Source organism: Gavia stellata, chromosome 5, assembly GCF_030936135.1.
Source record: "Gavia stellata isolate bGavSte3 chromosome 5, bGavSte3.hap2, whole genome shotgun sequence".
Classification (NCBI taxonomy): domain Eukaryota; kingdom Metazoa; phylum Chordata; class Aves; order Gaviiformes; family Gaviidae; genus Gavia; species Gavia stellata.
Window position 1 is genome coordinate 64,780,029 of NC_082598.1, and position 142,208 is coordinate 64,922,236.

Sequence of the window (142,208 nt, forward strand, 5' to 3'; positions counted from 1 at the left end):
CAGTGCTTTTTTTTTTTGGCTTTAGAGCAGCAGGTAGCTCAGAAGCTCTGCATTGCCAGGGAAGGATAGGGCCAGAAGGTGCTGGTAGGGGCACCCATCTTGGCTAACTACAAGCAAAAGCCGGAGAACTTTAGCTGGTTTTATACAGACTCCTGCAGCTGGTGCTTAAAAAAAGAGGATGCGTTGCCCTTCTGCTTGGTTAGGAAACTGCTTAATGGAAGAGAGAAACAATGTGCAATTGGAAAACTGTGCCTCATGCATGCCCCAAAGCCATTTTATTTAACAATTGGGCCACAGGAGCAGAAGTTTCAGGTGTTTTTTGACTTTTGGGGGTTTGGGGGGCTCTTTTCGAGCTATAGGGGAGCCCTTTTTCAGTTTACTTAATGCTCCAGTTTACCTAGCGGTGAGGTACTACCTGGAAGGCAGGCTGTGGAGTCTTTGTGTCGCAGAACAAAGAGCCTGTTCCTGCTTCCCATATTGATTGCTGCCTAGCTTGAATGTGATGTTTTCATTAGTAGCTGAAACGCAGTCCCGTTTGGTTTGCGAGCTGCCTAATAGGGGAAAACAATTGTGGAACAAAAGCATTTGGCTTCCACTAGAATCCATTAAAGCCTAATTAAAATACTAAGTAAGAGGGATACAGCAGCACTGAAGTGATGCCCGTGAACACTGAACACTCAGTGTGTGTCAGCGTAAACACAGGTAATTGTGCTTATGCAAATAAAATGCAGCAGTGGTGTTTCAGCTCATCTGAGAAGAAAATGTCAGGGATGGGCTGTGGAGATGTGCGCTGCATACCTGTGAAGTGAGATCCTATTGACAGCAGCAGCAGTTGTACTGTCTGCTTGGTTCTCACACCAATTTACCCTCTTTTTTATTCTTTTTTTTTTTCCCCCCTCCCCCTGGATGCTTGAAAGTGGGGGAAGATGAAAGAACTGGTAGAAGAACAGTACCTGGGTTGAGCTGCTCTGCATCAGCTGGGCCCTGGTAACAGCAGTAAGAAAGAGCTTAGTGCCTATCTCCAGAGCTTGCTACAGCCCTGCTTGCTCAGAGGAACTTGCTGTTGTGCCCAAGCCGTTAAGGTTTCTGAAAGCAGCCAAGAATAAAGTGGAAGTGTTGGGTACGAAGGGCCTCAGGAAGCTTGGAAGAAGAGGCCTAGCCCTCTCACTTGATCGTATGGCAGAGGCTAGGAGCAAATGCATCAGCACAGCGAGGGTGTAAGTCTTCCCACCTCCCTGGTGTGCGGTTAGAGGGGAGAAGTTTCCTACTGGAAGAATGTGTTTTATGGATATGATTTTTACTTTACTGAGTGGTTGAGAACACTCTGAACTGGTAGAAGAAAAATGGTTCCTAAAATGTAATGTTTCACTGGCAACAAGTTCTGTTGTTTAGTAAGTGCCCCAGGTTAAGGCAGCTTGGTAATTCAGTGGGAACACCTCTCTCCTGTTCTCCCCCATTAGAGATGCACTGTCTGGGGGACCTGAAGTTTCCTTCCCCCTGCGGCGTATCCCTTCATGGGATCGAGCTGTCCTGCGCCCCAGGATACTGTTCTGCAGCAGTGTGTACTTGGGCTTCCCCTCAGGATAGCGGCCCTCAGCACTTGGGCAGCCAACACTCATTTCCAAGCTGCACTGTGGCTTACAGTTACTGGTGGAAGTAGGGATTTTTTGCATGTTGGAAGTGTTTATTACTTTGAAGCGGAAGAACAATTCTTAATTTTGGCAGCAGCATTTTTATTTCTTGGATCCTTCTCCATTTACTCAGGTCTCCTATAGAAACTCCTTCTACCTTCCCAAAACTTTGTTCCCTGTTGTGCAGGCAACAGCAAAGCTCTGCTGTGAGAGGGTGTCCATGTGCTTGTGATAATTGTAGCTGGTTGCATGACGACTAACCTTTTAATGTGGAAGCAGCGCTTAGTCTTCAGTTGTCACATTAATGCTTTGTTTTGTGCTTTCTAGCTGTATATCCAGCATTGGCTTTTGTTCAGTTCTGTCTGTTTTTTGTGGGTGTTAAGTATAAATCTTTTTAACCCAGTGTTATTTTTTTCCATGGTTTTAACTGATTTGCAGTTCCTTAGAAGAGAAGTGTCTTGGGGATTAGGGTGACTTAATGCGAGTTAGACGTGGGTGGGCAGCATCCATTATTCTATGATGCCTGTGATGGGAATTGCTGCTGCAATTGCTCTCTTGAGCCCAGAGGTTGTCACCCTTTTATCGCTTCCTGTAACGCCAGAGATCATTCCTTGTCTTGGCTGTGGGGCTCCTGATGGGTCTATGTTGAGCGTGCTCAGAAAATACCCCTCGGAAAGGCACCTCTTTCTGCAGGTCTAACCCAGTGGCTGCGATTGTGGCTCTGCGGAGCAAGCAACGTGTTACTGATACCAAAGACTTAAATTAGTTAGCATACAAAAAACCCAGATCCCTTTGTGCAACCTTTGTACAGATGAGTTAAGATGATACTGTGTCACACAAACTGAAATATGCATTAGTTTTCCCGGAAACAGGCTGGCTGTGGCGATTAGCTCTATTGGGTTATGTTAATGTTGTCTACCTGGAGACAAAAGCAGACCTGGCACCTGATATAGCCTCTGGGTCTCCTGATAATGGCTGATATGCAAACTTGAGACTTGGCCAAACAGCCAAGTCAGTGAAATGCCCCAAATGGGTGCCCTAAGGCTGACCTACCTCACTATACTGTTAAAACCCACACCTCCTAGCTAGAAAAGCCCCCAACCCAAATAAGCCCCCTACTCTCTGGGCATGTGTAGTGAATTAAGAGAGAACTGTATCTTTAAGATGCAGTAAGAAAGATCCTAACCAATAGTTAGCTGAAGGGTGGGACCAGGAGGCGTAACTAACTTTGTTAACTGTTTAAACACCTGTCATGATTTCAACCGGGTGTGCATGCTGGGAGGAAGGATCCCCCATGCACCCAGCGCTGCAATAAACCAATGTCGGCTTTCTAAACTATCATTTGGGTTGGAGAGTTTTCTTGGTTACGATTTTCGGTAACATTACCGGACAGGAATGGTCCGTACTGCGAAGCCCTGCGTCCACAGCTGAGGAAAAGCAGCAAACCTTCCACGCTCGGGTTCAGAGGACCGGCTTAAATAAACTCGGTACAGGGAAGGGTGCTGGAGCCAGCCGGGCGTCCCCGGCCAGGGCCCCCTCGCTCCGGGAGCTCCTGCGGGGGGGCGCGTTTGGGGTCGGCAGCCGGGGGCCTCTTCCACCCGCTTCGGTGCCGCCGCACGGGTGGGCGTGGGGCAGCAGCCCCGGGACAGCCGCTGCGGACCCCTCTGTCCCGGGCCGGGACCGCCGCGCCTCTGCCCTGCGCCCGCCGGGGTCTCTCGGTCCCGCCGGCTGCCGCCCAGCGAGGGGGGTTCGGCGGAGCTCGGCAGGGGTGTCCCGGGACCCGCCCGAGGAGAGCTCCTGCGTGGGCAGCGCCCGGGCCGGTTCGCCTGGGCGGGGGCTGCGGCACCGGCACCGGGCCCGGCCCAGACCCGCCCCGCCGAGTCCCGCCGGGCCGAGCGGATCGGAGCGGAGCCGAAATCACCCGAGCCGTGCCGAGTCTCGCCGAGTCCCGTCGAGCCGAGCGCAGAGCAGCCGAGCCGAGCCGAAACGACCCGAGCCCAGCCGAGCCCGCGGATCGGAGCGGAGCCGAAACGACCCGAGCTGAGCCGAGTCCCGCCGGGCCGAGCCGAGCCCGGAGCAGCCGAGCCGGAATGACAGGAGCCCCGCTGACATTTTGTGAGTTCTTTCTGGTTAGAATTCTTCTCTTCAAGGTCAGTTGATCACTTTCTGGGGCAGTGTGTGAATGTGGATAGTATTTGGGTTTTACTGTAGCTGAATAATTACCCCTTGGGCTCTTTGGCTGTGGAGGGGCAGTTTGTTGTGTGCCTGCAGAACAGCCTGAGGCAGATTGGTTTCATCCACTGAAAACAGCGAAATAGCTGTTTTGGAAAGTGCCTGTTAGTTACGAGAAGGTGATTGAGGAGAACTTCATGTATACATTACGTAACCTTTTATACACACATGTGCGCGCACACACGCACGCCTGTGTATGTATCCACATGTGGAAGTGTATATGCTGTGAGCTTATAGATTGAGAGCTTTAGGAAAAAGAGTAGTAAACCACTGCATACAGAAGAATGTTTGATTTGTGGCGAGGAGTTTATGTAAAAATGTGTTTTACCCTTTAGGATGGCGCCAGAAGTTGCTGCAGTAGGAAGAAAAGGTGGCTATAAGCACCTCTGTGATCTGTGGGCAGCTGGAATAACTGCTACAGAGCTCGCTGAGCTTCAGCCTCCAATGTTTGACCTACATCCCGTGAGGTTAGCAAGGGGTTAAAGCGTGGTGTGTAAGTACAGCTTCCCAAATCATCCATTTGGAGTAGTGGCTGCATGGGTGCTTGTGGTGTTTGGGGGTACTGCAAGGGTGTTGGGTTGTAAGTGTTCTGGATGTACGTGATAGAAATTGGGACAACTCCTTTTGCTGCATAAATGCGTCATGTTGTCCTGGTAGCGTCTCTTAAACGGATGGACTTCTTCCTGCCAACTAAACAATGTATTCAAAATTCATGGCAGATAATGTACTGCCATGTCACCCACAGAAATACTGTTGGTTTTTTTAGAGCGCTTTTGCTAATGATGAAAAGCAACTGCCAGCCTCCTGAATTAAAGGACAAAATGAAATGGCAAGTACTTTTCTGTTTCAGTAGATAATGATCATGTATTTCACTGGGCAATTGATTCTCATGTTTACCACTTCCTTTTACAGGTCCAATAGTTTCCATCATTCTGTGAAAACGGTACGTAGAAAAAAATCCTGAAAAAAGACCGACAGCTGAAAAGTTACTACAGGTATAAATTTATGTGTGGGATTTTTTTTAAGTTCTAAAATTAAAATGTGCTTAATATGAGCGGTTGGAATTTTAATCTGTGTTTTTCCTTCTGTCTTTCAGCATCCATTTTGTTACCCAGCGATTAAATCCAAGTCTTGCTATTGAACTTTTGGATAAAATGAATAATCCTGATCATTCCACTTACCGTGATTTTGATGACAATGATCCTGAGGTAGGAATACGTTTTAATCACAGGATCAGATTAAGTTTTCATTTGCCGACAAAACTAAATGCTTATGGTTCATTGAGGCACAGAATGTTTTGTGATCTGGGAACAGGCTGAAGGGTTGCTTTTACTTTTGGTTGTGCTGCTCTGTCACACGTCCAGGCCCTTAGCAAAATTCATTATATTTGGGGGAGAGACGCTCAAAGAGAAAGAGATGAAAACACTTTAAAATTTTGTTTGTGGTTGTCCTTCAACAATTTTGCAGCAGTATGTGTGGACTGCTTCTCCAGTCCCGAGTTCTGTCGTGCATTCTGCTTTCTGTTTCTTTGTGGAATTATGTTTCCATTCGTCTGCAAAGCAAGCATTCATAAAAATAATTTTCTACATCTGTAGAACTTGTTCTTTTGTTCCTAATTTGCTTTCCTATGAGAAGAAGAGAATGATCCTGTAGTTGTTTTTGTCAAGCGTTTTGGTATGTGTTTCTTGCAGATTCTATTTTCTATCTTGGAATACTCTGAAACTCCATTTCACCTACGGTTTTGTCAAAGACAAAATTTCTGATTTTCTGCTTTAACAGCTGGGAAAAAAATAGCACGCTTATGTAAGATGATAAGCAGTGCAGGACTGAAGTGTTTCATAAACAAGAGAAAACAGATATTCTGTTACTGCATCCTGTCTTCATACTTAACTGTATGTTAGTGAAGACTTTCCAACTATCAATACCGTTAAACTGAGAGGCCAAAAAGGAAATGTTATCTGAGCAAAGACAAATGCTGGCCAGCATTGTCTTTACTTGCTCAAATCCAGTGTTTTAAAAACCCTTGTCTTGAAGGTGAGGACACTCTACAGATAAAATGTCTCCAAATAATTCTAACTTTCATGTACAAAAACGTACATGCAATCTTTATTTTTAGCTTCTGTTTGATTTCTGTCTTTCTTTGTTGCTATTATGCTAAAGAAACCTGCTAAAAACCAGGTACACAATACTGGGTTTCAAGTGAATATATTTTGGTATTGAAGTCTTTTATTGTTCACCTCTAGCCTCTGGTAGTGCCTCATAGGATACACTCGAGAAGTAGAAATGGGAGAAGAGAAAAGACACGCTCTGAAATAAACTGTAAGCACGTGTAATATGACAACATTAAATATTCTTAAAATAATCATTGATATTCACATATTTCAACTAGTATTCTGCATAGCTGACGTATATAGAAACATTTTTAGTGATACAGAGGAAAAGAAAAACTTATGCTGTTTCACTTACGGATATAGGTTCTAGATGACTATGCCAAAGAAACATTAGTGTAAAACATTTGAATACACCTTTTGTCAGCACTTCAGCAAATCTCACTATTGCTTCATCTTAACTGAACAGGACGCAACCTGAGCTCTTCTGAGAGCTGGCTGGTATCGCTTCATATGCCACTGCAGCAGAGATATTCGGAGTGATGCCAGATTGTGCTAGGTAGCAGAATGGCAGAGGAAGATTTTTCTGCCTTAATTTAGTCTCTTGTTGTAGTTTGAACTGAAACAGTCCTGTAGAAATCAGGAAAGGAGGTGGTTGATCGCTGGCCATTACAAGCAGACTCCATCCCCCAAACTGTAGTCATTCTTTTGTTTGAATTAAATCAGAGCAATCCTTGGGGCTTTAGTTGTCTTTCCTGAAGCTAAAATTGAGGGGAGGAGTGTTAATGAGCGTCTGCCAAAGGGCTTTCCTGGAAGATGCGATAAGCTCTCTCCAAACTCCATTCATGGCTCTTTAGTGCTAGTGATCTCCCCGAAGAACAGGTCCCAGAGGGAATTCCCACAATGGCTGTGTGTTTTATCTAAATTACATCTGTATTGCTGCTCTAAAGAGGACACTTGACGGCCCTGTTTGCTGAATGGTTTTCCTCCTCTTTCTAATGACTAGGTGGGGCAAGTGGCGATCGTGCAGCCTTTGTGATGGAAGAGTACTTTCTGTGCCCCTTAGTTTCCAGCAGGCACAAGTTGGGGGTGTGCCTGTGTCAGAAGTTTGCATCAGTGGGGCTATGATGCGCTCATTAAACGGGATTTGTCTTTTTTGTTAGCCTTTGGAGCTGAATTGGGTCTAATTGCAGTCCAGCTTAGATTCTTGTTTTCCTTTTCTCCTCTTTAGTTGGTCAAGTAAAATTTGGTCCACCCTTGAGGAAAGAGACGGAGCCACATGGTGAGTTTGTGAGTTACAAGCAGCATGGGCTATGCTCTGCACATTATTCCCTGCAAATGTCTGTGGAGGAGGAGAAGTTCAAGGTGTGTAGCATACCTCCTTAGCGCTACTGAAGTTGGTAGTGATTTTTCTGACAAGTGCCATATTGGTCCTGGATCTTTTGGTGCCATTGCAGTATATGCAGCAAGACCCCTGATTTGTGGGCTCTGCCAGGTGTGATGTATGTGCTAAGCAACAGCCCTTGGTCTTGTGGGTTTCCTCTATGCTTTATACCTCATTGCCAAGTATATCATTCCCCTTATTTATAGAGTTATTTTTTTAATTGTAGAATGCCTGTGCATATTCAAATGTTCCTCTCCCTTGTGCTTGTATTGACAATGATTGAGAATGGAAATAATAAAATGGAGAGCCTGGGAAAGAGGTATTGACACGCGGAAACAAACTTCACAACTCACACAGAGTTATAAAGCAGGCATGTTTATTGCGGCACCGGGTGCAAGGGGATTTCTCCTCAAAGCTTGCACACCGGGTTAAAATCATGACAGGTATTTAAAACAGTTAACAACGTTAGTTATTCCTGCTGGTTCTAGCCCTTAATTAACTCTTGGTTAATACTTTTCTTACTTCATCTTAAAGTTATAGTTCTCTTTTAATTCACCACACCTGCTGAGAGAGTAGGGGGCTTAATTGGGTTGGGCTTTTCTAGCTAGGAGGTGTGTTCCTTAGTGTTATAATGAGATTATAATGAGACAAGTTAACTCTAGGGCACTGTTTTGGCAGTCCATTCTATTTTTCTACGATTCGTCCTTGTGCTAATAGTTATTGCTAGTTAGCAGAGAGCTGGTGAAGACAGTCTTTATCTGTCATATGTCTAAGTGCCAGGTGCAGTTGTTATGAACTATCTTCTTTACATTCTTCTAATTCTTCTTGCTTGTTTTTAACACTTGTTTTTGACCTTGTTTTTCAAGATGTTCTGTAACATTTCCCCCCTTTGAGACTTATGGATATATTTTATAATTTCCATAAGTCTCAATCCTTCTTACCTGGATTTCACCAACTAAACAGAAGGTGATTAACCTTGTCACACATTCTCAAATCTACCTCTCCTCTTACAACCTGGAAAAAGAAATAGAATATAAAATATTTCAATTCTAACCTGATTATGCACGCATTAATATTATTAATACTATAATAGTATCAATATTATTAATAATAATTTCTAAGAGCCTTACTGAAGCAATTCTGTGGAAAAATCAGTTATCTTATGCATAGTCGATACCAAGTCTTCTCAGTGGTTTGGATATTAGTGCAGTCTGAAGTTCTGGGATTATCATTATATCAGTTCAGTGATGCAGTTGAAACAACAAAGTCGGTACCGAGCCCGCGATCGGGACGGTTTTCCGAGATGAATAACTCAATAACAACTAGTTTGTTATTAAGCAGGCATTCTTTAATACAGCGCTGGGCAGCACTGGGGATTTGTCCACCATGAGTGCTCCAACAGGTTAGCAAAGCACCTCAGTTCATATACAGAAAAATCATACATATTCATCAGATTTCTACAAAGACTGGTCTTATCTGGTCTTATGTAGATGAGTTCCTGGAATTCATTTGCATAGTCCAAGCATGCGCAGTAAAATTAGGATTAGGGTCTTTTCACCCTCCGGTGGTCATTCATAGTCTTCTTCACACTGTCTGCTAGTTGAACTTCGGGCTTCCTTTGTCCATACATAGTCATGGGATTGGCTTATCCATCCTTTGGCCTCGGAATGTTAACGAGCTACCTCAAGGCCCATTTGATCTTATCAGGAAGGGAGTTACATATCTTGAAACATCCTATTATCAGTTCTGCTCAAGGAGTAACTAAAACTATGCAAGTAAAGCTTTTATGTATCACAGTAGTGTCTCAGCCAGGGACCGTCAGTGATTTAACCCTTCATTCACAGTTAGGGTCATTAATTGCTCGTATATGATCACGGTTTAGGTTTGGCAACTTTGGTTTTTTTCTTAATTCTTTGGTATCAATCCTCCCTTTTGAAGTAGTTAGATTTTTATTACTTCCATATGTTTCTTTCAATGGTTCTTTTAGTACAGCCTATGCAGATTCCTATAATAATCGCAATCACGATCACATAAATTACTCCCTCCAACAATGTAGCTAACCATCCTTTTAGAGACCGCCCACCTAATTCTTGGAGATTTTTGTTGAACCGATTATTTTCCGCCGCCTCTTTTATCGCTCTATTGTCTTTTGCTACTTTTCTCATTTTGTCTAATTGTTCTTGCAGGTGATCAGTGATATTTGGGATGTGGATACAGCAGTGCTCTTTGTCTACCTTAAGATAGCCACTCACTCCTTGTTCTTTGACTAATAGCAAGTCTAAGGCCAGCCAATTTTGTAAAGTCATTTTAGTGTTAGCTTGGATTTGTTTGTTGATAATTTGGAATCCTTTCTGAGTGGCTCTCGATAAGGCTTCCACCTGCCAAGTCAGATTTTCTATTAACATTCGATTTTCTAAAGGCATCAGCCCTGGTAATGGGAAACTTTGGAGTCCCCACTCAAATTGTACTGCTGCGGAAGGCTCCGTCCAAATATCGGGGTCTTTTTCTGTCTCGGTATCCCTTTTAATTCATCCCCAATATTGAGCTTTGATTGGACTCTTTTTCCATATAGGACATAAGGTCAGTAATCCTGAAGTTGCTTGTCTAGTTATTGTACTAAGTCGTAGTCGGGTAGTCCAATACCCATCTGATGTAACCCAGGTTGTGTAGCCTGGGGATGGAACGTCTTGTTTACAATCATTAGTTGAAAAATTTTGGTTTTTACAACATTCTGTCATTGTCAAGGTAGAATTTAGGATTGATATTTCACTATAATTTAGAACACTGGGGCACATCCAATTGGTTCGGCTAACATAAGTAGCCTTCGTTCCCCAATTAAACCCCCAGTCCACATTCCCTATATATTTCCAATGTCCTTCCAAAGGTCTGGTCCAAATTCTGAGTTTTGTTCTAAGGTTAGTACATTCTGGAGCGGTGGTTACGTTAGGTACTGTATTATTAGTGACACAGAGTTTCAGTAATCCTGCGGCCTGCCCGCCGGAGGCTGCCAATGCTATTTGCAGAAACTGGGCATGTAAGGGATGTGATCCCTTGGGGCATTGTTTTTCTGAGCCTCTCCCAAATACTGTTCTGTTGTCCCCTGATCTCCAAAAAGTAGCATCTTGTAAAACATCGCTTCCTCTCTGTCTACGTTTATTGTCTTTGTCTAAATAGTAAGAGACATTGGCCTGCTTAAAGGCTCCTGTGATGTTGTCGTGTTCCTCTAGTAAAGATAAATTTACCTGTATAGTGCCCCATGGGATGGGCTGACTGGCCGAGTGAGGGACTGGGACGCATGCTGTAACACTGGTAAGACTATGCATTTTGCCAAACCCTTGTATCAAAGTTAGAATTAGGTTTTCATCCAAATCTGTATTGACCTCTCCATCTGTATCAACTTCCGCACTTCCTGACATCGCTGCGAGAGATATAACCCAGAACTTCATGATTCCCGCGTTAATTTTAAACGTAAAGGTCCCTCTTGTTTGACAGCCCATTGTGGTGACGCGGCTGGCTTGATGCTGCTGCGACGTATCCACGGAGCGACTCCCTCAAGCTTGAAAGCAGTATGGGTGGTGAGTAAAACTTGAAGAGGTCCTTTCCACTTCTCTTTCAACAGCTCGTCTGACCATGTCTTCAGATACACCCGGTCCCCTGGTTGGTAGTGATGCACAGGCACGTCCAAAGATAGTGGCGTGCTCATAGTGATGTACCTGTGGAGAGAGGACAAAACTTTCCCAGAGAGATAACATATTCTTTTAGGTAATGTCTTCCTGCAATTTCAGGATTAACTCCTGTTTCAGTCATCTGATAAGGTTTACCATATATGATCTCAAAAGGACTAACCTTTTCTTTGGTTCTAGGCTGGATGCGTATCCGTAGCAAAGCTAAGGGTAAAGCATCCAGCCACTTTATCTGAGCCTCCTGGCAAATTTTACTTCTCTGTCTTTTTAGGCTTTGGTTCATTCTTTCTACTTTTCCACTTGATTGAGGTCTCCGTGGGGTATGGAGATCCCATTTTATCCCTAACGCTTTCGTCAAACTTTGAACAGCTTCTGCTATGAAGTGTGGGCCCCTATCCAAAGATAGTCCAATGGGTACCCCAAATCTCGGTATTATTTCCTTAAGTACCACTTTGGCTACTTCTTTTGCCTTGTTGGTGCGACAAGGGAAAGCTTCTGGCCAGCCTGAGAAAGTATCTAACGTTACTAAAAGATCTCGGTATCCATTTTGCCGTGGTAATTCGGAAAAGTCTATTTGCCAGTAGTCTCCTGTTTCCTCTCTTTGTCACCCCTGGTAAAGGTCTTCAGGGTAGGCGAGGATTATTCTTCAGGCATAGCTCACATTTCTTCGCTATGCTCTTAATTATTCCAGTCATTCGTACACTTAGCACTTGTGTTTTTAATGCTTCAACCATTGTTTGAATTCCCCAGTGAGTTTCTTGGTGTTGCCTATTGGCTATTTCACGCATCATTTCTTGTGTAACTATTACTTGGTGTGAAGGAGTTACCCACCATCCTTCTTGATTTTTGTTTGCTTTCAGTAGGTTAGCCAATGGATTGTCTTCTGGTGTATACTGCGGATTCTCAGGTCCCAAGCTCTGAACCCTTTCTGGCAAAACTAGCAATATTTGACCTTCAGCTGCTTCTCTCGCAGCTCTATCTGCAACATGGTTCCCTATATGCATTGGGCTATTTCCAGTTTGATGTGCCTTGCAATGCATAATTGCCACTAATCAGGGTAGATTAATTGCTGGTAGTAATTGTTGGATCATTGGCCCGTATTTGATTGGGGATCCCTGAAATGTGAGGAGTCCCCTTTCTTTCCAAATGGCTCCATGAGCATGCACCACTCCAAAGGCAAATTTTGAATCTGTCCATATATTAACAATTTTACCTTTTGACAGTTCTAATGCTCTCAGTAAGGCTATGAGTTCTGCTTTCTGGGCCGAAGCGTTGGATGGCAGAGCTTTGGCCTCAGTCACTTCCTTACCAGTTACTACTGCATAACCTGGTTTTCGTGTTCCATTCCGCATAAAGCTGCTACCGTCTATGAACAGGTCCCAGTCTGCATTTTCTATCGGTAGGTCTTTCAGGTCTGGTCTGCTGGAGCGCATCTGTTCTACAGTTTGCAAACAGTCGTGTGCTAATTCTTCTCCAGCAGGATCAGTAGTTAGGAAGGTCGCTGGATTCAGGATCGTGGTTACCTTCAGCTCCACGTTGTCTTGTTCCAGAAGAACGGCTTGATATTTCAGCATCCAGCTTGGTGACAACCAGTGTCCTCCTTTTTGTTCCAGCACTGCTGTAACTGCATGGGGTACAAATACAGTTAATTTTTGCCCAAGGGTCAATTCTCAGGCCTCTTGGATCAGTAATACTGTAGCCGCCACTGCTTGGAGACATGCTGGCCATCCTTTGCTAACATTGTCTAGTTGTTTTGAAGAATACCCCAGGGGTCTTTTCCAGGCTCCCAGCTTCTGGGCCAGTATCCCTGAGGCAATATGCAGTCTTCCATGCACAAATAATGCAAATGGTTTTTCCAAATTCAGAAGGCCTGGAGCTGGAGCATTCATTAAAGCTTGTTTCAATTTCATAAATGCATCTCTGCACTCCTGAGTCCAGAAAAGGAGATTTCCTTCCCCTTGTACAGCTTCATATAAGGGTTTGGGAGTGAGTCCAAAATTTATTATCCACAGGCGACACCATCCAGCCATTCCGGGAAATGCTCTGAGCTCTTGTTTCGATTTAGGTTCGGGGATCTGGCCAATGGCCTCTTTTCTTTCAGTTCCAAGACTACACTGGCCCTGTGAAATTGTGTACCCCAACTATATTACCTCCTGCTGAGCGATCTGTGCCTTTTTCCGGGATACTTTGTACCCTGCCGTCCCCAAAAAGTTTAGGAGTTCTATTGTCATTTGTATGGAATCCTTCTTGTCATTTGTTGCTAGCAGTGTGCCATCTACATATTGCAGTAAGGTGGTATTTTTATGCCTCTTTTGCCAGTCTTCTAATTCTCTGGCTAATTGATGTCCAAAGATGGTAGGACTATTTTTAAATCCTTGTGGTAATACTGTCCAACACAAGTGAGTTTTTCTACCTGTCTTAGGGCTTTCCCACTCAAAAGCAAACAGTTCTTGACTTCTGGCTGCTAGCGGAAGGCAAAAGAAAGCATCTTTCAAGTCCAGTACAGTAAACCATTTGTCTGTTTCCTTCAGGGTGGTCAAGAGAGTATACGGGTTTGCCACTACTGGGTGAACATCCTGTACAATTTCATTTCTAGCCCTTGAGTCCTGGACCAATCTATACTCTTCTGAATGCGATTTTTTAATTGGCAAGATCAGGGTGTTGTATTCTGGTTGACATTCTTTTAGTAATCCAAAATTTATGAATAGTTCTATTAATGGTTCTAATCCTTTTCTTGCCTCTAATTTAATTGGATACTCTTTTTGTCTTACCGGTCTGGTGTCTGGTTTCAACTGAATGATTACCGGTTCTGCCGCTCGGGATCGTCCTGGTGCTCCTGAAGCCCATACTAGAGGGGTTACAGGATTTTCAGCTGCTTCTGGTATTTCCTGTAACTCGGCTTCCTTCTGTAACATAAAAACTTGAGCATCCAAAGCTTTCTTGTCAGGAATATGGATTTGGATTTTTCCTTTTTCAAAAGTAATTTGTGCATTCAATTGACTTCATATGTCTCGTCCTAATTAGCGGCACAGGGCAATCAGAGAAATCGATGGGTTAACACCCTTTTCCCAATTGTAAACTTCAAAGGCTGGAAAAATGGCCGATTTTCTTTCTGCCCCGTGGCACCAATAACTGATGTACTCTGATTACTCAAATTAGCCTTGCATGTATTCAATACCAAATAAGTGGCCCCCGTATCTACTAAAAATTGTACTTTTTCATTCCCCAACTTTACTCTAACCAGGGCTTCTGTTGGGGAGGGTTCCGATTCTTCCCCCGGTCTCCCTCAGTCTGAATCTATTGTCATCATGTTAGCAGCCTGATTTGGCATCTTCTCACGACCTTGTCTTCTTAACTGCGGGCACTCCCTTTTCCAGCGTCCTTTCTGTTTGCAGTAAGCACACGGATTTATCTCCAGCAGCATTCCGACCCTCCGTACTCCACCAGGAAGTCTTTTTCGCTTTATGGGAACTCTGAACTTGCTAGTTTCTTGGGCTATGGCTACTGCCAGCATCTTACTATCTTTAAGCCTCTCCTTTCTCTGCTTTACTTCCTCCACCTTTTCCCTGTTGTTGTACACTTTGCAGGCACGCTCTAACACTTTGTGCAATGAGCGGGCATCTGCCCCCTCTAGTTTCTGTAATTGCCGTTTTATGTAGACTGTCCCATAAAGATGTGGCCCAACGAGACAGCGTCTGCTTCATTGTCTGGATTCAAATCAGTGTATTTTCTTGCAGCCTCCATTAGTCTTTCAAAGAAAGAAGAGGGGTCCTCATTCTTTCCCTGAATGACCTGATACAATTTAGACCAATTCTTTGATTTTGGAATTGCATTCCAGACACCATACAGAATCACTCGTTGGTACTTGGATAATAATAACCTTTGAGCCTGGACGTTAGGATCCCAATTGGGATTATTGGAAGGGGAATGATCCTATATCCATCCTGCTATTGCAGCTTGAACATGCACTCATTCTGCCTCCTCCTTAGCTTTAGCCAAAAATCAATCTTTTCTCATCATAAGAAACTAAATTATTCAAGACAACTTGCAGATCTTTCCAGTCCGGATCCTGATTTTTGATTATAGTCTCCATAACCTTTGCCACCTGCTCGGGGTCCTCCCTATATACACCTGCCATCTCCTTCCATGCCTTTAAATCCGATACCGAAAACGGCACTTTTACCCAAACTGGTGCTCCGTCTGGTCCTACGGCTTGTCTGAGGGGGGCTTGTACGTTAGCCTGTACATTCCGAGCATTTCCCCTCCTAGTTCTCCCCGCCACCAGACTAAAATCCTCTTCGCTGGAACTGTCAGAATCATTGTCTCACTCTTCTCTCCTTCTGTTCCTACCCCTCCTTGGTACAACCAACATCTCTACCTCTTCCTGTTGCTCTTCTTCACAACTCTCTTTATATTTATTGCATTGCTTGCTGATGCCGCACGCTGAACAACAATGCTTAGGCGCTTTCTTTTTCTCTGCCTCTAGGGCTAATACACCACTTTCACTTGCACTCAAGCCACACTCCTTACGTATGTTATAATGATCCCGCAAAGCAAAGAACAAATTCACGTATGGTACCTCATCCCATTTTCCTTCACGCCTACAGAACAGCACTAACTGTAACACAATGTTGTAATTTATACTTCGTTCTTAGGCCATTTCTCCTGATCATCCAGAGTATACAGAGGCCACCAGTGATTGCAATATTCTATCCGTTTTTTCCGAGTAAGGGGATCACCCCCAAACTTGCTCCAGTGGTTTAGCATACACCCCAAAGGGGAACACTTAAGAATCCCCCCTTCAGTAGATTGTCCAGCACCCATGATGTAAAATGACCACGTAGATGTGTCCAAATCAAAATCCAGATTCAGGGCGTCCCTGTAGTAGCATACAAATCACACAAAATTATACAGTAGTGTACTCCCGATATCAATACCAGCAACTTAACAACATGTACTGAATTCAGATACGACTTATTTGCAAGCAACCAATACCAATATCAATATTAATATCAAATACCAATGTTGTTAGTCTCCCAGAGAGCTGTCACAGAAACTCACCCGACCAGGGAATCGGAGGGCCTCCCCGAAAATGCTCCAGTGCGCTCAGGAGTCCTCACAATTCGTCTGGTCCATCAAGATTCTGGAGAGCAGGTCCCATCTGGGTCGCCAAATTCTGTTACCGAAAATCGTAACGAAGAAAACTCTCCAAACCAAATGATAGTTTAGAAAGCCGACATTGGTTTATTGCAGCGGCGGGTGCATGGGGGATTTCTCCTCCTAACATGCATACCAGGTTAAAATCATGACAGGTATTTAAAACAATTACCAAAGTTAGTTAGGCCTACTGGTTCTACCCCTTGATTAACTATTGGTTAATACTTTTCTTACTTCATCTTAAAGTTACAGTTCTCTTTTAATTCACCACACCTGCTGAGAGAGTAGGGGGCTTAATTGGGTTGGGGTCTTTTCTAGCTAGGAGGTGTGTTCTTTAGCATTAGAATGAGATTATAGTGAGACAGGTTAACTCTAGGGCACTATTTTGGCAGTCCATTCTATTTTTCTAAGATTTGTCCTTGTGTTAATCATTATTGCTAGTTAGTAGAGAGTTGGTGAAGACAGTCTTTATCTTCAGTATGTCTAAGTGCCAGGTGCAGTTGTTATGAAGTATCTTCTTTACATTCTTCTGATTCTTCTTGCTTGTTTTTAACACTTGTTTTTGACCTTGTTTTTCAAGATGTTCTGTAACATCAAGACCTGATCCAGACTGCCCAATTCTGATTGAAATTGTGTCAGTTGCTCCTGCTTGTGTCTGAAGTAAATAGGAGTTAGGTCAGATTTGCAACTAATACAGATGTGTACTCAAAACCTCCCCTGAGATCCTAAATTGGTGACTGCTGCTTTCAGGGCCATTAGTTAATGAAAATGCCCTGAAGGCTGTAGTCAGTAAGAATAAGGCAATGTTGAGTCATGCACATTGCATTCTAATGGTGAGCAGATGGACCCCCTTTGTCTCCTGAAATGGCTGAAGAAGGGCAGTTTTCACTTGGGGCTGCTCTGCTCAGAAAAGAACTGGATGGAAAGAGCTGCCCAAGTGCAGCAGCCCTCCTACCTCTGTGTCTGTGTGTGTGCGTGTGTTTGTGTGTGTGTGTCTCTGTGTGTGTGTGTGTGTGTTCAGAAGTGCCTTTCTCCACCTTGCTGCTTCTCGGTCTGTTAGTAATTGAGCTGCAAGTCATCTGTGAATGAATGGGTGCTATTTCATTCTAGCCCATGTTGCCACGTGGCTGAATGGGGTTTCATCTTCTGTCTCTGAGCACGGTAAAGCTAGGCAAGCATTAAAAAAGAGAGACATGGAAGGACCATCTTTTGGCGGCGGTCCTCCACTTTTCACAAACTGGAGAGTTCGTGAAACTCTCCAGGCAGGCGGCTGTACCTGACTGCAGATATGCCGGACATCTAACCCCACAGCAAATGTGGAGTATGAGACCTTTTCTCTGCTATGGGACAAGACCCTGCTTGTAGGCAGTTGCTGGAGAACAGCTGATTCGTGTTAAACTTATACCTTCATTTTCCTGTGCAGTATCGTCTGCATCACAGTTCTATCCACAAAGCTGAGATGCTTTTTCCCCTGCCTTTCAGGATTGCTGCAGGCATGTGTTTTAAAGATATGTTGATCTAGCCAGCATGCTGTAAGGGTATGGATAAGATCAGGTTTCTCAGTGATACTTTTTCTTCCCACCAAGTTAGACTGGTAAAAGAGATCCTTTTCTACTAAGAAAGCTCATTCTATATGTTGCTAAAAACACTGGGCTGCTCAGACATTAGAGAAAGGGGCTAATTACAGAGAGAGAGGCTAGATAAGTCTCTCCATAGTAGCAACAGCACTGTGTTGAATGTGAGTTGTTTGCTAGCTCTTGTGACTGTCCTTTTCCCAAATAAGTATTGCTGGACTTGCCTCGCAGGTAGGAGAGCTGAGTCCCTGTGAGATCAAACACCTTGCCTGGTCCCTGGCAGAGCTGTCATTAGATGAGTGCGAATCTGTGACCGTCAATGTCATCCTTGGTGCATCTTCTGTGCTGCCTGTGGCACGGGAGGGATTTTTTCTATCTGTAGGAAAGAGAAAAGGTTTTGGGTTGGTTAAGAAAATGGGGAAGGTTTCTTCTCTGTGGCCCGGTTGTCCTGGGAGTCCCCGTGCTGCTTTGTAAGGGAAAGTTGCAAGGCTGTCTCTGTGGTGGAGCTGGTGAGTGCAGCACTGGTGACAGGACAGCTATGTTTCTGATGTGCCTGTTTCAACCCCCGCCAGGGGCTCTGGTGTTGGTGTTCGGAAGCTAGACAGTGCCTGTGCTGTCAGGTCTCATCTCAGAGCCTGCAGCAGGGCTTTTGGGGATGGTGGCTGATAGTGCTCTGTGTCCCTCTAGCACTGCAGCAAAGGAGAGGTTACTAATGCAACATGGCTGCCTGTTGCCCTTGGCTGGATGCTCTTTTGTTTCTGCAGGAGGGTAAGAGCTGTGTAAACAACGCTTCTCAGGGGATGGGGGGGAGGATTTGGAGCCCTGTAGAGCAGCTCCCTGCATGGACTGTTACCTGTGCCTCTAAGGAGACCAGGGCCAAGAGCCTGGTTTGGTCAGACCCTGCTAGGGTGGAGAAGGGTGGCTTGTCTGAAGTGCTGAGGTGGGTGGCTTGCTTCTGCGCTGGGCTGTGTGCAAGTGTGATCCCCCCCTCTGTGCTTCCTTGGGACTAGCTGCAGTCTGTGCTGTTTGAAATGTGTCCTTTGAGCCAGAAACGCAGGCAGGCAACTGAGAGCCAAGTGTGAATTGGGAATGGTGGCTCCAAGGTGAACCTGATGGTGAGAGTTGGATATTGTGAAGGAAAACAGAGGTGAGCTCATGGGGCAGAGAGGGTGTTGGCAAGGGAAGAGGGGCTTGTTGGTCCCTGTGGGGTTGTATGTACAGCCCCAGGAATGGAGAAGGAGCAGTGATGTAAACCCTGTACCTCCTCTGAGCTGGTGGTCCTGAGCATCCGTGGTGGTGTGAATTTCAGCTTCTGGGCTCTCCTTTTGAAAGCGTGGGTCTCCCCTGGGGAAGATGGCTGATGCTTCACTTTGTGGCTAGTTTGCAAGTGTTCTTGGAACTGATAAGCCCTGTCCTGAGGAAGAAGCCTGGAAGGGACTTGGTCTTCCCTGTCTCAGCTACACCTGTGTCTCTGGCAGCAAGCTCTGTGAGAGGGATGATCTTTCCACCTCCAAGCATGGTGAAGCCCAAGACTGGGTCAGAAAGCGGTGGCTGCAGTCGTCTACATCCTGCAGGACGTCCTGAACCGTGTGTGTAGGCTTGCAAAGTATGTACACCCATGTTGGTTTTAATTTCGGGTCCATTGCTGTTCAAAAATGGCAGCTTGGCAGTGCTGCCTGGTGTCTGTATCCTTCAAGAGCCATGGTTATGGTGAAGAAGCTACTGGACAAGCTGGCTGTGGCCTCCCCCTGCTCAGCTGCCAGCACTCTGTCTGGTAGCGTACAGCTGCAGCGACACCTCCCCACTGTGCTCTCTGGGAATGCAGTGTATTCCTACCCCTCAAAGTCCCCGTTAGCTCGAAAAAGTAATAATCTGTAGTGTTCACCTTCTCTGCCATCGGAAATTAAGCAGCTTTGGCAGACCGTGTGTGTTTTGGGAAACGCTGGAGCCCCCCCGAGGGCTTTGTGTGCAAAAGCCGAGAGAATCCAAGAAAGCTGCTTTTTGCAGAGAGCACCGGTCCCCTTCTGCTTGCTCACCAGAGCCTTCAGTTTGGGTGTTAATAAGTGAAAATGAGGGCCCTCGTTCTCCACGGAGAAACATTCTTGGGCACTGTGGTAATTTCATGCCTGGAAGGAGTCATATTTGCTGTATAATTTTTGTAACTTAAACCAACCAAATTAGCCTTGAGAAACTATAGTTCTTAATGAAAGTATTGAACTCTACGCTCCATTAGTTGGAAGCATCACCAGGCTCCTTGCACAAAGGGTGGACATCGGGTTTGCAAAGTCAGCAAGTAGTCTGATTTTATTAACGCTGGGGGCAGCAGCGATCCCTGGGTTTAAGGTTGTTCATAGTACTCCGAGCACTTAGTAGAGTCAGGCACACAGTCCCATCAGGTCAGCTGCCCTGGCAAAATGAAGCAGCTAAGTGACATTTACCTTCCTTCTGTTCCCACCGGAAAACTTGTAAAAAGGAATAAAGGACAGTTTGGCTACTACTAGAGATTGGGTTAATAATGCCAGTAAATGGGATTCCAAAAGCAATGGAAGCGGGGGAAGGTGAGAAATGCCAGCAGGCCCTGGTGTGTGTTTGTGGCTCGTGGGACTGCACCCACAGCAAAAGGCTGTTTTGGCTCAGGGAATGTTTGTTCTGGGGTTTTACTGCTATGAATCTTGACTGTGCCACTTAAATACGGTCTAATCACGGAACAGGGTGGGGAGGCCTTAAGTTCTCTACTTCGGAAGGATGCTGCAGCCTGGAGACGTGGGTGTGTCCTCTGGCTCTGCCGTGAATGGGATTCTAGAGTTTCAAAGTTCCGTTGTTGCTCCTTCCAGGTGAGCTGAGAGATGGCCACTGGCAAGATGCATCTGTCCATGGGGTCCTCCAAAATGGCTGATGGATTCCAGAGCAAAGTGGTAGCACCTCGTTTTCCAAAGCTAGTTAGAGAGACAGAGGAGTCTGTAACTGTAAGTACCTGCTGTGGCTGGGCAGGACCTGTGTTAAGGCTGGAAACTCCCCCTGTGTCCCTCCTTCGCCTTCCCCTCCTGTTGTCTAGCAGCACTGTGAAGCTGGACCCCACCTCCCCATCGCTTTGCTGCCCGGCTTCTGCCGGAGGTGGCTGTCATGGTGCAGTGGGGGATGGAGTGCGTGCTGCTTTGGGGAAAGTCCAGAGTCTTGCCTGGAGGCCAAGTTAAATGAATGTCCTGGGCATTGCACTGGCATAGCTGAAGCGTGAGTGTGTGCTTCGTTCCATCCTCTTTGTGTGGGCAGTAATATCTTCTGTCACGTAGGCATACTTGCCAGTGCTGCTCTGACCGTACCTGCCCTCCAGGCAGCCGGGCATGTGGTGGGCTGCTTGAGCTCTGCCTGAAGACGTGGCTGGTCCCAGACAGAACAGGTTGCAAAACAGTAATTGTATCTCATATCCTGTGTGGAGCACGGATCCAGCCCTGCAAACAGCAGTGGAGTCAGGGCGATTCCTCCTTCCCATCCACAGACGTCCCCTTTGCTGACTGGAGCTCACTTGACTGGAGATGACCTAGTGCTCAGGGTCTGTGAATGAGATATCTCTGTGTACTTCTGCAGAGGGGTCTGTGAGGCCAGAACAGAGAGAAAACAAGTGCTAATTAAGAAGAAATAACTAAAACTTGGGCCCATTCCTCTCCACGTCAGTCTTGGCACAATGCTGCTTTTCTGCTTTCCTCTGACTCACCCAGCTGTGACATCACACACGTGTTGGTTGTGAGAATTGTGCAAGGATAGAGTTTGGGGATTTCTGATAACTCATCCCCACTGTCTTCAAAGGTCACTGGCTCAATGCAGCAAAACTAAAAAGAAAACAAATGCCCGAAGAGCAGAGATCCCCAAACATGTCACATCAAATCACGAAGGAGAAGCTAACGGCGGGGCAGAGCCACTTGGTTAGAGCGTGTGTGTTCAGCTCTATATCATTAATTTACTGATGTTAAATATTTCAGCAGGTAACTTAGGGGACTTCCAGGACTATCCTAGTGGCTGTGATCACAAATTATTCATCAGTGGCAGTTGAAGAAGAAAAGCCTTTCTGAACAAAGGCATCTGTGTAACTCTTGCTGGTGTTTTGCATTTCAGCTGACTCCTTCGGCCTTCCTGAAGGAGATATCTCTCACCACGGAGCAGAGGCTGGCCAGCACTGGGGAGATGAGGCGGCCCCGGATTATCCAGCTTCTAGACATGAGTGAAACCTCCCATCAAAAGGTAGCCTTTTCCTGCCCTTTTCCTTGCTGTGGGTGACATTTGAAGAGGGTGCGTGCTTGTGACAGGCCTGACTCCAGCTTCTCTGAATACCTCGGTGACTAGGTCCTGTTGTCCTTTCCAACTCCCGAGTGACTAGCGATAGGACAAGAAGAAATGACCTCAAGTTGCGCCAGGGGAGGTTTAGGTTGGTTGTTAGGAAAAATGTCTTTCCGGAGAGAGCAATGAAGCATTGGAACAGGCTGCCCGGGGAGGTGGTGGAGTCACCATCCCTGGAGGTGTTCAAGGAACGTGTGGACATGGCACTGCGGGACATGGTTTAGTGGGCATGGTGGGGTTGGGTTGGTGGTTAGACTTGATGATCTTACAGGTCTTTTCCAACCTTAGTGATTCTGTGAACTGCTGGTGGTGGTGGAGTTCCTTCTGCTGGGGGAAAAGTAAAACATTTTTCCCCCATGAGACATTGAAGTCCTGATATGCTTAGTAGCCAATACAAATAACCTCTGCTGAACTTGGTGGGTTTTGCTGGAATTTAGCTACCAGTGCTAAAGCCCGATACTGGGGGAAGGCTGGGGCAGGACACCAGGGTGCGAGCTTGCCATTTTCCATCCTCCTGCTGAAATAGTCATATCTCGCTTCGGTACAGTTGCTGGCAAATGCTTGGGGCCATAGGACTCCCTCAACGGTGGCAGCATTGGCCTTTGAAAGCTGAGGGCCTACGGTAATTACTCAAGATTTAACAAAACCAATTGCATTAATGCTTTGGGTTGGAACAATGTGTGGGACCCTTGCAGGGTGTTAGAAATTGCAGGGTGCCAGATATACAGGGGAATCACGCCGGGCAGAGGCGATGTGGAGGTGCTTTATCTGGATCAACGTTTACTTTAAAGCTGCTTTTCTTACAGGACTGCTCAGTACAACACGCAGTCCAAATGGGTAGATTGCTGAAGTAGGCTGTTGAGTGGAAAATTGCCAGCCAGAGACCTGTAACGAATTGGTTAAGGATTGCCCTAGACAGCACGGGAGGTTGGGAATGCGTCAGACGAGTGCACAACTAACTGGCAGTGTGCCGCCGCCACACATGGAGACCTGCCCATGTTTTTCGAGGGGGAACAGTGCAGCTGGAAGAGGGGAGACAAAGCAGGGAGGAATTTCCTCAAAGTAATGCCTGTGCTCTGTAAGCATTTGCTGTTTGTGTATGTTTTCAGCCATGCTTCTGCAGTGGTGTTAATTAAGAGCAATAATAGAATACAGTAAAGCATCCCTTTTAAAGCTCATGGCAAAAGGAGATCTCAAGTCCAGTCTTACTCAAGTTGCCCAGTAATGCTGAGAAAAGAGCTGAACCTTATCACCATCCAATGTTCCCCTCACATGTCTTTTTCCTAACTACTGTTACTTTCTTGTTGGCCTTACCTCCTCTGGTACTGTTCTCTTCTTACTGATTTCTAGGCTCTGTATCAAAAAATGATATCTGGGGATGTGTGGGACTTGGTCTCTCTGTCTCAGAGCAAAGATCATCCCGAAATGGTTTCCCATGGAGTCTCACGTAAATTCTTGGGTTTCGCTTTCTCCGTGAGCGCTCATGGCTCTTTCAGTAAGTGCTCCGGAGCTGTGTGACCCCGTTAGCACAGGGCTCTGCTGGAGGTAAGCGCTGCCTTGCATTTTGGAGAAGGAAACCTGGAGAAACACCTCCCAAAGGAGCTTATTAGCTTGAACGCGCTCAGCGTGGCCCAGAAACTTTTGCTGAGCTCAGAACACAGGTGGGTGAGCTCCTGTTTCCCTAGTGTGAGCTGGGCAGACGTACTCACCAAGAGACTGTACTTCCCAGGAGATCAATGTAGGAATCTCATTCATGAATCTTCTTCCCAGCAGCTGAACCTCTCACTGCTCTCTCTTGCATCTCCAGTTCTCCTCAGTTGACCTGGACCAGAGCTTGTTTCAGCCTTTTCCATCAGAGGTGGTGTTTCAGAGCTACGTCCCCTGCGAGGTCTATGAAGCGCCGCTGATTCTGAGGAACACCGACAAGGTAAGTGCTGGGACGTGGAGGTTTAATGCCGTGCTGGAAGAGGAGAGCAGTGTAATTCACGTGGTATACAGCATAGCAAGTTATCTGCTGCAGCGCAGCACGTCAGAATCAAATGTCTCAGCACCTTTATTTTGCAAGCTGGTGGAAATCTTCCCATGCTGGAGATTCTCCCCCTGATTTTGGCCATGCGTTGGTGGTATCTAGCCCAAAGGAGCTTTTCTAGTGAGCATCCTTCCTCTCGAAATCCCCGGACTGAGGGGAATGTCGAGGGCTGTACAGTCCGTATCTGCCCTCATGCTTTACCTCGAGTGTGTATCGTGTCCTGGTGGCTCCTTGGTTAACCTTGGTTTCTGGCAGGGCATCTCTGCCTCTCACAACCTGTTTAGCTGCCTCTGCAGCTCACTGTCAGAGCACAGGGGTTGAGTCTTCTCTGCTTTATGTTGGAATAAGTTACAATTAGTGGTGTTAGCACTCCAGAAGGGGTGTTTTGAAACAGCAGTGGAAGCGGACTGATTTAGCAGGAGCAGTGGGAGGCCTTTAGGGGCCACTTTAGGCTCCTGCTAAGTTTAATTCATTTCTGCCCAGGTTCTTCTAAGGCAACGTGGCTCTCTGCTTTCCCTTTGGAGAACCACAGCCCATCCACAGTAACATGCTCTTGAAGGTCTCCACCTTTACTTGAAAAAATTGTGATCGTTTTGAGATTTCCCAAGGAAGTTGAGAAGGGAAAAGTTGAAAAACGTCAGCAATTTTGTTCCACTGTAAAGAGGAGAATTGAGACCTTCTGAATTTCATCAGGGGAAATACTTGATGGAGTGAGGCATGTGCCAAGAGCAAGCTGGTGGGAAAAGAGAGGAGCGAGGAAAGGAGCTGAGTTAGAAGGTGCTCTGGGAGAGAACATTGTACAGGCAAGGGTTTCTCTTGACACCTAGCAGTAAGTGTGCTGGCAGCAGAGAAGGGTCAGAAAAAGAAAGGTGTAATTAAAGACAGTCTTGTGTACTGAAGAGTAAGACGTATCCATGAGAGGAGGGCGGCAGGATGGGAAGATGGAAGTGTGCACGAGAGCGGGTGAATTAACCACCTCTCCAAATCTCCCTGTTGGGGGAAACAAACAGGTGGACAAAAAAGCGCTGTTGGGGCATATGGCAGGTGGAGGAAAAGCAAGAGAAGTCAAAGTATATTGTGAGATGACAGGTTTTGACAGGGACACGGTTGAAAAGGAGACCCTTTGGCAAGGGAGGATGCAGGCGTGGTCCCTCAGTTATTCCTGGAGAGTGCTGCGCCATTCCTGGTCTGGCGTTCAGCTCGGGGATATTGGAAAGATGCAGCGTGGATGCCCATGCCCCACGGATACCATTTATGTGGTCCACAGTGATTCTGGGCACTCTTTGCTGTAGGTATCCTTTCCTGATTAAAGTGTGCCTCAGTTTCTCTTTCCCTATGGCTTTGCTTCATTCCCACTAAGTCTTTTGGCTTCAGGTGCTCCGTTATCCATGTGGCACTTCAAAATGTTTGTCTTTGCCAAGTACCAGCCAACAGGCAAACAGTTAATTTGCTCTATTCCTGCTTCCTCAAGTGGAAAAGAACATCTGCATCAACATTTCTGCCTTTCCCACTAAAAAATCATAAACTTGTACAGCTGCACCTTGGGATTTGTATGCCCTGGAAAGAGGAGGCAATGTGTGAACTGTTGATTTTTTTTTTTTCCCAAATGAATTAGTTTTGAAGCTAGTAAGACCTCAACCATTGGATAGTGCTGGTGTGAAAGTAAGATCGGCTCTAAGGAAAATCCTTGGCATATTTAAGTACACAAAGTTAGAGATGATAGTCCTAAGAGAGGTTATTATATTTTACTTTCGTTGGCTTTTGATAATGTCCTAGAGAAAAGCAACATGTGCTCTGTCTCAGTTTTCTCACCAGTTTCCCAGATTCTTCTGAATCATACTGACTTATACTGCATGGTAGCCTGGTGCTGTCTGCTCCATCAAAATCCAGCTGACAGCAAAGTGTATTCCAAAGAGAGGCTCTGTAATCATTCAAATACAGAAGCGCTTTGCTACATACTTCCTGTTTGTACCTGTGTTTTGTACAAGTGCTTTTCTGTCTTTAGGCTGCTCCTCACGTCTTCTGGGTGGCTTTTGCTGAAGGTCTTAACTCATCTCCCAAGGGACTTGGTGACCAAAATGTTTGTCTGCAGTGTGAAATTGGCTCTGGGAACTCGCTGCCCCAGGGCATTGCTGGGAGCAAAGGGCATTTGGAGAGTTCAGGACTGCCTCAGCCGTGGGTTATCAGGCTCGGGTGGGTAGTGCAGAATGGATCTCCACTTTTGCCAAGCCTCATGTGGGTTCGTTGTTTCTCAGTGAAGCTGCCTGTCAGTCAAAATCACCTGTTTTAGACTTTCTGAGATGAGGTTTGGTGCTCAGGGGTTGATATCCGTGTGCTAGAAAATGCCTGTGTGCAGTCTCTGTGTTTGTGGCATCCCAGAGGGCAGAAACTTGCAGCAGGGTGCCTGCAGGGACTCCCGGGTGTGGGGAGGAATGCCCAGAGATCTGCCTTGCCTGCACTGGCAGCTGCCTGGCTACAATCAGCAGGCAGCAAGAGGCTCCGGAGAGCTGAGATTGGCTTTTAATAATGAAACCACACTGTGAGTCAGTGCTGGTCATGCATCTCAAGGCAGAAAATGCCTTTGAAGCCCATAATTGATAGGCACAGCCTGGGGGGTCGTCTGGCTTGCCATTATTGTGGTAAGTTGACTGCTCTGATCTTCTGCATCAGCCTTTCCTTGTAGAGTATCATGCTTCTTCCTTGCTTCTCTACAGCCCCCTTTAAATTCTCTTAGCCATCTCCTTGTTTCTGGGGTTGTCCCTTTGTTTTCCTATGTTCCTCCTTTTGCTCCTCAGCTTGCTTTTATTCCCAGCAAGGCCACAATGTCTGTGGTCTCCTTCTCTTGTTGGTCTGCCTGCATGACTCTGTAGCATTGCAGCTTGACTGCCCTGCTCAAACCCGGTATGTTAGAAGTGAATTTCTTCCTTGCCCCAGTATAACACGTCCTGTTTTGCCTTCAGATGATACATTCCCCCCTTAGAGGTGTGATGGCATGGATGTGCGCAGGCAGAAGCAAGCAGGTTCTCTGGGTTTGTTGACTATGTGGATGACTTGATTCTGGTATCGTATCGCCATGCTGCTGGTGTCTTATCTGCTTGGCACTTCCTTCACAGCAGGGAATTGCCCTACTGCCTCTGGCCTGGAGCTATTTTGCCCCAGCCGAAGGGATTCAGGTCCACCCTTGTGTATTATGTGTATGTACCTCGAGAGGTAAAAGTGCTTTGGAAAGGTGGTTGAGGAAGGATGTCACCAGGGCATGGCTAGGTCTCTTCTCCTCATGTTTCCACAACTGGCAAAGTCATAGTTTCATGTCTTTCCTGCAGGTTCCTCGGCTGGTGAAGGTCGTCCTGGAGAGCTCACCTTATTTCAAGTTGATCGGCCCCAGGGATGTGTACCGTAAGGTAGCACCTGGCATGCGTTCCACTTTCCGCATCCTTTTCACCCCTGAGGAGAACAAGGTGAGAGTGGAGGTGCCAAGAGGTTGGTGCCTTCAGGGGAAGCTGCACCTGCAGGGCCGGATTCAGACCAGGGCATCTGGTGTGGGTTTTGTGGAACTGTCCTGGTTTTGGTGGGGTTGCACTGGATCTAGAACTGGGGGAAACTCTTTGCCCATGGTGAAGATTACGCTCTCACAGGCTGGAGGCTCTTCCGTGTTTCAGACTGCTTTTATCCTTCAGCGCTGGCACATTTAACGTAATGTCTATAGGCTTCAGGGATAAGAGAGTCTACTGTCTGTGGTGGGGCAGCCTCTCAAGGTGTCGGTTTGTAGTATCTGTCCGTTGCTGCATAATTATGGGTTTGCTCCATTAATTATAGATACAAAGGTCTGTTTAAAAGTGACCTGTTATTTGGGGGACCCGAAGTAAGCCTGATCAGAGTGAGGACCACCACCTTTGAAAACTGCAGTCACCTTAATGTATATCACGTTGGACACAGTAGTGACACAGCTGAGCGTTGTGTCTAAAGTAATCGCTTTTTTTGCATGCCGGTTCTAGTCCACCCCCTGCTGTGAGGTCTGCTCCAGGCTGCAGCTGGTCACATCTTGGCATTGCAGGGTGCTGCTAGGCGCTGCAGCAGGGACTCGCAGGCTGTGCTTTCCCTCCCTGTGCTTTCTTGAGCGTTCGTGAGGGAAGGTGCACGTGGAGCAGTAGGAAAGTGGCGGGGGGGGTGTTGATAAGATGTTTAGCCATCTCAATGGCAGGGGTGTAATTATTATGGAAAATCCTAGAGGCATGAGTAGATCCAGAGAGGTTTTCTCTTTCCCATCTGGCAGCCACTTCCCTGCCTGGCTCTGGACTGGAGCAAAGATGATGCTTTTTCATCCCCTGTGTTTCCAAGCCTTGCAGCCGTGCTGTTTCTGAGGATACTTGCCCGCCTGCGATCCAGCTGCAAGTGTAGGGGAGAGGGAGTGCTGTGCCCGTGTTAGGGAGCCAGCCCAGTGCAGAGCCACTGAGCTCTAGATGTCCTTAACTCAGCGAGAGGTTGATGTGCTGCAGATGACAGTGAGACATCTGCCTGGCAGAGCACGTATAGGACTAAAGGGGCAGGTACAGTCTGCAGGCAAACACCTTACCCCAGAGCCTGTGGGCAGTAATACCGGTGTGGCTGTGTCTTCATGCGTGTTATTGTGGTTGCTCTGTCACCTGGCGCCTATTCCGTGCCACACATACTTTTGCTTGGAGGTTTGAACACCAGTGCCGTGGCCCTGGCAAGTCTGATTCTCAGTGCTGTGATGCGAAGGGTCAGTGCTGTTACCTGGAGGCTTGTTAATACAGAGGATTTAGTCCATGGCAGGGAAGGGAGGAAGCATTGCAGGCATACAAAGACAGGCAGGCTGAGTCCTTCTGCCAGCCCCCCGCCACCCCTTAGCACTGTTTTTCGCATGACTTTGTTGGAGAGGCAAGGTTAGGGGATAGCTCTGAGCCAGCTGGTGTTTCTGCAGCAGGCCAGAGGTGCAAGATCTCTTTGGGCATAGCTGTTTTCTCATCTTCCATTTGCAGCTGAGATTCAGTTTAACACTTTGTCCTGTCCTCAAACAGTATGGATATAGAAAACTAAAGAGGGAATGCCCTGTGGTGCCTGGCTCCCCATGCTTGTGAAATAATCTGTTCCTTTGGAGGGACTGAGAAACTATTTAACATCATTAATATTTAGGGTAAAAATTATGTTGGCCTCGGGCAGTTCTCCATGCTACCCAAGTGACACGAGAGCTTAATGTCACTGAGGTAGGCTTTGCAAAGTACACTGGTGCCTTTAAAATGTGATTTATTAGTATAAATTAGTGTTCATCTTTGGGGTGGAAGAGGTAAATGGGTGCCCATGAAGGGCGGCAAAGTGCTGCTCTTCAAGTTTCGAGAGGCAGCAGAGCAACATGTGAACATCACCACAAGTAGAAGTAGGGTGAGATAACTGCCAAGAGCACTAACGTCCAATACTTTGTCCCTTGTCTTGCCCTTGAACAGGTGAGCATCTGGAGTAGGGAGCTCTGCCAGCGAGAGGTCCTCCGCACAGCTTTGGCGACAGCCTGGCGGGTTTCTGCTGAACTGGGTTTTGTGCCCCGTGCAGGGGTTGTGCAGGGCATTGGGAGAGGGGTGCGTGCTGCTCAGTGAGGAGCACGTGGGGGTTTATACAGCCGAATCAGAATTTTGTACAAATCGAACATTTTGTCTCGTCCTTGGTGGAGCGTGAGTCAGCGAAGTACCCAAGTGCTGTAGCTCAGCTAGAAATGCATCAGTAGCGTGGTCAGGAGGTGCACAGCACCTTGAAAACCCCTTAGCGAAGAGGCAGGCTCTGGGAAATGGTTCTGTAAAGCCACCTGCGTTGGGCTTGCAGTTGCTGGCATGCAGAATATCTGTGGTTTAGCTGTGGAAGGCTTATGAGTGCTCCCTTGGCACAACCTCTGCCTCTCTGCTGCTCCATGATCCACTGGGATTGTGGACAACCCAGTGAATCGGGATGCAGGTACAAACCCCTCTGTCAAGGTTGGCGAGTCTTCCTGGTGTGGAGCTGGTTTCTATAATTCTCTTGATTTGAATCTGTTCTTCCCCAGGGTACGTCTGACTGCAGTGAAGTCGCTCACGATTCAGGGGAGTAAAATTGCAGCTAAGCCCTAACTAAAAGGACCATGGGAGTTGTTAGTGGCTGAAATGCCATGTGCCATGCAGGCCTTTCTTGAAAAATGAGCAGTTTCCTATTGTCTCGCAGTCATTTGGGAATGTGCCACGTGATTGGACTGTCAGAAAGTGAATAAATAGCTGACATGTCTCTTTATTGGCACTTGTTACAAATATGAAATGCTAATTCTTCTGTTGGGCAACATGTGCAATTAGTTGTTCTTGCTGCTTCTGATTGACGCATTTCTGTTTTATGGCTCCGGTTGTACAGCGGGGGTGTTCTCGTGCCACCTGTGTTCCCGGGTGTCCTTGCGCGATGGTCTGACAGTCTCTGCCTAACTGGAAACCATCGTGGAACTGACTGGCAAATAAGCAACAACCAGAAATACTGACATTTGTGTGTCCTTTAGGCTTATCAATAGATTATCTTAAAGGAAGAAGGAAGGAAGAAGAATATAAAACCACAGCACAGCCTATTTTGTTTTGTCCTCTTGCTCTTTTCACTGTAGCAATACAATATTTTCGGGCAATCCAAGTTCAGTCGGTAAGGTTTGCAAAATTCATTACCGATGCTCAGTGGAGGCTGAATTAATGCTCATTGATTAATATGAAATATGACAGGACGATGAGTTATTGCATTACTGAAATGAACTCCTTTAAAATTCAGTCCAGCCGTGTTAGATGTTTTGTAGCACACGGAAGCTATTCCAAGTATACTTTTAAGAAGACTCCGGGGAGGAGGAAAGGGGCAGAAGATCAAGGCAAATGGCCCTGCGCAAAATGAAGCTGGAGCGAAGGGACTGATTTCAAAGCATCCTGTGACTTGGTAGCTGAGGGAGGCAGGAGGAGGGGTACCCCTTCTCGTCTGAAGCCATCTTCATCCTCCAGCCTCCCTCCTCTCTTTTAACAGCCCTTATTTTCCAGCCTTGATGGTATCATGGTTTCAGCAGGGAGCTTGCCCTGTTTGACTTACTATGCTACCTCCTGCTACAAGGATCTCTTCTTTGCAGTTGCCTGCTGCAAGGAATTCAGTGAAGTGTTTAGGATCGGTTCTACAGTAAAACTGACATCCGAGTTTGCTGGCATACTGGGCAGTTAAGGCTGATATCTCTGTGACAGTAATGAATGTTAGCCTGAGTTTGCAAAGAGCTTGAAGTGACACCTTTGATACAAGCAGTTGCTTTAATTTCAGCGGGTGCTAATTCAAATGTCATCGGTGATGCTTTGCAGGCCAGAGCTTGTAACTTACTGCTTATCAAAGGGGAGTAAGAGAAGAGGAACCATCGTACAATGAACTGTATTTTCCCTGAAACTGAGAGCGGAGCTGTATGAAGCATGAAGTCGTATTTTCATGAAAATCTATAGCCTGAAGCCGCATCTAAACACAATGGTCTTTAAAGCATGGAAGTGATGCAACCCCTCCCTCACCCAGGCATGTTTACTTAGAGACCTGGTTTTAAACAGCCTGCTAAGGGTTTGCAGTTGCAAAGTCAAACAAGATTTTAAACTCTTCGACTGTACCCCTAGACTGTGAGTAAGTGCATAGCAGAGTTGGTAAGACAGGGCAGTGCTGCAGTGGAGAATTGCAGCCTTGATCTTCCTCCAGGGGAGGGCAATTCAGCTTTCAAAAGCTTACAGGACCATGGATTCACAGCAGTGTGAGCAGCCAGCTTCTGCCTAGCACCCCTCTTTCCTTGGTTTCCCCCCCCCCACCCCGTTTGGCCTGACGCTGCATTCAGCTTTGCTGCGAGGTCCCACTTTGGGGTCCTAGAGCGCGGTTGAAGGGTCAGCACGTGCTGAAGTGCTTTGAGTCAAGCTTTGTAGAGGATGCAGCGTCCCAGGGAGTCCCTGGAGAAGGGGCTCAGCACACAACATGCGTGTATGTGAATGGCAAGAGGCAGCTTTCTCTCTCAGAGGTCGTGGTTGTCTCTGCGAGGCCAAATCCTTGTTGCTTTAGCCTTGTCTTCGCACGCCTGGAGAAGTCCCTTCCCCATGCATTGCTGTGCAGGCAGTCCCAGTGCCCCTCACTGGCAACGGAGCTGGGAAGGCTGCCTGTGCTTGCTTTTGCGGGGATTGATTCCTTGGGCTCTTATTTACATTGCCGTTGATCCATTCCTTAGCAATGACAACGACTTGAAAATTGTTTCCTTTTACTTCCCTCAAATGGCTCCAGTTGTTGAAGTTTTCTTTTTTCTTTATCCCCCTGCTGATCTGAACTCCTTGCGTCCTCCTCTGTCTACCTGGCATCTGGAAGGGAGAGATAAGTAAATATGGCATGCCAAGACTTAATAAGGCACGCAGATTTCAATTGGATTTACAATGCCTTTGTTAGAGGAGTGTGGCCAAAATAACAACAAAAAAGTAAATAGGATTCTTTATTTGCTAATGCAGTTTCTGAGGATCTAAACAGTCCAGGATGTGAAGTACCCAGCTACTAGGTGCTTTAAATTCACATGGGCTGCCCATAGCTTTTATTTTAGAGGGCTTAGGCTGCAAGGTTGAGTACAAAATTGCTAATTCAGAAGGACTTGCTGCAGATGAAATGCATTCCTGAAATGTGATCTTCCAGTCTGGAGGTCGTTTGCTGCAGTTCCTTTCCTGGTATTTTACCTTCCAAATATGAGAAGCAAAAGCCCTTCTGCAATATCCAGTGTGAATATTTGAGATACCCAGAATAAAAGATCCTTCTTTATTCTTTTTCCACCTTGGATGTGACAGCGTCTGTTACTGCAACCTTAAACCCCAGCCAAGCAGGCGGTTGGTAGGCGCTGGGTGTTAACTTTTGTGCTAAAGCTGTAGCTCTGTGTCTGTGCCTCGTCTGGCTGCTGTAGGTCCCTTGCAGGCTTGGAGAGGGTGGGTATGGGAGCAGGAAATCCCAAGGGCAGAGGAATCTGAATCTTGTCTGGTTGAGGGGGTTTGCTGCTGTGTGCAAATCCTAAATTGTCTGCTTGCTGCTTCAACAATTATAAAAATACCAAACAAGATAAAAGCACTGAGTGGAAAAAAGATCAGGAGAGCAAGTGAGTGATAAGAGGCAGAGCTTTTATCAACTGGTCAATAAGAGCTGCTGGAGGTAATGGCTTCTGGCCCTACTAAACAGTTTTACCACTGCTTTCAGCGGGGGGCAAGGTGATACTTCCAGCCCAGCTATGCCACACTGTAGATCTGGAGATCGATCTGCTCAACCCTACAGCAGAATAATTTTGGTGATTGGATTCACCTCCCTACTGCTAAATGCCAGACAGCTTGAGGGGGGGGTCTGTCTGTCTCTTTTCTGAGCAAGCCAATGACTGGGAATAGCAGAGCTGAGTTTGCTCTGGTCGGGATGTCTCACCTGCCTCAGGTAGGTGTGCTAGCAAGGCAGCAAGTCGCTTATTCTGGAGACTGTACAAAAGAGAGGTGATGAAGACATGAGCCATGCAGCGGAGAGGAAGCAAAGCTGTTTGCTGCCTCCCCTGAGGCTAGGAGGAGATGTAAAGGGAAATTGAGATTAGACAGAGGAAGAGCTCTCTTTAAGCCTAGGGCAGAGCTGGAACAGGCTGCTGAGGGCAGGGGTGGAGTTGTTAGTGCTTTCAAGTACTTGTCAAACATCTCTTGAGTAGTTTGGGTACAGAGCTGAGCCAGTTCTGGGGTAGGGAGGTGGATCAGATAACCTTTTAAGAGTGTGTGTCCCCAGCTTTGTCTCCATAATGCTATGGGAAGGGGTGGGAAATACACCTGTACCCTACACTCAGCTGATATAAACCAATTATTGTGTCCAACTTGTTAAGTATTTCACCAGACTGACTCTTGATCCTGCATGTGGCAAAGTCCTGAAAATGTACCTAAGCATCCCCTGCCAAGCTTCAAGGAGGTCACTGCATTGCTGGGATTGGAGTTGGCCCTGTGGCACAACTGGGTTCTTAGTGGTGCCTTTAATAGTCTGCAGTGGCGATCAAGGCAGGTTCTTGTTACTGCTGTAATCCCGTACATGAAATGAGTCTATTTTGGTGCCTCAGAATCCAAGTGTCAGATGATTTTGTCTGGATCTGGCAGCTTGCTGGGAAAGCAGGTGACTCAAGGGGGTTGTTCCTTCTTTGCGAGTTAGCAGCCCTGTTCAAGTCGTGCTCCTGGACTGAAAGGTCATTAAGGCAAAAAGGACTATTATATTATTGAATGCCTCTGTTAGAGTCCTAGAAAACAGCAGCTTTCCTTCTGCCGTGGGGATGGTACTAAACGGACTGTGCTGAGATTGCTTCTTTCCCTGCAGGATTACTTCCACCAGCTCACCTGCATCACGGAAAGGGAAAAGTTCGTTGTGCCGATCCGAGCTATAGGTGCCCGAGCCATCCTGGACTTCCCTGACCAGCTGAACTTCGGTGTCTGTCCCGTCAAGTACAGCACCCAGAAAACACTGCTGGTTCGCAACGTCGGGAACCGGGAGGCCCGCTACCGCATGAGCACTCAGAGGTAAAGGAACTCAACATCTTGCTTGTGCAAAACACTGTTGCGTGATAATAGATTTGGTAAGCAGTAACAAAAAAGAACCAGAGCATCTGAGCTGCTGTATTGCAGGCATAGCTGGAACTGGGCAGGACATGTGGGTCTGGCAGTTGCTTACAGTGTTTTAAGCATGATACAACCTTCGATAAAACTCGGCAAGCTGCAGGGAAGTTTCATACTGCAGTGGTGTCTCCAGCACAGCATCTCACAAGACCACTTCTGTTAGTTTGAAAGAACAAGTAAAGGAAGGCAACCTGACCGCCCTTGGGCTGTATGGGATAGTGCGTGGCAGATGACAGCTCTAGGAGCTCAGTTCCTGTAGACCAAATGCAGTGTTAGGAAATGACCAGCTATGAGCTGGTGGAAGAGACATTTAAGAGTTTATCAGCAGCTGTGTCTCTATTGGCAAGTAATTCTGAGCAATTGGAGATCAGTCGATCAAAGCTGAGGGTACTGAAGTCCTGACAGTAACAACATGTGGTCCAGGAACTTCGTTTTCCGGTAAGTTTGGTCTGGTCCCTGGGAGCAAATATTCTTACGTAGAATGAGCTCTTAAGTGGAGACGAGCAGACACGGGCTTCAAGACTGCACTACAGCCCCCAAGCAGAATGGTACTGAGGGCCCAGGCAAAAAATGCAGCAACTCTGTGGTGCAGGGGTTGGGGGCATTTTCTCCTAGAGCTTTATCTCTCCTAGGCTTCCTGGAGAGTGCTAGAATGTTAGTAGCTAGCTTGCAACCTGCTGGTGGTAAGTACCTTCTGAAACGGTTGCATACCACTCTCAGCCAAATACACCCATGCTCTGGGAGGCCACAAGCACAGGGTATTCCGGTGGTCCCCTATCAAATGCCTGATGTGAACGGTGTTGCAGTCAGCCTGTGCTGTTCCTTTTGGTCTCAGAAGGTAGTCACCCGTTTTGGGGTTTGCTGAATTGGAGAGGGTAATGCGTTTTTGACACCGCATCTGCAAGGAAACCAGTTCAGTTGGTTGATAATGGGCTGAGAGTTGTTTGGTCCCAGAGGTCTTGGTGTAGGAGCTGAGGTCAAGAATGCAGCAAAGACCCGCTGTCTGACTTGGTGTACCTGAGTAGCCTCAATTTCTTCCCCACGAAAGCAGGGCTCGAAAGAAGACTTCTTACTTTTGTCCTGTGAAACGTGAGGGTCCAAGAGTAGCTTCCACCAAAGCCTGGCAAAGCTATTTAAGCAGGCTTCCAGGATGCTATTTCAGCAGGCTGCTGCTTATCGCTGTGGAGAATACATAGGCAGGAACTTGCAAATCGGTGTACAGTTTTCCTCGGGGCTGTCCAGATCTAGTTGTCACCACCAAACTGAATACCCAGTAAAGTCAGGCATGTTTTTGCAGTGTCCTTGCCAACTGCTCTATTGAGTGCAATGTCATCAGCTGTCACTACTTAGGTGAGCAAAGTTCAGCTGGCGCATGGCTCCAGTTGTTCTCATTATTTTGGTGTACGCATTGCGTCCTCTAATCATGGTAAAACTCTCCAGAACGTGGTTTTAAGGTGACAAATTGACCACCAGCAAAGCACTAAACCCAGTAACTTTTGTTTTCTAAGTGTGGCTGTACAAGAGCCATGAAGCGCAGCTGCCGTTGTGCAGAAGCATGTTTTACCTGACGTAGCCCTAAGCAGCATTAAAGCATCGAGTTTTGTTTCTATCAGCCAAGAGCTGTTTACCTGGTGACAAATCATAACTGCTCATATTAAATCCACAGTACGCCAACACATTTTCATAATTATTTCCAAGACATTGCACAGACTTTGTCTGGTGGGCCAGGCAAACAGTTACCGAGCTTGGAGTACAAGCCGGAGTCCCAGATTGCGTTGCTTGTGAACAGAGAGAAGACCTCCTGTTAAACTCGCCTTGCTATGCTCCTGTTAATGGCGCTTCATTTCGCTAGGGATTTAATCATTCAGGCTGTAAACGGGATACTCCTTTTGTGTTTTGTTCCATGCTGTGGTATCACTCCAGTCTGCATTTGCATTCAGATTTTTCCTGTTGTTCTTTTCTTCTTGGAGCAGCTTTCATTGAAATGCCGATAAAACTCGCCCTTTCTTAGGCTAAACCAGGATGCTTTCAAGGTAAAAAAAAAAAAGGATTCTGCAAATTGAACCATAACTAGTCCCGGGTCTTCAAAAAGACTTTTATTCTCTGTCTGATTTCTAGGCTGTGATCTCATTGAAACAGGTATTGCCTTGACATTTGCATCTCTTGAGGTGAGGTTTCTGGGTGGCAGGAAAAGACAGATTCCTGAGGAAATCAGCATCAGGTCGTGCATGCGAATAGCTGTTACCATTTCTGTGCTCTTCACAAGCCGTTCTCTGATGGTATTGCTAGCAGTTGGACTCCTGAGGCTGCAGAGAATCGGATGCAGAGCATGGGGGAGATGAGGTCATTTTATGCCATGGGATCATCTGAGGGCTGGATCTCTGCAGAAGCGGGAGTCAGTCGCTCTGTTTCTGATCCTGTATGTTGTGTTTGTCTTCTGCTGGCTGTGGTTTGTTTGCTCCTTGCTTGCGCAAGTGAGCTGAAGGGAACTAGACTGCCAAAGGAATACAGTCCCCAAATCTCCCGCAATAGTCCTGATAGCTCTCTTTGCCTTGCAGCCCTTTCTCTGTCGATCCCTCCGTCGGGACTCTTGGGATTGGTGACGCCATGCAAGTGACAGTGGAGTTTCACCCACTGAAGACGGGGCACCATTCTAGGTCCTTGGTAGTTCACTACGACACAGGTAAGTGCTGGGCGCTGCGTGGTGCACGCTCTCTGCATCCTTCAAAGCAGAGCCCTTTCTAAGCAGAATAATGTTAAGTTTGCTTTGTGGAGGATTAGCTTCTAAAAGCTTTTCTTCCAAGAGCTCTGCATGTTTCAGTGCTTAGAAGTGAACAGATAAGGGGCAGAGGCTGAGCCTGTCCTTGTTCTGTATGTCCTGTGCACTGGTCCCTCGCTGGGGGAGCCTGGTGTCAGCATGGTGTTCTGCACCCAGCACCTTCTTGTGACAGTCTTCTGCCATCCTTCCCCGTTGTCCCAGCCACCTCAATTCCCTCTCCAGGTGTACCTGCCCTGCCCCAGCTTTACCTTGGATAAAAGTGAAGAGTAGTTGGTGTTGAGGGGGTTGTTAAAGTAGATCCCCTCAAATGGGAATGAGATTTTGGAATGCTGTTTTTCTGGGAGTTGCTGAGTGGAGGAGGGAGAAACCTCGACTCTCCATTGCAGCATGCGTATGCACGCATGAAGTTTTAGTCCTAGACAACGCTATGTTTGAAGCGTAACGTGGGGAACACATGTCTCTGTCAGACTCTCTCCAGTGCCTGCTGTCTCTTACACACCTCTGTCCCATGTACTGCTTCTCCATTGTCTTGCCACAGACCTTTTTTTCCATGTTGCCCTCTACCCATCTACAGCCCATGCTTCCCAACATCAGGACTAAAGTAGCCAGGAGTTGAGGGCTCTTGGGATTTGGCAGGAAGTGCTCAGTGCCTCCCGAGATAGGTGTGAAATGTATGCTAGGGTACGAGAAGCCAAGATCAGGCCACAGAAATACCGTCAGCTTTGTAAGTCACTTTAAGAGTAAGTGGGGAGAACTCAAGAAAAAGGTGCGACATGTTAAAATGCTTCTGTCGGCCTTGGTTCAGCAGAGGTATCTTGTGATGCTGAACGAGACGCTTTCTCTGTTGCGTGTATGCATTTGGTGTGCGTTTTCTCTTGCTTGAAAGAGAGGTTTGTTTTGTCCCTATTCCTGACTGTTGGTCCTGGGGAGCATGATGTCCTAATCCAGGTGATAGTGTGATGCTTTAGCCCAGCAGTGAACATTTTAGTTGTCTAGAGTTTGTAGGAGTTACAAAAATGCTCCTGTATCTTCCAAATGCTCTTTGTGGCTTTATGAGTTGTCACAGCTTTGTTCAATATTTGTCAGTTAATGACATATTCCCAGAGAATGGTTTATGCTCACTCTGAGAAGCTCATGGGATGGGTAGCACTTTCTTGAAAGAACTACTGAAATTTCGGGTAGAGAAGCACAAAAAAGTGCCTCATTTGTATGCATCTAGAGAATCTATAGGGTAAAATTCCGAGGGCTAGATCTTTCTTTGACTCTTGTTCTTAGTGAAAAAGAGTACTGGAAAAGTACTACTTTTTCCCTGGAAAAGTACTAGTACTTTTGTGTAATTTCTGACTAATAAGATTATTTCAGGCCCTCAGGTTCCTGTTTTGTGACAAATCATGACAAGTCTTTCCTTATTCACATTTCCCAGGCCATTCGTGCTTTTACAAACCTCTCCCATCTATCTCCCATACGGATTCCTCAACCGAGAAATCTGTTCAGTCTTCATATAGAAGCTGCTCCATACTTTTAATCGTACTTTCTGCCCTTCTCTATTAATTTCAAATGCTTCAGCTAGTTTTTTTGAGATCAGAACTATACCCAATACTTCAAGACCCATGTGGCCATGGGTTTAGACAGTGAGGTGACAGTTTTCATGGTGTTTATTTTGTAGTAGTTTGTCTTGATCGTTGTGGAGGATTAGCTTGTGTTTCCATAAACCTGAGTTGTGCATGCTCGAAGCACTGTGCCTGTCTCCCATTTCTTGGGTCCTGGCTCATCTGCTTGCCAATGTATGCCGAGGATTCAGCGCAGGGGAAAGGTAATGCTTATAAAGCATGGCCGTCTCTGTAACTCTTCTGAAGTTCAGTTATTTTTATATGCTAAATTGTCCATTCTAGGAGGCAGATTGTCCAGTCCGTGGAAACATTGCTGGTGTTCTCCCAACGTAACTCAGCTCTGGCCACAAATCCCTGCCACTCCAGACTCCCTTAAGAGCCAAGAAATTGAGGATTGTACAGGCATGAAGGCTGAGTTCTCCATGTGCAGACATGAATGACTGACCGTAGAGATCTACTGTTTTAAGGGCAAGTCTTGCCTCATTCCCCAACCCAGCTCCCAGAATGAATGGGATTCTGCTGCGTTGCCTGGCTTAGGATTGAAGGAGTCCGTCCAGCTCTCCCCTTGTGGTGTTGCATGGCAGCCTTTTAAAGGCAGGTCCATCCACTGGCTGCCTTGCTGTAAGCCCTGCAGTGAGGAGAAGGCTCTGCCTTTGCAGAGGGATGCTCTCCAGGCCATGGCCGGGTTGCTGTGCTTGTCAGTTGGGGCTGGCTCGGAGGCTTTAAGCACCACTCCCTAGAAATGCCATTTCTGGAGAGCATGTCTGATGTTTGCTGTTTGCATCTCACCTGGGAAACACTCACCCACAACAGGAAGAGTGGGCTTGGTAGTGACGTTTGAGCTCGGTTGACTCCCAGGAGTTTGTTGGTTGGGAAGAATGAAGGTTTGAAAGCTCTGGGAATGAGGGAGCCTTTGGTGGGAGTCTGTTCTGGAGGGTGCGATGCTGGCAGGTACCCCAGCAAGACTCCAGCCATTAATCAGTTGATGTGCACAGGCAAGGCTCTCTCCTCTTCAGCTTGTTCTGAGGTGGAAAGCAAAGATGTCCTCGCTCTGGTCGTTGAATAGCTTGGGAATATTCAGCGTAGACTTGCACCCTCAGGCATAAGCAACAGGATCCAGGCTGAAGAAATGGGCTTGCAGGACTGTAATGGGCGGTCTGGTGTGGACCGTGCCCTACCAGTCTCATTTTGACATATCTTCACAAACAGCAAGTTGAGGGTACTGCTTCTACAACACAGTGAAGTTCTCTTCTGCGCGCCATCCTGCGGTGGGCTGTCCCTTCACTTGTTCCTCTGAACCTCCCTTTTCTGCCCACATGCCCCCAGGCATCTTTGCTTGCCAGCAACAAGGGATCCTCAGGAGAGACCCACCACTGGTGGTGTGCCTGCAGGAGACCATGGTCAAGCTATGACTGTGGTGGGACTCCTCAGAGTCACCTGAATGACTTTGATGCAGAATTCCCCATGACCTGGGTGGGATGGCAACCCAAAGGCCACCTGGGCACGTCTGAAAAATCTCACTGTAAATGGTGTCACCTTGGGGATAAACCTCTACAAACACACCCAGAAATAAGGTGGTTTAGATGGTGTCCAGGACATCCTTGTGCTGTACACAGGCAGCTATCAGGATGAGATAAATGTGCTGATCCGTGGAACTGCTAATACAGCTAAAAGCTGTAACGCTTTCTTCTGTTATGTGTGGTTTGCTCTCTTCCTGGTACTTCCATCAGCAAGTGAGGTGAGCAAAGACTGCCCTTTGCTTTGTTGCAGGTGAAGATATTCACACGAGCCTTTATGGAGCAGCTGGAGATGTCAACATCAGGCTAGACAGGAACTCCTTGGCAGTTGAGAAGACTTACCTCTCGCTGTCAAACCACGGATCCGTGGTCATCCACAATCGGAGTGAAATCATAGCCCACTTCCAGTGGAAGGCTTTTGCTACACAGGAAGAGGAGGATCAGCGGAAGCTGAGGTGCGTTTGAAAGATTCGCTTCCATAAGATACGCTGCCCAAGGGTAAAACTGACGTGTGGGCTCAGGGGTGTTGGTGCTTTTGAACGGTTTAGGACAAGTAAACCATCCCCAGCGTCAGGGTGCGTGTCACTGAGTTTCAGGGTACTGGAGCTCAGCACTTCCCATTCCAGTTCCACCCGTACTCCAGCTGAGGAAGATGTTTTGGAGAGGAAAGGTTGGTTGCAATGACTGGATAGCAAATTGGTGGTTTGTGGGAGCACAAACCACTGAGGTCCAGACATCCCTGGGCTACAGAGGGTCCATGAGGCTGAGGAAAGTGTCAGCACTCGTTACCTGGGACGTAATGTAGCTGCAGATACCATAACTATTACGATAGTCACTGCAGTTTCTTCCACTCCAGCTTTGATAAGGTGGCAGGCTCCTTTTCCAGCAATGTGCAGGGTAGGGTGAAAGTTGAGGCCACCCTGCTGTAGGGTGTTAATTGCCTCACGCTGCCCTGGTTTCCAGCACAAGGAGGTATTTGTGCTCTTCCTTCAAGGCTGGGGAGAGTTTGGAGGTGGAGGGTTGTGCGGGGAAGGTAGGGCAGCACAGGACCTGGAAGTGCATTTGGGCTTCAGCCCCCCATGTCTTCATGGTGGTGAGAGATGGGGCAGGTTCTTGAAAGGGTGTCTTTGCTCAAGCTTTGAAATTCCCATTTCAGGCAGCAGAGAAACACTTGCAGCCCGGGGGGTGAATTGGAAATGACACTTCAAAGCTTGGGTGATTTAGGGAATCCTTGTGTGACTTTTCAGACTTGGATGGATGTAGGTATATAGGAGTTAGTGTGAACCCATAGCTGGTCAGGAAACTGCCTTAAAGTGGAGCACTTTCTAAGGGCCTCTGAGCAAATAAAGTGCAACGTAATTAGGTCAGAAATGCCTTGAAGGCCAAAACTCGTTTTCCACTGTTCTCTCTTTTTAATGACACAGTGTGTGACTTCTGTGCAAGCTCAGTGTGTTGAAAGGAAACCTCCTGACCTTCTCTTGGTACTTCCCTGGCCCATTCCTTGACCATCTCTTCCCAGCTGCCTGTCTCAGCCTGGACCCTGAGTGATCCTCTTTCCCCTCAGAAGCAACCAGGTTTCCCCACAGTAGACTTCAACCGGATTTTTTTTTTCTTTTTTTCCAATTACATTTGATCTTGTGCCAGTTTGTGTCTTAGAGTCTGAGGAGGACGTTTTGTTCTTCCTTACTTGGAAGTCTTAGGGATGGTCATAGCTCTAAGGCCACTGTCCTGCTGTCGGAGAAGCAGGGATCCCCTGGTGGAAGGCAGTATAGGGAACTGGGAGCAGGCGTTGTTTGCTTATCCCCGCTGGTCCAAAAAGGAAGGAAAAAGAGTGATGCTCGTAACCTGCAGCTGAACCCCAGGTGCTTCTCCCCTTGCCAGTGAAGCCCTGCAGTGGGTGCTCCTTGATCTTTATCTGCCTCCCCCGAGCAGCTCTATGGTGGGAAAAGCCAGTTGAGGTTGGTGGATTCTCCATCAGTAGTGGCAGTGGCTTTGAGCCAGGAGGCTCTCTTGAGGGCTGCTAGCTTTCCAAAACCTCTTCTTAACTTGTGAGTGTGGAGTAAAACTACCTGCCACGCCAGGGAGCAACAAGGGATCATCTGATCCATTTGGGACCCCATGGCTCGGGGTCAGCCCCTTGCTGAGCTGCTGCTGGTGCTGCTGTTCCTCCCCGAGTGCGTTGCTGCCCCTGCACTTACCCGGCAGTCTCTGCAAATATGTTGCTTATTGAATTATCTGTTTGGTTTGTCTCTCCCCGTGGCCGCAGGCTGTGTCGCAGGCTGCAGAGGCAGGAAGAGGACAGGACGGATTGCTTCCTCAAGGAGTGCACGGTGGACCCCACTCTCCGAGAACGCCTTTCCCTTCTCTCCCGCACCTTCCGGAACCAGAGGGCAAAGGTGCAAGGAGACTCCATGCTTTTCTCCGATGATATCTTCACCATTGAGCCGATGGTAAGCTGTAGCTGAGAACCTCCCCTCCTCCTCCTCCTGCTCCTCCCTGAATGAGGTCACTTGGCAGATCGCTGCATCAGCTGCCTTGATGTGCCGAGAGAAAATGTCAGGTTTCTGGTGAGGCTGGGAGAGCTTGTTACAGAAACCACTTCTGAACTGCAGGCTCCTGACAGGCAGTGAGAGCCTGCCTAAAGCTGAGCTACTGCAAGGGCTATAAATAAGTGTTCTTAGAGTGCTCAGAGGTATTGATTATTATATGTAAGGGCACACCTGATGCATACTGTATGGGGAGTAACAAAGGGTATTAGAGCATTGTCAGTTCACGTATTGACCTGAAGAATGAAATGGTCCTCTGTGGAAAGGAGGCCAAATTCAGCCCAAGTTTAGTCATGGAAACACCAATCCCTTTGTATAAGCTGGACTTACACCATGTCTGAATCTCCCTTCCAATGGCATCTGTGAGCCTGGACAGAAGACTGGCAGGTTTTTTTTGAGTTGTATGGCACATAGGTACAGAAAAATCTTTGCTTTTCTGTTTCTGCAAGCAAAACCCCATGTCCTTCAATCAACCAGAGCTCTGATTCTGAGGATTTGCATGGTCTGAGACAAAGAACGCCTGCTGTCTGAGCAGTGCAAAATCCCTTCTCATCTTGGAGTGAACCCTAGAATAAACCCAACCTCTTCTTTTTTTAAAATAGGTGAAACTAATTTTTTTTTTTTTAACCAAGGAAGGGGATCGTGTTCTCTTCTTGGTTACTCCTTTAGCTCATCGAAGGCTGAGAGCCAGCAATGCCAGCACAACTGCAGTTTCACACCACTGTAGCTGACAGCAGCATGGTGTGACCAAGAGACTGTGTCAGAGCAGTAGGAGTATTGTAGAGTGGGAGCTGATGAGCTGAGCCTGAAGGGCATCGTGCAATGCATTAGAGTTGATTTTGGAGTGTGTCCCAGGGCTCCTGCTTCGTTACAGTTGGAGTATGACTCCAGAACTAGCTCAACCCCGCCTCGAGCTCCTGAAGTGCATTAAGGTGAGGTCCCGAAGTCTGGCTGCCCACAGTACTGTGTGCTGGTACTCCATGTAATGATGTACAGACGTGAAGTGTAGCTAGGTCCCTTTTCCTTAGACTGGCTGGTACCTCTGAAGAAATCCTGCTTGATTCGCTGGAATTTGTTTGCCAGTTGGGTTGCTTCGTTGTAGCCCTAATTTAACAAAATGCCTCTCCCGGGTGCCAGTAAAGGTAAGGGACTTGGGACAGTTTTTTGCAACCGCTTCCAGACTCTTTTATAAATGTTGTTGGCAAATGTTGCTTGCTCCTTGCTCTTCACTGATGCTCTAAATATAGGCTACAGGGCTCTGGTTGAAAACAAGACATGTAACGTTTAAAGATAAATGGTTTTCTGTCTGCTTCTGTTTTAGGAGGGAGATGTCTGGCCAAATTCTTCGACTGAAATCAAGGTGATCTTTAAACCCCGAGAAGCCAGAGTGTATCAACAAGCGGTCTACTGTGAAATCTCAGGTACAGCTCCTTTCTCCTGCTTCTGTTACCCATGGTGAAGGCGAGGCACAAATAGTCTTCCAGCCCCCTCGGTTCTTATGTAGTTGCTGGGAAGGGTGGGTGGTCAGCAGGTCAGGGCTGGCACATGCCCGCTGTCCCTGCGGTTTCCAGGTGATCTCCTGTCCAAGGCCAGCCCTCGCGATGCCTGGCTACAAGCTTGGATCACTGATCCCAGAACAACCAAGGCAGTGAAGGGATAAGCTTTCATGCCATGGGTTTGCCAGCATTTGCTCTGCTGCAAGGCGCCTGGAAAGGCCAAAGAATGACACAGCAGAACAGCTTTCGTGGACGAGCACTAAGCCCCTATAGACTATATACTTCCAAGATGAATCTTTATTACACGGATGCATCATCAGACGCCTGAGGCAGCAGGAGCTGAGTTACAAATGTGCTCCCAGATCCTGGATCACCTCCCGCTCCCCAGATGCTGTCAGACCTCAGGTGACTGAGCCCCGCTGAGTGCGGGGTGTCTGCGAAAAGACCATTTCTGGCCAGCCTGTGCTTCTCTCCCTGCGTGGGAATTGTCACCTCGTGGCTCGGAGTCTATGGTGCATACAGATAGCGTTGCACAGGCCTTGCTGTACTCAGCAGGGTGAACGTCCTCCCTGGGAATCGGAATCCGAGCAGTCCGCTAGACAAGCTTTATGCCCATCCTGTCTTACGGAAGTGCTGTCAAGTCTTCTTCTGGGAGCGGTTACTGTTGATGTGCGTATGGCCGTTAGCAGGGAGCTTCGCCTTGCCTGGGCTCATACTTCTCGGCTCCTGTGCTGTTGTCTCTGATTGCATCAGTATAGATGGCAGATTTTTATCTTCAGTTCTGTTTTGTGAGCTTTGTGCCTTCACTGCATGGATTTCAAAGCTCATCTAAGTGTGTGGGAAGAAATTCAGAGATCGTGTTTTAAACTCAGCATCCCGTTTTCAGGGTGCAAACTGATTACTAAATTAGAAACCAGCCCAAGGGCATATGTCCTGAGGGAGGAGAAGGGTCCCGTATCTTCTCCCTGGAGCATCTAGAGCTGGTCCCATCCATCGCAGAGTCAGGGACTGGCATTGAGGCAGGCTGGAAAATCCAGGGCAACAGAGGGAATTACTGTACTGAAACGGCAATCTCTCCCCAGGCCGAGAGGCCAGGCTGCCCCTGCGCATCAAAGGTGAAGGCATAGGGCCCCGGCTCCGCTTCAACTTTGACCAGCTGGACATCGGGAAGGTTTTCATTGGATCAGCCCACAGCTATGAGGTGAGCAGGAGGGGTTCGCAGGGGTTGGGCTGGATCCTCACAGCTCCCGGGGCAACGCTGAGCCTCGTGGACCTGGGGGATTCCTGGCAACTGAGGCAGTTGTGAGCAGGGAATATTTGACATACTAGTCAAGTTTGGGGGGTTTCACAGAATCTGGATACTTTTGGTGGGGTCTGAAAGGTGTATATTTTCGTGAAGCCCTAGTCCCTGCTTTTTGGCAACCTCCATTTGAGATCAGCTGGGAGGCTTCATGCAAAAAAACCCCCCTTGACACATGAAAGCAGCACTGGGTCAAAAAGAGAAGTATTCAGAGGCTTTTGTTTCAGCCCTAGATACAAAGCACCTTTGCACTCTGGCTCTTAAAAAGCAGCTGGAACAAATTTACTGTGTTTGAACTCAAGTCCCTTGCAAAGAGTTTTCAGTTAAGTGCATCCTACCGATTCCTGGGAGTCGGAGGAAAGCCATCCAGCCTCCTGGCTCCGAGCTGTCCCTAGGAAAGAAATTGGGAGTGCTTCCTCTCGCTGACGAGCCCCTCACCACGCTTCGGGCTTGGTGCACCTCTGGCTCTATGAAGAGCAAAGCATTTCTGGAAATGAAGCAGAGGCACTTTCTACATATTTGCCTCCCCCCAATGGTGTCAAGTCTTCTGAAAAAAAGAGAGCAAGTGAAAGAGGTAGAAGATGAGGCAATACATCATGCCAGACACTTTCAAAACCTTGACTGTGGCAGGGAAGGACAGATTAAGGTGTTTTCTTACGGAAATATTGTGTGCTCTGTGCATTTTTAATGCTGATACTTTATTGATTCTCTCTCTATCAATTTATGATTTTCATTACTTGAGAAAATGTGATGAAGTAGATGAAGCTGTTAGTGCTTTGCTAAGCAGCTAGACTGGAGGTAAACCTCAGCTCAGCGTCGGATCCCTAAGTGCAATTTGTAACGAAGGTGTAAAACACACAAGAGGCGAGAGTAGTGTTCAAGTTACCATTGTGGAGTTTGAATACATGCATATTTTCAGCAGCAGCTGCAAAGTTGAAAAACAAAGGATGTTTCTATGCTTCTGTCTCAGTTTTTCTGACAGGTTTTGCAAGGACAAAAACTAGGGAAAAGAAATTCAAAGCAGATAGCTAAGTCCACGGAAATGGCAGGATTTCACCCTGCAGCAATCAGAAACTACAGCTTTGCTTTGGGTAGGTTTGTTGGTGATTGACAGCGTGCCGGTACTCACAGGCAGATGTGGGCATTTCTCGCCCAACATGAAAAGAGCTGAATTTCAACAAACGCTGCGGGATTGTGTCACTTGTTCGAGGCAGTAGATCTCTCGAGCATTCAACAAAATATGGCTTGGTTCTAAATGTGCAGTTTATTCCAGTAATGGTAAAATCTTAGATGGTGGCTGTGTATATTTAGGAAAGAGAAATTCTTTGGAATAGATGGAGCTGCTATGCACCTCACGCTCATTCTTTACTGACATGTCTGTTGGAGCAAAGACTAAGAAAGTATCACCTTAAAGAAGAAAGAAGAGAAACCTAACTTCTATACTGTAGCAGAGTTGGGGAGTGCTTCTGAAGTTGGTTATAGTGCTGGCCTGAGGGGTCTTCTACATGCAATGAACTTGTTGGCTGCAATGGAAGCTGCCCATGTTCTGCCCTTGGCAGGACCAGGCTCATCAGGAGCAGAAGCAGTTGTGTGATGATCCACTAGTAACTGCCCTTCATTGCCCTTAGGGACGGGTCTGAATCAACTCGCTGATGCTGAGCAGGTCCTCTGCACTGCAAGTCAGAGTGGACTGCTCTGTATCAGTAGAATAAACCCAGCGTGACTCTGTTTAGATGAAGTTATCACTGCTTTGCATGTAAAAACCCAAAGGCAGAACTTGTCCTGTTGCATATTCTTTGGCTTCTGCCAAGCAGCAGCACACGGCATCTTCTGTCTTTTTACAGATGTTACTTGTTTAATGGGAAAACAAGTCAGCCTTGTGTAAGAAAGGAAGATTCCTTATGTATTTCCATTTTGCTTTCTTGCTGCTGCAGGCGGTCCTGTTTAACAAAGGAGCCATCGATGCTTTCTTCCGGTTGGTCCCTCCAGCTACAGCTCTGGGCTCCTGCTTCACCTTTCTGCCCCGGGAGGGCACCATTTTGCCGGACGGGCTCCAGGTCATCCGGATCTCCTTCAGTTCCACCATCCTGGGGCAGTTCACAGAAGAATTCAAGTTCAGTGTGAATGGATCCCCTGAGCCTGTGACCTTGACTATCAGGTGAGGAGGGTTATAGGAGCTTGGTGGGCACATCTGTAGCTCTCTCTGGGTAATCAGCTCCCCCCTACCTCATTTTATGATGGAGCAGAGAAAAAAGGGGTTGTCTAAGGTCTTTGTCTTGGCTCAGATCCTAGCACCCCCCCCACTAAGAGCCAAGACTTTTTAACCTTGACTCCAGTTTGAACCTTGCAATTGCAGCAGCCAAGAAGGTGTAATTGTCTGCGAGAGGAAATCATAGAATGGTTTGGGTTGGAAGGGACCTTTAAAGGTCATCTAGTCCAACCCCCCTGCAGTGAGCAGGGACATCTTCAAGTAGACGAGGTTGTTCAGAGCCCCGTCCAGCCTGACCTTGAATGTTTCCATCTACCACCTCTCTGGGCAACCTGTGCCAGTGCCTCACCACCCTCATTGTAAAATATTTCTTCCTTCTATCTAGTCTAAATCTACCCTCTTTCAGTTTAAAGCTATTACCCCTTGTCCTATCGCTACAGGCCCTGCTAAAAAGTCTGTCCCCGTCTTTCTTATAAGCCCCCTTTAAGTGTTGAAAGGCCACAAGAAGGTCTCCCCGGAGCCTTCTCTTCTCCAGGCTGAACAACCCCAACTCTCTCAGCCTTTCTTCATAGGAGAGGTGTTGCATCGCTCTGATAGTTTTCGTGTCCCTCCTCTGGACCTGCCTCAACAGGTCCATGTCTTTCCTGTGCTGAGGACTCCAGAGCTGGACGCAGTACTGCAGGTGGGGTCTCACCAGAGCCGAGTAGAGGGGCAGAATCACCTCCCTTGAGCTGCTGGCCACCTGTGACCATGCCTCCTCTGCTCTCAATACGCAGTTTAACTTTCAAAGTCTTGGGTTCCTCTAGGAAGCAGCTTTGCCTTCATGGTTGAGCCAGGGTGGCTCTGTGACTTTCTAGGACACTGTTTGCCCAGAATTTGGCAGCAGCAGATTCCTTTTGTGACCCTTTGACATCTCTGTGTGAGGACCGTGGGGCTTTAAGTGACTACCCGTGCTGGAAAAAAGTTTGACTGGAGGCCGTACGGGAAAGGTGTGGAGATGCCTGCTGCCCTGTCCCGGTACCCAGGAGCTGAAGTGACTCCTTGCTACAGGTAGCTCATTCCCCCTTGGGCCATGGCAGACAGTGTGATGGTATCAGCTTTGGGCAGTAGACGGTCTGGGATGTCCCCCTGAACACCCAGCAGGGCCAAGAGGGCTTTGGAGAGGGGCCAGCCTGGGTGATTCTGCAGCCAGAAGCAGTGTTTTTAAAATCCTCTGTTAACATTCCATACAAAATGGGTAGCAGCAGCATCAACATCATCTCTCATGCTAATGCGTTGGGACAAGCTGTCCTCCCGGCTCTTGTGCAGCGAGTGCTACGGTACCTCCTTTCTGCAGCCAGAAACGTGCTGATGCAGGAGACAGGAAGCTCTGCAGCAAGTGCTGTCACAAGGACTCGGGCATCATCCCCTGGGCTGGTGCCATTGCAAAAGAGAATCCTGACCGAGCAAGAGGGGAGAAGGGGGAAAAAAAAAAGCTGATGAAAGGAGAGGCAAAGCTCATTTCTCGGGACCACAGCAGCATGCGAACTTGTCCCAGCAAGTCTTAACCATGAGCTGGTGGGCTCATGTGGTGTAGGCAGGGAAGCTGATGCTGGGTGCTCTGGAGCTTTGGGGCTGGTTGAAGCGGTCCTTTTTTCCCCACTGGTGCCCTGGCTGCCAGTGCCCAGCATGTCCTCCCCTTCTCTGTGGCCGCTCTGCCCTGTTCTGCCAGTACGGCCCTGAGCTCGGTGCAGACCTTATGTCTCAGTGAAAGAGGATTGCTGGTCCTTTTTTATTTATTTCTTCCCCATCCTTGTATTCCTCCTTTCTAGGTGGTGGCTCCTATGCAGCCCATCTGAGGGTACCCCAGCATGCCCACCTGCTCCGGTACAGCTGTCCCTCAGCAGTAATTCCCATTGCAGTCCACTCTGCTCTGAGATGTCATCTGCCTCCTTGATTTCTGCCTTGCCTTAGTTTCAAGGATCCCTATCCAGTCCTTATCTCTCATTCTCCAGCCCCACAGCTTAAGCTGTTTGTTTTCAAAGGCCTTTTAGATGTCCACCCACCAGGTCAAGCTGAGCCTCCCTCGTTGGGAAGTTTGAAGCACTGGATTTAGTCCTCCATGGAGAAAAACTCCCAGCTCTTTTGAATGGAGGCGAGCTGGCTGGTGGAAGACTGGGCTGCAAAGGAAGGAAGGAATGGGGATGAGTGTTGAAGCGGTTCCTCTCCCACCTTGCGTTATCCTTCGTGCTCTGCAAGGACCCTGATCTCCCTTCACAAGTGCATTATCTAATGCTACTGTAAAACGCGGTAGTTGCCAAAACCACTGCCTTTTCCCCCATTTTTTTGCGAGCTGTACTGTTGTGAGCTGTGGTGCACAGAGCTCTGGGTTGGCTCCTTGCTCGAGCCTTCTGGGCAGTCATTCAGGTTTAACTTCCCTGAGCACAGATACGGTGCACTCAGCAGAAATGGCAGTCATTTCTCCGCTTGCCTGGCAAGGCTCATCCTTGGCAGTTTCCCAGTGTGATCCCCAGTCATGGTTGGTTTGGAGGTAGTTTTCCATCGTCTCGTGGCAAGTGCTGTGGCGGAAAGCATGCCTGCTCCCTTTGCTGTGTCCAAAGCAAGGTGTTAGGGCTTGGGCGGTTAGGTCTGGTTATGTGAGGTCCTTGGAGAGGGAACTTCATCATCATCATCAGGGATTTGCTCCCTGACTTAGTCTCAGGAACTGCTTCAGCTCCAAGAATCGAGAATTAGTATTGGATTGAAACTCCTGAAAGTCAGTTTTTTGAGTGCTTTTTAACTATGCAATCAGAAGATGCCCAAACCATAGGTGATTCTTCTTGGGAAGGAACCCAGCCTTACAAGGTCCTGAATGCTTGTTTCTTTGGTGTTTAGAAAGGGATGCTGGAAATGGGACACCACGGATGAACGCAGGTCCCTCCTGCAGGATGCTTGAGTCTGGTCATGTGCCAAACAGAGCCAGTGGCAGTCCTGTGACTAAAACTAGAAGGCAGCGTTCACTGTGGTCCTTGATTTTTAACTAAGAGGCAGAGCTGGCATTGATTGGCATCAACCGTGAAATAAATTAATGGCTGTTGTGCAGCTCCAAGTGCTGATTTCGGGGGATTTTGGTGAGTTTTGGAGTTTGGAGCCTGGCTGCTGAATTTAAGGACAGGTGAGGAGGTGTGGTGGGTTCAGGACACCCGTGTTCGGTGGTTGGAGACGTGTGTTGCTCTTGGATGTGTCAGCTGGTGCACTGGTGACAAGCTGATCCTTTTCCCCAAGATTCAGCTGTCCGCTGTGTAGAACTGTTGCTGCTCTTGTGTCAGTGGGTGTCTGGGCGCTCCTCTGGCTTCATGCCTCCAAATCCTGCATGCCTCATGATTGCATGGGTCAAGATGATCTGAGGACAAGATGTTCATATACTCCATGGGAACACCAGTTCCAGCAAAGAAATACCAAAGCAGAGAACCTGCAGCTGGCAAAGCTAGTACAATGGGTCCACTTTTGCGTGGAGACCTCTGTGTCAGCACGTTACAGATGGGGAAACTGAGGCACGGAGCCATCACTTGTTCAGGGTCCTTCATCAGGCCAGCAGCAACTTGGGGGCATACCCTGCCTGACATGGTGCCCTAAGGCACATCAGCAGCTCTCAGCTGCTGACCACTTTGCTTTGGCTGTCTCCTGTCCACATGGATGCTGTGCTGAGCAGAAAGGCGACGGGTTGATTTGAAACCCGCTGTGGTTCTGAGACCAGCTTTTATCCCTCCGAGCAGTAACGAAAGCCGAACACTTTGCATTTCTCTTTAACCAAACCAATGCCTCCTCTGCCTGTCTTTGTCCTCACAGGGGCTGTGTCATCGGACCAACTTTTCATTTCAACGTACCTTCCCTCCGCTTCGGTGATGTCTCCTTCGGTGAGTGTTCCCTGGGCTTGGAGCATAGGTTGAGAGGTCTGTGCATCACCAAAACAGAGCACCTGAACAGAAGAGCACCTGTCACTTGTGTTCCTCCATAGCAGCCTTTGAGGTGTTAAAACCAGGGCTGCTGGTGGCTTAGGCAGTGTTGTGCCATCATGAGGTCAGGTAGGACCAAAGGAACAGAAAGTCAGTGTTTTCTGGTGTCCCTCATAGTCTGTTCAGCCCCAAGCTCCTAATGCTTGGCAGCAGAATGGCTGTGAAAGTCCTTGTGCCAGAAGGGCCCAGGGGATGGGACTGCAGGAGAAGGGAGTTGAAGCCACATGCTAGCCTGTAGCTGCTCTGGGTGAATGTGCGTGTTGCAAGGGGAGGACACCATTTCCCCCACCTGACCTTCAGTGTGAGCTGTTGATTAGTGCTGTGAGGGCACCTCATTCTCACCTCCCAGGTAATATGCCCAAGCAATAGCTCGGCATCGGGCACTGATGTCCTCCGAGATCTGGGCTCCTTCTCCTTCCCTGCCAAAAGCCCAGGTCTGCTGATGGAGCCAGTGGCTGAGCGTCCAGAGCATCTCCATTAAAGTGCAGATTCTCGTTCTCCACCTCCGTCTCACAAAAGGCTTTGTACTGAGATGTTCTAAAGTTGAATTGTGAAATCAATTGTGATTGAAGGGCCATTATCATTCTGCACCCAGGATGCCTCTGTGTTTTCATGCTGCTCATGGACTTTCTAAGAAAACTCATTACCTTTCCTGAGCTGCTTCCTCCCCTCCCTACATCACCACTCTGCCATTTCTTTATTTCCTTTTGAAGAAATAAAACCAGAAACACAGCAGGCAGAAATATGGTTATGTAATAGGAGCTTCATCCTACTTAATCTGATTTCGTTAATAAGGCCTTTTGAGCTGAAGGCAGCTACTGTATTTTTGCTTCTTTTAGCTCTGCTGCTGACTGTTGTCTGCATCTGGAGACTTCGGTCTCCTTTGGGACTGTGAAGTCTGTGTTTGTCCTTTCTGTGTGCCTCCTGCCTCCCTGCTGGAGTAGTTGCTGGAGGTGGGCAGTGGTCACTGTCGATGGGCATGGATGAACTACCTGCTGTGTCTGCAGTTGGTTTTCCTCCCCACCTGTATTCAAGTAACGCTTGGTAAGCAGGCCATGGGAGATGTCTCCTCACAGAGCTGGCCGTCCAAGGCAGATGTCCACTCCAGAGCAGGTTGTGGGCTGATGTCCTGTCTCTGCAGCACATCCCCACCAGGTGTGGTTGTATCACTGCTTTTCCATTATGGAAAGCAAGTATCAAAGGTAAAGTGATGTAAACCCTTGCGGGCAGTAACCAAAGCCAGTGTGCAGCATGGATGTGATGTCCCCGTTTGTTAGGTAAGGTGAGACACGGTTCCTGCTAATTTCTAAGCAAGCATCAGGCTTGCCTCCTGTGAAGTGGGCTGCAGGTTGTCACGAGCTGAGTCTGATTGCCCCCAAACAGGAGATGCCTTGAGGATGCTGCCTAGAGAAACTGCATTAGAGTGCTTTGCATCGTGCTGTAGTAGCCAATTGCATCCATCCTTTCTTTTACTGGAGCTTCTCCTCGATGACAATACACTGCTTTTATATATTGAAAACTGTGGGGGTGTTCGTGGAGTTAACAGGGAATGTTACGGACTGAATTTTCAGAAAAAATGGTCTGTCTGGATGTACGCTCATAAGCGAGAAATAACTGATGCTGGTTTTGGGGCATGTGAGAGCGCTCCTCAGGTAAAGAGAGACAAAATTCTGGTGTTCGGCATCGCTAAGAGTGGGCATTGCCAAGGAAACAATCTCTGTGATCAGCATAAAAGAGAGCTTAAGTGACGATGAATTCCTTGCTTAGCTTCTCAACTAGCTGTGGTTCAGATTGAGAAGAGCTAAACTCCAGGCACAGTTTTATCATAACAGGATATTCACACCAGGACTCAGGGGGATAACTGGGGTGTAAATTCATATTTGTGTCATTTCCTAGGCTTTCCTCGCACCTTGTCGTGTTGCCTCACTAACACCTCCTTGGTGCCCATGACCTTCAACCTTCGCATTCCTGGGGACGGCTCAGGAGAGCCCAGTGTTACCAGTTTTGTTCCTTTGTCGGACAACACTCACTCATACTGGAGAAGGGGAGCCCAAGGTCTTGTGAAGCCAACCGAATTTACCATCACGCCGTGCAGAGGGACCATCCGCTCCCAGGGGGTCGTGGATATCCAGGTATGGAAAGAGTCCGGCCATACGTGCTTCAGCAGGTGGAGCTGAAGCTTCACTGATGCATGAGAGGGCTTTAGTGCTGCCAGCATAACGCGAGTAAGATATATGCATTAGTGTTAGGCTTTTGTTGGCTGGGTTACTCTGGGACATTTCAGAAGGAGCACTGTTTTGTTTCCAAAATCCTGAGCGGAAGGTCTTGTACCGTATAGTCAGGTACAGAAGCCACTCCTGTGTTTTTGAGAGCTGCTTAGAGCGATCTCTTGGATTTAAAGTGGTCAGAGGAAGGATGAGGACAGAAGGTGGCTGTTAAAAAGAGAGATGTCATTGGATAAAGCAGTTTGCCTTTCTTCCCAGTCTAATTTCTCCTGTCCTGTTGAGCAGGAGGAGCTGTATTCACTGCAGCGATCCCCAAGGGGGACTGCAAAAGCTCTGGCAGCCGTGAACTGCACAGCTTCTGCTGGGCCACGTTTTGCTCTCAGCTTCCCCCTGTAAAGCTGAACTCATTCTGTTCAAGTCAGCAGATTTCCTCTGGATTTATGCTATTCTAGTCGAGATTACAAACTGGTCCCTTAATTTTAATACAGTGGTGAGTAGAGCATTAGTCTAATTGTGCTTTAATTTAGCTTGCATATACCCTGATAACTGCACAGTGTATTTAACAGAGCAGATCTTGTCAGAAGACTTTTATTACTCGCAGAGCCTGTGCTCTGTACATGGACCAGCAGAAGAATTAGGGCAAAATCCTCCCTTTCCTTACTGTGGAAGGAGAACCGGAGGACACCACACATGGACGATGGCTTTTGGGAGCGATGAAGTATTTGATGGTCTTCTCTTCCGCCAGGTCACCCTGTGTTCCAACACCGTGAAGAGATACGAGCTGGCACTGGTGGTGGACGTGGACGGCGTTGGCAAGGAGGTGTTGGCATTGCCTCTCACAGCCAGGTATCGCCGCTTCCCTTGCAGCTCATCGTCTCTCCTCGTGCACCCCCCACCAGCACACTGCCTTGCACGCGGTTTTCTGGCTCCATCTCCAAATGAGAAGCGTTGCTTAATGAGCTAGTTCTACCCAGCTAGCTAGGAGAACAGCAGTGCTTTGAAAGCAGCCCACGTTGAGAAGCACCTGTGCTCAACGGACAGGCATGGGGCTGAGCCTTTTTCTAAAGGGAACAGTAATTATATTCATGTTTGGCCTGGCTTTTGGTGCTTGAGGTGTAAGAAATTTCCAAAGGGCTGCCTCTCCTTCTTCCTGCAAGTGGTGGACTTGTGCTGGGTTGCAACCAAAATGCAACATTCATTTGGGACACAGTGATCAGCCTGCTGAAAGCTGGTGTCTGGTTCAGTTAACGAAGGCATGTGCAAATGGGGAAGGGGCTTGTGTCAGGACTGGTGAGGGGAAGTAGAGGCAAGATCTTAGGATGGGGAAAATAGTCCTTGATGTGGAAGGTGAGCTCAGGTTTCTCTGCTTTCCTCTGGTCCTTCTGAGACGTACTGTTCTCAGATTTAAGCCAAAAGCTGTTCTTGCTGCAGCCAGATTCGATGCTGTTGTGCTGCAGTGGGTGTCAGTTGAATTGCAAGAGGCAGAGTCTTCCAGTCAGTGCCTGGGCTGCAATTCCGTAAAAGAAGTGCAAATGGGAGCAGACAGTGTATGGACCCGTGAGGGTCAAGGAGCAAGGTGGCTACAGAAGTGGGGAAGGGGTGACCAGCCACTGCGTGAGGCAGGTGGTGGCTTGTGCCCTCTGCTGCTGGGGTAAATGGCTGAGTTTTCAGGCAGGGCAAGAGAGGTATGGGAGAGGAGGGAGTAATTTTTACTGAGATTGTGGGGTCTTGTGTTCCCTGAGGCTTGGTGAGCCCTGGTCATGGGTGGGAAGGCTCCCCTGGAGCTCATGCCTTGCTGGGAGCGTCAGGAGGGTGCAAGGTGTCTTTGCAAGCCTCCTGGGGCAAAGGTGCCCATCAGACAGCTCTGGGACAGGGCACAGTGCTCTGCCTGGGCACTTGGCAGCCCCTACAATGCTGAGACTCAGGGTTTGCTCCTCCTTTAAGAGGTTGTTGTATAAAAAGAAATTAAAGGCAATTTATTGCTGTAGGGGTCTTAAACGTCCATTTGACAGTGACACGTGTTATGCGTCATTTCATGCTATTTGGGGAGTAAACAAATTCTACGTTCTCTCAGTATCTCCAATTCCCTTTTCGTCATCTCTTTGCCTAGATGCGTCGTTCCTCGGCTGCGAGTGCTCAACCCGGTCATGACATTTGGACGGTGCTTTCTAAAGTACCCGTATCGGCAGATGCTGACGCTTGAGAACGACAGCAATCTCCCAGGCTGCTACACAGTTCTTCCTCAGGTTTGGCATCGCATCCACCTCCTTTCCTCCAATGTTGTCAAGGGGTATATTAGGAAAAAAGGAGTTTTGGAGAAGACCTTGCTGGTTCATATTCAAACCTAAAGGTTTGCTGAGAACAGGAACCTACCTGAATAGAAACTTTAGAAAGCAGTTAAATAGGAACCTGCGTGAATATAAACTTTAGGAAGCAGTTCATAGTCTAGTCTTTGGGGTGCTTTCCCGTAGGAGAACTTAGAAGGTCATGAAAGGCTGCTGCAAGGAGGCTGCCAGCACAGGAGCGGGTGTTTGTGCCTGCAGCAGCTCTCGGACCCCCTCAAGATGCTAAGCCCATACTAGTCTTGCATCTGTTTTTGTGCCTTTCTCCTTTCTCCTAGGGATTTTTAAAAATGTGTGTGAATTGTCATTGTGGCAGATGTCAAGGAGTTCAGAGTGACCTTTGAGGAAGCTTTAAAGTTGGTTTTGATTCTGTGCCTTATAGGAACACAAGAAGGATGCTCCTGTGTGGTACTCCAGCCCCACGCCATGCGGGATTATCCAGCCTCGCAGCTTGGTGGAGGTCCCGGTTACACTGGAAGCCCAGGTGACGGGAGAGCAGGACACAGTGGCTCGTGTCGCGGTGTTTGGGAGCGAAGGATCCCCGCTGGTGAGTGCTAGGGGAGATGTGTGCCTTTGTGCGACTCATCTTGGTGGGGCATAAAGTGTACAGGGATTCTTCCTGGGAAAACATGAACTTGTAATATATGGCTGGTGTGGACAAGGAAAGAAGGGATCCGTGGCATAAGCAATGGCTCATGCCCAGAGAAGAGGAAGGATGGTATTCTCTTAGGTGGTAATCTAAGTGTCTGACACAGCATTTCATTATGGATATGTGAGATGGGATAACAAGCCCAGTCTAAAATGCAGCACGATCCCTGCCTCTCCTACTCTGCTGTATTATTAGATGAGCAGCAACCGCTGCTTCATTAGGACTTTTGCTCAGGAGCTCACAGGGACCTCCCTGAATCCTGCTAAAGCAAGCACGTAAGAAAACATGCTGAAGTGATGTTTTGTCCAAAGCTGGATTTAAGCTTTTCTGAAGTCAGGCCCATCATGTTTGAGAAATATCCATCAAATCTCTTTGCCAAAACTCCCAGCCAAAGACACGTGAGTCTCCACACCATTTGCATACACAACAGCAGCAGCGACAACAAAATGTAGTCGAGAGAACATTGTATGTAGTGTCCTGGCTTCATCTAGCTGAAATCTAGATGAAATTTAGTTACACTTTAAATGAAAATGATACTAACTTTTGAAGCTTTTGAGAACTTTTGAACTTTTGAGAGGGTAGTGAAACATTGGAATAGGCTGCCCAGGGAGGTGGTAGAGTCACCCTCCCTGGAGGTATTCAAGGAGCGTGTGGATGTGGCATTGTGGGATGTAGCTTGATGGACATGGTGCTGTGTGGTGTTGGGTGGGTTGGTTTTTGGTGTGTTGTGCCTTGTTGTTGTTGTGTGGTGGTTGGCTTGCCTTTTTTTTTTTTTTTTTTTTTTTTTCCCCAGGTTGGACTTGATGATCTTACAGGTCTTTTCCAACCGTAGTGATTCTGTGATTCTGTAAATATAAGGCATGCTTCCCTTCAAAAGAAGGGTTTCCCCCCACTAGAATTTATGTCTGTTATTCATATAATACCAGGAATACACACAAGCACAAATCAGAGGCAAGTAACTTGCATGATCTGTACTCTGAAGAGCCTGCTTTGCTTCTGACTTGTGCTGGTTGTCACAGGTGTCGCTTTGGGAGTGTTAACGAAGTTAGTCTCCAAGTGGGGCTGTGCAGCAGCAGAAGTCAGGGAGGGTGCTTTGGGGCAAGACTGAGCAGGAAAAGGGGTGGGAGCAGGCACAGGGTACAGGGAAGAGAGCTAACAGTGTGGAGGAGGTGTGAAAAAGCAAGCGTGGGAAACTGGGTTTCTTTACCCCCTGATACCGGGAGCTTGTGGCTTTCAGATGGGATGGCTCCAGATCCCACACGTGCTCCAGGCCTTCTGTTTCAGTCTTACCACACTGGAAATTTCAAACCACCCTAATTATCCCTCAGTCTCGGAGTACCTTTAGAGCTGTCTAATCTTTTTAAACTTTCCCTGTTCTCTTTGATCTTTCCTACCTGCTTCCTGGAGCAGAAGATCCATTTAGTGAGCGTTGGAGAAGGACCAGTTGTCTCCGTGCACCCGAGTAAAATAAATTTTGGCCGTATCCAAGTTTTACAAGATGCTTCCCAAACTCTCCGCCTCTGCAATCAGACTGTCATCCCTGCATCCTTCTGGGCAGAGATGGTAAGTATCTGTGGGGCTCTTTTCCAGCAAAAATGGTCCATAGCAGCCTGTGACTTGACCTTTCTATGCAACATTTCCATATCGCTCCCTGAGGGAGAAAGGGAGATATTCCATCACAACGCGGGAAGAGGAGCCTGGCTCTGGGGGCAGTTTTCTCTGGGGAACCCCTCAGTAAAATAGAAAGTTTGCGTAGATGTTTGAGCAGAAATGAGTCTGGATCACTTTTACAAGTTGTCCCTTTGTTTTGTGGAAGGTATTTAGCTCTGAGAGTCATGCTTTTGGAGCTCTAGGCGATGAAGGGAACCCTGTGGCCCTTTGCTCCTGAAAGGGCATGGGTTTCCCTGTGGTTTCCCTGTTCCCTCTGCATCTGCTTTGCCTCAACCTCCAGCTGACGACAGAGACTAGGGTGTGAGGTCTGTCCTCCAACTGCTGGTGGTGAGGCGAGTTTCACACTTATAGGGGGTCACCCCAGCTGGATTGTTGCCCAAAAATATGCTTGTAAGGGTGGTGTAGTGACGGAGTCTGTAGACTCCGTAGGGTTGCAGAGCATCTCTGGAGACTAGCTGCAGAAGAAGGTTATTTAATTCATGGAGGCTGCCTAGTGTGACAAGCTGCGTAGCAGGAGGAGAGCTTGGCTGCTTCCCTGGCAGGGGGAGCAGGGCTGATGCAGGCGGGAAGGGCTCGGGTGCTGAGGCTGGGTGGGATGTGCTCCCCACTGGAGGGGGGATGGAGGCAGGAAAACAGGGTTTGGAGGGGGTTTGTGCTTCTCTGTGCTAGGTGGGTTGAAGTTCTGGGGCTGGTTAACCCAGGCTGAATTTCCCTCTTGCTGCTTTTGCAGCTTGTTCGCTCCAGTTTCTGTGCCCAGGAGCATAAACATAACCTCAAAGTGGGGGATTCCCAGGGCAGCTTTCTTTGGCTCCACAAGGAAAATCTGCTTTCCATCTCTGCAGAGAGCAAGCCACCTCGGATGGGTGGTACTGGTGTATAAATGATGGGGTTTGCATGCTTGTACCCAAGACTGACCTGCAGAGCTCCGTTTAGGTCCTGCCATCGGGGTGTGATGCCTTCCCTCCCTCCCCTGGGCAGCTTGCAGTGCACCCAGGGAGCTTGCAGGGGTATATCTGCCTCTCCATTGCCTCAGTGCCCTAACTTATGGGACTGGGCAAGAAATCCCATCCTGCTTCCCTGCGATCTCTGCAAATATTGTGCTAATCAATAACTCAAACAGTAATATGAGGTGGTTCAGGGATGACTTCTTTTCCTGCAGCAAAGATGGCCTCTGCTGACTCCCCAGCATGGAGTTACCCCATGGTGAGCATCTCAGCTTCTCAGGATAGCTGCTGCTATCCTGGAGATGTTCAAGGAGGCAGGTGCTGGGAACCTGCTGGATCAGCCGTTTCAGCAAGGGCTCTTCAGACTCTTCAGGACGGTGATGCTGAGCCTGCCTGATGGGAGCAGCACCGTGGCAGGCGATATGTGCTCCAGCTCCTCCCTTGCCCTCAGCAGCTGCCTACTTTGGTGCCTCAGTTGAAGTTTTGCCCTTTGCTGCTGCCTTAGGCTGCCTGGCCGTTTATTGATGGGAAGAAGAGGGGACTGAATAATTTTGGAGATAAAATTTGAGATGCAGTCGGGTGTCAGGGTGACCTGCACATGTAGCTCTGAGAGCAGAACTGGCTCCGGCTGTCCCTTAGCCTAGCTGGTGGGTGACCTGGGCATCCTTCATTCATTTGCGCCCCTGAACCCAAGTCTTGTGTTCTCGAAGATGCCAAAGCTGCTGCTTTGATTTCCTGCTTGGAGACTGCTGCAGGACAGCGAGCTGGGATTTCCCTGTTTCCCGTTTGATGGCTAATCTCAAAACCCTGGCTCTTTGCAGTTAGGCTTCTAGATCACGGTCCCCACTCGAAAGAAAGAGCTCTTGATTGAAATTTTCAGAGCAGTGTTGGATCAGCAACATTACAGCATGCTGACTGGCAGCTCAACAAACTGAATGAGATTAGATTAAGGGGCAGCAACAGGGCAAATAAAAGGCTGGTGTCTTGTTCAAAACAGAAAAGGAAAATGCTGTAATGCAGATGGCCATGGTGGTATCCTTAACCACCACATGCAAATTGCTGTTCCTGTCAAGTCGAGCTTTCTTCTTGCTTTATGGGAGAAAAGAGCATTATCTGAGCAAGCTGAGATGTTTTTTGTGGATAACTTCACTTTGGGATAGAGACTTAAGGAATTACCTGGAGTACTCCTCATCGTGCACAGGCTTCCCCGTACCCCTCTTGTGTCTGTCGGATGAGTTGCGAGGAGCAGCACTGAGCATCTCTGCCACCAGAAGGAAGGAAATAAAAACCCCCTCCAAAGCTGTGCCTTGAGATGGGACTTTTTGGGTTTGTAGTGGAGTGTAGGGACTTCATACCCTAGTCCTTGGTTGGCTTATCCCTGCTTGCCGGGGTAGCTGCAGGGCTGTGACCCTTGGGGCCAGCGTGTCATCCCGTGCTCATCCACTGAATCCTGTGTCTGTCTGACGTACCTTTCTTTGTCAGATTGCTTTCCCAGCTGCCAGGCAGCCCTGTTAGAGCATCCTGTGGATCCCGCAAGGGGAGGATTTGCCTTTTTTGTGGTAAAAAAGACTGGAGGAATAGGTCAACATGAAGGAGCTGCTGCAGCTTAGCTGGGGGCTGATGCGACCTGCTGAAAAAAGTGGCCGTTTCTCCTCCTTGCTGTCGCTGTCATCGTCTTTTCCTGTTTCCCTAAGTATCTGATTTTTGCTGTATTGACAAGTGCAAAAGAGTTGTATTGATTAATGGAAGTGTTTGCTTTCCCTGCAGAAAGGCAGAGAGAAAAAAGCATCTTTCTTTGATCATTTCCTACTTGTTTGTTGTCACTCTGTCTCCTCAGGCATCTTTTATTTGGCTACCAAGAATGACATGTCTCAGCATCACAGAAGGCAGCTGCGTATCACACCTGTGAGATCAGGAAGGAAAAGACAAGGCCTAGGGTGCAATTTTTGTTAATCAGCGGCAGCTTTCTTCTGCCTGCATAACCACCGTGCTGGGTGTGTTATGTGCTACCGCAGGGAGGCAAATGGTGTTTTCCTGGTGCCTTGTAATGAGGGAGGAGAGAGGAAAGCTTTCTTGGGACTTCCCCTTGTAGTGACGGTGCTCTGTTTCCTAATTTTGGGTTCCTGTCTCCTTTGACGGGATCCTTGACCTCCCTAATCCAGAGCCCTGTGCTCCTGATGGAGCTCACTGCCGCGTGGTCTCCAGCAGCGGTCATCCAGCCAGATGTGTTGTCGTCTTCAGGAGAGCACCTGGGGAGCAGATCCCCTTCCACCTTCCCAGGGATGAGCTGCCCTCAGATTCAACTGGAGCTGATGTTGCAGAAGAGACCATGTTTTGTTTATTTAAAAAAAAAAAAAAAGAAGCTGCACCTGTTTATCTTCTCACTGGGATTCCCTAGAGAGAATCAAGTGATTTTCAGGCAGCATATAAAGAGTTTTGGTCAAACTCAGTGTAAGCAAGGAGAGAACATGCAGTTCCCATTCCCATATTTGCTTCTCTCCTCATTTAGTGCAGGTTTTGTTTCATTTCCTGATTTCATTGCATATTATCTCAAGCTTTTGATGACATTCCCTTTATTAAAGAAATGGTCATATGGAGAGACAGCAAAACAGGGAGATAAACTTCAAAACAGTGCCGATAAAGGGATGCTGTTTTAGTGATTCTGTTTTTTGTTCTGGCTGATGTGCGATTTTGTTGTTATCTGAGCGAATTGCGCAGGCTGTGGGGAGGGAAGGCTTTGAAGAGCCTGGAACTGAGTTTATTAGTTTTGCCAGTGCCTGGAATAATTTTGATGCCTTTGGCATGGTCCATCCTGGGATGCAGGCATGCAGACCTGACCTGCAGTCAGCCTAAGGAGTTTTCATAGCTGGGGCACCTCCCCACGCTGCCGGGACCCTGAATGCTCAGCAAGTTACTGCTTCCCTGTCCTCCCGCTAGTCTTACCCTCGTTAGCAGAGGTCATTTGGGGGGGGGGGGGTATTTAAAATGCTTTCCATGACTTTGAAGTGCTGCTTGGTTTTCTGGTGTTCTTCTCCCTTGGGCTGGCTGGTGTCCTGTTAGAGCTCAGTGCCACCAGGCTGACAGATGGAAACTCAAGCTGACTTCACCTGGATCAGGCACTTGGATCATGTCAGGCCTGCAAGCTCATCCTTGCTTTTCATTAAAAAAAGAAGAAAAAAGCCTTTTCTCTTAGAATACTGCGGTGTTTTGGGTGAGTAGTGCCTGTCGTCCCAAACACAGCACTGAACTGTGGGGTGCGTGTGCCACTAACACCGTGATGGACACTTTGAAGCCGTACATCTACATCCCAGTGCATTTCATGCTGGCCAGGGGATGTTGCATGCGTTTCTCTTTGTCTGCTGCAAGCTTGCTCCCTGCAACTGTGCTTTTAAATGGACCGGGGGTCCAGCCCCCTCATTGCCCCATCTGTAGCGCAAGGTGCATGAGAAACCAGAGGAGGAGAATGCTTGGGAAGCCCGGGCCATGCCCACAGGGCATGTCTTGCCCTTTCTTTCTGCTTAGTTCTTTACTGCCCTGCTGTAAACACTTACAGCTGAATGTTTCAAAGCCAAGGACAGTGGGACACCTCGCTGCAGCTGGTGATCAGTGGGGACCGAGTGCTTCAGTCCTTCAGGGGCTGTTGAGAAGCACTGCCTAACTCTTGGGAGAGACGACCGGTTTTGCAGAGTTATTCTTCAGGCTCTCAGCAGTATCCCCCAGGCACGTGGCTGCCACGGTGGGATTTGAGCAGTCCTGGCTTCCTCTGGCCTTGAGCCTTCATGCAAACCCGGCCACCATTGTTGGGAAGCCAGGAGAGATAAAGCAGCTTCCCTTGGTGCGCACTCCAAAAGAGAGACCAAAAGAGGAGGGGGAATAACCTTCTCCTGAGGATGAGCATCTCTTGGGTTGGGCAAAACGGGGTTAATGAAGTGAGTCTGTTAAAGGAGGGTAAACTACAGGTTGTATAAGCTCCTGCATAGTTGCTGTTTGCAGACACCGTAGCTTAGATTTAGGGAAATGAAGCCTTTCTGGTTTTTACCCTCGTATCTTTAGTCCTTCCTTTTCCTGCACCCTACAAGAGACCAGGGTCCATGGTTTCCATGCTAAGTTAGTGTTTGGCTTGTCTTGCAGGCTGGCAAACGCTCGCGCTGGAGGATTGAACCCAGTAAAGGAGTGATCCCCCCCGAGACCGAGGTGTCTGTGACCATCATCGCAAACTTGGATGACACGGAGAAATTCAGGGACGAGGTGAACCTGTTCATAGAGAACAGCCGTTCCTATGTCATCCCCGTCCGGGCTGTCGGCATTGGCACCACCATTGTCACTGACAAACCCTTTGGTCCGGAGCTCAACTTGGGACGCCACTTCAGGTAGGATACCTCTCAGCTCCCGCTTCTGCCGTGGGCTCAGCCAGGAGGAGTTTTGCTGTAGTCCTTCAGGCTAGTTCTCCTTCCGTGCTCAAGGTCCTGGCTCCGTTTCACTGAAGCCACAAGAATTCCTTTAGAAGCATTTTATGGCCATTAATTCCTTTAGAAGCATTTTATGGCCATTTGAAAGATGTTAGATGCCATCAAAAGCCACCAAAATGGACACCAGTTGCTAAATTGTCACTGAATTGCCCTTACTTATAATACCTTTATTTCCTCACTTTATCAAATAAAGATACGGAGGAAGAACAGTAGGTCCCCGAAGCCTCCTGCTGGAAAACACTACATCACGTGTATAAACATATTTCCCTTTGGAATAACATGGCTTGCTTTTTCACTCACTGTGGAGTATCATCTTGCAGCAGCGGAAAACTGTGGAGGTAGCTTGTTAGCAACTCCTCGAGTAAAGTAATGGTGCTGCTTTATTTCCCCTCTGCCTGGGAGTCCTGGAGGAGCAGCAGAATTTGTCTTTGCCCTGTATCATGCCTTAGTTCACTCGTCATCCCCGGCTCCCCTGCCAGGCTGCTCTTTATGAGACGTAGTTGCTCTTTCCTCGTCACTCCTGCCTGCTTTCCTCCCTGTCTCCTAGGTCAAGACCGCAGCAGCAGCCCAGGGCACGGGCAAGTGAGGGTGGCTGCAGGCCCAGCTCTGAAAGGGAGAGGAGGAGAGGTTGGGTGGGATAAATTGAGAGTATTTATTGAAAGAGCTTGGCTCGGAGGAGGGGATTTGTTGATGCTTCCGTGTGTGTCTGAAACCAGGCACGTCCTTCTAAACAGGGGAGGGAAATAAGCCTTTGCAAAGTGCTGCTTGCCTTGTGTTGGAGACCTTTTGGGGCGAGAGGCATCATCATCTCGAGGTGCCTGTTCCTTTCCCTGGCTGCAAAGAGGGTCCACAGTGCTCTGATACCTACATTTTTGGTTAGAAAGAGCAGGTTAATCCTACCTTAAGCATTTAGGATAGATTTTCAGCAACTTAAATATGCATCCACAAGCCATCCACATCAGCAGGGACGTTGCAGGGAGGTTGGTGCTTGTCCAGCGTGTCCTGTGCTCTGTGCAGCCGCAGATTGGCTACACAACACAGGGGACAATGTTGGGGTGGCTCATGTCATTGTGCTCTGCCCCCCTTCACCCGCAGGCTCTGTTTGGAGTTGTTGCCGTTGGTGTCGGCTGCAGAACTGCCACCGAGTGAGCTGTGGTGGGACCCCGGTAACATCTCCGATGAGTTGGGCTTTCCCAGAGCCACAAATTCTGCATCTCCCCAGAGCTGCTCCGAGCTTTCATCCGTTGCTCTCCACAACACACACCATTTCATATTAAACTTGTAAACCTCGTTATTTTTTTTAACAGTCTGTTTCACAGACTTGTTTGTTCTATAGTACATGCTTGTGTGTTTGTATTTAGCTGCTTATGGCAGACATGCATTTTGTAAGCCACATGTTCTGTACCTTTCAAAAAGACAATAACTGTTCCAGGAACTCTTCATTTCCTGGTCATGCTCAGCTTTATAGAGGGTAAAATAATGACTCCAGACTAGCCTGCGGTTAGTGTTTCTTTACCTGAAGGAATCAATTCCCATTGAATATTCATCTGGCTTTATATCTAGCTCTAGTTCTTCATCTCTGGTTGTCGCTCCGTTCCCTCAGCAGCTAGAGCTGGTCTTGCTGCTGTGTTCGTATTGGGAAAACCTCTGTTGATCCTGTGTTCTCAGAGTGCATTTGTCTCCCTAAAACACAAACCCAGCTGCACTGTTGAGGCAAAGGGCGATATGTTGGGGGCGATGAGGGTTGGCTGCTCCCTAAGGGATGGGGGGATGAGGGGGATCCCACCAGTGAGGCAGGTGGTGCCCGGATCACCAGATGAGTCTATATACCCTGCAGCCTCCCCAGTAGCATCTTTGGAGGAAGCCACCTGAGGCAGCAGCTCCCAAGGGGAAGGTGAAATGGCAGCGAAGCTGTTCCTCCCTCCACTTGCAGCCAGGCCAGGCCAGCTCAGTGTCTGATGCAGCGAGACCTGCAGGAAGCCCCTTGGAAAAATACTCTGATTATTAAGCCCCAAAGGCTGGTGATGCTCTGTCTGCAGCAACTGAGATGATGTTTGTGTTGGGTCTGGCTGAGATGGAGTTCATTTTCCCCATAGCAGCCCTCATAGTGCTGTGCTTTGTATTGGTAGCTAGAAGGGTGCTGATAAGGCACCGGTGTTTTGGGTACTGCTGAGCAGTGCTCGCACAGCACCAGGGCTGTCTCTCCAACATTCCCCCCTCCCCGCTAGGCTGGGGGTGGGCAAGATCTTGGGAGGGGTCATAGCCAGGACAGCTGACCCAAACTGCCCAAAGGGATGTTCCATCCCATACGACGCCTGCTCAGCAATAAAAGCTAAGAGAAGAAGGAGGAAGGGGGGGCATTTGTTATTACAACATTTGTCTTGTGGAGCAACCACTAAGCGTACTGAAGCTCTTCTTCCCGGGAAGTGGCTAGACATCACCTGCTGATGGGAAGTAGAGAATAAATCTTTTCTTTTCCTTTGCTTCTGTGCGCGGCCTTTGCTTTTGCCGTATTAAACTGCCTTTCTCGTGACCCACGAGTTTTTTTCCATCTTATTTTCTCCCCGCCCTGTCCTGCTGAGGAGGGGAGTGATTGAGTGGCTTGGTGGGCACCCGGCATCCAGCCGAGGTCAACCCACCACAATGTTCTTCACGAAGCTTTTCCTTGCTGTGCACAACCAGAGCAGCTGCTGGATGGTGATAAACTTCGGGGCAACCAAGGTCTGGCTCTTGCTGTAGCTTTGAGCTAGGTCAGCCTTTTTGGAGGTGCCTTTATTGCTGAGTGTGCAGTTGGATAATGCCTTCAGGGTGCTGAAGCTGGGTGATCGCTGGGAAATGGCAGCTCCCGTGACATTTTCCATCTCTGCTTCTCTTCTAGCCTGGACCCCTGCTGCTACCACTTCAAGATGACGAATAAAGGGCGACGCACCCAGTACCTGTATTGGACAACAGAAGGTTTCAGCCCATTTCACCGGCATCATCGTCTCCCTGCCATTGGTACCACCAAGGGCAAAGATTCCGCCCAGAACCCCAAACCTGCCTGCCCCGTGTTTAAGCTTCAGCCTCTGAGGATGGAGCTGATGCCGGGCAAGACTGTGGAGATGACCCTGGAAGGCTTCTCCAGCACTCCACAGGTGAGGTCCCCCATGAGGGCTGAGCCTTTCCCATCGGATCACGTCCACTGGGAGTTCTTTTGCAGCCCCTTGACATTTGCCTGCGAAAATGAGCAAGAACTTTCCAGAAACTGTTTTAATGCCACAAGTTACCACGGCAGCACCAGTTGCTTTTCTTGCTGGCCACCATCAGTTGCTAAGGCTTTTTTTTGTGTTTCTAGAGCTACCATAAACCCAACTTGCTGACACCAAAATGTGGGCTGAAGGAAGTATTGCTACTTCAGGGGCCAAGGGCAGGTTATAAGGTGTCATGTGCTGAGGCAGAAAGGAAGGGCAGGGCAAATAAGTTCTACTTACACTAGGGGCACAGGCAGAAAGTAGATTAAAAAATGCAAGGTCATCTATCTGGGGGAAGCAGTGAGCAAAACAAACCACCTGTGAAGGGCGGGAGTGTCTGGGAGCAGCATCATTTTTCCTCTGTAGACAAACGTAAGCAGAGGGCTTGTCTAGCACTGAGTCCTGGAGGAGAAAAAACGAACAGGGTGTGTCAGCTCTAATGATCATTCCCCATGTGGGAGTCTCTTCCCAGGGATCATTATAATTGACAGCTTGACTTTTGTCAATATTTCCAGAACAGCTCGCCCCAGTCTCTCAGCCAGCCCCGGTGTCCCAAGGGCAGCCAGGTCTTGCAGCACCCTTGGATGGCAGCTGAGAGGGGAGGGATTTCAGCAGGGTCACTGGGTGTTCTCCCTGGACCCTTCTTTCCAGGGGAAATCCAACTCTGCAGAGAAACTGCCAGCTAACCCTGGTGTGCATTCCCTGGCTCCAGGACCACTGGGCACAGATGTTTAAGCAACTATGGACTAAATCTGCATTAAGCTCCTGCTGATACCAGTGCTTTGAAAGGTTTTTTAAAGGGTTGCCTGAGTGGCAGCTTGAGGAAGACTTGATTACTCACTCAGTTGACTGTGATGGGATTGTCCCTGTGCAGTTCTGAGCCCAAAGGTTTTGCTGAAGAGGGAAAAAGGTACTAGAAAGGAAGGAAAATGATCAGGGTATTGGTGAGGGTGTCTTGCCCGGAAAGGCCAAAGGGGATCTGTGAGGTCAGCTGTGGCTGCCTGGTTCGTGCAGTCAAAGCCCAGACCCTGGGAGTGGGTTTTCCACCTTACTTGGGGTCTTGGGAACTTAATTCTCTTCAGGTTGGCCAGAAGCCCAACTGCCTGCACTGCACGTGCAGCACAGATGATTTTGGAGGCTGTAGACTCCGAGGAGTTGTTGGGTTGTGGTGTTGTACCAGAGGGAAGAATGAGAAATGACGGGAGGAATTTGGGAAAGTGAAACCATGAGAAATCAGGAAAAAGTCTTGAACATAAGAGCATCCAGCTTCAGCAGAGGGTTTTTGTGTGGAGTGCAAGACATCTCTTTCCTAGGGAGATTTCTTTTCAAAGCAGCTCTAGGAGGGCACAGTACATCCTAGGAATGAGTGATCCCCTCTTTACCTGAAGGCAGGCTGGCTATTTGGGTTTTTGCCATGTATCCTTTCTACTAAGCTTCCAAGGGAGGGTTTGCTGGCGTTGGCCCTTCTACCACTTGTTTCCGTTAGTATAGTTATATATTTTTTTAATCAGTTCCTACAGCTTTCTGTAAGCATTATGCTTAGCGATGGGGCACATCAAAACAAGCATCATTTGGGGCAGGGATTATTACGATTGTAGACAGCACGTGACTCAAGTGCTTTTGTGGATGTTGGGGTGTAGCGGTATGGATGTTTGAGTGCAGCATAAATAGGGTGTAGCATAGAAAGAGAGAGGGCTGTTGAGGAGACGAGTGACTGTCACTTTAGGGCAGTAATACCTGTTGATGGTTGATGGCCAAGATCCCATGGCACAGTTTTTATCCAGGCTATCAAAATCCTTTATGTCCACAGTCGGGTGGCTAGCAAATGCGGGGTGTTTTCTGGACACCCTGCTAGCACCCGCCGGGTGACGTGTGACTCTTGCATGCAGGTAGTGAAGGAGCGGCTGCTGTGTCACGCCATGGTGGGGAGCAAGGCAGGGAAGGCACAGATCATGCAAGTGGACGTCACCTGTGAGTTCGTTGCTCCCATTCTGCAAATATCCTCCAGAGAAATCACTTTCCGGGTGGAGAAGGTAAGTCTGCAGATTGCATGCTGGCATTGAATAGCTTGGCTGATGACTGAGAGCCCGTGGGGTGTGTGTGCTTGTGTTCAAAGGGGGAAGTTAAATATCTTCTCCGAGTCCTCAGGGCTTTGACTATTGATTTGAGCAGGACCAAGTTTTTGCCATTAACACCAAGATCATTATTTCGCTCCTCTGGGCTTGGGGACAGTCTCACCAGCCGTATTCGGCCTTTCTTGATGTGGATACAGAATTGAGCTGCTGAGCCAAGGGCACAGGGTGAGATGTGTGGGACCCACGAGAACAGCGTGGGCTTTGCGCAGCCCCCTCGTGTGCTGGGGCTGCAGGTGGGAGAGCAGAGAGCTGCAGCTGAGCGATGCTAAACCTGCTCCTCACCCCTCCTGAGGTGCTTTGTAAAGTAAGTGAGGATGTTTCTAGGGATGGACTGGTTTTTAACTTCACCGAAGTAAAACTGAGATTACAGCTGCTCTGCTGAGGGGGATCGTGGCCACTTCTAGAGAGACACCAGTTTCTGTACTCAGTATAAAGGGAGGTTTTTGAGGATCCTCCTTCAAGGCACAGTGAAGTCTGAACACTGATCCTGTAGGGGAGCTGAGAAAAACTGAGAGAGCTGTCAGCTCCTCAGGCTGATGAGGGAAAACTGTCATCTCTTGTCTCTCTTTGCCTTCTCTGCTCTTGGTATGCTCTTTGCATTTCCCCAAGCCTCACTTTCTTCAAAGGACCCGCAGATGTCCTTCAGCTGCAGTGATGGTAATATCAACACAAAGCAGGAGCCCTCTAGTCTCTGGATCCTGACTCCTGCATCATCTTTCTCTCTCCCGTGAGGTGTCTGAAAAAGAGAAGATACTTCATTATTTAGTTTCTGTGTTTTCAGGTCTCTCCTCTGGTTCCCAGGCTTCCAGAGAAGCACAAAATCCTGTGAGCAGGGAGTTCAGATTTAATTAGAAGCTTTTCAGCTCTGCCTGATGTCTGCCTGTGGTCTGCTTGATGCCACACGCTCTGATTTATTGAGTACTACGAAGCTGCAGCTGATTGATGTCAATACACCCAGAAGTAGTTTCCCAAACCCTGTCTAGTTTCTATAAACCACGCAGAGACAAAAGCTCTGGGTTCACGTTCTCTTTTGATCTTGTTCAAGCAGCTGCCTCCTCTCGGGGTCCTATCCCCCCATCTGTACGTGAGACTGTTTCCCTGTCCCCCGGGGGATGCTGTAGTTTCTAAAGATGAAAAGCATCTGATCTACTTCAAGGAAACCTTTCTAGAAGGGTAGAAGTGAATAAAAATAGTAAATAGAGATGTATGCTCTTCTGGGGTTGAAAACCTTGAAATGCATCAGAAAAGGGAAGGAGGTCTGTGGCCGCTTCAGGTTGTTTTTTTTCCTTGTCTCCTGTTTCTGTAGCAACCCAGTGATGTCCTAACTCTTCAGTACCAGCCTCTTTCATTAAAAAACATGTCCTCCCTGCCACTCAGCGTTGTCCTGGCCTTGGAGCAACCCTTCATGATCTGCGATGCGGACCGGCAGCCCCTCCCCGCAGATGTTCAGGTGAGCAGCCGTGGACCTTCCTGCTGGTGGGGTTTGAAGAGGGAGGAGTGTGGTGGTGCATTTCTGTTGGGAGGTCCTCTGATAGAGAGGTTTATTCTTTAGAATCAGCAGTAGACTGGCCTGAACTAAATTAGATTTGAAACGAGTTGCTGAAGGAAACGAAATATCATCTGAATTGGGGAAATGCGTCCTGGCTTTAAGCCATGAGGAGAGGGGAGCGTGCAACTAGGTCTGGGCACGCCATGTAGTAAAGGTGTCTCCTGGAAACCATCCTAGCTCTCCAGCAGCCATCCTTGGATAACCTCAAGAGCAGCTTGCTCCCTTCAAGGGCAGCCCTGCTTTCAGGAAGGCTGAGGATGCTCCTCCAGCTGCTCCCTGGCACCTGCCCCGTTGTTGGTGGAAGGTGTTGGGTATGGACTCTGCTAAACGTGTTGTAGTAGGCACGGCCACCATTTCTGTGCCGTGCCAGTGACTAGCACCTGCAAGGGTGAGGCTGCAATGCCATTGCGCTTGTGCTGTGAGGAAAAAGATGTTCCTCTGGAGTCAGGGCAAAAGGCCCTGGCTTGCCAGAGTGCTGGTTTGGTTATGTATTTAGCATATAGCTTCTGTGGGTCCAGAATTCAGGAGGACAATATTTCTTTCCCTCTTGTATGGATGCAGAGCCCAGAGGCATGAGTGTGAGATAGTCTCAGACCAGAGTGTTGTGGTGCTTGCGGGCAGGCGCACACTATAAAGAAAAGGAAGGATGAACTGAGGTGGCCACGTTGGGGTCACATGTTGAATATTTACATTTTCATGCCGTAAGACCTTGGGACTTCATCACACTGGCGGTTAATACTCTTCATCTCCTTGCAGCCCATGAAGCTGGAGATAGGAGAGGAACTTCATCTCTCCATCAGCTTTAACCCTGCTTATGAAGAGGGTTTGAATACCTGGGTAGCAGAGAAGGCTCTGAAGATACGCTTTCTCGAGCACCCTCAGGAGGAGCAGGTCACCGTTCGGGGAGAAGTCTACTTCCCCAACCTCCATTTCCCGACCATGGCCGTGGACTTTGGGTGCCTCTTGAATGACACCGAAGCTGTGCGTTATGTCAGGATGACAAACTGCAGCCCACTTCCTGTCCGGTACCACTGGTCCTTCCTGATGGACAGCCACGTGAACCAGATGAGGTATGTGCGCCTCCACCCTCTCCTTGAAGCTCTTCTTCCCGGTGTCCTGTTTGTACTTTGCAAAGACCAAGCTGTTTGCCTGGCATCCGACAAATTGCTTTCAACTTTCCCTTGCGGAAAGAACACCTACCAGCTGTGGTCAGGCTAGATGCACAGGGAATAGGTGATCTCCACCAGTTTGATGCTGGGAAAGAGGCAGCATTCTCCAGGAAAGCTGGTGTGGAAAGCTGCTTTCTCAGACCTTCGTGGCCTGAGGCAATTACCACCTTGGTGAAGTGAGTTTTCATCTGTTCAATGGCACGTTACATTCGCCAAACAGCTCTTTAGTGTTTTACAGCGAAATGGCAGGTTCTGCTGCAGCTTTGGGTACAGCTGTAGGTGTTGGTGGGAGGACTTGTCTGAACATCCCCTGGGAGCAGGGCCACCCAGCGCTGGTCTGTGGTTTCCAAGCCAATCTGGCAGTCATGCCGGAGCACGTCTATAAACACGTTTCTAGCAGTTCCTCCTGCTGTGGCCTCTCTGCATAGTACAGAAGTCTAGTCTGGGCAGTTTTGATTACAGTAGCAAATGGTTTTTCCATAATGCCCTAGGAAACCGAGCAAAGTTAGCCAGTGTGCCTTGAAGTGCTGCTATTAGAAATACTAGAGATCATCAATAAACAGTTTTGTTTAGGGCATTGGGATCTGTCTCAGAGGAGACGACCTATTGGGAAGTGGAAATTAGCTATGGCTATGAGGAGGGCTTGGGGGAGAAGACCTGGGCATTGGGGTAGCCCATTCACAGCTGGCTCTTGCCAAGCAACAACAAGAAGTCTTTAGTGTGGCCCTTCTTGATGCACGGCACCTTCAAGAACAGACCCTAAAATGCAGAGGAAAGTCTGCAAAAGCAGGTGGAGGGAGATGGGCAGGGGAAGAGGAGCAGGGCTGTAAGCTCAGCTTGGAGGCCCCTGTCATCCCCTGGTAAATTAGATTAGGGTTTAATTACCAGCTAAAGGGGAAATCTAATTTTGATGATAGAACAATGCATGTGTTTTATAATAAGAGAAACAAACAGAGTGAAGCTGTGTGGAATTAATTTCCTCTAGGGCCACTTGTTGGCCGATTGCCTGTTTATCTTGCCTCTTCTTTTTTTAGAACCAGTTTAGGTTTTTGGAAATGTGAATGCTGACTCAGTTTTCAGCTTTTGATAACCCCGGTCTCCACCTAAATGGGCTTTGCTGGACCTGAGCCTGCAGGTGCTCGTTCTTCCAGTGGATGCAGAGTCACCCAGCTCTGCTGAGTTGGTAGCAGTTGAGGGTCCAAAGCATCTGGCAGGATAGCAGCCTTGGCTCCACAGTGTTGGGCATAGCCCCTTTGCTGGCTCATTAGCGCTGTGGACGTTACGACAGCTCCCTTTTCTGCTCTGCATGTTGGTTATGCAGTAATGTACTCTCTCCGGGTCCCTCAGCAGACGCCATGTGATCCTCTGTGGCAGAGCTGGAAATGAAGACTGTCTCCAAGCTATTCACACCTCAAATTGCTCATGAAGAGCCCTGCAGAAGGGCAACATGTCAGATACTATTTCTGGTCCACATTAAGCACTGTTGGTATTCTAGATTGTCAGATCAAGGTCACTCAGTCTGACACTGAGGGAATCAAACATCAGGTCTCACGAAGGTGAGATCAATAGAATTTAACCGTCCATACATCTAACCTTGCTGGAGCCAATCATCAGAGACTCCCAGCAGCATCAATCAGACACACATGTTTATTTTGTCCAGGAGAGAAGAGTGTTGTTTCTCTGCCTGGAAGGGATGCTGTGTGCTTAGATCTTTTTTTTTTTTTCTTCTAATTGTTCAACCCATTTTTTCCTCCTTACTCTTCAGTCACTGCTGCTACTTTGAGCAGAGCAATCATAGAAGCAACACAGTCCAACCGTTGCTGTGTCGTTGGACTTGCCGAACTCATGCCAACCCATGCCCCTTCTCTGACACGGCTGAGCCATAACTCTCTCCTGGTTACTCTTCTTCTATGTGGTTAGAGACAGAGTAGGAATAGGCTCTCCTTACCTCTTGGACCTTTGCTAGCTCAAAGCCAAGTTAAGCCTTTGCACCAAGATGTTTTCTGCAGTGTTGGAAAGGACCTCTAGAATGGCCCAGCAGGAGATAATAGATCTGGAGTCAATTTCAAACATTCCATCATCTTTCTTATCTTAAAGGTTTCTTCCTGAAATGCAGATTTGTTCCCCTTTCTAAGGGCAGTACCCAGCTCCTCAGCTTTATTTGGGATTCCCATCAAAAGGAAGACATTAAATCCAAGGGCTATATAAGGCTTTTCTTAGAGACCTGTGACAAAGGCTGCCAAAGGCTCCTCCCCAAACTTAGCTGTTCTCTAGAGTTTCCATCCTTCATTAAGGATCCATGCCTTGTCATTTCCTTTGAGCATTGCTGTTCCTGCATCACCTCTTCATCCCCTTCACGCGAGACATGTTCCCTCCCTGGGATAGAGCTAACACACGCCATGCGGTCCATGTGCCAGGGTGGATCAGCAGGAGCTGTGCACCTCCGTGGCACATGTCAGGTCCCCTCCGTGTGTTGATCCGACGTCTCTGGAGAGTGGGAGCGTCTTGGCTACAAATCCAGCGTAATGAATTGCCAGTAGATTCTTTGGGGAAAGGGATTGTTGGGCTAAACATGTAGAAGATGACTCTTCCCTTTCCATCCAGGATTTTTTCAGCCAATTTGTTTTGAACAAACCAGCAGCCTTTCTCCTCCCAAGTGGATCTTCCTATAGCATTAGGAATTCCTCATGTCGCTGCCATCTCTGTGCATGTCCCTTGGCAGGTTGCCCTGCAGGGACCCTGCGAGCCAGATCCCAGCCTTGGTAGTGACAAAAAAACCCCACAACCCCAAGTCTGTGTTATATTTGATGAGTTTTTTGCTTTGCTGATGTTTCTATAACAAGGAAGATGGAAAATGTAGAGAGTGAGAAACCGGGCAAGGCAAAAATCTGAGAGCAGTGCCCTGTCAGTAACCAGAGGGGAGAGGTAGCAACATGAGCAGCGAGAATATACATCCAAAATGCATACATCCACCGTGCCCCTGCTGCTGGGGAGTCTGGGATGAGTGACAGTAGAGCATACCCCCTTCTCACCCCCCAATGCTATCAGCTCCTTGGGGCAGTACATTTTGGGCTTTGGTAGCCCTATGGGTGGTCTTTCTCCTGCTTCAGTCTCATGGGTAACTCAGAAAAGGAGGACTGAGTCGTGATGGAAGCGTGCTGCTGAAGGAGTCCTTCAGCTGCGTGTGGTTTGGCAGCAGCCGAGAAGCGGTTTGCTCTGTGTAACAGAGAAGTGGCCTCTTCTTTCTTGGAGACGAAGTCTCTTGGAGCAAGGGCTGGGTGCCGGGCAGGCTTCACTTCTGGGGTGGCAGTCCGGCTGCCGTGAGCAGCTTACGGAGAGGCTCTGTACTCATGGACAGAGGCACTGGGGAGCTGAAGCAAGGGAGACTTGGGGAAATTTGCGACCTGTTCCCCTCCAGAAAGGATAAAAAGTAAATACAGTGAGTGCCAAGGAGGGGTTTGGAGCCAGGAGTAAGTGAGCATATGTTGTTACCAAGTCTGTATTAGAGACATAGACCCATATACTAGGTGTGTACAGTGATGCTTTATCAGAACAAAGGTTGGAGGGTGATGATTTCCTATTTGAAACATGTCTGTAAGCTTGCTGCTTCTCTGCGTTCACCTTCAGCATGGTGACCCTCACCACGTACCCTCCAGCTCTGTGCCTTCCAGCACGACACTGCTTTTTCCCAGCTCATTTGCTGGGATGCTGCAGGTTTGAGACAGCTTCTGCTGCCCCGGGGCTTCTGACCAACGGTTTCACTGTTGCACACCTGGAGGACTTTTACCTGGGCCATCGCGATGGAGGTTGGAGCCCAGAACGGCTGCGTGGGAATCACTTCAAGTATTATGCTTGTGTTTTCTGAGGCTCAGCCTCCTCCTTTGCATGAGGGTGACAGACCCCGAGAGCTTTCCTTTGCCCCGGCAGACTGGGGAGCAGCCCCAGGGAGTTGGAGGAGTGGATTTAAGGCAGGGGAGGCGAAGGAGAAACCGTTGTTTGGGTGAAAAGTGCTGCACGTCCCCCCCGAGGTGCTGTCAAGTATTTGACTCTCTCCTTGGCTTTGTCCTGTGCCATCAGGACAAAACGTGGGAGATGTCCATGTGTCATCCACGCCCTGAGTGGGCTGCGGTTGGACGGGGGTTGCCTTCTGGTTTTACAGCTGGCCAGCAAACACTGGTTGGAAGGTGACTTCTTGCTGTGCCAGCAATGTTCAGCTAGGGAACCTGGGGAGCAGCCAACTTCTCTCTTTGCTTTCTGAATGTCTTCATTACCCAAGGCTCACAGTGGGAACCCGCGGTACCTTTGCACTGCAAACGGCATCCCTCTCCCTATAAATGCCATTACGCCTGTGCTGCCGGGATGGCTCATGCTTTAATTGCCCCTGGGCTGCTGCTCAAGGCCCCGTCTCCGCAGAGCTTTACTGTTTATGAAACAAAATGTTGATTTTTTTTTTTTTAATTTATTTTTTTAAGGCAGATGAGGAGAGTACCAGTCAGGGAGATCGTTTCCCAAGACGTCATCACACATTTCTTTTTCAGAAAGGGCGGGATCTGTCTGGCATGTGCCAGTGCTCTGTTTTCCTGTTGTATCACTGAGGAGGCAGGAGGTTGTCCCAGCGTGGAGTAGCAGCAATGCGTGCTGTTCCTCTCAAAGTCAGGTGGCCAAAGCCGGTGTTTTGGTCCTCAGTGGTTTCTTTGCCAATGATTTCTTTGGCCACAGCCACCAGCTCCATGTGCTGTAGGTGAGGAGCCACTCTGTGCTGCGATAGACTCTGTTAAAGGTCCCTGTGAAAAAAAAAAAAATAATCTCTCATCCAGCTGGCCCATCTCTTTATCCCTGAAAATAGCCACAGTGTGAAGAACTGCCATTCCTTCTGCCCTCGTAGCTGCACAGGAGCATTGATTCACAGAATCATAGAATATCTCAAGTTGGAAGGGACCTGTAAGGACCATTGAGTCCAACTCCCTGCTCCTCGCAGGACTACCTAAAACTAAACCATATGCCTAAGAACATTGCCCAGACGATCCTTGAACTCTGACAGATTGCCGTGCTGCTCGCAGAAGCAGGTGGACTGTCTTTGCCCACTCAAAAAACAAGTAGCAATTGTGTTAAGAGAGTATGGCCCCTGTATTCAAACAGCTCGGGTGAGGACTTTGGGATGTTGAGGAGGTATCACCATAAATCTACATCTCCTGACTCGGAGAGGGAGGCAGGCAGGGGCAAAGAGAGGGGAATCCTTCAGCTCTCTACAGCAGAGCAGCTTGGGGAGGACTTCAGCTCACAGGGAGATTTCATGGGGCTCTGCAAAGGAGCTGGAGTTGTTATTAACAACTCTCAGGAGTTGATATTAACCCACAGTATTCATCAGAAGCGCTCTAAGAGCCGCAGTTTCATTTCCTTGCTAGGGTGGATCACAGGTAGCAGTTTTGGGACAGCCACTGTGATGATGGCCAGGCTCATGCGCCGAACTGGTGCGTGGCCTGGTGCGTAGCTGGAGGGCTTCAAGGTGCTCCTGGCCCTGGATATTTGTACTCCCATGCTGCAGGCATCTCCCTTACCACCCAGGAGAAGTAGTGTTCAGTTGCAGGCTGCCCAGAGGCACTGCTGTTGCAGCTGAGCTCAATTTATTTCATCCTTATGTAGATGCCCAAGATCGTGGCTGCTGGAGGTGTTGAGCAGTTTGGTCGCCCATCGGTGCACCCCAACACATATTAAGGTGCCTCGGATGAGAGGAGTGAAGGTTGTGCAGATGGGCTTGGAGATGGGTGATGCTCTGCAGGGGCAAGCGAACGCCTTCGTCCCCTCCAGTCCTGGTTTGTTCTTCCACGCAGACAGTGCCGCGGTTGTCTTTGGGGTCCCCCATGGGGTCCCAGCAGGAGGCAGAGGGAGGGCTGGGGAGGGGTGATAGCACCGCTGCTCATCGGTCCCTGCTTGGGGAAGCTTGCCTGGGCCAAGCCTTGTTCTTGCATGTGGTTGCAGGAAGGCCAAGTCAGGTGAGACCTCCTGGGGGTTGTGAAGAGCAGAGCCTCTAATCCAGAAAAGAAAACCAGCCTTAAATAACAAGCTACAAAGCTAAAGAGAAATATTCATTTGGGAGCGTGTCATTAAAGGCACCAAATTCCCAGCTGGGAATGAAGCACCCAGGCTGCTGTAAAAAAATCTGCCTTGTTTGCCTATGGGGAACACTTGCAAATAGGCACAGTGACAGGCAGGCATGGTTCGAGTGCGTGGCATTTGAAATAGGAGCAGAGTTACTGTGCGATTTGAAACAGGGAACATAATCTGAGTCACCTGGGAACATTTGAAAAAGTTATACCATGTACTTTTTCCTGAGAGATGTTGGTCAAACCATAAACTCAGCTCTGTTTGTAAAACGAGCCGTAGAACTGCTTTGTGAATCATTTGCCAAATTGGTCCTCAACCGGTTTGCGTTTAGAAACTGCTGGGGAGGTAACCACGCCATCGGTAAATGCCACGTCGGTTCCAACCTTCTTTCAGCAGAGCTGCTGCCCTTTTAGCGTGAGGTGCTGTTGGAGCCATTGTTCTGGGATCGGGGAATACCTGCGGCACAGCAGGGAGCTGAATGATGTCATCGACGTTTGCTGTATATTGATTAAAAATGGCCAGAGCTTCCTTCCCCAAAGTACTAATCGCTGCTGCTTTGGCACTCATCAGGGACCAATGGGCTGTTTAATTGCGAGCCTCTGCTTGGAATTGTTTGACGTGTCTTTCCGTGTTGCCTTGCGCGTGCGAGGGTGTCCCACGCTGGGCTCCGTGGGTGCCCCGAGCGGTGCTGGGCTCTGTCCGGTCAGGGCACAGCAGGCTGTGGGCTCCACCCCTGCTCCTGCCTGATGGTGCTTTGAGAAAGCCACCAGCATCCCTGCTTGCTCGTAGTGACCTGTGGCTGCGGGTAATTATCAGGGGAAATATTCAGGATAAAGGTGTAGTAGAGCTGCAACATTTCTTGCTTTGGCCCTCTGGGTGAGGAAGGCATGGTCCGTGGTGGTGGGTGCTTTCAAGAGGGCACCAGTGGGTCTGTACTGGCTCATCGCTGGCTGGATCTGCCTCTTTGCATCTCAGCCTCACCTTTTTGCACAGTTTGTGTCTCTTCTCCTTTTCTGCTGCACTTTTCACCTCCCTACAAGCCATTCCCCTCTGTCCTCTTCCATTTCTCCTTGCAGCCAGTTGCCAGCTGCCTGCACAGCCACTATACCAGCATCGTCCCTGGGCAGCCCCAAGCGTTGTCCTGCTCCATCCTGGTTTCGGAGCTGCTGGGTCAGACCCATCACTGAGCTCACACCACCAGTGCCCAGCCAGGGGCCGCATCCTGCCAAGGGGCCGCTGGTGCAGGCTCCCCTTCCTCCCACTGCAGGTCTGTGACCAAAGTTACGTTCTTTTCCAGGTTCAGCCCTCCAGCACCTAAATTTTTCATCAAAGCCCAACCACCTAAGAAGGAGGGAGGCCGGTCGGCGCGCTCAGCATCTGCAGAGAGCAGCTCCAGGGACGGGGGTGCGGAGGAGCCAGCCGAAGCCCTGGCAGCAGTGGGGGATCCTGCCCAAGAGCCAGCAGTTGGAGATGACTCCCTGGAAGCAAAGGTAGATTTTCTTCTCTGCCTACCACCTGCGTTGCCTCCCCCAGCTTTCCACTGAAAAGCCGTGCTCGTGCCAACCTCCCTTTTTGCTGCCCTGCTGCCACATGCCCTGAGAGCGGGCTGGGCAGCAGGGCCAGCGGCTGGACGCGGGGCTTCTGGGGAGGGAGAAATAGGACAGTTTTGCTTGGAGAAGGCCACTCAGATTCTCCTGACTTATGTTGTGTTTGGGATTTTTTTTGTTTTTTGTTTGGTTTTGGGTTTTTTTGTTTACAACATCAAAGGAGGCTTGTATCTGCATCATGATGTGAGGGCTTTCAGTTTCCTTTCTGTCTCAAGCTGTGCCAAGTACTGATCTGCATGTAGCACCTTCTCAAGCCCAGCTGGAGCCACCCACTTTCACGCTTCTGCCTTCCCCCAAGAGCCCGTGTTGCAGTGATGGCCGCAGAGATGACTTTTTATAAAAGAAGGCTTTGCAGACAAAGTTGCCTTTGATGTGCTGACCTTCCTGGTGAAGCTTGCTGCTTTGGAGCTTGACCTTGGTACTAGTGGGAGCTGGCATGTTGTTGTGCATCGTGTGGGACAGAGGCTGCTCCTAGGGCCGTGGAAAAGGATGTAAGAGAGCCCGAGAGGCTCTGAAAGTGCCAGCGTTGACATTAAGTTCAAGGAGGGGACCTGCATGTGCTTACATCCAAATATCAGCAGTTTTAATGTTGTAACTCTGCACATTTTTTCTGAATCAGGAGAAATGATACCCTGTAGACGTAAAGAATAGTGTGGCTGAATGTTTTTTGGATAGAAGCATGAAAAGATCTTTATTTTGTGCTCTGTTGACATGTATGCATGGGAAGTAAACCAGGGAAATACAAGTGGACGTGGCTAAGTAGGATCCAAAATTGCTTCAAAGGATTCTTCTGGATTCAAAGGATGCTTCTAGATTGCAGTTTGGTCTTCTGCTTGTGTCACTCTATCAAGGCAATTGCCATATAACCTCCCTGGGGAGGTGGGAGACCACAGGCCTAGGAAAGATGTGGGTTAGCATCTTTGGGAATATACACTTGACAAAGCTTTGCTAAGCTTGAAAACGTAGAGACAGTAGAAAGAGCATTGAGACGAGAGAAAACTCTTCCCTCCCCAGTGCTTTATCTACTGGGGAGATGGAGCCTCTGATTAGGTCTAAGGATGTCCTGTAAATATTCTTGCAGATTCTGCTGAAGTCACGGCCACAGCACAAAGCACTTCTTGACATTAGTGAACAAGGGGGTGTTCTTAAATGTCAAGAGCAGTCGCAAAGCCCTCTTTTATAAATAGGGGTCAGAAGTCCAGGGATGAGTTTCCTCTTGAGACATGGTGCCTTTGAGGTTCAATACCAGCTCTTGGCTGCTGCAAGACAGAAAAACATCTCAGCTGCCTTCTTCAGGAAGGTGCTGTTGGAGAAGAATGACCGAGCAGAGATCCTCAGCTCTCCAGCACTGATGAGTGCATGAGATGAAACCTAAGCACCATCTGAAACGGGATAGTTGTGCTGAGCACTTTCTAAGTCCTCATTTTCCTGTTTTTAATGCGTCTCACTTGCAGTTGTGTTCCTCTTTTTGTCACAGAAAACCTAACCTGTCAAGGCATGGGGTTCTCGGTGTGTTCCTCGGGCAGGAGTGAGCAAAGCCAGGCTGGCACGAGGGTGCAAAGTACCCTTGAGGTCTCTGCCAGGACTCAGTGCTGGGCGCACGCAGCTTCCTCGTGCAAGCTTGCGTGTAGGAAGTGCAGATGGAGCCCGTGTCTCATCTGTGGGTGGGCTCGGACCCACGCTCAACTGATGCGATGGACATACCCCTGCTTGATTTGTGCCCAGGTCCCATCTCAGCTGCTCCTGTCTTGGTGAGGTGGTGGAGCCTGCAGCAGAGTGGTCTCACCCAGACCAGGCAGCTGCTTTCTGCAGCTCATGGTGCTTGTTTTCCAGTTGCTGTCATCCACTGCTGCGGAGCTGGAAGGTGCTGCAGAGATGGAGGGTGCTGCGGAGACTCAGAGCCGGGTGAAGATCAAGGAGTTGATGCCGTTCACGGAGGCAGAGCCCCTCACCTTGGGAGTGGAGGAGGTAAGTGGGAATGTGACTTGCTTATGTAGCCCCCGCTCCCACTGGTGGCCCTTGGCGCTGCTCACAGAGTGGCGTCACAGCCCTCCCAGCACGTCGCACAGCACTGCTGAAGCAACCGGTCATTGGAGAGGCCGTGCAGGACATGTCGTAGGGTTGGCCAAGGACGTTACCTGTGTGGCGCCTATGGAGGGCATTATTCGTCCCGCTCTTACTAATCAAGTGGTCGATAGGAAATTTTTGCAGTAGATTTTGCTGCAGCATCTTGAGAGAGCAGCATGCAAATCGGAGAGAGGAGACGTCCCAAGTTACTTTGATGTACTGTATTAATGAATGTATTAGTTGGTGAGTATGGGAGATTTTTCCCATGGTTTCTCCACTGGAAAGTGTCATGGATGCAGGATGAGATTAGGATGATTTTGCCTGTGTTTGAGGAGCAGGCCCCTCCAGTCATGTCTGTCCTTTGCTTCAAGCCATGGCTGCTCTTCTGCATCAATTTGGATGCTTGACATCTTGATCTCTCCTCCCCTCTCTCCAGGTTTTTGACATCCTGCCGCTGTACGGTGTGCTGCAGCCGGGCGAGAGCGAGCGGGTCACATTCACCTTCTTTGGCCACGCAAACATCGTGGCCAGCGTCACGGCACTGTGCAAGGTGGAGGGAGGCCCGACCTATGAGATCGCGCTGAGTGGGGAGGCTTCGCTCATTGACTACCTCCTAGACACCACGGAGATCGACTGCGGGCTGAAGGTACCACGCACTTCTCTTGGCAGCGGTCTTTAAAACCATCACCGGTGGGTTGCTGCTGACCTTGGTCTAGGGGTCTCTCCCCTTCCCAGCTACTTTGTCAGCTGTACAACCTTTGAGTGATAGGTCCTGCATCCAAGGTGGTTTTTAATGGCCATCTCCATCCCCCCCCAAAGCTGGGAATTGCTCCTCTTCAAGGTTCCTAACGCTGCCTCCTGGGGCAGGCAGGATCCCAGCGGTGATCTCCAGAGGGATGTGCCTTGAGACATCCATCCACTGATCCGCTCCTAAAGCCTGAGGTGCAAGGAGATGCTCTTTTTCAGTGCTCTCGATTAATCAACAAAATAAACCAGGGAGGAAGTTAACTTGGGCTTCCTGTCACTGAAGCTGGAGAGAATGTCCCAGAATAATCCCCACTTTACTTCTTTTTGGTTAAAAACCCCACAGATATTTCCAGCTGTTGGCCCTGCATGTGTTGCACCGTCTGTCTCCCTTTTTGCTGGTATTTTGCTTGCAAGTACTTGTATGCAGGTGGCTTTTCCTCTGAAATGCCTCGATGCCTCCTTCTTTGTTTCAGCTAGATGTTGGATGACACCTTAAAGGGCAGAGGGCTTGTATCCCCTCGTTTCTTTGTTACTGGTCTTTACATGGTTGTTATTGCACCTCTGCGTGCTGCCGTAAATATCTATTCCTGTGTCGGGCTAAGAGATACTCTGTGGCTGTGGGCTCCCCAGGTTAACCCGGGAGAGTCAAGTGCCCATATGTCCTCTGCGGTCCCTGCTGCTGTGCTGTGTTCATTTCCTTTCAAGCCAATGAAAGAGGAAGGAGATGCCCAGCATCAGGCCTGTGTCTGTAACTTCCCGCTCCTCTGTCCTCTCTTCAGCTGTTTAACAAAGTCACCAAAGCAGAGGTCACCCTGCAGAACAGCGGCAAGGTGGGCTTCACCTTCGCGGTGCTCAGCCCCAGTGCGGCCACTGCCAACAGCCCTCTGCCCGGCATGCCCCTGGTTGTGCCCAGCACGGTGAGTACGGAGGTAGCACAAGCGATTAACCCTGGCCCTTTGTCAGGCTGCCTAGGAGAGGGTTGTAGATGCCCTCTTCCTGCGAGCTTCCCAACACACAGCTCTGCTCAGACCCGCGCAGTTGTTGCCGTAAGCAGCATTGTCGGCCCTGGCAGCTTGACAGGGCTCGCTTTCGCTGCAGCTGTGTTGTGCGCTGGATAAGGGCTCGGGGGACCAAGTGGCAGGATGTGTCCCGCTCAGGAGCTTGTCCCTGCAGCGTGGAGGGGAGCGGGGAGCTGAGGGTCCAGCCCCGCGTGCAGAGGGCGAGCCGAGGAAAGCTGCGGCTGTGTCCTGTCACCCCGAGCCATGTTGCCATCTGCTTGAGTTTGCTCTCGACCTGGCTGGCGTGAGCCCAGCCCGGGGATCGGACAGTCCTTCTGGAAGCCTGGAGAGGAGGTGACCTTCCTGGCAACACCTTCTTCCCTAGATCTCATCCTCGTCCCTGCTCCTGCGTTTCCAGAGATGTATGTTTGCAGGTCATTGTGAGTCCAGATAGGCTCGTGCACCCTCGGTGTAACTGCACAGGCAGGAGATGTTTGGTTGGGGTCGTTAATAAGGGGTGAGGCCCTTCAACAGCAGCCTGGGAACCACCGGCGTGCTGTGAGAGGAGCTGCTGGGTCTGCTGAGAGTGCAGGCAGTTCACGCATCTTCCACAGCAGCTGGTAAAAGAGCTTTTATTTATTTGGTCTGGCTCTTGCTAGCAGAGGTGTGCTCATGCTGAGCGAAGGGTAGTCTGTGCTGTGAGAATGCATCCCTACAGGCCCTCTGAAGGACACAGTGCATCCTGGTGTAGGAGACTTCAGCTTTTGGGTAGAAGAGAGCTAGAAGGCGATGTTGTCTGATGCTTTCTTATCTTTGAGAACGTGCCTTCTCTTCTCAGCGTGTCTATCGTCTGAGCCATCCCTCCACCAAACCCTCTTTGGTTTACATTCCCTCCCTCTTCTCTGGTGTCCTGCAGGGTTACATTGGACCTGGCAAGGAGCAAGTGCTGAAAGTCCGTTACCTGCCAGGAGTGCCGGGAGTCTTTTGCAGGACTTTCCAGGTCCAAGTGGGTCACCTGGAGCCGAAAGAAATCTCCCTCAAAGGAGAGGGGATCTTTCCCAGGACCTACTTGGACCTGCCCAAGAACACCAAAGGTGAGCACTGCCTGTCTGCTCCCCAGGTAGGTCCCCGGCTTTTTCCCCCATGTCATATCATATGCCCATAGGGCAGCTCCCACCCATCTCCACCAGGCCTGGAGGTTTCAGGGCTGTCATACCAACACTCAACCCTCTGGTTGCTTCCTGAGTGTCTAGCAGATGAGCCCATGTGGGCTTTGCCCCGGGAACCATCCTGCAGAGCTTGCCAGTGTATCTGTTGGTGGCCTGCAAAGATGATGCCTAGACAGAAAAGCTTGGGAAAGCTGTAATGCGGGCTGGCAGGGATTTTGTCAGGGTTGGCTTTGCATCGCGTTGCAGGGGATGAGATGCTCCTCTGTGGGGTGGAAGATGGGTGATTCAGAGAGGAGTAGCAGCATCCATTTTGCATAGATTGCTCGAGGAGTTTGTTTCTGGGAGAGGCCAGCATCGGGGGAGTGGGACTTCCCAGCTTAAGTGGGCATGGTGCTGTGCCCACACTTCTATTTGTGGATGTTTTCTTCCTTCAGGAAACAAACAGTGTGAGAAGATCCTCCGAGGCAAAAGCAAAGATGGAAGAAGACAGCCAGAGGGATGAAGCAGTGGTTCTGGGGGAGGCTGCGGCCGTGGAGCCACCCACGAACGACTCGGGCACCGTGGTGAGAATGGCTGCTGCCCTGTTTGTCACGTGCCACCCTCCCGCCATGTCACTTGGGCCCCTTGCACCCTGCAGCAGGCTTCCTGGTACCCTGCTGGCACTTGGGACCTCCCTGCCCGCATCTGGCCATGATCACGCATCAGCTCAGCGTTGCCCCGGGGGCTGCCCACCTCTGGTAGTTGTCCCTCCTGTAGATGCACCAGCTTCCGGACTACCCCAGGGAGCGATCCTGAAGACCATGCTCATGTGATTGAATTTATGGTACTCTGTGAATGGAGATGCAGGTCATTGCTGGGGTATTTGTGACTCACACGCCAAGCCCTGCCAGGTTTACAGAGCTTCATAGCAGCAGCCTGACTGCGCCCTGGGACCGTGCTGTCAGTGTTCGTCTCCAAGAGGCACCAGCTTTGTCGTGGTTCCGTTTTGGAGAGAGCTTTTGTCCAAGCTGCTTTGGCAGTGGCTGGGGTCAGGCAAATACTTGGAGCGCTGAAAGGTTCCTGGCTTGTCTGTCTGTTTGTCTGGCCAGATCAGCTTTTATAACAGTGACCGGACAGGCAAAGATGCTGGAGTTCATTTCCCCCCAGATCAGGTCCTGTCTAAGAGAGCAGGAGGTGTCAGAGACACTGAGCAGGGAGACAGGAGGACCCCATCGCCCCTCTCAACAAAGCAGGGTGGGATCCTCTTTCAGAGACAAGCCTCTCCCTTGGGAAGGGCCTTTGCTAACCAGCCACCGTCTTTGCTTTCCTCAGTTCGACACCTGGCTGCAGATGCAAATGGAACAGATGCTGATGGAGGAACACGCCCTGGAGCAGCAGAAAGTTCTCGCTTCCGGTCCCTCTGAGGACACTGCCTTTGACTAGCGTGCTCATCGGAGGCTTCTCAAGTTAGTGGGGACTCCCGTACCCTATGTCCAGGCACCCCAAGGGTAACACCCGGTGGCACACCCCTGCTCCTGAGAGCTCCTTGTGCCTGCAGAGCTGGGAATAGCTGGGCACTCAGCTCCCCACCGATGATGGGTTCTGTTCTTAGAGCTGAGGGGGTCCAGTGCTGACCATCAAGCCCATCCAAACAGCACAGACAGCATCCCTGCTGACCAGCTCTGAAAGAGGCAGCTCAAAGCTGGCGTCTTTGTTCCAACTAACAGATCCCACTAAGCAAAAAGAGCCGGGAACGGCACAGGTTGACAAAGCCTTGACAAGCCGTACATCAGGTGTCTTGGGTGCTGGTGGGACTGCAGGGCTTACCTAAGTAACTTGTCCTTCCTTTTCTCCTTCATGAGGAGGGACGGGCACCATAAGCTCCAGTTCAGGAGGAAGAGGCTCTGCAAAACAGATTGTTTAGGTGTTTTCGTGAGTGGGATTACTCTGGCAAAGGACCTTCCCATGAATCTTGTAGGTGTTGATTACTGCATTTACCAGTGCTCCTCTGGGGACAGATCTGGTTGCAGAGCAGTACAAACGAATTTTTTGTTAAGGTCCCACTGGTAGCGGAAAAAGCCTTGGACCTACACTCCCCGTGACTTACCAGAGACTTATTACCAGGTGGTAAGGCTTGGGTTTCACTGGCTAGAGTTGAGTTTTTACAGCAGTGAATACAGAAATACCCACTTTATTTGCATCTTCCATCCACTTGGAAACATAGCCAGGCTGTGGTTTAAGGGCGCTCCTTACTCCTCCTTTCAGAGCTGAGCTGCCCGAGGAGTATGTCCTGGACTTTGGCTATGTCATTCTCAGGAACATCCACACACACATCGTGAAGATCACCAACACCGAGCAGTTCCCTGTGTCCTTTCACACCGATGGACGTGTCCTGTGTGACACAGGTAACCAGTGCTGGGGAGACTTCACGTGGGCTTGAAGGAGCTGCCTCTGACAGATTAGCTTAAGCCACTGGACATGGGGAGTTTTTCTGAGTGCTTATTTGTATAGCTTTGTCCTCCTTAGTACGCCCTGCTTGGTGCCTCGGAGCCTGAGTTCTCCTGGCCAGCAGTGCTCAGAGACCTGGCCTGCCTGTGGCTGCCCTAACACGTGATTGCAGGGGCTGGATGTGCTGATCACTGTGGTCACCTCTGAGCATCTTCTGCTCTTGGCTACCGTGAGCATCATCTGAGTTTTTGTGCACGCAGTGGGTTTGCGTTGCAAACAGATGGCCCCTTGGTGGTTTGGAAGTGCTTTGGTTTAGAGTTCATAATGTCTCAGCACTTCTGTTCAGCCTTTATTGAGCAAACAGCCTGTGAGGTCCTCTGGTGTATTAAAATAGGCTTGCGAAACAGGCCTTGAGGTAAGGCTGCAGTGCCATCAGACAGTGACTGGCTGTGTCTGAAGGATGGTCAGGTGTCTCCTCTAAGTTGTTTTCCAGGGAGCACCACAGCCTGTGAGAATCGTAGTTGGAAGTTCTCCTTTGGAGAGGTCTGCGCATCCTTCCCTGGGTTGCCTGATAAAGGAATTACTGGTGCTCGTCAGCTATTATGTTTCCTTTTGACCATGGGAACCTTGGATTCTGGCTGTGAAAAGCCTTTCTCCTTGAGCAGTGGCAAGGGAGAAAGAGTGGCAGGCTTCTCCAGAGAGGCAAAGAGCTGCCCTCTTCTTCACAGAGCTACCAGCCAGGACACCCCTATGGCCTTAACGTGCTTGTGACACATTTCCTGTCGCTTGAGTGTCTCAGCTGCTTTATTTTCATCTGTTCAAGGTTTCAGCGTAGACCTGGACCCTGTGAAGCACCTGCCCTGCTGCAAGACCAAGACATTTGAAGTGCGCTTCGACCCACCAAGTGCCAATCTGCCACTGGGAGCCGTGGACGTGCTCCTGCCCATCAAGGTACCTCACGGTCCCTTGCCTCCCTGTGCCCACACCACCTTTTGGGGCAGGCAGCAGGTTGGGGACAGCAGTAGATGTCACTTGGGCTCTCAGCTGGATGCTCTGTCCTTCACTAGGCAGCAAGAGGCCCCACGTTTCACGTCCACCTCCGTGCCAACGTGACTGTGCCATCCCTCTGCCTCTCCAGGGACAGACTGGAGTTCTCCGCTGTCCAGTGTGGGCAGTGCCAGGAAGAAACCGCCCAGCTCCACAATCAGCTCCAGGTCCCCTGTAAATGGTTCATCACCATGAATGAGCCTGTTAAGAAGGTAAAGCACAGACAACGTGTAGCGCTTAACTTCTTGGTTGGGTTTTCTTTGCCTCTCTTGCCTTTTCTGCCCCTGTGGCTGCCTGAGCACTTGGGCTACAGCTCGTTGAGGAAGCTTTAGAGAGTACCGAGCAAATCTGGTTCGCCTGGACCTGTTCACTAGCTGGTGCTTCACTTGTCTGCCATCTTCCCCCATTCCTCCTCCAAGGACAGTGCCTCCCCATCTGCCTGCCCTGCCTATGTGTCTTCCCTCCAGTTCTAGACCAGTGGTGGCCGCGGCTGGTTTGAATGTGGATGCTCTCAGCACCGTGACAGTATCTCAGAGCACTGCAGGACCCAAGGGTCTGTTCTCGCAGACCAGGGAGACCTCCCACAATTGTTTTTTGTGCTCAGGTGGACAAACGTTTGCCAGCGAGGGTGCATCAGAAGCTGCTGCAGGAGTCGAAGGCCAAGCCCTGTGTTTTCAAGGTGCTGCCCTCGGCTGGAGCCCTGGCCCCAGGACAGCACTGCAACGTGCAAGTCAGGCTTTCCCCCCCAGAAGAGGTGAGATCGGCAGGTGTCACCCCCAGGAGGTGTGGCAGGGCAGTGTGGTAACAAGAGCCCAGCACAGGGAGGAGGAGATGAGGTCTGCCTGCACATGGAGCTTTCTGCAAGCCCCGTACCCACGGTGCCTCAGTTTCCCCTGCAGCGCACTCTTCTGAGAGGGGCTTTGAAATGCCAATGGGGAGCTGGCACAGAGAGCATCAGGGCACTGCGGTGTGGCTCCCTCTCAGCACATGGGGGGAAATCTGCCTGTTTCCCCTCATCTTCCTCCTTGCATGGGCGTGCTTGCAGGCTGTAACCATCTTGTCTCTGGCTTTAACCAGAGCCAAGCCCTGAGCATAGAGGAAGACCCTTATTTCTAGCCAGTGAGAGCTCCTCTGCCTCCTTCATGTAGCTGACGTTTCCCTGATGCAGCAGAGCCAGGACTGTGTCTGGGCAACATAACCCTGAAGAAGGAGGTGAAGCAGCCCCTGAGTCCTGTGGGAGCTGAGTCCACCCATGAGGACCTTTCTTATGAGCGTTGCGCTCCCTCATGACTAGTGGAAACATGTGGTAGTCTGTTTTAGATCCATCTGATCCCCAAATACGCAGTTCCACTTCACAGCAGGATGCATCCCAATTACTCAGAGCCAGCATGCAGGTGCCGTAGCCCCTGCTGCCCTGCTGCCCCCGGTGCTGCCGTACAGCTGTGGGGCGGAGGGGACGGTGGTGGTGAAGAACCCATGCGAGTTCCCCATCGAGTTTTACTCGCTGGAGTTCGACCAGCAGTACTTGCTGAGGAGCAGGTGAGAGGGAAGGTCTGGTCTGCACGTGCATACTCCTGTAGCTCCACAGGGCTCCAGCGTTCCCAGGCTTGTGCCGGGGAGATGGAGGCAGTCCCCAGGGCAAAATCTGGTGGCATTTGAGGGTTAGCCAACTGGGCTGGCAGGCTGTGGCGGGGTTGGATAGTCTGTGTTGTTGGGAGGAAGGAATGAGGGAGAAGATAGGTTGGCTGGGGAGTCTGTTCATGGGATGGAGGTGAAGAAACACATCCCGTCTATGGTTTCTCTTCCCTACGCACACAGATCCTGCGGATGCTCAAGGACTGCGTTTGCCACACCACCTTCTTGCTGCTTCCACATGCCCCGGGTGAGAAGCTGCCCCCAGAGGTGTTGGAGTACTATCAGGACCAGAAAAGACTGCAGGATGAGCAGGCAAAGCGCAAGACTGGGGAACCAGCAGGCCAGGACAACGGTGAGGGTTTGGCATTGGCTGTCCTGAGTGTGGACACAGCAGGGAGTCCAGCCCACCTCCCCTGAGCTCTCCGTGACCTCATTCTCCATGGAAAGCCCATGCTTTTAGCAGCCACCAGTTCCCCAGCTTGGTGGAGGAATTCCCGGGTGAAAGTCTGTGGCTTGGAATGCGCACCCTCTGCCAGCCCTGAGTGCAGTCTAAGCAAGCTCATATCTGCCTACCATGGACTGGGGGAATAATCAGGATATCCCCTTGTGTCCCTCATCCACAAAGAGTAGGACTGGATGAGTTCTTCAGCCGGTAGAACCAGGTCTAATATCACAAGCTCTTTTGTATTCGCTCCTTCCCAGTAACAAAAGCACAAGCTCAAAATTCTGAGGGCAGAGACAGCCTGGGCAGGGAAACTCTGCCTTGGGAGTTTCTCTTCTTGGGAAGTTTTCCGTCTTTTGCACGTGGCCGTGCAAAGTGACGAATGGCAAGAGCAGATTGCCTGGCCACATTCACCCTCCTCTTCCCTCCCCATGTCCTTCCTCCTCAGCAAACTTTGAAGATGTCCAGTCTCTGTCAGATCAAGGAAGAAAGCACTCTGCTGGGATTGTTCACACCATCTCATCCCATAGCTCAGTCGTTCCCTCCTCCATTCTTGATGAAAGCCAGTCCAGCAAGGTGGACTCTAAAGTTGAATGTGGAGAGGAGGAGGAGGAGGAAGGCGCTGAGGAAAGACGTGGGACAGGTAATAACGCAAAGCCCTTCACCTATTTTATGTCTGTTGTGGCAACAGGGCCTCAGTGGAGGACTTCATTGTCATCTCCATCACTTCACTGCAGCCTGGTGCCATCTTTGCTCCTGTGGGCCCTGAATGCACTCTTGCATATGAAGTCTGTAGGATCCTGAGAAGAGTCTGGGGCAGGGACAAGGGAGAGGCCAGGGAGGTTTTGCCCAGCTGGCTGGGCTAGCATCCCTTTTTCTCCCAGCAATTCCCAGTCTCTTGCTCACCATTCCTCGCTGGCTTCGATATCCTATAACAGCCACGAGCTCCATAGCCCCCCAGCAATGCTGTGCCATGGGCATCTCGATGCATTTGTATCTTGTCTGCTGGTTGCAGAGCAGTCCAGTTGTTCCTCCTTATCTCCCTTCTGTTGGATACACTTGTAACACCAAGCTGCCCCCCAAGGACCTCACCTCTCAGACTTGTGACATAGAGAAACAATTAAAGTATGGTTTCATACGCATGGCTAGGGCTACTCCAAGTTGCATTCAGTTGCAAGGCTAGCATGACCGTCGAGCAACCAGTGCTGAGTGTCTTCTTGTCTCTACAGGAGGGACAGCGAGACCCTGGTGCTGCAAAACAGCACCCCACTGCCCGTGGCCTGGTGGGTCAGTGGGCTGGAAAACCTCGGCGAGGACTTCTCCACGTCACAAGATGAGGGCATCGTTGCTCCCCGCACAGAGTTTGGTGTGCATCTCTATTTCAAGGCCACGAAGGCTCTAAGCATTAAGAAGATGATCCGACTAGAGGTGAGGGGGACTGTGCCCTCCCTGGCAGAGCAGGGCAGAGTGATCGCTGCGCTCCTAGGGAGGGAGACTGTGCTTGAAGGGTACCCTGCCAAGAGGGCAAAAGGATGAGCCTTCTTGAGATTCCTTTCTACCTGCATTGCTGAGGGCCAGGCCCTTAGCAGCAAGCAGCTCTCACTGAAGGATAACGTTTTGGAAACTAGGTGACTACTAGGGTGCTCTTGTAGCTGAGCTTCACAGGGCAAGTACTCTGTGGAGTCCGGAAGAGATGTACTGCTGTACAGCACCTCAGGAAGAGGTGCTGCCTCTGCATGGCTTACGTCTGGGTTACAAGGCTTCATCCTGAGCCCATGCATAAATTTGCTGCTGTGCATGGTTGAATGCTGTCGTTTGGTTGTCCAGACTTGGGTGTGCTCCCTGCAGCCATCCTGGAGTCTGTCTGGTGCTCTTAACATAGAGCAACAAACTCTCAGCCTGGGATTTTGTTCCCCATGGTTTAGGGGCTGTGTTTCAGTGAGGGTGCTGGGTGGTTGAAGAGGAGAGGGTTGGTCGTCAATGCTCTGGGACACCTCACACTTCTTGTGGTTGCTCTAGCATCCCCTTGCTTCCCAGGGCGCTTTAGCAGCAACACTGCTGCTAGAGGAGTGCCGAGGTGGGCTGACAGGGTTTCTTCCTGCGTCAGAATCTCGCTGGGTCAGCCCATGAGATGAACAGGTTAGGAAAGCTTGGGAGTCCACAAATGCTTGTCAAGCAGGGGAGGCCATGGTGGAAGCAGCCGGCAGAGGCAAGGCCTCCTCGTATATTGTCTAGCAAAAGAATTGAGGAGAACGGTCCAAGCAGTGTTTGTTTGCTTCCACCTCAGGTTTCAGGTGCAGAAAACATGCTGGGGATCGTTCAGATTGAAAATATCCAAATCCTTGCGGAGGTGTATGATGTTGCTCTGAGCATCAGCATGTCTAAAGGTGAGTGGATGCCCCCGAAGCCAAGTAGTCCGGGTGCATGGCATTGCCTTGGCAGGTGGGCAACCAAAGCACTTGGGACGGGATGGGGTACCATGCAAGCGTGGCACGGATACGTAACGCATGTATCCTCCAAGCTGCGTGGAGTGAAGCACTGTCAGGGCACAGAGAGAGCCTTGAGTCTCCCACCTCCAAGCTTTGAAGTGTGCAACTTCATGTGCAGATGGATTTGGGGGCTTTGAAACAACAGTGATGTGAACAAGCAGTTGGCAACTTCTGAAGGCTCGGCATGGCACATAGAGTGGTTGGATCTGTGCTTGGAAGCAAGGAGATGGAAAGCGAGCTCCTTAGCTGCTAAACCCTGCAGATATTCTCTGAGTAAGGGAAGGGGCAGCAAAGTAGCTAGAGAAAACTTCCCAGAAGGGAAACTTGCCGAGAAGGGGTTTGTGCCACCTGAGAACTCCAAATCTGTATCTTGTCACCTGGTGTAGTCTGCAGCAGCTCACAAATACTCACCATTTCTTACCTCTCTCTGCAGGTTTTCTGCAGGTGCAGGTGGCAGCGTGGATTTTGGGATGCTTAAGGTCCTGGATGATGCAAAGCAAGTGCTGACTCTGAAGAACCAAGGGAAGTACGAGATTGCGTACAGGTGGGTCCAGCTGCCTGGTCCATGAGTGCATGGTGCCACCACCTGCCCAGGCCTGCATTCTCCTTCTGTCCATGGTTAGAACTTGTTCCCATGCTGGCTACCTCATGGTGCAAGTAAATACAAAACCTGGGCTCTCTAATCTCAAATACTTTAATAGAGCATCCAGCCACGCACCAGCAGTTCTTCACAGCTCAGCAGCAACCAGAAGGAGAGACCCTGAAATGTAAGCCCCTCACTGCTGAGATTCATTGCCGCCTTTGAGGGTCAGCTCATTTCTCTTTATGAGACTCTTGAAAGGAGGGAATGAAGAACTTTGGTGTCAGCTTACAGCAGTGCTGATTGTCTGCTCTCTGTGTCAAGATCTGGGATTCCCCGAGCAGAGCTGTACCCTTTCCCTTGTATTACTTTTTATGGTCCTATGCAAAGTCCCGGCTGTGCTGGTGGCACCGGTACTTTTAACTGCAGAGGTCTGTTCCTTCCCTTTCACCCCAGTTTCAAGCTGGAAACCGTGGATACCGACATACGTGACTTGGCATCCCACTTCACTCTCCAGCCGCAGAAGGGCATGCTGACTGCCTCCGGGCACCCCGTGCAGGTCCAGCTGCTCTTCCACCCCAAGATGGAAATGAGCATTGAGGACAAACCCATCCTGCAGTGCCAGGTGAGCTGCCTGGGCCAGGCGGTGTTAGCACACCGTGTCTTGGGAGTGTAAGCAGGACCTGTGTCTTCGGGAAGGAAGGCTTTATTTGGGGAACCCTCTCTCATCCATATGAAATCAATCAAGTCTTTCAGAAACCATTTGTGATGCTTCCTAAGCAGAGCTGAAGCTCTGGCTCTGGAGGAGGCGTTTAAGCAGGGAGGGTGAGCTGATGGGGACTTGGGGTGGCATCAGGGGACAGAGATAGAGGCTGTCCTCTGCTGTATTTACCAACCCCTCCTCCGTTTGCAGGTGATTGAGCCCAGCATCTGTGAAGGAGGCGAGACCATCGCCATCATCCCAGTAAGGGTGTCAGTGAAAGCCCTGTTCAGCAAGTCCAGCACTTACCCTGCCTCGCTCATCAACTTCAGTGCCAGGATGAACGGCAAGAAGAAAACCTGCACCTTCTATTGCAAGCCCAGTCCCAAAGCCCTGGGTTAAAGGACAAGTTCTGTTTTGGTTTTGTGATCCCCTGCAGAGAAATAAAGGCGAGCTTAACACCAAGTGACCGGGAGAGTCAATAGAAATCCTTTATCAGTTGCAGACAAAAGTGATAGAATATCCCTATCTCCCTGTATAGTTATATAATTCTCAAACAAGGGGTAAAAGGAAAAAGAAGGAAGAGTAAGTGTGAAGAAGGAAGAGTAAGGTGAGTGCTCCCTCAGCAAGTTTGCACACCACACCAAGTTGGGCAGGAGGGTAGGAAGGCTCTGCAGAGGGATCTGGACAGGCTGGATGGATGGGCCCAGGCCAATTGTATGAGGTTCAACAAGGCCAAGTGCCGGGTCCTGCACTTGGGTCACAACAAACCCACGCAACGCTACAGGCTTGGGGACGAGTGGCTGGAAAGCTCCCCCGCAGAAGAGGACCCCTGGGTGTTGATTGACAGCCGGCTGAATGTGAGCCGGCAGCGTGCCCAGGTGGCCAAGAAGGCATCCTGGCTCGTATCAGAAATGGTGTGGCCAGCAGGAGCAGGGAGGTGATTGTGCCCCTGTACTCGGCGCTGGTGAGGCCGCACCTCGAATGCTGTGTTCAGTTTTTGGCCCCTCACTCCAAGAAGGACCTTGAGGTGCTGGAACGTGTCCAGAGAAGGGCGACGAAGCTGGTGAGGGGTCTGGAGCACAAGTCTTGTGAGGAGCGGCTGAGGGAGCTGGGGTTGTTCAGTCTGGAGAAGAGGAGGCTGAGGGGAGACCTCATCGCTCTCTACAACTGCCTGAAAGGGGGTTGTGGTGAGGTGGGTGCTGGTCTCTTCTCCCAAGTGACTAGTGACAGGACAAGAGGAAATGGCCTCAAGTTGCGCCAGGGGAGGTTTAGGCTGGATATTAGGAAAAACTTTACTGAGAGAGTGGTGAAACACTGGAAGAGGCTGCCCAGGGAGGTGGTGGAGTCACCCTCCCTGGAAGCGTTCAAGGAACTTGTGGATGTGGCACTGCGAGACATGGTTTAATGGTGGTGGTGTTAGTTGATGGTTGGACTTGATGATCTTACAGGTCTTTTCCAACCTTAGTGATTCTGTGATAAGGGATAAACATGTTTTCCAACATTAAAGAAATTACCATCCCTGGGCTATAACAGTCAGGTATCTCAACTCTGTGTGTCGCCCACCCGGGCCGTGCTGTGGGGTTATTACTGTGTTCTGTGTGTGTTCTGTGGTGGTGGGATGTGAAACTAAATACTCTAGAGGGACACAAAGAGGGGATTCCAACACCACACTTCAATCCCGCACGTTGTTCCAATGTTAAATATGACTAAAACTTTCCATCAGAACATCCCCAAGCCAATTCCAGAGGAGCCGTGTATACAGCTGCCTTGCAATTATAATGGTCAGCAAACCTTACGACAGTTATTTGCGGCTCTGTCTCCGGGGGGTTCCCTTTATAGGACAATGCGTATGTGGCATGCCGCCTGAGGGAATGTAGGAGGTATTGGTGGTGTTACAAGGTGAATCTTGATTTTGCCACCCTTTTGATGCATATCCCCAACAGGTGCACATATCTCTGGTCAGGGTCCTGAGCCTACTAATCAACCATGTTTCAGGAGGATCTCCAGGTCCAGTGTCACATGTCATCACCTTGGTACAGTTAAAAAGAGGACTGGGTGCCCCCCTAATGGGTGGTTTGAATTGAGGGTCTTGGGGTGGTTGCATTGTGGTAGATCCAGACCAGGCCCAGATCAGATTAGTTCCGTCTTTTGGAGACCTTTATGTTCTCTTGGGGAGTTGGATGCGCCAACTTGGTTCCCACTTTGTGGTATAGTTGGCTTCAAAGGCATCAGGCTTCCGGAGAGGATGGAGCATCGGATCCCACGGATAAGGTCTACATGGATACTGACAATTACTGTTTTCAAAATTAATATTACCGCTAGACAAATTGCCACATCGTAACAAAGGGTTTGATCCTTCTGTTGGAGACAGGACCGTTAACATTAAACAAAGGCCTGGTAACGTCACAGAGCAGATTCATTAACGTGGCATTCCTAGACAAATTAGGAGGCTCCTTCCATGTTTCATAGATTTGACTTCCCATCAGTGGCTTACCCTTCCATCGTACCTGGCTATCAGGGTTTACAGTCGTCCACTTCTTTGCCAAAAATGTAAGAGAGGTGGCATTAGTCGTGTTCAAAATAAACCTCAAATTCACCGGCATCATGAAAAATCTCAGCCCCTCTTCAGCTGCTCGGGGTAAAGTGATACATTCTCCTTGATCCGGTTGCCCCCATATTCTCATAAAGCCCTTTATCATTTCCCAGGCAAGGTTTGGGGCCTCGTCTCCCCAGCCGCTTGTGGCAGTAAGGGCGAGGAAAAGGATCCCCCAAACCAACGTTCGTGGTGCCAATAGACACATTCCGCAAAGATCAGCGAGCCAGCAGCTATGGTTTGTGCAGTTACTAGCCTGTCGATCTACGCCGGCTGCAAATGCTCACAATCACTGTTCATTATAGGCTTGACTGTAGGTCTTCTCTAACCACCTGTGATATTTCCTCCTAAAAGAGAACAGAAAAAAACCCAGAAACCCCAGTCCAACGAGGACCGGTTTTAAAAGGAAGGGATAATGCACCGAGTGTCAATTTTATGCTCCCCTCTATGGGCATCGGTGGCTGTGCAGGCATACAGGTTAAGGGGAGTTTCCCAAACCAGGGCCCCTTAAATCAATCAAGTCCCTATGCGGTGGGTTGGAGAGGGCGTTTGGCTCCGGCCTTTCTCAGGATAGGAGGGAGCCATTGGCTTTCCTGGAGTCCTTTCCATGTCCTGATTAATGCCTCCAGGTTAGGCGTGGGCAATTTGTCCATGACCTCCCTCGGAATCCTTTTTGCAATGCCTTCAGCGCACAGAGCATATCTCCTACGATCCCGACCGAGTGTTCAGCATCCTTCTTTGATGGGTTTGGGAACAGGGGCCTGTGGGATGCTGCTGTTTCCGTTCCCCTTGTCCCGCTATCCTTCGGAGTTTTCCCTGAGACTTAGTCCCTCCTGTGTTCATAAACCCCATTCTCTGTCCATAATTGAGTGACTCCTGGGCACCTCCTCGGACAACATTATGGTATCCCCACCCGTAAACGAGACTCTCCACACATATTCTGTCTCTGTTTCTCCTGATTCTCTTGAGTATTTCTCCTGAATTTTTGCTATATCGGTGGGGGAATAAGGAATGGTGTTGGTCGTTATTTCCGGTTCCTCATCAGCCTCGTGGTGCGTTAAAAGGAATGTGGTTTCAAAATTTGTCTGTCAGAGTCCCGGGACTTTCACTGATTCGTTTATCAGAGCCCCAGAGAAAGGACTTGCACTGAGCAGGTGCACAAAAATCGAAATCAGTTATTTTATTGAAAGCGACAGAAACAGATTCGAGATTGCTGTTGATAAATTCACTAACTGCAATAGTGCTACTAATTAAGGTTCACCTTGCTAGCAAACTTGACAGTAATACACGAACCCGGGGATAACTGTCACCCGGAGGGTGGGAGGCGCAGCGCGTACCCAGAGAGGTGTCCCTGCCTGGGGTGGGGGAAGAGAACGCAGCCCGTCGACTGCTCCGTCAGGTGTCGAGGTTCTTCTCTCCCACTTTAACAATCATTTTCTCTGTCTTTCATCCCCAAAAACTATGAGGTCCCCCCCATATGTGACATGTAGCATGATTTGGGTGGAGAGACGAGTGCTATAGTCATACATGTTTAGCATGATCTCTGTAGTCTTCATTAGCATATGCAGGGTGTGAGTTGGAATATGCATTTCACCGGTAATGAGGCAAAGGTCAGTGATGGGACACGAAGCCTTTGGAAGAAACAAAGACCCATTCAGGCTTCTGTTATCTCGCTGTCTTTGCTGACCACAAGCAGAGCTGTCCTGCCTCCACGGGGCCCCCTCCTTATCTGCAGGCGAGTCTCCACTCCCCCAGGTCGCACAAGAGATGCCAAGAGATGCCAAGGTCAGTCTTAATGGTTCTTTGAGCACAGGAATCCCACCTCATTATCCAAATTCCACACCCCGACAGTTATTTCTGTCTTTATAAGGGGCCTCAGGGCCGCCTCCTGGTCATCTCTAAGGTGCTTTTCTCTTGCACGGTCTAAATCGCCGAAGGGGTAGTGCATGTCCGACTCCCTATCTTCCCCTATGACGCCGTAAAACCCCTGGTTAAAGAATGAAATGGCAAATTACATGAAAGATTAAAATGAAATTCAATGAAAAGAAAGGAAATGAAAGAAGGAAATGAAAAATGAAAGAAAATGGAAAATGAAAAGAGAGAGTGAAAGAAAAAATGAAAGAAACCAAATGAATGAAAGAAATGAAAAATTAAATGAAGGAATGACATGAAATGACATGGCATGAAATGAAATGAAACCTAAGAATGAAATAGTGACATGAGAAAATGAACTACTAACAAAAAGAAATAATGAAAAGAATAATAAAATAAGGAAACAATGAAATAAAGATACTGTAAAGATATAATGAAATAATTAAATAACTCAATTAAATAATGCTACAAAGAAATAAAATATTTTCATTTCAATTCATTCTTTCATTTCATTTAATTCCACTTCATTTCATTTCATTTCATTTCATTTCATATTGTCATTTCATGATTCCACTTTATGATTTCATCTCATTTCATCATTTCATTTCATAACATCATTTCATTTAATTTCAATGTTTAATTTAACTTAATTTAATTTAATTACATTTCATTTAAATTAATTTAATTTCTAGTAATTTCACATTTCATTTGCATTCTTTCATTTATTTTAATGTCTTTTTATTTAATTTCATTCTTTCATTACCTTCTTTCCTTTCATTTCATGTCATTTCGTGTCATTTCATTTAATTTCATTTCATTTCATCCTTAATCTAATTTAATTCAATTTCATTTGATTTTTTCATTTAATCTGTATTCATTTTTCAATTTCATTCCTTCATTTCCAGTTTTTAATTATTTCATTTCAGTATTTCATTTCATTACATTACGATACATTTAGTTACATTTAATTTTATTCAGTTTCATTCCTACATTCTTTCACTTCATTCTTCAATATCATTCTTTCATTTAATTTCATTTTGTTTTGTTTTAATTTAATTTAGTTTAATTTCAGTTCAGTTCAGTGCATTATTTCATTATTTCCTTTCAGTGCATATTTCCATTTCATTTCAGTGCATCATTTCATTTCAGTGCATGATTTCATTTCAGTGCATGATTTCATTTCATGAATTCATTCTTTCATTTCATTCTATCATTCTTTCATTTTTGTCTTTCATTTACTACACTTATTACTTTCTTTTACTTTTTAATTTTATTTCATTGCCTTTCATTCCTTAATTTAATTTAATTTCATTGCATTTGATTTCATTTCATTCTTCTGTTCAATTTCATTTAAATATTTAATTTTATTTCATTGAATGTCATTTCATTTCATTGCATTCTTTAATTTCATTTTTCATTTAATTTTTCATTTTTCATTTAATTTCATTTTGTTCTCTCATGTCATTTTTCAAGTCATTCTTTCATTTTATTCTCTTTCATTCTTTCATTTATTTTCATGCCTTTTATTTAAATTCATTCTTTCCTTTAATTTCCCTCTTTCATTTCATTTCCTTTTTTAATCATTTCATTTCATTTCATTTCATTAAATTCGGTTACATTACATTACATTTCATTACATTTAAATGAATTCTTTCATTTTTCACTTCATTCTTTGATATCATTCTTTAACTTAATTTCATTTAGTTTTGTTTCACTTAATATGATTTAATTTAATTTAATTTCTTTTTTCTTTCAAGTTCATTAGTTCATTTAATTTCATTATTTCATACTTTCACTTCATTCTTTTAATTTCATTCATATTATCTTCAGTTTAATCCTGTCATTACTTTCTTTCATTTTTTATTTTTCAATTAATTTCCTATAATTTTTCCATTGCATTGCATTGCATTGTATTTCATTCTTTCAACCCATTCTTCGGTTATTTCATTATTTCATTTCATTTCATTTCATTTCATTTCATATAATACAGTCTTTTCATTCTTTCTTTGCATGTAATTTTTCATTTCATTCTCTTATTCCTTTATTGTTTCATTATTTCATTTCATTTTTACATCTCATTCTTTCATTTCAATTCCTTCATTTAATTTTTCTTACATTTCATTTTTTAATTTCATTTCCTTTCATTTCACTTGCTCATTTCATGATAGTCATTTAAATTCATTTTATAATTTTCTTCCATTCTCTCATGCCATTTAATTATTTCAATCTTTAAATAGATTCTCTCATTTCATTTAATTTTATTTTATTTCATTTCATGCCTTCATTTCATGTCAGTCTTTCAATTTCATTTCATTCTTCATTCTTACATTTCATTATCATTAATTTCATTTAATTTTCTTTCATTTCATTTAATTTTCTTTCATTTCATTTCATTATTTTATTGCATTTCACTCTTTTGTTTGATTTCCATTAATTGCTTCATTTCATTTCATTCTTACATTTCATTTCATCATTTAATTTCATTGCTTTTTTTAGTTTCATTCTTTCAATTGTTTTTATTCTTCCATTTAATTTCAATCTTTGATTTGTTTAGTCTTCTGTTTAATGTCAATATTTTTAAAAAATTCCTTCATTTCTTCATCTGATTTCATTCTTTTTTCTCATTTCATTTCATTCCATGTAATTTTATTTTATTTTATTTTATTTTATTTTATATTAATTTTTATTTTTATTTTATTCTTTCTTTTCATTTAATTTTATTTCATTAACTCATTTTTTCATTTCAGTTCATGATTTCCTTTTTTTAATGAATTCATTATTTCATTTAGTTTCGTTTGATGATTTTATTTAATTTCTTTTCATTCTTTCAAGTCTTTTTTTGTTTTTTTTCATTATTTCATATCATTTAATTGCATTGCATTTCATTCCTTCATTTATTATTTGACTTAATTATTTCATTCTTACTTTTCATTCTTTCATTTCATTTCTTTTCATTTTTTATTTCCCTTGATTCGTTTACTGCATGATAGTACATTATTTTATTTAATTCTTTAATTTCACTTTCTTTTTAAATCTTATTAATGTTATTTATTCTGTCATTTAAATTTCTTTCATTTCTGTGTGTTCTTTCATTTCATTTTAGTTCACTTAATCTTACTGCATTATTTCCTTTCAGTTCATCATTTCATTTCACTGTTTCATCTCATTGTTTCATTGAATTTCATTGCATTATTTAATTTCCTTTAATTTCCTTTAATTTCAGTTCAGTTCATTCCATTTCATCCTTTCACTTCTTTTCATTATTTCATTCGATTTCTTTTCATTATGTAATCACTTCATTTTTCATTTCATTTTGTTTCATTTTATTTAATCTCATTTCATACTTTAATTCTTACATTTCATGTCATGATTTCATTTAATTTCATTCTTTCATTACATTCTTTCCTTTTAGCCTTCCACTTAATACACTCATTACTTTCCTTTCCGATTTTATTCATTGCCTTTCATTTTAAAAAATAATTTAATTTCATGTCATTTAATTTCATTTCATTCTTTCATTTAAGTTTTCATTTCCTCCTTTAATTTAATTTAATGTAATTTAATTTAATTTAATTTAATTTCACCCTTCATTTAATGTAATATCATTTAGTTTATTTTTTCCATTCAATTTCATTTCCATTCGCCTTTTCATTTCATTTCATTTCATTTCATTCACTGCATTTAATGCAATGAGATGAAATCATGAAGTGAAATCATGAAATGACAATATGAAATGAAATTAAATAAGGCAAAACAAAGCGAAATTAAAGAATGAATTGAAAAAAAATATTTCCTTTCGTTGTATCATTATTTCATTTAATTATTTCATTATTTCATTATATCATTATATGATGTCATTATTTCATGGTTTCATTATTGTATTATTCTATTTAATTATTTTGTTTTGTCAGTCGTTCATTCTTTCGTTTTGCCAGTAGTTCATTTTTTCATGTCACTAATACATTCTTAGGTTCCATTTCATTTCATTACATTATTTCACTTTATGTCTGTCTTTCATTTAATTTTATTTCATTTCATTTTATGTCACTCTTTCATGTAATTTTTTATTTTATTCTCTTAATTTCAGTCTTTCATTTCATTTAATGTCTTTTTATTTTATTTCATTGGTAATACTGAAGTGATAAAGTAAAAAAAAAATGAAGGAACGAAAGAATGAAAAGAAATAATGCCATGAAAAAATGAAAATAAAAAAAATACTGACATGAAACAATGAAAAAATGAAACAATGAACCAATGAAAAAATGAAATGAAAGTGTGAATTGAAGAATGCAATGAAATCACAAAATGAAATGAAATTAAATTAAAGGATAAAATTAATGAGTGAAAAGAAATTAAATTAAACAATAACATGAAATAATGAAATGAAGACATGACATGAAAATATGAAATTAAATCATGAAATTAAAATATGAAATGAAAAGAAATGAAATTAAGTGAAATCAAAAGAAATTAGACAAAGCAAAATGAAAGAACGAAATGAAATAACATTAAATTAAACAAAATTATATATTTAATTGAAATTAAATGAAATTCTTAAATGAAATGACATGAAATTAATTTAAGAAATGAAAGAATGAAATGAAAAAATGAAATAATAAAACAAAATTTAAAATGAGAGAATGCAATGAAATGGAGACATGAAAAATGAAACGATTAAATGAGATGAAAGATTGAAATGTAAAATGAAATTAAATGAAAGAATGAAACGAAGTGACATAAAACAATATCAAAGAATTACAAGAATTTAAACGGAAAAATGCAATGAAAGGAACGAATTAAATTAAACATTAAATTAAAGAATGAAATGAAATGAAATGAAATGAAATGAAATGATGAAATGAGCTGAAATCATGAAGTGAAAACATTACGTGAAATCCTGAAATGGCAAAATGGAATGGAATGGAATGAAGTTAATTGAATTAAATTAAATTAAAAGAAAGAATTCATTGTAATGAAATTAAAGCTTTGTATTTCATTGTATCATGATTTCATTTCATTATTTCATTATAGCGTTACATCGTTACATTATGTCATTATTCCATTGTGTCATTGTTTTATTATTCTATTTCACCATTTGGTTTTGTCATTCATTCATTCTTTCGTTTTGTCATTAGTGCATTTTTGTGTGTCACTATTTTGTTCTTTCATTTTGTTTCATTTAACTGAATTTCATCTCATTTCATTTCATTTCATTTCATTTCATTTCATTTCATTCTTCCATTTTTAATTTCATTCTTCCATGTAATTTCATTCTTTCATTTATTTTCTTCCATTTCGTTCTTTTGTTTCATTCTTTCATGTTGTTTTTAATTTCCTTCCTTTCATTTTTCAACTCCTTCTTTCATCTCAGTCCATTCTTTTATTTCCTTCTTTAATTTAATTCAATTTAAATTTATTTTATTTCCTTTTTTATGTTATTTTTCATTTCATTCTTTCATTTGATTTTGTTGTTTCATTTCATGTGTTTTTGAATCATTTCATGAAATGATGAAATTAAGACATAAAAAAAATGAAAGAAAGAATGAAGAAATGAAAAGAAAAAATGATATGAACAAATCAAAGAGTGAAAAGAAGTAATGATATGAAATATTGACAGAATGAAAGAATGAAATAATGAAAAAATGAAACGAAAGTATGAATGGAAGAATGAAATGAAATGACAAAATGAAACAATGAAAGAATGAAAAGAAAGACATTGCATTTAAGGATGAAACAAAACTAACAAAAAATCAAATGAAAGAATGAAATGAAATGAAATGAAATGACATAAAATTATGAAATTAAATGAAATCATGACACAAAATCATGAAATGAAAATATGAAAAGAAATGGCAAAATGAAATGAAATTTTCTTACATTTAATTATATTTCTTCATTTCATTTTTCAATTTTACATATATTTTCTGTCTTTCATTTATTTTCATTCTTTCATTTAATTTTTTTAGTCATTTCCTTTTTTCATTATTTCACTATTGTATTTCCTTTCATTCCTTCATTTAAACAGTTCACTTTTTTCCATTTCATTTCATTCTTAAATTTCATTTCTCTCTTTAATTTAAATTTGTCATTCTTTCATTTCATTTATTCACTTGATTCATTCTTTCACCTTATTTTTCATTTTTTCATTTTCTCATTTCATTATTCCAATTTATTCTTTCATTTCATTTCATTCTATCATTTCCTTGTCCATTTCATTTCATTTCATTATTTCATTTAATTTAATCTCATTTAATTTCATTTACTCATTTCATCTTCTTTTCTCTGCTTTCCTCTTCTTTTCTTTTCTTTTTCTTCACATTTTTTCCTCTTATTTTATGATATTTTATTATATTTTACTATGTTGTTTTATTATAATTTTTTATTTTACTGTACGTATTTTATATTAATTATTTTTATTTTATTTCAGTTTAGTTTAGTTTAGGTTTTTTTTCCTTTACTTTGTTTGGGTTTACTTTGCTTTGTTTTATTTTATGGCATGTTATTTTATGGTTTGTTATTTTAAGGCCTACTATGTGGTTTTATGTGATTTTATGTTGTTTTTCTGAATCCCTTGCAGAGCCAATGCTCACTAGCGCTAACACAATGCACGTGTGTAGCCAGGAGCAAGCAGATGCATTCTTCAGTGTAGCTTGAAAAAACCAGCCCTTGCTGTCTGGCAAAGGAATGCCACAGAGCCACGGAAAGTCGCAGCAGGAATACAGGCCAGGCAGTCCCTGGTTCCTGAAGAGCGACAACTTGAACTATGAGCATCGGTCCCGACCACACACTACAGGACAAGCAGAAGAAGAGGTGTGTGGTACCGTGGGGTATTTTCCAAAGTATGACACGTATCGATGACAAGCACACTTTCTGCCTTCCCAAACCTGCTCCGCTGCGCTTCTTGGCCAGTGACGCATGAAAAGCGCTCTCGGGCCCGCTTGTCCTGCACGCCGGGACAGCTGAAAAGTGGCAGCTCCAGATGGTGCAGCGAGCCTGGAGCCCTTCCAAGCGCAGGCAAGAGCCCCTGGGGAAATGGAGCCGAGGGAAGAGCAGAGCTCGCTCCCGCTCCGAAGTGGCACTGGGCAAGAGAGCTCGAGCAAGCCAGGGCACGAGTGGCGCCTCGGAGGTGCAAGAGCAGCAGGCAAGAAGCGAGCCGAAAGGGCCCGGAGGAGCTCTGCCAAGGGGCTGTGCTCAGTGCTACAGAGGAGGAGAAGCAAGCCCTGGGGGCCACCCTGGGGGCCCGCCCTGGGAGTCTAGAGAGATTCCTCCCCCCGCATGCGGGGCACGAGGGCCACCTTCGTGGAGCAGGAGCAGCAGGCACCTAGCCACAATGGCCAAAGGAGCCCTGGCAGGTGGCCGTGCTCCGCGCTGCAGAGGAAGGCAAAAAAACCCCCGGGAACACTCGCTAGCCCACCGTGGGGGAAAAAAAGCCTTCCTCCCCCCAGCTGCAGGGCACGAGAGGCCGTCTTCGTGGTGCATGAGCAGCAGGCAGTGACCCAGCCAAAAGGGACCTGAGGAGCCCTGACAAGCGGCCATGCTCAATGCTGCAGAGGAAGGCAAAAAACCCCCGGGGACCGGTGCCAATCTGCCCCGGGGGAAAATTCCTTCCTGACCCCAGCGCTGGCGATCGGCCAGTCCCTGAGCATGTGAGCAAGACCTGCCTCCTCCTCCCACAGGCTGCTCACGCCTCCCAGGAGATGCCCCAGCCCTATTCTCCCTTAACCTGGAGCCACCTCAGGGGCTTCCTAGAGTGGCCAAAGGCCCCCGGCCTGATCGACCCTGTGGGCAAAATCCTTCCCGCGCCTGGCAGGGCACCAGTGGGTGCTCCAAAGCACTGGGACCCCGTCAACATCTCTGCATCCCATTTCTTACGGCTGCTGCCGCTGGCTCCGCAGAGGGTGAGGACGGCGAGCTCTGCAGGGCTCCTCAAGAAGGCATTCCCTTGGTCTTGCCACCGCTTATCCAGCTGAAGAGGCCTGAGAGCCTTGGGCACCTCCAGGCCTCGGTGCTTCTTCTCATCTCCTGAGCAGCTGCTGTCTGATCCCTGAAGGCTGAGGCAGGATTTTCATCCGTCAGATGGGCTGTGAAGGGGGCCCTGTCGGGAGCTGGCCTGGCAGTGGGGAACCTCCAGCAGCCTCGTCCCACCTCCTCCACTCTTCCTCCCTCAGCCCCCTCTCCAAGTAATTCCACCGTCTCCTCAAGGGCTTCCTCTCGGGTGTCTTCGGGCTGCCCTCTGGCAGCGGGACAGGGGACGATGCTCCCTTTTATCCTGTCCCAGGGCATTGTGATTGCGCCGTTGCCGGGTGGTGGCCCTGTGACGTGGGGGCGACGAGGCCCGCCATGCACAGCCCCGCCCGCCCGCCCTCCGCCCTCCGCCCAGCACCCTTCCTCGGTGCTGGCCCCGAGGCAGTCCCCGTGCCCTGGAGGCCCAGCGGGCCGTCCCTGCCCTTGGTGGCCACGCACTGGGCAGAGCTGCTGGGCATCCCTCTCAATTCATCTGCACGTCCAGACTAGGTAAAGAAGGGCTTTTGCACCATAGACATGCCTTTGGATGTGGGGATGCCCGAGCTGAAAGAAAGGCTTTTGGTTCCCTCCGCATGAACTCTGCAGAGACGTAGAGAGCATGTGTCGTGGTTTAAGCCCAGCCGGACTAATCACCACACAGCTGCTCACTCACTCCCCTTCCTCAGCTGGACAGGAGAGAGAAAATATGAGGAAAAGGCTCGTAGGTCGAGATAAGGACATAGGGAGATCACTCACCAATTACCATCATGGGCAAAATAGACTTGACTTGGGGAAATTAGTTTAATTTATTACCAATCAAAATCAGAGTAGGATAATGAGAAGTAAAACCAAATCTTAAAAAAAACCCAACACCTTCCCCCCACCCCTCCCTTCTTCCCGGGCTCAACTTCACTCCCGAACCTCTTCCCACCCCGAGCGGCACAGGGGGACGGGGAATGGGGGTTGCGGTCAGTTCATCACACGTTGTTTCTGCCACTCCTTCCTCCTCACACTCTTCCCCTGCTCCAGCGTGGGGTCCCTCCCACAGGAGACAGTTCTCCACGAACTTCTCCAATGTGGGTTCTTCCCACGGGCTGCAGTTCTTCACGAACTGCTCCAGCATGGGTCCGTTCCACGGGGTGCAGTCCTTCAGGAACAGACTGCTCCAGCGTGGGTCCCCCGCGGGATCGCAAGTCCTGCCAGCAAACCTGCTCCAGCGTGGGCTCCTGTCTCCATGGCTCCACAGGTCCTGCTAGGAGCCTGCTCCAGCATGGGCTTCCCACAGGATCACAGCCTCCTTCGGGCATCCACCTGCTCCAGCGTGGGGTCCTCCACGGGCTGCAGGTGGATATCTGCTCCACCGTGGACCTCCATGGGCTGCAGGGGGACAACCTGCTTCACCATGGTCTTCACCACGGGCTGCAGGGGAATCTCTGCTCCGGCACCTGGAGCCTCTCCTCCCCCTCCTTCTTCACTGACCTTGGGGTCTGCAGAGTTGTTTCTCTCACATATTCTCACTCCTCTCTTCTCTGGCTGCCGCTTCCCGGTTTTTTTCCCCCTTCTTAAATATGTTATCACAGAGGCGCTACCACTGTTGCTGATTAGCTCAGCCTTAGCCAGTGGCAGATCCGTCTTGAAGCCAGCTGGCATTGGCTCTATCAGACATAGGAGAAGCTTCTAGCAGCTTCTCACAGAAGCCACCCCTGTAGCCCCCCCTGCTACCAAAGCACTGCCACGCAAACCCAATACAGCATGCAGCATTTCCTCACCATTCCTTACCAATGTAGGTAAGGTCTCCTGCTCCATCGAGGAGAGCGGCTCTCTGCAGTGCAGGTCTCTGGAATTATTGCTGGAGGTGACTTAGAAATTAAATTTATATTCGCATTTTAAGGAAAGGTACAGCATTGAAGAAACTTTCAGGGTGGAGCATGGAGGTTATGGAAGGCTTCCATCCCACAGAAGTTCCCTAGGCGACCTTAGATGTTGGCAACACCTGGGGAACATGGTGTGCCAACTCTGAGAGAAACAGTACGGAGGGTGGAGCGGCGTGGAGACACTGCGGCCAGGCTCTGTGATAAGACGGGAACTGGAAGGTACTATGGGACACAGAGATGGAGACCCACCCTGGTAACCAGGATACACGTACCTGGTCAAAGACAATGCTACTGTACAAAGATACAAGAACCTATTTAGTGTGTGTAATGCTGTGCAGTGAAGCATTTTTGAATCTGATAAATATGCCTGGGAATGGGCCCCCAGACTCTCACTTTTCTGACAAAATACTATCCTTGGGTGAACTTTGCTCATTATAATCTCATCATAACAGCAAAACACACCTCCATCCCAAAAACTACCCGTCTCCAAGGTGTGACCACCCTTCGCTGAGCTTGCGCTCTGAATTTTTCTTGGTCTATACCTTTACAAGCAAAGCGAGAAACTTTGACACCAATTCCAACAAAGATATGTATGACTAGAGTCACTCAAGCTCCACCTGTAACGTAAAAATTAGTGTCAAAAGGCTTGAGAGGGGAGGGATGTTAGGGAACATACCATGGCAGACCACCTCTGACATCTGGGATCAGTCGACAGGCTGAGCCTGTAATGCCAGGGGTTCTTCAGCTCTAAAATGAAATTTCAAGCACACAAATCACAAAGGTTATGGGTTGAAGCAGGATTTCTTTTCATATGTCTTTGTTTTCTTTTCTTTTCTTTTCTCTTTTCTTTTTTTTCTTTTATTTTCATTCCCTTGCCTTGCCTTGCCTTGCCTTTCCTTGCCTTTTCTTTCATTTCCTTTCATTCCCTTTCATTTCCTTTTCTTTTTTCTTTCATTTACTTTCCTTTTATTTTCTTTTTTCTTCTCTTTTCTTTTTCTTTTCTTTTCCTCATCTTATCTTTTCTTTTCTTTTCTTTTCTTTTCTTTTCTTTTCTTTTCTTTTCTTTTCTTTTCTTTTCTTTTCTTTTCTTTTCTTTTCTTTTCTTTTCTTTTTCTTTTCTTTTCTTTTCTTTTCTTTTCTTTTCTTTTCTTTTCTTTTCTTTTCTGTCTTTTTTCTTTTCCTTTCTTTTCATTTTGTATTTTCTTTCATCTTTTATCTTCTCTTTTCTTCTTTCCTCTTTCCTTCTCTTTTCTTTTCTTCTCTTTTCTTTTTTCTCTCTTTTTTAATGCGTTTTTCTCTTATTTTATGATTTTTTTATTATACTGTATTATTGCAAAATAGATTTTATATTAAATTCTTTCTTTTCTAATTTATTTTATATTGCTTTATGTTATTATACTTTCTTTTATTTTATTTAATTTTTTTATTTATTTTATTTTATATTATGTTATGTTGTTATGTGCAATTTCATGTGATTTTTATGTTATTTTTATCAATTTGTTGCTAAGCAGATGCAAAAGAAAGAAGAAGAAGATGCAGAAGAAGATGCAAAAGTCAGCCAGAAGAAGAAGCAGAAGAAGAAGTAGAAGAAGAAGCCCAGAAGAACCAGAAGAAGAAGAAGAAGTAGAAGACGCAGAAGCAGAAGCAGTGGAAGCAGAAAAAGAAGAAGCAGAACAAAAAGCAGAAAAAGGAGCAGAAGCAGAAAAAGCAGAAGAACAAGAAGAAGCAGAGGAAGAAGCACAAGGTGCAGAAGAAGCAGAAGAAGAAGAAGCAGAGGAAAAAAAAGCAGCAGCAGCAGAAGAAGCAGAAGAAGAAGAAGCAGAAGAAGAAGCAGTAGAAGAAGCAGCAGAAGAAGAAGCAGAAGAAGAAGAAGAAGCAGAAGAAAAAGTAGAAAAAAAGAAGCAGAAGAAAAAGAAATGGAAGAAAAAGCAGTAGAAGAAGAACAAGCAGAAAAAGAAGCAGAAGAAGAAGAAGCAGTAGAAGAAGCTGAAGAAGAAGCAGTAGAAGAAGCTGAAGAAGAAGCAAAAGAAAAAAAGAAGCAGAAGAAAAAGAAATGGAAGAAAAAGCAGCAGCAGCAGAAGAAGCAGAAAAAGAAGCAGAAGAATAAGCAGAAGTAGAAGCAAATGAAGAAGAAAAAGAAGCAGCAGAAGAAAAAGCAGAAGAATCCGAAGAAGTATACATAGAAGAAACAGTAAAAAAGCAGCAGAAGAGGAAGAAGTATCAGAAGAAGCAAAAGCAGAAGCAGATGAAGAAGAATCAGAAGAATCAGAAGCAGATGAAGCAGATGAAGCAGTAGCAGCAGTAGTAGGAAAAGAAGAAGCAGAAGAAAAATTAGTAGAAAAAACAGAAGCAGAAGAAGCAGGAAAAGCAGAAGAAGAGGCAGAAGATGAAGCAGAAGAATTAGAAAAAGCAGAAGAAGAGGATGCAGAAGCAGCAGAAGCAGCAGAAGCAGAAATAGAAAGAGAACGAGCAGCTTAAGAAGTAGAACAAGAAGCAGAAGCAAAAGAAGCAGAAGCAGAAAAAAACAGAAGCAGAAGAAGCAGAAGAAGAAGACGAAGATGCAGAAGAAGAAGACAAAGAAGAAGACGAAGAAGCAGAAGCAGCAGAAAAATCAGAATCAGAAGAAGCAGAAGAAGCAGAAAAATCAGAATCAGAAGAAGCAGAAGAAAAAGAAGCAGGAGAAGGAGAACCAGAAGAAGCAGAAGTAGTAGAAGCAGAAGGAAAAACACAAGCAGAAGTAGTAGAAGCAGAAGGAAAAACACAAGCAGAAGTAGCAGAAGCAGAATGAAAAACACAAGCAGAAGCAGAAGCAGGAGCAGAAGAAGCAGAAGAAGAAAAAGCAGAAGAGGAAGAAGCAGAAGAAGAAGCAGAAGCAGAAGAAGCAGAAGAAGAAGCAGCAGCAGAAGAAGCAGAAGCAGAAGAAGAAGCGGAAGAAGCAGAAGAAGAAGAAGCAGAAGAAGCAGAAGAAGAAGCTGAAGCAGAAAAAGCAGAAGAAGCAGCAGAAGAAGTAGCAGAAGAAGAAAAAGAAGACACAAAAGAAGTCGAAGAAACAGTAGAAGAAGCAGAAGAAGAATCAGAAGAAGCAAAAGCAGAAGCACATGAAGAAGCAGCAGAAGAATGACAAGCAGATGAAGCAGGATCAGAAGCAGAAGTAGAAGTAGAAGGAAAAACAGAAGCAGAGGTAGAAGAAAAAGAAACAGAAGCAAAAGTAGAACAGAAGAAGAAGCAGCAGAAGTATCAGATGCAGAAGAAGCTGAAGAATGAGAACCGCAAGAAAAAAAAGCAGAAGCAGAATAAGAAGCAGAATGAGAAGCTTAAGAAGCAGAAGAAGAAGCAGAAGCAGAAGAAATAGAAGGAGAAGAAGCAGAAGAAGTAGAAGAAGCTGAATCAGAAGAACAGGAAGAAGCAGAAAGAGAAGGAAAACCAGAAGCAGAAGCAGAAGTATAATAAAAAGCAGGAGCGGAAGCAGAACCAGAAACAGAAGCATCAGAAGCAGCAGCAGAAGAAGCACAAGTCGAAGCAGAAGAAACCAAGAAGCAGAAGCATCAGAAGAAGCAGAAGCAGAAGAATCAGAAGCAAAAGAAGCAGAAGCAGAAGTAGTAGAAGGAGCAGAAGAAGAAAAAAGGGAGAAGAAGCTGAAACAGAAAAAGGAGAAGCAAAAGAAGCAGAAGAAGCAGAAGCAGAAGAATCAGAATCAGAAGAAGCAGAACCAGAAGCAGAAGAAGCAGAAGTAGTAGAAGGAGCAGAAGAAGAAAAAAGGGAGAAGAAGCAGAAGAAAAAGTAGAAGAAGGGGAAGCAGAAGAAGCAGAAGCCCAAGAAGCAGAAGCCGAAAAAGAAGCAGCAGAAGAAGAAAATGCAGAAGGAGAAGAAAAGAAGCAGAAGTAGTAGAAGAAGCAGAAGAAGCAGAAGCAGAAGTAGTATTAGAAGTATTAGAAGAAGGACAAGATACAGAAGAAGCAGAAGAATAGGAAGCAGAAGAAGAAGCAGAAGCAGCAGAAGCAGAAGCAGAAGATGAAGAAGCAGAAGAAGTAGAAGGAGAAGGAGAAGGAGAAGAAGAAGAAGAAGAATCAGAAGGAGAAACAGAAGCAGAAAAACCAGAAGAAGAAGCAGAAGAAGAAGAAGAAAAAGGTAAAATAGCAGAAGCAAAAGTGGGACAAGAAGCAGAATAAGCAGAAGAAAAAGCAGAAGAAGTGGAAGGAGCAGAACAAGAAGAAAAGTGTAAGAAACAGAAAAAGAAGCAGAAGCAAAAGCAGAAAAACCAGGAGGAAAAGAAGCAGAAGGAGAAGAAGCAGAAGAAGCAGAAGTAGAAGGCGAAACAGAAGCAGAAGGAGAAGGAGAACGAGAACCTTAAGAAGCAGAAGAAACAGAAGCAGAAGAAAAAGAAGCAGAAGAAGCAGAAGAAAAAGGAGAACCAGAAAAAGCAGAGGAAGAAGCAGAAGAAACAGAAGGAAAAACACAAGCAGATACAGTAGAAGCAATAGCAAAGAGGAAGAAGAAGAAGAAAAAGAAGAAGAATCAGAAGTAGAAGCAGACAAAGCAAAAGAAGCAGAGGAAGCAGGAGCAGCAGAAACTGAAGCAAAAGAAGAAGAAACAGCAAAAGAAGAAGTAAAAGAATAAGATGAAGCAGAATAGCAGAAATAGCAGAAGAAGCAGAAGAAAAACAGAATAAGCAGCAGAAGAAGCAGAAGAAAAAACAGAATAAGCAGCAGAAGCAGCAGAAGAAGCAGAAGAAGCAGAACTAGAAGCAGAAGAAGAAGCAGATGAAGCAGAAGCAGAAGAAGAAGCAGCAGCAGAAGAAGCTGAAGCATAAAAAGGAGAAACAGCAGAAGCAGAAGAAGCAGAAGTAGTCTAAGAAGCAGAAGAAGAAACTGAGAAGAAGCAGAACAAATCAAGCAGGAGAAGCAGAAGAAGCAGAAGAAGTATAAGCGAAAAGAGAAGCAGAAGCAGAAGTAGAAGAGAAGACGTAGTAGAAGAATCAGAAGCAGACGAAGCAGAAGCAAAAGAAATAATAAGAAGAAGCAGAAAAAGAAGCAGAAACAAAGAATCTGAAGCAGAAGCAGAAGAAGCAGAAGCACAAGAAGAATTAATAGCAGAAATAGCAGAAGCAGTAGTAGAAGAAGAAACATAAGGGGAAGCAAAAGAAGAAGCAGCAGAAGTAGCAGAAGAAACAGAAGAAGCAGCAGAAGAAGAAGCAGCAGAAGCAGAAGAAGCAGCAGTAGAAGCAGAAGAAGAAGCAGAAGAAGAAGCAGAATTAGCAGAAGAAACAGAATCAGAATCGGAAGAAGAAGAAGCAGAAGTAGAAGAAAGAAGGAGCAGAAGAAGAAGAAGAAGGAGAAGAAGAAGAAGAAAAAGCAGAGCCAGAAGTGGAATAAGTAGAAGGAGAAGAAGAATCACAAGAAGTAGCAGAAGAAGAAGCAGAAGTAGCAGAAGAAACAGAATCAGAATCAGAAGAAAAAGAAGCAGAAGAAGAACAAGAAGCAGAAGCAGCAGAAGTAAAAGCAGAAGTAGAAGGCGAAGCAGAAGCAGAAGAAGCATCAGCAGAAGAAGCAGAAGTACTAGAAGCAGCAGAAACCGAGGGGGAAACAGAAATGGAAGAAGAAGCATAGAAAGAAAAAGCAGAAAAGAAGAAGCAGAAACAGAAGAAGCAGAAGAAAAAGGAAAGAAGAAACAGAACAAGAAGAATAAGAAGAATAACAAGAAGAAGAAGAAGTAGGACCAGAAGAAAAAGAAGCAAAATGAGAAGCAGAAGGAGAAGCAGAAGCAGCAGAAGAAGATGCAGAAGCAGAAGCAGCAGAAGCAGAAGAAGGAGAATCAGAAAAGGCAGAGGAAGAAGCAGAAGAAGTAGAAGCAGTAGAAGCAGAAGGCAAAACACAAGCGGAAGCAGAAGATGGAAGCAGAAAAAGAAGCAGCAGAAATAGCAGAAGAAGAAGAAGAAAAAACAAAATAAGCAGCAGAAGAATCAGAAACAGAAGAAGCAGAAGTAAAAGAAGCAGAAGCAGAAGAAGCAGAAACAGAAGAAGCAGCAGAAGAAACAGAAGGAGAAGGTGAAGCACAAAAAGAGCAGAAGCAGAAGAAGCAGAAGCAGAAGGAACAATAGAAGCAGAAGAAAAAGAAAGAGAAGCGGAAGTAGAAGAAAAGAAGTAGTAGCAGAATCAGAAGCAGAAGAATCAGAAGCAAAAGAAACAGAAGAAGAAGAAGAAGAAGAAGAAGCAGAAGCTAAGAATCTGAGTCAGAAGCAGAAGAAGCAGAAGCAAAAGAAGAAAAAAGAGAACCAGAAAAAACAGAAGAAGAAGCAGAAAAAGCAGAAGTACTAGAAGCAGAAGGAAATACACAAGCAGAAGCAGAAGAAAAAGAAGAAGTGGAAATGAAGCAGCAGCGGAAATAGAAGCAGACAAAGCAGAAGTAGCACAGGAAGCAGGAGCAGCAGAAACCTAAGCAGAAGAAGCAGCAGCAGCAAAAGAAGAAGAAGCAAAAGAATAAGCAGAAGAAGCAGAAATAGCAGAAGAAGAAGTAGAAGAAGAACCAGAATAAGCAGCAGAAGAAACAGAAGCAGAAGCAGCAGAAGAAGCAGAGAAAGCAGAAGCAACAGCAGCAGAAGCAGCAGAATAATAGGCAGCAGCAGAAGCAGAATAAGAGGCAGCAGAAGAAGAAGCAGCAGAAGAAAAAAAAAAAGAAGAGGAAGAAGAAGAAGAAGAAGAAAAAGAAGCAGAAAGGTAAGAGAAGAAGAAGCCAAGTAGAAGAAAGATGAAGAAGAGGAAGAAGGTGAAGAAGAGGAAGAAGTAGAAGAAGAACAAAAAGGAAGAAGAAGAAGAGGAAGAGGAAGAAGAAGGAGAAGAAGAAGGAGAAGAAGAAGTAGAAGGAGAAGAAGAAGTAGAAGGAGAAGAAGAACAAGATAGAGAAGAAGAACAAGATAGAGAAGAAGAAGATAGAGAAGAAAAAGAAGATAAAGAAGACAGAGAAGAAGAAGAAAAAGATAGAGAAGAAGGAGGTGAAGAAGATAGAGAAGAAGATAGAGAAGAAGAAGATAGAGAAGAATAAGATAGAGAAGAAGATGAAGAAGAAGATGAAGAAAAAGAAGAAGAAGAAGAAGATAAGAAGAAGTTAGAGATGAAGAATATGAAGAAGATGATGAAGAAGAAGAAGATGAAAAAGAAGAAGAAGAAGATAGAGAAGCGGAAGAAGATAGAGGAGAAGTAGAAGAAGATAATGAAGAAGACAGAGAAGATTTAGAAGAAGATAGTGAAGAAAATGATGAAGAAGAAGAGATAGAGAAGAAGTAGAAGATGAAGAATATGAAGAAGAAGAAGAAGCGGAAGAAGAAGAAGATAGACAAGACGAAGAAGAAGAAGAAGAAGAAGCAGAAGAAGAAGAAGTAGAAGATAGACAAGACAAAGAAGAAGTTAGAGAAGAAGAAGCAGAAGAAGAAGTAGTAGAAGATAGACAAGACGAAGAAGAAGTTAGAGAAGAAGAAGAAGAAGAAGCTGGAGAAGAAGAAGAAGAAGAAGAAGAAGTTAGAGAAGAAGAAGAAGAACAAGACGAAGAAGTTAGAGAAGAAGAAGATAGAGAAGCAGAAGAAGAAGAAGATAGAGAAGTGGAAGAAGAAGAAGATAGAGAAGAAGAAGAAGAAGATAGAGAAGAAGAAGATAGAGATGAAGAAGATGAAGAAGATGAAGAAGATGAAAATGAAGAAGAAGAAGATAGAGAAGAACATAAGAAGATAGAGAAGAAAGAGAAGAAGAAGAAGATAGAGAAGCAGAAGAGAAGCGAAAGAAGAAGATACAGAAGAAGACAGAGATGAAGAAGATGAAGAAGATAGAGATGAAGAAGATGAAGAAGATAGAGATGAAGAAGATGAAAATGAAGAAGATAGAGAAGAAGACAAGAAGATAGAGAAGAAGAGAAGAAGATAGAAAATAACAAGAGAAGAAGATGAAGTTGATGATGAAGATAGAAAAGAAGAAGATAGAGAAGAAGAAGAGAAGATGAAGACGAAGAAGATGAAAATGAAGAAGTTAGAAAAGATAGAGAAGAAGAAGAAGAAGAAGAAGATAGAGAAGAAGAAGAAGAAGAAGAAGAAGATAGAGAAGAAGAAGAAGAAGAAGAAGAAGAAGAAGAAGAAGAAGATGAAGAAGAAGAAGCTGTTAAGAAGAAGTAGAAGAAGATAGAGAAGCGGAAGAAGAAGAAGAAGAAGATAGAGAAGTGGAAGAAGATAGAGAAGAATGAGAAGAAGACAGAGAAGAAGAGGATAGAGAAGATTTAGAATAAGATAGAGAAAAAGAAGATAGAGAAGAAGAAGAAGATAGAGAAGGAGATGCTGAAGATGAAGAACATAGAGAAGAAGTGGAAGAAGAAGAAGAAGAAGAGAAGAAGAAGATAGAGAAGAAGAAGAAGAAGATAGAGAAGGAGAAGATAGAGGTGAAGAAGATGAAGAAGAAGATGAAGAAGATGAAAATGAAGAAGATAGAGAAGAACATAAGAAGATAGAGAAGAAGATAAGAAGAAGAAGAAGAAGAAGATAGAGAAGCAGAAGAAGAAGGAGAAGCGAAAGAAGAAGATACAGAAGACGAAGATAGAGATGAAGAAGATGAAGATAGAGATGAGGAAGATGAAGAAGAAGATGAAGATAGAGAAGAAGATAAGAAGATAGAGAAGAAGAGAAGAAGAAGATAGAAAATAAGAAGAGAAGATGAAGTCGATGATGAAGATAGAAAAGAAGAAGATAGAGAAGAAGATAGAGAAGATGAAGATGAAGAAGATGAAAATGAAGAAGAAGAAGTTAGAAAAGATAGAGAAGAAGAAGAAGAAATGAGAAGAAGAAGAAGATGAAGAAAAAGAAGAAAAAGCAGAAGAAGAAGCAGAAGGAGAAGCGGCAGAATAAAAAGGAGAAGCGGAAGAAGAAGATAGGGAAGATAGAGAAAACGAAGAAGAAAACAGAGAAGAAGAACAAGAAGAATAAGATAGAGAAGAAGAAAAAAAGAAGAAGATAGAGAAGAAGAAGAAGAACAAGAAGAACATAGAGAAGGAGAAGAAGAAGAAGAAGATAAAGAAGCGGAAGAAGAAGAAGAAAAAGAAGAAAAGAAGATAAGAAGAAGAAGAAAGAGAAGAAGATGAAGGTGAAGAATATGAAGAAGAAGAAGAAGATAGAGGAGAAAAATAAGAAGTTAGAGAAGAAGAAGATGAAGTTTTTAGAGAAGAAGAAGAAGATAGAGAAGAAGAAGAAGATGAACAACAATAAGAATGAGAAGAACATAGAGAAGCAGAAGAAGAAGAAGAAGAAAAAGTAGATAGAGAAGAAAATGAAGGTGAAGAATATGAAGAAGAAGATAGAGAAGAAGAAGAAGAAGATAGAGAAGAAGAAGTTAGAGAAGAAGAAGAAGAAGTTAGAGAAGAAGAATAAAAAGAAGATAGAGAAGAAAATGAAGGTGAAGAATATGAAGAAGAAGAAGATAGAGAAGGAGAAGAAGAAGAAGTTAGAGAAGAAGAAGAAGAAGACGAGGAAGAGGTAGAGGAAGAAGAAGGGGAAGGAGAAGGAGAAGAAGAACAAGATAGAGAAGGAGAAGATAGAGAAGAAGAAGATAGAGAAGAAAAAGAAGATAAAGAAGAAAGAGAAGACGAAAAAGATAGAAAAGAAGGTGAAAAAGATAGAGAAGAAGAGAAGATGATAGTAGAAGAATAAGATAGAGAAGAAGAAGATGAAGAAAAAGAAAAAGAAGAAGAAGATAATAGAAGATGATAGAAAAGAATAAGATAGAGAAGAAGATGAAGAAGAAGAAGAAGAAGAAGATAGAGAAGCAGAAGAAGAAGAAGAAGATAGAGAAGAAGAAGAAGAAGTTAGAGAAGAAGAAGAAGAAGAAGTTAGAGAAGAAGAATAAAAAGAAGAAGATAGAGAAGAAAATGAAGGTGAAGAATATGAAGAAGAAGAAGATAGAGAAGGAGAAGAAGAAGAAGTTAGAGAAGGAGAAGAAGAAGAAGAAGACGAGGAAGAGGTAGAGGAAGAAGAAGGGGAAGGAGAAGGAGAAGAAGAACAAGATAGAGAAGGAGAAGATAGAGAAGAAAAAGAAGATAAAGAAGAAAGAGAAGACGAAAAAGATAGAAAAGAAGGTGAAAAAGATAGAGAAGAAGAAGAGAAGATGAGAGTAGAAGAATAAGATAGAGAAGAAGAAGATGAAGAAAAAGAAAAAGAAGAAGAAGAAGATAATAGAAGATGATAGAAAAGAATAAGATAGAGAAGAAGAAGAAGATGAAGAAGAAGAAGAAGAAGAAGAAGAAGAAGAAGAAGAAGATAGAGAAGCAGAAGAAGAAGAAGAAGAAGATAGAGAAGAAGAAGAGGAAGATAGAGAAGCAGAAGAAGATAGAGAAGAAGAAAAAGAAAGATAAGAAGAAGATAGAGAAGAAGCAGAAGAAGATAGAGAAGAAGAGAGAGAAGAAGAGAGAGAAGAGAGAGAACAAGAAGATGAAGAAGATGAAGCAGAAGATGAAGCAGAAGAAGAGAAGAAGATCATAGCGAAGAAGATGATAGAACAGAAAAAGAAGAAGATAGAGAAGAAGAAGATAGAGAAGAAGAAGACAGAGAAGAAGAAGGTAGAGATGAAGAAGATGATGAAGATGAAGAAGAAGAAAAAGAAGATAGAGATGAAGAAGATGAAGAAGATGATGAAGAAGATGATGAAGAAGAAGATGAAGAAGAAGATAGAGAAGAAATAGAAAAAGAAGAAGATAGAGACGAAGAAGACAGAGAAGAAGAAGAGAGAGAAGAAGAAGAGAGAGATGGAGAAGATGAAGAAGAAGAAGAAGAATACAGAGAAGAAGAAGAAGATGATAAGAAGAAGAAGATAGAGAGGAAGAAGATAGAGAAGGAGAAGATAAAGAAGAAGAAGATAAAGATGAAGAAGATGACGAAGAAGAAGTAGAAGAAGAAGATAAAGAAGAAGAACAAGAAGAAGCGGAAGAAGAAGAAGAAGATAGACAAGACGAAGAAGAAGAAGTTAGAGAAGAAGAAGAAGGAGAAGATAGAGAAGATGAAGGTGAAGAATATGAATAATAAGAAGTTAGAGAAGAAGAAGAAGGAGAAGATAGAGAAGATGAAGGTGAAGAATATGAATAATAAGAAGAAGTTAGAGAAGAAGAAGAAGAAGAAGAAGAAGAAGAAGAAGATAGAGAAGCAGAAGAAGAAGAAGAAGAAGATAGAGAATAAGAAGAAGATAGAGAAGAAGAAGGTAGAGAAGAAGAAGATGAAGAAGAAGATGAAGAAGGAGAAGAAGAAGACGAAGAACAAGAAGATAGAAAAGAAGAAGAAAATAGAGAAGAAGATGAAAAAGATGAAGATGAAGAAGATGAAATTGAAGAAGAATACAGAGAAGCAGAAGAAGAAGAGAAGCGAAAGAAGAAGATACAGAATAAGAAGATAGAGATGAAGAAGATGAAGATGAAGACTAAGAAGATGAAAAAGAAGATAAAGAAGATAAGAAGATAGAGAAGAAGAAGAGAAGAAGATAGAAAATAATAAGAGAAGAAGATGAAGTTGATGATGAAGATAGAAGATAGAGAAGAAGAAGATATAGAAGATGAAGATGAAGAAGATGAAAATGAAGAAGAAGTTAGAAAAGATAGAGAAGAAGAAGAAGAAGAAGATAGAGAAGAAGAAGAAGAAGATGAAGAAGAAGAAGCTGTTAAAGAAGAAGAAGTAGAAGAAGAAGATAGAGAAGCGGAAGAAGAAGAAGAAGAAGAAGATAGAGAAGCAGAAGAAGATGAAGAAGAAGATAGAGATGAAGAAGATGAAGAAGATGAAGACGAAGAAGATGAAAATGAAGAAGAAGATAGAGAAGAAGATAAGAAGATAGAGAAGAAGAGAAGAAGAGAAGAAGAAGAAGAAAGAAAATAAGAAGAGAAGAAGATGAAGTTGATGATGAAGATAGAAAAGAAGATAGAGAAGAAGATAGAGAAGATGAAGAAGATGAAAATGAAGAATTTAGAAAAGATAGAGAAGAAGAAGATGAAGACGAAGAAGATGAAAATGAAGAAGATGATAGAGAAGAAGATAAGAAGATAGAGAAGAAGAAGAGAAGAAGATAGAAAATAAGAAGAGAAGATGATGAAGATAGAAAATAAGATAGAGAAGAAGAAGATAGAGAAGATGAAGAAGATAAAAATGAAGAATTTAGAAAAGATAGAGAAGAAGAAGATGAAGACGAAGAAGATGAAAATGAAGAAGATGATAGAGAACAAGATAAGAAGATAAGAAGAAGAGAAGAAGAGAAGAAGATAGAAAATAAGAAGAGAAGATGATGAAGATAGAAAAGAAGATAGAGAAGAAGAAGATAGAGAAGCAGAAGAGAAGCGAAAGAAGATAGAGAAGCAGAAGAAGAGAAGCGAAAAAAGAAGATACAGAAGAAGACAGAGATGAAGAAGATGAAGAAGAAGATAGGGATGAAGAATATGAAGAAGATAGCGATGAAGAAGATGAAGATGAAGACGAAGAAGATGAAAATGAAGAAGATGATAAAGAAGATAAGAAGATAGAAAAGAAGATAGAGAAGAAGAAGATAGAGAAGAAGATGAAGAAGATGAAAATGAAGAAATTAGAAAAGATAGAGAAGAAGAAGAAGAAGAAGAAGATAGAGAGAAGAAGAAGATGAAGAAGATGAAGAATAATTTGTTAAAGAAGAAGAAGTAGAAGAAGAAGATAGAGAAGCGGAAGAAGAAGAAGAAGATAGAGAAGTGGAAGAAGATAGAGAAGAAGGAGAAGAAGACAGAGAAGAAGAGGATAGAAAAGATTTAAAAGAAGATAGAGAAAAGGAAGATAGAGAAGAACAAGAAGAAGATCGAGAAGAAGAAGATAGAGAAGGAGAAGATGAAGAACATAGAGAAGAAGCGGAAGAAGAAGAAGAAGATGATGAAGAAGAAGAAGACGAAGAAGAATAAGAAGACAAAGAAGAATAAGAAGATGAAGAAGTAGAAGAAGATGAAGAAGAAGAAGAAGAAGAAGACGAAGAAGAATAAGAAGAAGAAAACAAAGAAGAAGAAGAAGACGAAGAAGAAGAAGATGAAGAAGAAGATGAAGAAGAAGAAGACGAAGAAGAATAAGAAGAAAACAGAACAAGAAGATGAAGAAGAAGAAGAAGAAGAAGATGAAGAAGAAGACGAAGAAGAATAAGAAGAAAACAGAAGAAGATGAAGAAGAAGAAGAAGAAGAAGAAGATAGAGAAGAAGATAGAGAAGAAGAAGAAGACGACGAAGAAGAAAACGAAGAAGATAGAAAAGAAGAAGAAGAAAATAGAGAAGTAGAAGATGAAAAAGATGAAGATGAGGAAGATGAAATTGAAGAAGAAGAAGATAGAGAAGTAGAAGATGGAGAAGAAGATAGAGAAGAAGAAGAAGAAGAAGAAGAAGATAGAGAAGAAGAAGACGAAGTAGATGAAGAAGAACATGAGGAAGAAGAACAAGATGAAGATGAAGAAGGAGAAGGAGGAGAAGAAGAAGAAGGAGAAGATATAGAAGCAGAAGAAGAAGAAGATAGAGAAGTGGAAGCAGAAGAAGAATATAGAGAAGCGGAAGAAGAGAGAGAAGAAAAAGCAAAAGAGAGAGAAGAAGAAGAAGAAGAAGAGAGAGAAGAAGATAGAGATTAAGAAGATGGAGAAGAAGCAGAAGCAGAGGAAGAGGAAGAAGCAGAAGAAGCAGAAGTGGTAGAAGGAGAAGGAAAAACAGAAGCAGAAGTACAATAAGAAGCAGAACCAGAAGTAGAAGCAGAAGAAGCAGCAGCAGCAGAAGTAGAAGTAGAAGCAGAAGAAACAGAAGAAGCAGAAGCAGATGAAGCACAAGAAGGAGAAGAAGAAGAAGCAGAAGCAGAAGAAGGAGAAGCAGAAGCAGAAGCAGCAGAAGAGGGAGAAGCAGCAGAAGCAGAAAAAGAATAAGAAGCAGAAGAAGCTAAAGATGCAGAAGAAGAAGCAGAAGAAGTAGAATAAGAAGCAGAAGACTCAGAAGAAGCTGAAGCTGAAGAATCAGAAGCAGAGGAAGAAGAAGCAGAGGAAGAAGAAGAAGAAGTAGAATAAGAAGCAGAAGACTCAGAAGCAGCAGAAGCTGAAGAATCAGAAGCAGAGGAAGAATAAGAAGAAGAAGAAGAAGAAGAAGAAGCAGAGGAAGAAGAAGCAGAGGCGGAAGCAGAAGCAGAAGAAGAAGCAGAAGCAGAAGCAGAAGAAGAAGAAAGAGAAGAAGAAGAAGAAGAAAGAGAAGAAGAAGAAGATAGAGAAGTGGAAGAAGATAGAGAAGGAGAAGAAGACAGAGAAGAAGAGGATAGAGAAGATTTAGAAGAAGATAGAGAAAAAGAAGATAGAGAAGGAGAAGAAGATCGAGAAGAAGATAGAGAAGGAGATGATGAACATAAAGAACATAGAGAAGAAGCAGAAGAAGAAGAAGAAGAGAAGAAGAAGAAGAAGAGAAGAAGAAGATAGAGAAGAAGAAGAAGATGATAGAGAAGGAGAAGATAAGAGATGAAGAAGATGAAGAAGAAGATAAAGAAGATGAAAATGAAGAAGAAGAAGAAGATAGAGAAGAACATAAGAAGGTAGAGAACAACGTAGAGAAGAAGAAGAAGAAGAAGACAGAGATGCAGAAGAAGGAGAAGTAAAAGAAGAAGATACAGAAGATGAAGATAGAGATGAAGAAGATGAAGAAGAAGATGAAGATAGAGAAGAAGATAAGAAGATAGAGAAGAAAAGAAGAAGAAGAAGATAGAAAATAAGAAGAGAAGAAGATTAAGTTGATGATGAAGATAGAGAAGAAGAAGATGAAGAAGAAGAAGAAGAAGGAGGAGGAGGAGGAGGAGGAGAAGGAGAAGCAGCAGAATAAAAGAAGGAGAAGCGGAAGAAGAAGAAGAAGATAGAGAAAACGCAGAAGAAGATAGAGAAGAAGAACAAGAAGAAGAAGACAGAGAAGAAGAATAAAAAGAAGATAGAGAAGAAGAAGAAAAAGAAAATAGAGAAGATGAAGGTGACGACTATGAAGAAGAAGAAGAAGAGAAGAAGAAGATAGAGAAGCAGATGAAGAAGATAGAAAAGAAGATAGAGGAGAAGAAGAACAAAGAGAAGAAGGAGAAGGTGAAGAAGAAGAAGAAGATAAAGAAGCGGAAGAAGAAGAAGAATATAGAGAATAAGAAGAAGAAGATAGAGAAGAAGAAGAAGATAGTGAAGAAGAAGAAGAAAGAGAAGAAAATGAAGGTGAAGAATATGAAGAAGAAAAAGGACATAGAGGAAAAGAAGAAGAAGTTAGAGAATAAGAAGAAGATGTTAAGAAGAAGAAGATGAAGTTTTTAGAGAAGAAGAAGAAGATAGAGAAGAAGTAGAAGATGAAGAACAAGAAGAGGAATGAGAAGAAGAACATAGAGAAGCAGAAGAAGAAGAAGAAGAAGAAGAAAAGAAGAAGAAGAAAAGAAGAAGAAGAAGGAGAAGAAGAAGGAGAAGAAGAAGAAGGAGAAGAAGAAGGAGAAGAAGAAGAAGAAGAAGAAGGAGAAGAAGAAGGAGAAGAAGGAGGAGGAGGAGAAGTGGAAGGAGAAGAAGGAGAAGAAGAAGAAGTGGAAGGAGAAGAAGGAGAAAAAGAAGAAGTGGAAGAAGAAGAAGAAGAAGTGGAAGAAGAAGAAGAAGAAGTGGAAGAAGTGGAAGAAGAAGAAGAAGAAGTGGAAGAAGAAGAAGAAGAAGAAGAAGAAGAAGAAGTGGAAGAAGAAGAAGAAGAAGAAAAAGAAGAACATAGAGAAGAAGCAGAAGAAGAAGAAGACAAGAAGAAGAAGAGAAGAAGAAGAAGAAGAGAAGAAGAAGATAGAGAAGAAGAAGAAGATGATAGAGAAGGAGAAGATAAGAGATGAAGAAGATGAAAAAGAGGATGAAGAAGATGAAAATGAAGAAGAAGAAGAAGATAGAGAAGCAGAAGAAGGAGAAGCAAAAGAAGAAGATACAGAAGACGAAGATAGAGTTGAAGAAGAAGATAGAGATGAAGATGAAGAAGAAGACGAAGATAGAGAAGACGATAAGTACAGAAGAAGAGAAGAAGAAGAAGAAGAAGAAGATAGAAAATAAGAAGAGAAGATGAAGCTGATGATGGAGACAGAAAATAAGAAGATAGAGAAGAAGAAGATAGAGAAGATGTAGATGAAGAAGATGAAAATGAAGAACGAGAAGTTAGAAAAGATAGAGAAGAAGAAGAAGAAGATAGAAAAGAAGAAGATGATGAAGAAGAAGAAGAAGAAGTTGTTAAAGAAGAAGAAGTAGAAGAAGAAGATAGAGAAGTGGAAGAAGAAGAAGAAGAAGATAGAGAATTGGAAGAAGATAGAGAAGAAGGAGAAGAAAACAGAGAAGAAGAGGATAGAGAAGGCTTAGAAGAAGATAGAGAAAACGAAGATAGAGAAGAAGAAGAAGAAGAGCAAGAAGAAGATAGAGAAGGAGATGATGAAGATGAAAAACATAGAGAAGAAGAAGGAGGAGAAGAAGAAGAAGAAGAAGAAGATAGAAAAGAAGAAGAAAACAGAGACGATAGAGAAGAAAACAGAGACGATCTTCTTAGAGAAGAAGAAGATGAAGAAGAAGAAGGAGGAGAAGGAGAAGAAGATAGAGAAGAAGAAGATGAAGGAGAAGAAGACGAAGATAGAGAAGAAGAAGATGAAGAAGAAGATGAAGAAGGAGAAGAAGAAGAAGATGAAGAAGAAGAAGAAGAAGATAGAGAAGTAGAAGATGGAGAAGAAGAAGATAGAGAAGAAGCAGAAGAAGAAGAAGAAGAAGAAGAAGAAGAAGATGATGAAGAAGAACAAGATGAAGAAGAAGAAGAAGATGAAGAAGAACAAGATGAAGAAGAAGAAGAAGAAGGAGAAGAAGAAGAAGATTAAGAAGAACAAGATGAAGAAGAAGAAGAATGAGAAGAAGAAGAAGATGAAGAAGAACAAGATGAAGAAGAAGAAGAAGAATGAGAAGAAGAAGAAGAAGAAGAAGAAGATGAAGAAGAACAAGATGAAGAAGAAGAAGATAGAGAATACGAAGAAGGTAGTGAAGAAGAAGAAGAAGATAGAGAAGAAATGAAGAATATGTAGAAGAAGAAGAAGAAGATCGAGAAGAAGAAAAAGTTAGAGAAGAAGAAGAAGAAGTTAGAGATGAGGAAGATAGAGATGAAGAAGATGGAGATGAAGAACGAGATGAAGAAGAAGAAGCAGAAGAACGAGGAAAAGCAGAAGAAGAAGAAGAAGGAGGAAAAGCGGAAGAACAAGAAGAAGGAAAAGCGGAAGAAGAAGAAGAAGTAGAAGCGGCAGAAGACAAAGAAGGAGAAGCAAAAGAAGAAAATAAAGAAGATAGAGAAGAAGAAGAAGTAGAAGTTAGAGAAGAAGAATAAAACGAAGAAGATAGAGAAGAAAATGAAGGTGAAGAATATGAAGAAGAAGAAGAAGAAGATAGAGAAGACGAAGAAGAAGTTACAGAAGAAGAAGAAGATAGAGAAGAAGAAGAAGGAGAAGAAGAAGAACATAGAGAAGCGGAAGAAAAAGAAGAAGATAGAGAAGCAGAAGAAAAAGAAGAAGACAGAGAAGTGGAAGAAGAAGAAGAAGAAGATAGAGAAGAAGAAGAAGAAGAAGATAGAGAAGAAAAAGAGAAGAAGAAGAAGATAGAGAAGAAGATGAAGAAGAAGAAGAAAAAGAAGACAGACAAAAGAAGAAGAAGATAGAGAATAATAAGAAGATAGAGAAGAAGATAGTGAAGAAGAAGAAGAAGATAGAAAAGGAGAAGATAGTGAAGAAGAAGATAGAGAAGAAAGAGATATAGAAGAAGAAGATAGAGGTGAATAAGATGAAGAAGAAGAAGAAGAAGAAGAAGAAGAAGAAGAAGATAGAAAATAAGAAGAAGATAGAGAAGAAGAAGGTAGTGAAGAAGAAGAAGATAGAGAAGAAGATGAAGAATATGAAGAAAAGAAGATAGAGAAGAAGAAGAAAAAGTTAGAGAAGAAGAAGAAAAAGAAGGTAGAGAAGAAGATGAAGAAAAAGAAAAAGAAGATAGACAAAAGAAGAAGAAGATGATAGAGAATAATAAGAAAAAGATATAGAAGAAGACGACAGAGAAGAAGAAGATATAGAAGAAGAAGATAGAGGTGAATAAGACGAAGACGAAGAAAGAAGCAGAAGCAGAAGAAGAAGAAGAAGAAGAAGATAGAGAAGAAGAAGATAGAGAAGAAGAAGAATACAAAGATAGAGAAGATAGAGAATAAGAAGATAGAGAAGAAGAATACAAAGATAGAGAAGATAGAGAGGAAGAAGAAGAAGATAGAGAGGAAGAAGAAGATAGAGAAGGAGAAGATAAAGATGAAGAAGATAAAGATGAAGAAGATAAAGATGAAGAAGATAAAGATGAAGAAGTAGAAGAAGAAGAAGATAGGGAAGACGAAGAAGAAGATAGGGAAGACGAAGAAGAAGAAGTTAGAGAAGAAGAAGAAGAAGTTACAGAAGAAGAAAAAGAAGAAGATAGAGAAGAAGAGGAAGAAGATAGAGAAGAAGAAGAAGAAGAAGAAGAAGAAGAAGAAAGAGAAGAAGAAAGAGAAGAAGAAAGAGAACAAGAAGAAGAAGATAGAGAAGCGGAAGAAGAAGAAGATAGAGAAGATGAAGATAGAGATGAAGAAGAAGATGAAGAAGAAGAAGATAGAGAAGAACATAAGAAGATAGAGAAGCGGAAGAAGATAGAGAAGCAAAAGAAGAGAAGTGAAAGAAGAAGATACAGAAGAAGATAGAGATGAGGAAGATGAAGAAGATAGAGATGAAGAAGATGAAGATAGAGATGAAGAAGATGAAGACGAAGAAGATGAAAATGAAGAAGAAGATAGAGAAGATAAGAAGATAGAGAAGAAGAGAAGAGAAGAAAAAGAAGATAGAAAATAAGAAGAGAAGAAGATGAAGTTGATGATGAAGATAGAAAAGAATATAGAGAAGAAAAACATAGAGAAGATGAAGAAGATGAAAATGAAGAAGAAGAATTTAGAAAAGATAGAGAAGAAGAAGATAGAGAAGAAGAAGATGAAGAAGAAGTTGTTGAAGAAGAAGATAGAGAAGCAGAAGAAGAAGAAGATAGAGAAGAAGATAGAGAAGAAGATAGAGATGAAGAAGATGAAGATAGAGAAGAAGATAGAGATGAAGAAGATGAAGAAGATGAAGAAGATGAAGAAGATGAAGAAGAAGATGAAGAAGATAGAGAAGATCATAAGAAGACAGAGAAGCAGAAGAAGAAGATAGAGAAGCAGAAGAGAAGCGAAAGAAGAAGATAGAGAAGCAGAAGAAGAAGAGAAGCGAAAGACACAGAAGACAGAGATGAAGAAGATGAAGAAGAAGATAGAGATGAAGAAGATGAAGAAGATAGAGATGAAGAAGATGAAAATGAAAAAGATGATAGAGAAGAAGATAAGAAGATAGAGAGGAAGAAGAGAAGAAGAGAAGAAGAAGAAGATAGAAAATAAGAGAAGATGATGATGAAGATAGAAAAGAAGATAGAGAAGAAGAAGATAGAGAAGATGAAGATGAAGAAGATGAAAATGAAGAATAAGAAGTTAGAAAAGATAGAGAAGAAGAAGATAGAGAAGAAGAAGAAGATGAAGAAGATGAAGTTGTTAAAGAAGAAAAAGTAGAAGAAGAAGATAAAGAAGCAGAAGAAGAAGAAGAAGAAGATAGAGAAGTGGAAGAAGATAGAGAAGAAGGAGAAGAAGACAGAGAAGAAGAGAATAGAAAAGATTTAGAAGAAGATAGAGAAAAGGAAGATAGAGAAGAAGAAGAAGATCGAGAAAAAGAAGATAGAGAAGGAGAAGATGAAGATGAAGAACATAGAGAAGAAGCGGAAGACGAAGAAGAAGAAGATGAAGAAGAAGAAGACAGAGAAGAAGAAGAAGAAGAATAAGAATAATAATAAGAAGAAGACGAAGAAGAAGGAGAAGAAGTAGATGAAGAAGAAGAAGATAGAAAAGAAGAAAATAGAGAAGAAGAAGAGGAAATAGATGAAGATGAAGAAGATGAAATTGAAGAAGACAGAGAAGTAGAAGATGGAGAAGAAGAAGATAGAGAAGAAGCAGAAGAAGCAGAAGAAGAAGAAGATAGAGAAGATGAAGATGAAGAAGATGAAGACGAAGAAGATGAAGAAGAACAAGATGAAGAACAAGATGAAGATGAAGAAGGAGAAGGAGAAGAAGAAGAAGATAGAGAAGTGGAAGGAGAAGAAGAAGATAGAGAAGTGGAGGAAGATAGAGAAGAAAAAGAAGAAGAGAGAGAAGAAGAAGATAGAGATAAAGAAGATGAAGAAGAAGCAGAAGAAGAAGGAGAAGAAGCAGAAGAAGAAGAAGGAGAAGAAGAAGGAGAAGGAGAAGAAGAAGAAGGAGAAGAAGAAGGAGAAGAAGAAGAAGAAGGAGAAGGAGAAGAAGAAGGAGAAGAAGAAGGAGAAGAAGGAGGAGGAGGAGGAGAAGGAGAAGAAGGAGGAGAAGGAGGAGAAGAAGAAGGAGAAGAAGGAGAAGAAGGAGAAGTGGAAGGAGAAGAAGGAGAAGTGGAAGGAGAAGTGGAAGGAGAAGAAGGAGAAGTGGAAGGAGAAGAAGGAGAAGTGGAAGGAGAAGAAGGAGAAGAAGGAGAAGTGGAAGGAGAAGAAGGAGAAGTGGAAGAAGAAGAAAGAGAAGTGGAAGAAGAAGAAGAAGGAGAAGTGGAAGAAGAAAAAGAAGAAGAAGTGGAAGAAGAAGGAGAAGTGGAAGAAGAAGAAGAAGAAGCAGTGGAAGAAGAAGAAGAAGAAGCAGTGGAAGAAGAAGAAGAAGAAGAAGAAGCAGTGGAAGAAGAGGAAGAAGAAGAAGCAGTGGAAGAAGAAGAAGAAGAAGAAGAAGAAGAAGAAGAAGAAGAAGAAGAAGAAGAAGTGGAAGAAGAAGAAGAAGAAGTGGAAGAAGAAGAAGAAGTGGAAGAGGAAGAAGAAGTGGAAGAAGAAGAAGAAGAAGAAAGAGAAGTGGAAGAAGAAGAAGACGAAAGAGAAGTGGAAGAAGAAGAAGAAGAAGAAAGAGAGGTGGAAGAAGAAGAAGAAGAAGAAAGAGAAGTGGAAGAAGAAGAAGAAGAAGAAGAGGAAGAAGAAGAAGAAGAAGAAGAAGAAAGAGAACTGGAAGAAGAAGAAGAAGAAGAAAGAGAACTGGAAGAAGAAGAAGAAGAAGAATGAGAAGTGGAAGAAGAAGAAGAAGAAGAATAGAAGTGGAAGAAGAAGAAGAAAGAGAAGGGAAAGAAGAAGAAGAAGAAGAAGATAGAGAAGTGGAAGAAGATAGAGGAGAAGGAGAAGAAGACAGAGAAGGAGAAGACAGAGAAGGAGAAGACAGAGAAGGAGAAGACAGAGATGAAGAAGATAGAGATGAAGACAGAGAAGGAGAAGATAGAGATGAAGAAGATAGAGATGAAGACAGAAAAGGAGAAGATAGAGATGAAGAAGATGAAGAAGAAGCTGAAGCTGAAGAATCAGAAGAAGTAGAAGAAGAAGCAGAGGAAGAAGAAGAAGAAGTAGAAGCAGAGGAAGAAGAAGGAGAAGCAGCAGTACAAGTACAAGCAGGAAAAGATGAAGAAGCAGAAGCAGAAGCAGAAGAAGAGGTGTGTGGTACCGTGGGGTATTTTCCAAAGCTTGACACATATCGATGACAAGCACACTTTCTGCCTTCCAAAAGTTGCTCCGCTGTGCTTCTTGGCCAGTGACGCATGAAAAGCGCTCTCGGGCCTTCCTGTTCCCCTGTGAACCAATGAAAACAGTGGGACAATGAGCTCTGCTGAAACGCATGAAGCACTGCGTATGTGGAAATAAAACTTACCTTCTCTTCCAACAAACTGCTAACTGACAGAGAGGAAAATTTAGGAAGTTCAGCAGCACTCACCAGAGCAGCAGGAGGTGTAAGAGTCATGACCGGTGGTGGAGGGGGTGGCGGTGGCGGCTGCTGCTGCTTTTGCTGCTGAATCAGCTTATGGAGCCTTTTTGTGTAGCCAGTTCCATTTTTGAAGTTGTTCACAGCCTAGAGCCAGGAAAACATTGACAAAATGTAATACGAAACACAATAGATAGATGAAAAAAAGCCTGCAGAGTAAAATTCCTTGTGTATTCCTGTAAATGCTACCAAGCCTAAAATAAATCACCATACAGATCTATGAATACATCACATTAAACTCTGATATTAATGATGGGTAACTCAGAGTATCTGTATTTAAAGTACTTCAGTGTTAGCTCTGAACTTGAAAGTGAGGCACTCGTGTTAAACAAAAGTGTGACCTGAACTTGCCAGGTTGTCTCTTAACTGTAAGCTTCTGTAACAACAGAGAATGTATTTGAACAGTGAATTTAGCCTTATTCAACTCAGCCTTGCTGAAGGAGATTTATATTAATATTTTCTTCCCTTTCAGCTTTTTACAAATAGCCTTTTCTTACAGTTGACGTAAAAGTCATCGTGTTACCTTGCATAGGAACTGGTTGGCGATTAAAGCATCAGGAGAAACATCTGTGTGATTACCCGCTGGGCATGTATGTTCCTCGGATTCCAGTAATGCTGTTCTAATACCTGTGAATCATTAGAATCCTCAAAATACTCTTTAGCCAAACGAAGGAAATTTGGGGGGTTCTAATCAATCATAAAAACACGTATATGATTAATGGGTGAATATGGTCTTGAATTCAGAGCATGAAGTTCTAAATGTTCAATAGTGTAAAAAATTCCTAGCATCAATTCTAGATCCTTAAAATAAAGATGAAAAGTCAAAACCGCTACATGGTAATTTTTATCCTCTTGGCACTATTTTGAAATGTGTAGTTACACACTGTTTTCGAGCCAAGTGTCAAATCAAGATCGAGACCATTACCAGTCAAGTATTTCCTTGTGTTACTTATTCATATCTTAGGAGCAGAATGAGAGCATTTTAAAACCTGAAGAAAAATGCTAACCCTTTTCCAAATGTAAATTCAGAGTGGTGGTATACTAAAAAAGGCTTAACCTTTGGGAAATTAAAGCAGCATCCAACCCTCGAGTCACCCAGATCCAAACATGGACTGCAGGCAGAAGTTAAGAAAAATGGCAGGGATTTGACCCACAAATGCATCAGGCTCCAACCTTGTGCCAGAATTTGTATACCAGGTTTTAGACATTTTCATTTGCAGGCAAACTACTAAACTAAACTGCTTTGTCAGGTAACGTGGAAAGATCAAACGCAGACCTTCAGAATACCACTTTGTGTAGCAACGATATTTAAATTCACAGCAATCTATTAAAGGCATTTATGTACTCAGAGGGGCCCAAACAATATCGCTTCAATGATACAGTCTTAGGAACAAAGACCCAAGTATTTAAGGACATCAGAAGGAATCATTTAGCTGCACAGAACTGCCCTCAAGAGGTATGGGATAGGTTTGTTTGGGTATTTCTTTGAACCCCCAAGCCAAAAGTAAGAAACAGTACCAAGTTTAATAATCATGGATTCTCAGTGGGTTTTGATAACATTCTCAAAAACCATTAGGCAAAAAAAGTATTTAAAAACAAAAGCTAAGTGATACAATGTCAAAATGGCAAAAAATACACTCCAATCAATTTTTATTGCAGGAAACAAAAAGCACACAACCACCTAGACCAACATCCATATTACTAGCTGTAGGCAGACAGCTGTAGAACGTGGCGCCATGTTCAGTTGTGCAAACCTTGAGCCTACGTGATCTACAAACGATCGTACGTTATCCGTAGAGCACAAAGTCATTCAGGAAATATTCTGGCATATTCAATATGAAATACAATGCATTACTAGGCACAAGCACCAAGATTCACTTTACAACTGTGCAATGGCATGACTCAGTTTTTCCTTTGCTGAATCAACTACATGGTATTTACAACACAGACTATGTTTTACTGGGAAATACATTAAGTTAATGGTTGGAAAATTAATACAAGGCTTCATTGTTGAGATCTAAGTGCAGCGTGTAGAAAAAAGTCTGAGATTGTGTTTTTACATACCGCTTTTGGTGTTCCACTCACTGGCTCAGTTCGACTTCTAGAAGAAGAAATAAAGGTGATCAGAACTTAAACTAAAGTACTTGTACCCAACATCAAGCAGTGAAAACAGATTATAAAACCTCAACATCAAAACATTCTGTTCTGATAGTCTAGTGACTGTGGAAATTTATTCATATACATAAATACTTCTCTCTTCGTACATTCAGTGCAACTAAAAAAAAACCCCAAAATCCCATTTCTGCTTTGTCACAAATTACTCTAAGACTTACAGATGTAGAACACAACAGTGCAAGACAAAGTCCTCAGCTATTTTGTCTCTGCTGCATACGTATCGAAAATATGAAGTCTGTACCACGGTTTTGTGTTCTTAAACAATCAGCCATCAACGTATGAAGGTAACTTTAGCCACCTGTATATCCCCAGTATTACAAATAGGTACCAGAGAGAGTACTTTAGTCTCTAAGAAAGAACAGGGGTAGTTGAGACCCTTTGAAGTGCAAGTTTACTTAAGGGAAAAAAATCAGTCATCTGCCAGAGAAATAACAACAATGTCAGCAGCAGAGTCTTTAGAACAGTGTTTCTTTGTGGAAGCCTAAGCACTGTGTTCAGATATCGACTGCACTTAGTCATGAAAGTGCCAAAATGCTACATGTGTTACATATGCTATATTGGCTAAAAATAGTAGTAGAAATGTCACCTGAAAGCAGTTCCTAGGATTTTGTGTGATTTAGGAGTCCCATGACAAAAACACAAAAGGTCTTAATTGCCAGAATGTGCTTTAAGATAATCTTGAAAATGCTACAATATCTTAGGAAATTTCTATTACATTTGAAACCTTGCTGAGCTTCCACATACTCATTGATCTCTATTTGCATGCTGCTCATCACGAATCGGACATGCAACCATTGATACAGTTAACAAACCATTCATACATCATCCAAAGCATCCCATGAGCAGAGGCAATTCAAAGGCTCCTATGGACCTGATGTACAAATAGAAAGGCTCACGCTTCCTGCCACTGCTAGAACACCACCAGGCTCGCAGCTACAGCCACGTACCTCCTGAAGATGAGGAAGTACGAGGAAACACTTTAGATTGCCACACGATGGTTTCTTCATCCATTGACCTTGAAGAACATACTCCAAGGCGAGTAACGCATTTTGAAGGCCTCTCCACCATTACAGCCCACATTCATCATCCCCAAATGTTAACCACTCTACCAGTTGTTTCTGCAATGTTTTCAGCTGAAGGAATAGAAAGCTAATCTGCCTGGTTAATTTTCAACGTTAGAACAGCAGTGCCATTCCTTCCTTATCCCCACATCCAGCTATTTCTTTGATCTTTGATGCTAGCAGCACCTATCCTCTCCTTTTAGGGCAGCATCACAACAGCAGGAGAGGGTGCCATCCAACCAGAAACGGAGGATGCACTGACAAGACAGTACTAAGCATACATATTTCAATTAATCTCCCAAACAAAGCCATGTTTATAAGAACCATGCTGTGGCATCCAGAATTGCTAGGGAGTGCCTGAAAGCACTGCAGCAACTACTGCAGTCATATGCCCAAAGTTTACATGCAGAGCCACATAAATTCATGGGTTTTTGCTTGCAGATGCTTCATGGGCACCAGGATGCTGCTGTACTGTTTGTTCGAGACACACTGTAACTCATCAGTCTACTTTATTTCTTGAGAACCAACATCAGAAAGGCACGGCAAAACCACAAGCTAGTAATACCTACTGATTGTGGTGAAGAGGCATATCTTTAAGGTGGGTGGAAAACATGGCCATTCAAACAACGCTAATGGAGCTGCTACAGTAATGGGGCTGTAGGAATATGTAAATGACAGCCATAATCCTGTAGTAAGGATTGCATTTGAATAGCTGTAATTTTAACCCATACACCCGATTCTCTGTCCTCTGTAAACCTTAGGAACACAGAATTAAAACCTGGAGCACAGATAATCAGCTTAGGGTAAAAACAGACATAGAAAGACAACTCCTAACATTTGGTAAGGTGCTGCACTGCTTACTGAGTTTCAAGTTTGGAAAGGATTAAATGTTCCTTCATCGTACTCACACAAAAGGCAATCCACTTTAGCATATTGTTCTTTTTCTCTTGCCTGAAACCGGCGTTGTCTTTAGGAAACTAACAGGAATCACTTATGAATGGAACTTCTTGTTTGCATGGTTCGCCAGCTGGTAGCCCTTGGTCTTTATAGCTGGTACGCAAAACACCCATATTTGGGGCGTACGAATACCTGCCATATCCCGCCCCCCCTTCTCCAAATGCAAGAAATAGGCAAACACTCAGACTTGGACTCTTCTGAGATGGGAACAAATTATAAGTTTACACTACAATGCGAATCTGTCTTTACTATAAAGGCAATAAAAGCAAACACATATAATAAGGAATCTCTCCACCGAGAGGAAACAGGATCTGCAACTTGGCTCTCAGAACAATCAACCCCAAGAACAAACCAAACAGATTCATTTTACAAGTTACCATTGTTGGAGATGGAACTCCATGTCCCCGCAGGCTGAAAAATGTCAGTCTACTTTGGGACAGATACGTTAAAATCTACCCCATGACAACAAAAATTAACAGCAGCTTTAACAACAAAGAGACAATCTGAATGCCTCTGTAAACTAATAGCCACAAAAAAGTTAACACAATGAAACCCCTAACAAAGAATACAGTACATTATGGATACTTACGGAACATAGGTTTTGCTGGTAGCAAAACGATGCACCTCTGCTGCCAGTGCTCCAGGCTGACAGAACACAGAAGAGAGCCTGCCACCGCTGCCTATTTATTTCTTGGAGCTTAATCCATCAACAACCACACTTCTCAGCTGCTCAGTGCTTTACATTTAAATGGAAACAAAACTGGCAGGGCTAGAATTTGGATCACAGAAGTTTTGGGGGGGTTTTGAGCTTGATTTCACAAGCAGGACAAAACTGGCTCAAACTAAAGTGGCATTTCCCCTCTTTAGCTTTTATTAAAGGTGAAGTGAAAAAACATAGGCTAAAAAGCTAACTTTTTTTTTTTTAATAGGAAAGGACTAAAGCTGGAGCGCTATTCCTAAAGTCCCTGGAAATTTTTGTTTGCTCAGTTTGAATTTAACAGATGCCAGCTTAGTCTAACAGCTCTCAGACTAAACGGGCATCTCCCACCAGGAACCTGTTCCCTGCAGGCAGCAACATCCCCTGGCAACTACCAGGACCTGCAAAGCAGTATCACTCTGCCTCAACGCATGACTCAACATCTGCAAAGCGAGCAGTGACATCATGCTCAACAAGGCTACTTTTCACATGTGTCCAAGCAGAGCTCCAATAGAAATGTTCAACAAAGCTGGAGGTAACAACATTGTGGATTCCTATTCCCTAGCAGCACACCACTTGTTTTAGTGTCAGTGATGGCCAGTACGTGGCTACTGGGCTTTTGTCAATCTGACCTGTGATTAAAAATAAGGATTCAATTAACTCAGAAAGCTTACAAGAGCACAGGAAGATTTGGGTGTTCTATTAAAGTCCAGAGCAGAAGAGACACAAGGGTCTGAAATGTGCTACCTATTCTACAAGAAAATAGTAGGCTTGAAAGAGTCAAGGGGAAGAAGTATTTCAACGAATGAATGGAGGCAGACAACTTAAACAACAGCTACTTTGACTGCTGCCTCATACTGAAGAATTGATGACTTCTCTAAGAACATTTCTTATGTATATTTACCACAAATGTTCTGCCATAAAACTTCAGTACTGCCCTGAGGTGGTTAACACGTGGTGCCAGGAAAAGAAAAACAAGGTTAGAAATCAATGAGAAAATGATGCTCAATAGCATCTGAATGGCAATGTCTTTGGTGTAGAAAAGCAGTTACATTAACATGAAATTCCAAAGGATAATTTAGATACAGAGAACACTCACGTGCAAGATGGCCCCAAAATGGGGATAGTGAGCACTTTCTGCAACAGCCACAAAACCACTTTTCCAGTGCAGTGGGGTAAAACAAGCTGAAGACAAAATTAAGTCACTCAAACCACCTTTCTTCTTCAAATTAGCCATCTATTCTATCACTTTCAGCTTTTCTCTGCCAGATTTCAAAGAAATCTGGCAAGTTTGTTATTACAAGGCATCCTCCCACATTTCCTTATCATTTTACCTAGAAGAATTCCAGGAAACCAAAACGTTTGTAAGCACTACCTGTTGCACGTCGATGATGTATTCTTCTACGCATAGCTCTGTGTCTAAAAGACGGATCTGAAGGTAGTTGTCAGAACAGCAGCTACGAAAGAACAGCTCTGTGAGGCCCCCAACACAAGTCACAGCTACCGATCGTGGCCAAATCGCATTATGGCTTCCCACACCGTTTAATCCCTGGAGCCCCTTGCCCCCCACACGCCGGCAGGATGGGCCCCAGGCTGACTCACGCTGAGTGGGGACGAGCCACAAAGAGCAGAGCGCAGCTCCTGCAGACGCAGCCAGCGCAGGGCGGTCTGCGATGCCGCCAGCCGGGCGGTGCCTGAGGCCCCGCGCCCGCCACCCCCACGCACCTTCTGTAGTCTCGGCGTTGGTGATCTGCAGGTGGCAGTTGGCCTCCTTCAGCTTCTCGCAGCCCATGATCTGGCGCTTGAGGTCGCACAGGGAGATGTGGAGGCCGTTGAAGGTGACCGCGTCATAGTTCAGCTTGGGGGAGAACTTGTAATGGATGCACAACGTGGTCGGGGCCAGGCAGTGCCGGCTCCACGAAGGCGTCTACCGCGGCAGACGGCGTCGTGGCCTCTGCGCCGGGTTAGGACCCACAGCGGCTCGGGGAAAAAACCCACTGAGGGGATCAGGGCAAGCAGCGCAGGCTGAGATCAAGCTCCTCCTCGCAGCAGGGTCGGGCAGGCAGACAACTGGGAGAGGTCCCCGCGGCCCTGGCTCGGCCTCTGCTCTCTCTCCCGCATACAGCTCTCCCAGGCCCGACCGCTCGCCATGGCGACTCGGGGCCCCCCAGCGTTCCGCTGAAGGGTTTCCCGGCCGACAGCGCATCACTGCAAAGGCACACCGCACCCACCCCCTGCCCCACGTAACCCAGCACACTATGACAAAAGGACCGCGTCACGTGGGCGTGGCGGCCCCACCCTCTCCATCCTAACGCCGAGCACCCCCCAGGGGAGAGCCGTTACCGGTCGGCGTCATCAGCCGTCAGCACCGGGCCTGTCACCGCCCTGGGCCGCTGGTGTCCCTGCTGTCCCCCAGCCTGTCACCGCCCGGTGTCCTGTCACCCCCCAGGCCTGTCACCGCCCAGTGTCCCTCCTGTCACCCCCCAGGCTGTCACCACCCGCTGTCCTGCCACCCCCTGAGACTGTGGTGTCCCTCCTGTCACCGCCTGGGCCTTCACCACCCTGCGTCACCTCCAATCAGCCCCTGGGCCTGTGGTGGCTCTCCCAACAGCCCTGGGCCCATCACCGCCCAACGTCCCTCCTGTCACCTCCCAGGCTGTCACCACCCGCTGTCCCTCCTGTCACCCCCCAGGTTGTCACCACCCGCTGTCCCTCCTGTCACCTCCCAGGCTGTCACCACCCGCTCTCCCCTCCTCTCAGCAGCCAGCCAGGCCAAGACAGCCTGGGGGAGATGCAGAGGGCTTTGCCTTCGGTCGCTCAGCTCCCGCGCCGCAGGGCCAGCGAAGGGAGGGGACGTCTCAGGGTGTTTGAGTGGATCTTGAGGCATTTATGGAGAGTTCAGTCAAAGAAGCCAATGACCATTTATGTTTAGTGCCATAAACCAATGTACTTCCCAAGTGTGGCACAACCACAGTTGCTTCAACGCTGGAGAGGAGGACTAAAAAGCAAGGAACGAACCATGAGCGTTAGGAGGAGCCGCAGGACAGTATTTCTTGCTTTCTCAGTCATCACAGCTGCTGCTGCAACAGCCCTCGCGCATGAAATGGAGCCTTGAATTACGAGGGCTAGTTCTGCTGAGTAATACGCTACGGCTTGCAGATGTTTCTAGGGCAACCGGCTATTCCTTTCTGCTCCTGTAAATACAATAGAACAGGCTTGGTGTAGTCTGGCAGGGCTAACGAGGGAGCTTCCACGACTGCTTGGTTTAGATCTTTAAATGCCTTTTGGGCTTCCAGAGTCAGGAAACCTTTTTGATTTTACATCCAAGGGGTACTTATTTTTGCTATTTGTGTCTGTCTGTTTTTCCTGTTAACAGTGAGTTGGAAGCCTAGGTTTTAATATGGTAGCCTTGCTTATAAGCCTGTGGTGGAATATGGATTATACTTATTCATTCCAGAACTTGGCCATAGCCACAGTCCAAACTACAGCAGCAGAAACAAATAAGCCCCACTGTTGGATATGCACTAAAAGCCCATCCTCTACCAGAAATCAACTCTCCTGGGTATCTGTCCCACTGAATTCTCAGTGGTACAAGGGCGGGCATCTGCGTTAGGAATTTTCACTGAAGAAAGGAAGCATACCGCCCTTCTGCCAAGAAGGGTTTGTTGCTAGATCTGTTCCTATGCCTAAAGGCAATTGGTATTCCTCCACAGATTCTTCCTATAGACCACATCCACTGAGCGTGGAAGGAGATGCTCCAGAAGCCCTTACAGAAAACCTGTTCTAATAAGCCATCACAATGCAGATTTCTTCCTGGATGGAGTTTATCAGGCCCTGCAGACTCCGAGACAATGTGGATATTTGCAGATAGAGTAACTCAGTATTCTGCAGGAAGCCATAATCAAACTAACCATAATGTTAAAACTGGTTGCCACTACGGGCCTATAGGCTCAGAGTCATCTACTCTGGGTCCAAACCTCACCGGTTTACCGAATCAACTAAATCTGGCACATGCTAACCCTTTTACAGGAAATCATTTACATGATTCAGATTTATTTGAAGATTCTACTACCCTATTTGCACAACTACCAGGGCAACATTAGATAGGTGGAGAAAGGGCATTCGAGGATTTACCCTCCATCTGAGCTGAAAAGTGTAGTCTAAGTGCATTAACACCACCCACACAGGTTACAACCAGTATCCCTTCTGCCTCTGTAGCTCCTCGCTACTGCTATCTACGGGAAAAAGTGCTACAGCCCTCTGACAGAACGTGGCACCAAGTTCCACCTGTCTGTAACAGCTTCTATCCCACGGTTAGGGGTTGCAGAACTAAAAAGGGCTATGGCAAATGTGTCAAGAGAATTAGAAAAAGCCTTTAATGAAAGCACAGATAGTATTACAGCCCTACAGGGAGATATCAAATTATTATCACAAATGCTAATACAGACTCAATTAGCCCTCGATCACCTTTTAGCAGCATAGGACAGAGTATGTGCATTATTGAATAACAGCTGCTGGGCTTTTTATGTAAATCAAGATGAGAAAAATGAAACTGATAGAAACAAGCGAAAAACTCATTTAAAAATATTACATGAAGTAAGGCAGGGATCTCCCCTAAATCTGTTTGAGTGGCTAACCTCTTGGCTCCCAGACTTAGGTAGAGGACTGTGGATTTGGGCTGCTGTGTTCCCTCTCTTGTTTTGCTTTATAAGTCTGTATGTGTGTGTACAGTGTTGTATTACCTTATGAATTCGACTTACGACTCAATGAGTAGTGTAGTGAGACCCTGATGGTCAAAAGAAAAGGAGGGACTGTTAGGAAAATCTCATTCCCTAACTATTGTACCAATTAGTCTTTAGAGTATGAAACTGTATGAACTTTCTGAAGATACATCTAGTTGACATTGTATACTACCTAGCCGTGGTTCAGTCAGCATGACTAAAGGACCCAAGCCCATTGCACAGAGGTGTTTTTTACAGGGTCTGATGATTTCTGTGACCGTAACCTTCCCCAAGCAAAACACTCTGTATCCTGTGGGGGTATCCTGTGAATGGCTCTTTAAGCTGCTCTCAGGAGCTACTAGCCTTTCCTTTGAAAGTAGAAAGACCTTTTTATCACGGGGCGGGGGGGGCGGGGGGGGGGGCTCCCAGTCAGATACATAATCACAAAAGCAAATTTACCTGCTTTTGGCACCTACAACATCTGCCCTCCATTCCACAGCTCAACTGCACGAGGTGTGAAGAACCATGTCCCTTTGTTTCTTTTCAATCTGCCAACTGTGAATTTCATTTAAAGTTCTCTGTTCCTTGCATTCTGAGGCGCAAACTGTAATTCCTTCTTCTCTCCTTCTCTTCGCTCATGATTCCACAGATCTCTTTCAAACTGCCTCTGAATTCTCCTTCCATAACAGCTCAACTGCATTTCCTTTGCTTCATTTCAAGCCCATTCCTCCTTGTCCTCAACACAGTGCATGGGGAGAAGTAATTTCCCTGTTCCTGTGCAGCATCCTTTTAGATATTTAAAGCCCTTATGCAGCTCTCTTCTGCCTTCTCTTCCCGACCTTAAACAAGAAGTGCATTCAGCCTATGATTAATCCTTCTTCAGAAACCATGTTTCCCAAAACCCTGATCCTCCTTCTCCAGGTGCCTCTGATGGGCGTGCACCTTTCTTGAATGGTGATCCTCAGAAATGGACACTGTGTCAGCGGAGAAATATCAGGAGACCCCAGCCCAGGCATGATTCTGGGAGCAGTTTTCCATCAGCTGTCCGTACTTGGGTCAAGACTAGCCTCCATTAGCCTGCATATAGGATCATGAGGTGCAAGGGTGTGGAGGCTTTCTGGAGCCCACCTCCAGGTACCTGCCCTTGACAAGCTGTTACGCTGTCAGAGAAGGAAAGTGATTTGTTGCTCCTTTCACACAGCCCCCTCTTTGTTGTCCTTTTTTGTTGTGGTTGCCTGAATACACGTGAACTACTGGATAATTTCTTTTTTCAAGTATTTTTCTGGGCGGGAATGGCAATTTAACTCACTAGTTAAAATAACATGATTTCATCTTGAAATTAAATTAATGACTTTTCAGTTTCTTTTAGTTTTTCTTTGCTCCTCCTCTCTCTTATGATCAATTCTTCGCCATCCTGCCATGACAAACTGTGTTGCTCTGGGGACACAGTTGAACCGTGCGGGGCCAGTGGGGCTGGTGCACGTTCTTGGACCACAGACACACTTTCCTTTTCGGAAATGAGCCTGACTGCGTTCAGCGCGAGCATGTTTTCACGATTCCTGCAGCTTTTGTTGTGCCTGTTCTCATCTGTGTTTAGTGAGGGCCACAGTTCTCAAACTGGGCTCCCTCTCCCTTTGTGGTGGTCAGGCAAGAAATAAATGCCTGACATCAGAGTGAGTCACAGGTGTTCA

At 45.8% G+C, this 142,208-nt stretch overlaps 1 pseudogene; it reads left to right on the plus strand.

The window, feature by feature from the left end:
* The first annotated feature begins 20,615 nt into the window (after positions 1–20,615).
* On the plus strand, positions 20,616–95,038 carry LOC132317156 (hydrocephalus-inducing protein homolog; annotated as a pseudogene).
* Positions 95,039–142,208: the final 47,170 nt, after the last annotated feature.